Source organism: Neofelis nebulosa, chromosome 4 (assembly GCF_028018385.1).
Source record: "Neofelis nebulosa isolate mNeoNeb1 chromosome 4, mNeoNeb1.pri, whole genome shotgun sequence".
Classification (NCBI taxonomy): domain Eukaryota; kingdom Metazoa; phylum Chordata; class Mammalia; order Carnivora; family Felidae; genus Neofelis; species Neofelis nebulosa.
In genome coordinates, this window is record NC_080785.1 from 91333379 (window position 1) to 91477557 (window position 144179).

General features: G+C 38.7%; 1 protein-coding gene, 3 long non-coding RNA genes and 1 other non-coding gene across 5 annotated transcripts; 3 read left to right on the plus strand and 2 right to left on the minus strand.

Annotated features, from left to right (window-relative positions):
- The first annotated feature begins 9189 nt into the window (after positions 1 to 9189).
- Positions 9190 to 9298, plus strand: LOC131511193 (U6 spliceosomal RNA). The gene has a single exon (XR_009261397.1). It is a non-coding gene; the product is annotated as a U6 spliceosomal RNA (small nuclear RNA).
- Positions 9299 to 61846: 52548 nt separating this feature from the next.
- LOC131509534 (uncharacterized) lies at positions 61847 to 66988 on the plus strand. Its single transcript, XR_009260558.1, has 2 exons — positions 61847 to 63191; positions 66466 to 66988. It is a non-coding gene; the product is annotated as an uncharacterized LOC131509534 (long non-coding RNA).
- NAMPT (nicotinamide phosphoribosyltransferase) lies at positions 63233 to 102639 on the minus strand. Its single transcript, XM_058725374.1, has 11 exons — positions 102237 to 102639; positions 87202 to 87358; positions 85740 to 85843; positions 83197 to 83325; positions 79110 to 79268; positions 78243 to 78379; positions 73143 to 73368; positions 72217 to 72336; positions 69357 to 69497; positions 68134 to 68268; positions 63233 to 66174 (listed from the first exon to the last, which is right to left on the minus strand). The coding sequence occupies exons 1-11, from the start codon at positions 102291 to 102293 to the stop codon at positions 66064 to 66066; spliced, it is 1476 nt and encodes a 491-aa protein (XP_058581357.1). The 5' UTR covers positions 102294 to 102639; the 3' UTR covers positions 63233 to 66063.
- On the minus strand, positions 94255 to 101653 carry LOC131509535 (uncharacterized). Its single transcript, XR_009260559.1, has 2 exons — positions 99522 to 101653; positions 94255 to 99167 (listed from the first exon to the last, which is right to left on the minus strand). It is a non-coding gene; the product is annotated as an uncharacterized LOC131509535 (long non-coding RNA).
- Positions 102640 to 102944: 305 nt separating the features above from the next.
- LOC131509538 (uncharacterized) lies at positions 102945 to 104266 on the plus strand. The gene is made up of 2 exons (XR_009260562.1): positions 102945 to 103466; positions 103653 to 104266. It is a non-coding gene; the product is annotated as an uncharacterized LOC131509538 (long non-coding RNA).
- The last annotated feature ends 39913 nt before the right edge of the window (positions 104267 to 144179 follow it).

Here is a 144179-nt window from a genome sequence, read left to right on the forward strand (position 1 = left end):
GGCTCTGTGCTGACCGCTCAGAGCCTGGAGCCTGTTTCAGATTCTGTGTCTCCCTCTCTCTCTGCCCCTCCCCTGTTCATGCTCTGTCTCTCTCTGTCTCAAAAATAAATAAATGTTGAAAAAAAAATTTAAAACAAACAAACAAAAAAAAGGGAAGTCCATTGTGCTCTAATTAATGAGTATGGTTGACCCTTGAGTAACATGGGGGCTAGGGGAGCTGACCCCCGACATTGTTGAAAATTCCTGTTAACTTTTGACTCCCCCCAAACTTAATACTAATAGTCTACTGTTGACTGGAAGCCTTACTGATAACACATATTACAATTAACACATATTTTCTATGTTATGAGTATTACATACTGTGTTCTTACAATAAGGTAAACCAAGAAAGGAAAATGTAAGCAAGAAAATCATAAGGAAGAGAAAATACATCTAGAGTACTGTGCTGTATTTATTGAAAAAAAATGTGTAAGTGGACCTCTACAGCTCAATCCTGTGTTGTTTAAAGGGTCATCTGTACTTGATTCAAGCAGAATTGAAATCAAAAGTATTAAAATGAAAATAAAAAGCCATTAACATTTATTGGACACTTACTAAAGTGCCAGGCATTGGAGAGGACATGCATTATCTCATTTAATCCTCCCAACAAACCTAAGAGGTGAGGTACTACAGTCACTTCTATTTTTATAGATTCAAAAAAGGGCTTATAAAGGTTAAGAAAGAAAAATCACAGGTCACATGGCTAGTGAATACCAGAACTATATTTGAACCCACGTGTGTTAGATGCCAGAGCTAAGAGCTTAACCACTCTTCCAACTGTCAAGGAGGGTCCGTCAAAGGTGGTTTTTTTCGTGACACACAAAACGGATACAGGTCAGTTTTATGGAGCGTTTCCTCTGTGCAGACCTAGTGCTGTATGTTTTATGTGCAATTTCTCATTTGCTTCTTACAACAAACGTGTGAAGGAGGAACAGTTATTGCCCCACGATTTTACAGATGGCATAGCTGAGGCACAGAGAAGTGAAGTATCTTGCTAGTAACGGCAGAGCTCATATCTGAACCCAAATAATAATCTGCCCAGAATCTGAGCACTTGACTTCTGTCTAATGCTTCAACCCAGGTTTTTCTCATTCTGTTTTGGTCAAAAGCTGGGAAGATGTGACATTGTTCAGGGTGCTCGGGGTTCTTGGGCCTGACAAGGGAGCCACTTGTCTTCTTGGACAAGCTGGTAATAAGCAGACTTTTCCTACAAGGAAAGAGTTTAATAGGAACTTTCTACAAGGACTTGGTGTGAAAAGTCATCTGGAAATATCACATTTTTGTGCTTGAGCAGTAAATATGCCTCCAAGATTTTACTGTAAGGCAGGGGTTTGCACAAGTTAGAAGTGTATTTATCCCCATGAGTCTGAAAAGAGAACAAGGTTAGGTTAAGTAGCTATTAATAATAGTTGACAATAAGAAAAAAATACAGTGGTTGTCACAGTTTCTTAAATAGATTATTTGTTAGATTATTAGAGTATTGGGGTAATACTTGCTACTTGTTTATTTTCTTTTAATTTCAGGCACACACAATTAGATTAATAATCTTTATTACACACTGTCTACATGGGTCCTTGTGACTTGTTCATACTATCGATTTAAATCTATTTTAAAGCAAATTGAGAACATATTCTATTATATGCTCCCAGGCTACAGCTCTGGCATGTGGTTTATCTGTGGAGTTTTCCCCACACTCCAGACATAAAACCTAGAGGCTTTGGAGAGTCTGTCCTGAAACCCAGAACATGATGGCAAATGACCCTGCCGTTGGTAAGAAGCTTCTCTCTTTTCAGCAGGAGTTAATAAGTAAGCCTTCAGGGCAGAGTCAGCCACAGGCTTGATGAGAACACAGTATTCCTGACATCCTCTCCAAATTCCAAGGAAATAAAACGAACAAGTGGTGATTTCCCAGGAAAATTGAGGCCATGTTTCCAGTGCCCTCAGAATCCTCATAAGCACCATCCCTCAGCCAATTAAAAAAGTTGCTCACATCCTCAGTGTTTTTCCTTGGGAGGGCCAGTTGGGACGAGGCCACAAAGTTGCTTCTCATTAGAAACTTGGGGAACCCGTACTCTGTCCATGGCTTGGTCAGAACCCTTCTAACCAGGAATTTACAGGAAAAACTTGAAGAGAAATCTCTTCAAAGACTTTCATACTTGTCCCTTCCCCATCATGACTTCCTTTTTCTGTTTCTACGGAAAACAAATGTGTTGCAACTTCCCTACCCCCAAAGTGGATATTAATTGTGACTGGGCATTTTGTGCACTAGTTGATGTCATTGTAAAGACCATGCCTCTGTCAAGGGCATTTGGGTTAGTTTTCTTTTTCGGTTATTTGTCTCCAGTTTGGCAGTGCATTGCAGTGGCTTAGAGTGTGAACTCTGCAGTCATATTGACAGTTTCAAGTTCCAACTCCAACACTGACTAGCACATTTAAAAACAAATCTTTGGTAATTACCACCTCAAGCTGTCGTAAGGATTAAGTCAGACGTCCTTTGTAGCGTATTTAGCACAGCTCTTGGCACATAGTAAGCACTCATTAAATGTTAGTTGCTGACATTGTAAAACATGATATTATTATGAAATATATATATAATTACTATTCCATATCTTAATAAATTTATACTTTTGTTTTTCCTAGCTAGATGCCCTGAAGTAAGATTTGGGGTCCAAGAGTATATGCATTACAATTTTAATACATGGTGTCTAACTGTTACCTAACAAGTTTACAGTCCTACTGTTACTAGAGGGGGTGGTCTTCTTCCCAAATCTCAACCAGCATGGGAGATTAGAAATCATTTCACTTTTGGCTAATATGATGGTTAGAAATTGTTTCTTTATCATTCTAATTGGCGTTTTACTGATCTCTAAAGAGACTGGGCACACAGATTTATTGGCCATTTTCAGATTTTCTTGTCAAGTCTTAACAGGTTATGTTTGTTCATAGCCTTTGTCTATGGGGTTTAATAATTACTGCTATTTTGACTAAATGCTGCTAATTTATAAACACCATGAATTAAGGATATTTTACAAGTTGAACATATTTCTCTTATTGTATTATTTGTATTCCTTTTCTTTTTCTTTAACTTTTAAAAAATTTTTATTTTTGAGAGAGAGAGAGCACGTGTGCGAGTGAGTGGGGGAGGGGCAGAGAGAGAGGTAGACACAGAATCTGAAGCAGCCTCCTGGCTCTGAGCTGTCAGCACAGAGCCTGATGTGGGGCTTGAACTCACAAACAGTGAGATCATGACCTGAGCCGAAGTCAGATGCTTAACTGACCGAGCCACCCAGGCACCCCTGTATTTCTTTTCTTTAGTGGTCTTTTGCTATACTGCCATTTACATTTTTCATATAGACTGATATAACCATTTTTCCTTTATCTTCTGGGTATTCTGCTAGTAAACGCTTTTGAATGTTATGCGTATGGTAGAATCATGTTCTTGTTGTCATTTCATTACAGCAGTGGCTCTCAATTTTCCGTGGGCCTCAGAATCACTTGAGAAACTTTTTAAAACTATGGTTTTTGGGGGAGGCTTGATCACAGCATTTCCAACGGTGGGGCTTAGCCACATGTTTATTAAAAAGGAGAGTCTCATTTTGAAAAATGGGTGCTGCTTAAAAGTAGGTTCTTAAATTGGCAAAATGTTGATGTAGTTGTTGAAGCTGGAACGTTTGTGTCTACCCCAAGCTAATATGTTGAAATCTTAACCCCCCGACCCGGTGTGATAGTTTTAGCAGATTGGGCCTTGGGGAGGTGATTATGTTGTGGGGTGGATGCTTCCTGAATGGGCTTAGTACCCCCAATGAAAGAGACCCCAAAGAGCTCTGTCGTCCCTTCCCCACTGTGAGCACTCAGTGAGAAGATGGCTGTCTATGAACCAGGAAGAGGGCTTTTGCCAGAACCTGACCACAGTTGCACCCTGATCTCGGCCTCCAGAGCTGTGAGAAAACAAATTTCCGCTGTCTACAGGCTACCCAGTCCGTGGTATTCTGTGAGAGCAGCCCAGATAGACTAAGATACTGGGTGACAGGCACGTGAGGGCTCATTATACTGTTTTCTTTACCCTTGAATATGTTTGAGAATTTTTGTAAGTAGTAGCTTTAAAAGAAAAAGTTCTGATAGCATGCAAAGCCCATCAAGGTTACTTCACTAATCAGAGTTGGCTAAGTCACAGAGACGTCATGTGTTAAATTGACCGGGAAGGCCAGCTAGGAAGCAACATGACCATAGCATGGTGGTGTTAAGCAATAAGGTGTGCTGCCCAAAGTGGGAACTGACCCAGAACCTGAGCAGCCTGCCAGGACCGTGCTGTACCCTTGGACCCTGAACAACGGGGCCTCTCCTCTTTCAGGTTGCTTCATGTTGTGTAGGACCCCAGGGAGAGGCAGGAGCAGATACTCCTGTTTCTTGCGAGGCAGATAAAAAAAGGAAATCAGTCTCCATGTCTTCTCTGGGAGGACCGTAGCAGGTGGTGGCAGGGGTAGGGTCTATGGTGATCAGGAAATTGGGAGTGTTTCCATTTCATATCATACCGGCATATCCCCCCACCCGCCATTAAAAATCCTTTGTTAGTTACCATCTTAAATTCACACCTTCCAATTTTATCCCTCTCTTTTTTACCCTCAGTGGGATACTTTTTTTCCTAGTCATATTAATTTCTTTGCCTTGACCCTGATTTGCTTACTTCTTCCCCCACAAGAAACGAAACAGTCAACCTGGGATGCCTTTACACAGACTTTGCCAATGAGTCCTCACCTCTCAAAATATCGCTCAAAAACCAGCTCAGGGGAAGCCCAGGGCAAACTGGTCCTGATCTAAGGACAAAGATAAATAGGTAATTAAAGAAAACCCTCAGCACAAAAGGAGTCTAAATAGAACAGCATACCCCTAGGGTAAAGTGAACTAACACTAGGGAGGAGGGAAACTTTTGACGTCTCATTAGAACCCTTGGAGAGGGGGCGCCTGGGTGGCTCGGTCGGTTAAGTGTCCGACTTCGGCTCAGGTCATGATCTCACTGCCCGTGAGTTAGAGCCCCACGTGGGGCTCTGTGCTGACCGCTCAGAGCCTGGAACCTGTTTCAGATTCTGTGTCTCCCTCTCTCTCTGCCCCTCCCCTGTTCATGCTCTGTCTCTCTCTGTCTCAAAAATAAATAAATGTTGAAAAAATAAATAAAGAACCCTTGGAGAGGAGTTCTTGGCTGGCTCAGTCGGTAGAGCAGGAAACTCTTGATCTCAGGGGTTATAAATTCAAACCCCATGCTGGGTGTAGAGATTACTTAAAAACAAAATCTTAAACATGGAGAGACTGAAGAGGACTGACTTATATCCTTACATTGAAAGGAATAATCAGAAAACCAGAATCTTGAAAATATGATTACCAAAGTTAACTTTGACATTCCACCATTAACTTTGACATTCCACCAAAATCTAAAAAATAGAAGCAGCCAAGGACTGAATTAGTAATCTGGAAGATAAGTTGAAAAAAGAAATCTTCTAAAACTTAGATATGTGATGTAAAAATAGAGAAAAAGTTTGAGAAGGAGGCTGAGCAAAGATCTTAGCCGTGTACCCTCTGTATCCTCCAACTGGAATCTCAGAAGGATGAAAAGAACACAGAGGACATAATCAAAACAGAGAAATGATTTGGGTCTTCAGATTGAAAGGGTCCATCTAGATACCTACTGGTGAAATTTCTGTCCTACAAGGATAAAAAGAATATCCTTCAAGTTCTCAGAGCAAACACAAGCTTGCCTATGAAGGGACTCAAGTCGAACTGGATCAAATTCCCATTAGCAACACTGGATTTTGAAAGACCATGCAGTGGGGAGTTCCACATTCTGGGGGAAATATTTGAACATTCAAATATATTTGAAAATACATCCCAGCTAGATTAAGCATACGTATTTTCAGATGCAGGCAGGGACTCAGAAAGATTGTCTTCGAAATACTTTTTCTAGAAGAGTTACTCACAACTGTACTAGAGCCAAACAGAAACAGAACCCAAGAAAGAGGAAAAGATAGGATCCAAGAGACCAATCTAGAAGGACAATGATGAGAGAAATCCTAGGACGATGATAGTTGTTTCACACGCCTAGACGGTGGGGAGTCCAAATCAGAAGGGGAAGTCAGAGGGCTCCATGGAAACAGTCTTCAGGAAGAAAGGGTAACGCTGCACAGATCTTGTGATTAGGATCTAGAAGTGTCACTATAGCCGGCTATTAATAACATGGTGGTGAAGTCTCTTTTTTCCAACAAGAGAAAGAATGGCCACTGAATAATTTGGGAAATAGAATAAAACACTCTACAAGAAAGTCCTGGTCTAAATATGAATCAAATTAGATTTTGAGCAGTTGGTGTAAAAGAAATAGTGATGGGCTCTGAATTAAATATGTTTGAATTTGTAATGAGTACTGGGCACAAACATTTCTCTGTGTTGAATGTGTTGTTTTTTATTCTTGAAAGTGGTTTGCCATTTTTATAGCGTATTATTCTTTACGGATCAGATTTTCCCTAATAGTTCTTTTGAAGAATCACCCAGAGGGCAAACTTAGATATAAAATTTTGTTCTCATTTTCTCTTTTGGTTTCTCCCTCAAAAAATAAAGGAATACGATTTTGTTGTTTTTAACATAGCAAAGGTGACTTTGGATTTTGACTGGACAGTCCTCTAAACCTCGAAATTGGGGAGCAAACTGGGGCATCTGTGTGGCTCCGTTGGTTGAGCATCTGACTTTGGCTCAGGTCATGATCTCATGGTTCGTGGGTTTAAGCCCCACATCGGGCTCTGTGCTGACAGCTCAGAGCCTGGAGCCTGCTTCAGGTTCTGTGTCTCCCTCTCTCTCTCTGCCCCTCCCCTGCTTGTGCTCTGTCTTTCTCTGTCTCTCAAAAATAAATACACTTAAAAAAATAAAAAATAAATTTGGGAACAAACTTATGGTCATTAAGAAGCATAAACTTTAAATAATATTCACTGATGGCTGCCTGCGTGGCTCAGTCAGTTAAGTGTCCAACTCTTGGTTTCAGCTCAGATCATGATCTCTCATGGTTTTGTGAGTTCAAGACTTGCATTGGGCTCTGTGCTGACAGTGTGGAGCCTGCTTGGGATTTTCTCTCTCTCCCCCTCTGTCTGCCACTCCCCCACTTTCACTGTCTCTGTCTCTCTCAAAATAAATAAATAAGCTTAAAAAAATTAAATAATATCCACTGACCCTAATATCTAAGCCTCGTAATTTTGTAACTTACTTGAAGAGTTCCTTAGTAACTAACAGGTCTTGTTTGAAGAACTATATACATAAAATTCAGCTCCTTTAGTTTCACTTCACCTTTTTTCCCTGCTAAAGTAAGTAAAATTAAATGGAATAAGTTTTTTTAAATTTTTACATTTTATTTATTTTTTAAATATATGAAATTTATTGTCAAATTGGTTTCCATACAACACCCAGTGCTCATCCCAACAGGTGCCCTCCTCAATGCCCATCACCCAACCTCCCCTCCCTCCCACCCCCCATCAGCCCTCAGTTTGTTCTCAGTTTTTAAGAGTCTCTTATGCTTTGGCTCTCTCTCCCACTCTAACCTCTTTTTTTTTCCTTCCCTTCCCCCATGGGTTCCTGTTAAGTTTCTCAGGATCCACATAAGAGTGAAAACATATGGTATCTGTCTTTCTCTGTATGGCTTATTTCACTTAGCATCACACTCTCCAGTTCCATCCACGTTGCTACAAAGGGCCATATTTCATTCTTTCTCATTGCCATGTAGTACTCCATTGTGTATATAAACCACAATTTCTTTACCTAAATGGAATAAGTTTTAAAGAAATATATACAACAGTTATCTCTGTATTGTGGGATTGGAAGGATTCGAATATATGTATGATTTTCCTACCAAGAATATGTTTTACTGTTACAATAACAACACCCCAACAAAAAAAGTGATTTATACTGAAACTGCCTTAGCAGGAAGTCCTTCTTCATGCCCCACATGACCCTAATCATTACTGTCACTCTTGCAAACACATTTTTTAAAGGAGCTCACCTTTTTACCGATGGCAGGTATAATTTTGCACATTGATTGCCCCTGCCTATAAGGTTTTCGGTTTCCCAAGGACGAGGCCTGGATATCTACACCATTTCCATTCTCCTGATGGGCTCAGCCCAGCCTCAGGCTGCCCCCACCGGGTCCAAGAGAGATGCTTGGCTTGCACCCTAGGCTGTCTCCCATTGACCCTGTGAGGGTGAGGGAGAAGGGCGGGCAGCAGATTCAGGCTAACGCAAGCAATGGTAATGGAAGTCACACTGCAACAGCTTCAAGCTCTTTGCACCCATCGTTAGGCTTTCAAAATCACATAGAGTATAAATTAGAAGCCCGAATGCTTACTTATGTATCGAATCAGCACAGTAAGCAAATAATCAAATGGCAGGAGCAGGCCAAACTCAGAGCCTCTTCCCACAAGTAGCATTTGTGGGGACAAAGCATGTTTTGGAGAAGCAGAGCAGCTCCGGTGTTTGTAGGGATTTGGGGAAGGGTCACCGCCGAGTTGAGAGGGCAGTGAACACAGGAAACTCTCAAATGCTGGTGTTCTCATGGAAAAGCCTTTCATGGAAAACAGAAATTCACACTGAATTGATCCCCTCCCCTTAAAGCACCGACACTTCTCCCTGCCAGGCTTTCTTGCAGGTGGTGAACACCTCCAGAGGAGAGAGAGTAGGAGGAAGGAAAGGAGAAAATGGAGGTAGGGCCTGGGAGCTTGAGATGAGGAGGACGAAGTTCCGAGACGCAGGCAGTACTTGGCACTGGACAGTGAGTCATGCAGGGCAGAGCAGATCAGAGTTGCTAACTTGCTGTTTGAAGGGCTAAGAAACTTCACAGTGATTCCATTTTAAATTAGGCTGTTTGTGAGTCTCCTGTTTCCTTGCTCAATCCCCTTCCTCCCTGGGGATTGGTTGGGGCAGAGGATAAAGATAGGATCCAAGCCAGGCCCTTTTATGTTTATTTCTCCTTCCTCTTTCTCATGACTTTGAACAGGCACATCTATTGCTAGGATGCTCCAGTTCATTACTAAGCAGCAGGCAACAGGTCACAGAAGGAAGGAAAGAAAGAAAACGGGGAGAGAGGCCAAGAATGAGAAAACCAGTGACTTAAACACTTGGCCCCCTGTGCTCGCTTGGCCAGCACATGGACTAAAATTGGAACAATGCAGAGAAGATTAGCATGTCCCCTGGTGCATGGACGACACACAAACTCATGGAGATTCTCATATTTTTTCAGAGATGATGAACAAGTTCTGGAGGTAGATAGTGGTGGATGGTTCTACAGCAACCTGAATGCGCTTAATGTTACTAAACTGGACACTTAAAAATAGCTAAATGGTAAATCTTATGTTATATATGACCACAATTTATAAAAAGCAAACGCCCTAACAGTTGAGTAAAGAGATGGCATACGGACAAGTCAAGTAAAAGTCATGCAATTATGTTAGTAAGTTATAGCAAAAAAAAAAAAAAGTAATCTAAGAACACAAATGCAAGCCCTCAGTCATTGTGCATGCCACAGTATCAGCATGGAGTAGTGGCTCTATAGAGTTGGCTCTCACCTGGTTCAAAGTCTAACGCTGCCACTTAATAGTTGTATGACCTTGGACCAGACATCTAACATCCTTGAGTCTGTTTCTTATTTGGAAAATTGAAATGACATTGGATTCACAGACATATTGAGAGAGTTAAGGTATTATAGACAAGGCATTTAGCATAGTAAGTGGCTCCTACTCAGCATTCACTAAATGTGTTTCCTTTCCCTTTCTGCACGTGGAAGGTTGCAAAGGCAATGTGTTGTGGGACACAGAAACTAACTTGAAAGATGGTAAGGATAAAATTTAAAAATGAAAAAATATGGAAATAGTATTTAGGCAGTGGTTCCTGAGAGAGGCAGGCCAGGTGTAGCAAGGATCCTCTAAATTGCTGAAAAAAAGACCTAAGACTTGTTATTAGAGTTATTAGCTGTTGTAACCAAGCAGCCCCCACCCACCCACCCACCCCCCCCGCCCTCCAATACAGCAGCTTAAACAAGATGGAAGCTTATTTGTGTCTATTTCGTAATCCAGAGGTAAACTGTCTGAGGCTGGCAGAGCAGCTATGTCATTCTCGATGCACAGGATTTCCATTGTTGGATCCAAAGTGGTTGCTTTAGATCCTGACATCTTCCAGGTAATGGGAAGTGGAGAAAGGGCCAGTGGCCACATCTACCTTTGTTTTAAGGGCATGACATAGAAATGGCACACTTCATTTTTCCACCCACACCCCAATGACCAAATCCTTTCTATGAAGAATGCTGGGGTCAGTAAACTCCAGTGGGAGTCCTGTTAAAGAGGACGAGTTTGGATGTTGCTGTACACTTAGCCACCTCAATCACACAGCTCATTATATTTTCTCTAGTTTGCAACCACAGGACAGGCTTTCAAAACAACAAAGCTAACACATTCCCCAAAGTGGAAGCATAATTTCTTGGTTATTAATTTATTCAGTAAATATTTATAGACTACTTGCTATATGCTTGGTACTATTCAAAACATCATAAATACAGCAGACTGCAAAAACAGATGAAGTTCCTGATTTCATTAAGCTAAATTCAGGGGCACCTGGCTGGCTCTGTCGGTAGAGCATGTGACTCTTAATCTCAGGGTCATGCATTCAAGCCTCATGTTAGACATGGAGCCTACTTAAAAAGCAAAACAAAACCAAAAAAAGTCATTAAACTAAATTCAATAGGGGGAGAAGGTAAACAAATACTGGAAAAAAACATTAGATACCAGTAAGTGCAAAGATGAAAATTAACATAACAAGCAACTAGATGGGGTGGTTAGGGATGCCCTTGCTGGGGAAATGATGTATAAGCTGAGCCACTTGAAGAACAGGAAACAGAATATGCCAGGAATGGGGAACTGCAGGTGCAAAGGTCCTGATGGCGGAAAGAATCTGGGAGGGTTTGTGGTACAGAAGGACCCTTGTGGCTGGATTTAGCAGGAGTGGGAGAGAGGAGGACATAAGATTAGAAAGGAAGGCAGGAGCAGTTTGTTCTTTGGCATTTCCCAGCACTGAGGACAGTTGTGCACAGGCTAGGTACCCAACGAGTGTTTGATAAATGAATAAGCTAACAGAGAAAGATCTGAGGCTGTTGACAGCTACCCTCTAATTCATAGCTTGCCTTTGCTTTACTTCAGCAAAGAGTAGGATTGGCCTTTGTTCATCCTACACACATCTCTCAGCTCCTATCTCTCAGAATCTTCTTATCTTTGTAGTTGATCCCAGAGTCTTTGGTAGCCTAATGTCCTCTCATAAAAAATGGAGTTAGGGAAGGAATCTGGGAAGGGGACCGGTATCTGAATAAAACATGGTATTTCCTCCTTGGTTTTCTCTGCTCTTTGCTAAATAGCTCAAGTTCTCTTTTAATTGTTCTCCATGTGGTTTTCCAGATCTGGAACCAGCCTGATAACCTGATGCTCAGAAGTGTCAAGTTTGGAGAGGCAGTATAATTAGTGGAGTGCTATTAAGGCTTTTACCTTTCGCCAGACTTCCTGGATTTGCATCCCAATTTGGCCTGTTTATGTCTGGGGTACCCTGAGTAAAGTACTAAATCTCTCTGGCCATCAGTTTACTTATCTATTAAATGGGAGTTAATAGTGATTTCTGACCACAATACCAAGAGCTCTGAAATTTTTGAAAATATGAAGTATAGTTAACAATATTATATTAGTTTCAGGTGTACAACATAGTGACTCAACGTTATGAAATGCTCACCACATGTAGTTACCATCAGTCACCATACAAAGTTATTACAGTGTTATTGACTGTCTGTATTTCTTATGCTGTAATTTTCATCCCCATGACTTATTTTATAACTGGAAATTTGTACCTCTTAATTCCATTCACCTATTTTGCCCATTAACCCACTCTGCTCCCCACTGGCAAGCACCAGTTTGTTCTGGTTTTTGTTTTTTTTTTTATGAGTCTATGTCTAGCTTGTTAGTTCATTTGTTTTGTTTCTTAGATCCCACAAATTAGTAAAATCATATGGTATTTGTCTTTTCCTGTCTGACTTATTTCACTTAGTATTATACTCTCTATGTCCATACATGTTGTTGCAAATGGCCAGATTTCATTCTTTTAAATGCTGAGTAATATTCCATTGTGTATATGTACCACATCTTTTTTATCCATTCATCTATCAGTGGACACTTGGGTTACCTCCATATCTTGGCTCTTGTAAATAATGCTGCAATAAAAATAGGAAACATACACCTGTTTGAATTAGTGTTTTCATTTTCCTTGGGTAGCTCACTGTGGGTAGCATGGAAATTTTCACAATATTTATTCTTTCAATCCATGAGCATGGTGTATCTTTCTATTTGTTTTTGTCATCCTCAGTCTCTTTAATCAGTGTCTTACAATTTTCGTAGTACTGGTGTGTTACCTCCTTGGTTAAATTTATTCTGAGGTATATTATTTTTGATGCATTATAAATGGGATTGTTTTCTAAATATCTCTTTCTGCTACTTTACTGTAAGTGTATAAAAACATAGATTTCTGTACATTAATTTCATTTCTTGCAACTTTATGAAATTCATTTATTCTAATAGATTTTTTTTTTTGGTGGGGTCTTTAGGGTTTTCTATGTAAAATATTATGTCATTTGCAAATAGTGATGGTTTCCTTCTTCCTTATCAATTTGGATGCCTTTTGTTTCTTTTTCTTATCTGATTGATCTGGCCAGGACTTCCAGTACTATGTTAAATAAAGGTGGCAAGAGTGGACATTCTTGTTTTGTTCCTGATCTTAAAGAAAAAGCTTTCAGCCTCTCACCATTGAATATAATATTAGTTGTGGACTTGTCATAGATAACTTTTATTATGTTAAGATATATTTTTTCAACTCTGTTGAGGTTTTACATGGATATTGAATTTTGTCAAATGCCTTTTCTGCATCTATTGAGATGATCATGATTTTTACCTTCATTTTGTTAATGTAGCGTATCATGTTGATTGATTTGTGGATGATTCAGGTTGAACCATTCTTGCATCCTTGGGATAAATCCCACTTGATGGTGGTGAATGATCGTTCTCTCTTTTTTTTAAGTTTATTTTTTGAGAAAGAGAGTGGGGGAGGGGCAGAGAGGGAGGGAGAGAGAGAGAGTCCAAGGCAGGCTCCACGCTGACAGCTTGGAGGCCGATGTGGGGTTCCATCCCATGAACCGTGAGATCATGACCTGAGCCAAAATCAAGAGCCAGACACTTAACTGACTGAGCCACCCAGGTGTTCTAAATGATTCTTTTAATGTATTGTTGAATTTGGTTTTCTAATATTTCATTGAAGATTTTTGTGTCTATGCTCATCAGGGATACTGGCCTCTAATTTTTAAAAATTTTTTTGTAGTGTCTTTGTCTGGTTTTGTTATCAGAATAGTGCTGGCCTTTGGAATATATTTAGAATCTTTCCTTTCTCTTCTATTTTTTGGAATAGTTTGAGAAGAATAGGTATTAACTCTTATTTAAATGTTTGGTTGATTTTACCTGTAAAGTTATCTGGTCCTGGACTTTGTGTATTGAGAATTTTTTGATTACTGATTCAACTTGTTACTAGTGATAGGTCTATTCAGATTTTCTATTTCTTCCTGATTCAGTCTTAGAAGATTGTATATTTCTAGGAATATCTACGTCTTCTAGGTTGTCTGATTTGTTGGCATATAATTTTTTCTAGCAATCTCTTCTAATCCTTTGTATTTTTGTGGTGTAGGTTGTAACTTCTCTTTCATTCCAATTTTGAGTTTTCTATTTTTTTTCTTTATGAACATGGCTAAAGGTTTATCATTGTTGTTTATTATTTCAAAGAACCAGCTCTTGGTTTCATTGGTCTTTTCTACTTTTCATTGGTCTCTTTATTAGTCTCTTATTTAGACTTTATTTCATTTATTTATTTTCTGATCTTTGTTATTTCCTTTGTTCTAACTTTGGCCTTTATTCTTCTTTTTCTAGTTTTTTAGGTGTAAGTAATGTAGTTTATTCTGTATTTTTTTGTTAGCCTGTATTGCTATTTACTTTCTTCTGAGAACTGTTTTTGCTGCCTCCCAAATATTTTGAACTGTTGTATTTCCATTTTCATTTGTTTCCAGTTATTTTTTTAAAATTTCCTCTTTGATGTCTTCATTGACCCATTGGTTGTTTAGTATCATGTTTAGCCTCCATGTGTTTTTATATTTTTTCCATTTTTTTTTCTTGTAGTTGATGTCTAGTTTCATACTGATGCAGTCAGAAAGGTGCTTGATATGGTTTTAGTCCTCTTAAAGTTTTTGAGAGTTATTTTGTGGCCTAACATATGATCTATCTTGGAGAATGTTCCATTTGCACTTGAAAAGAATGTGTATTCTGTTTTTGGATGGAGTGTTGTGTGTGTGTGTGTGTGTGTGTGTGTATACACACACACATATATATACATACACATACATACATATATATATGTTAAAATATACATGTGTATATATATGTTGAAAACATATATATACACACACACACACACACACACACGCATATATATGTTAAAACTATCTCGTCTATTGTGCTGTCAGAGCCACTGCTTCCTTGTTGATTTTCTTTCTGGATGATCTATCTGTTGATATAGGTGGAGTGTTAAAGTACCCTACTATTATTGTATTAGTATCAAATTTTCCCTTTGTGTCTGTTAATATTTGCTTTATGTAATTAGATGCTCCAACATTGGGTGCATAGATATTTACAATTGCCATATCCTTTATTAGATTGATCCCTTGATCATTATGTAGTGCCCCTCTTTGTCTCTTGCTGCAGTCTTTAAAGTCTGTTTTGTCTGATATAAGTATTACTATCCTGGCGTGTGTGTGTGTGTGTGTGTGTGTGTGCGCACTTCCATTTGTATGGTATATGTTTTTTGTCCCTTCACTTCCAATCTACATATATCTTTAGGTCTGAAGTAAGTCTCTTGTAGGCAGTGTACAGATGGGTCTTGTTTTTGGTTGTTGTTGTTTTAATCTACTCAGTCGCCTACATCTTTTGGAGCATTTAGGCTATTTACATTTAAAGTAATTATTCATAGGTATTATTGTCATTTTGTTAATGGTTTTCTAGTTGTTTTTTGTAGTTCTTTTCTGTTTATTTCTTCTTATCTTGCTTCCTTATGGTTTTATAGCTTTCTTTAGTGTTATGCTTGGAGTCCTTTCTCTTTATATTTTGTGTATTTGTTACAGGTTTCTGGTTTGTGGTTACCATGAGGTTCATAGTTAACATCCTAAATATATAGCAGTTTAAACTTAATGGTTAGTTAAATTCAAACAAATTCTAGAATCACTACATTTTTACTCCTCTCCCTACATGTTTTATGTATATGATGTCATATTTTACATCTGTTTCTTTTATGAATCCCTTAACTCATTTTCTTTTCCTATGTGGAAAGTTTCACAGTATGGTACTATAGACATTTTGTCTTCCTTATGGTCTTAATAACATTTTCTTTTCTATAGCTTTCCTTATTGTAAGAATACAGTACATATATGTACGACATACAAAATGTGTGTTATTTGATTGTTTATGTTATTGGTAAGGTTTCTGATTCATAGTAGGCTATTAGTAGTTAAATTTTGGGGAGTAAAAAGTTATATGTATAGGATGTCAGTGCCCCTAATCTCTTCATTAAGAGTCAACTGTAATCGATTTTACTATTTTGGTCTTTTAACCTTCATACTAGTTTTATAAATGATTGATCTACTACTTTTACTCTATGTTTGCCTTTGCCAATGCAGTTTTATTTCATTTCATAATTTTCTTCTAGTTATGGCCTTTTCTTTTCCACTTAAAGAAGTCCCTTTGATATTTGTTGTAAGGCTGTGTAGTGGTGAAGAATTCCTTTAACTTTTGTTTGGGAAACTATCTCTCCTTCGGTTCTGAATGATAACCTTGCCAGGTGGAGAGAGTATTCTTGGCTTTGAGATTTTTCCTTTTAGCACTTTGAATATGTCATGCCACTCTCTCTGTTTTATAAAGTTTCTGCTGAAAAATCAGCCGATAGTCTTATGGAGTTTTCCTTGTATATAACTAGTTGCTTTTGATGCTTTTTAAGATTCTCTCTGTATCTTTAATTTTTGCCATTTTAATCATTTTGTGTCTTATTGTAGACCTCTTTGAGTTCATCATGTTTGGGGTTCTCTATACTTCTTGGACCTGAATGTCTATTTCCTTCCCCAGGTTAGGGAAGTTTTCAGCTATTATTTCTTCAAATACATTTTTAACCCTTTTCTCTTCTCCTTCAAGACCCTATGATGTAAATGTTAGACTCTTGATGTCCCAGAGTTCCCCTTCATATCTCTCTTTTTTTTTTTTTTTACTGCTGTTCAGCTTGAGTGCTTTCTATTACCCTATCTTCCAGATTACTGATCTGTTCTTCTAGATCCTCTAATCTGCTGTTGATTATCTATAGCATATTTTTAATTTCAGTTGTTTTTCAGCTCTGATTAGTTTTTTTCATATATTCTCACTGAGTTCTTCCACTCTTCTCTCAAGTCTGGTGAGTATCTTTAAGACTTTGAACTCTTTCTCAGGTTGATTGTTTATTCTGTTCTTTTTCTGAAGTTTTGTCTTGTTCTTTCATTTGGAGCATAATCCTCTGTCTCCTCATTTTGTTTGACTTTCTCTGTTTTACTGAATTAATAAGCAAAACATCCACCTTTCCCAGTCTTGAAGGAGTGGACTTGTGTAGGAACATCCCTTGTACAGACTGCATGCACCTGTTAGCTTCAGCTGGCTGGCTGGCGCTGGAGCAGGTGCAGGCCAGGAGTCCCAGGACACTCTGCACTAGGGCCAGCCTGTTGGGATGGCTCGAGCTGAAATGGGCACAGGCCAGGTGTTCCCAGGGTGCTGTGCACTGGGGCTGCCCTAGTAGGTTATCTGGAGTGGGAATAGGCCAGGGCTTTTCATACAGGGGGCACCATGGTAGGATGGCTGAGGCTAGAGTGAGTGTGTGTGTGGGTCACGGTGGGGGATTGCTGGAGCTGGTGTGGGCCAGCGGCTGGCCTCACTGAAATGGCAGACCAGCTAGAGCACCCAGACCCTGCTCCTGTCTGTGCTATCAAAGTGGAGGGGAAATGTAAACAGTGGTGATTGCTGGTACCTCGGACCCCAGAGAGACTTCCAGCAGTTACCTCACCATTTAGCCCATGCTCTAGTATTAGTAAATGGGTTTCCTTCACATGTATGCCAGTTGCCCTTTAAACAGCTGGGTTTTGTTGTTGTTTTGTTTTATTTTTGTTTTTGTTTTGCCGTACCCCAGGGCAGTCAAATCTGCACGTGGGCCCCTCAGTGCTATCCACCCCCTGCAGTTTGTAGCTTCAAGAGTAGGGTCCCGGCTCTGTCTCTGCTGTTCCCTATGTGATCCCTCTGTTCTTTGGTGTGCAGAAGCTGTTCAGTCAACCCTCAGTTTCTTTAGGAGGTACTGCTCTATATATAGGTGACTTTGAATAGATTCTATATGTAGGAGGTGACTTTGGGTTTTTTCTACTCTACCATCTTGGACCTTTCTCCCTGAAACTAAGGTTTTTACTAAATCACTTGAGGACAGAATCTTGCTTGAAGTTGATGTGAACCTATTTAGCAGGAAAACTTGATATTAAACGATTTGTTTAACTCAGTTAAAAAAATATTTGTGCATTTTTCTACAGAAATATTAACATGTTTGGTTAGGGAACAGCCCCAGACCCTGTTGGGGGCAATGTGTAATTTATGATGTATGGGTCATACTTTTTAAAATTTTTAAAATTCTGAGTTCCAAAACCATTGGTCCTCAGAAATTTCAGATAAGGGATTGTGACCTATTACCCTTCCGAACACATGGCAGCTAGTGGTGCCTGGGTGGCTCAGTGGGTTAAGCATCCAACCTCAGGTCATGATCTCATGGTTCATGGGTTTGAGCCCCATGTCAGGCTCTGTGCTCAGAGCCTGGAGCCTGCTTCAGATTCGGTGTCTTCCTCTCTCTGTGCTCCTCCCCCACTCATGCTCTGTCTCTCTCAAAATTGAATAAATGTTAAAAAAAAAAAAAACCAACATGGCAGCTAGAATGAATGCAGGACTTTGGTTGGGGTCAGTGTACCAGTTCAAAGTAAAATAGTGGTGATCAGAGTGTCCGGATGTCATCAAGTCATCCTAGAAACTCAAATTTTAGCCTCGTGAGCAAGGTGATAAAATGTGGCTTGAAAGACACAGGTAAATTTGCACAGCTTTCTGGGAGGTGCTTTTGGGGGAGTCCCATGGTGTTCTGCTCTTGGCCATTGCCCAACCAGTGGTTTCATAGCTGATTTCTGGTAAATGAGGACTTTTGGTAGTAAGGAACAGAAGTCTACATGAGCTAGCCCAAGCCAGAGCATTCTCAAGAAACTCAAGGTAAAGGGGCAGCTGGCTCTTAGGGATGTTATGGAACCAGGAGTTAAAGCCCTGTGGAGATTTAAGGATTCTCTCACTCTCGTTTTTTCCCTGCTTCTCTGTAAGTCTAGTTTATCCATATATCTGGCTGAAGAGCAGTTTTCTCTACTTTCCAATCCACTTGGCAGAAAATGACCATTGCCAACAGGTCCTGTGTTGTATCTCCTCCATTTGCAAGCACAGCCTGATTGAGGCTTAATGTATCAGTTCGAATTCCAAATTCCTCAGGAGGGGACATCATCTGGTCCAATAGGCTAAGGGGGTGTTGTGATTTACAGGGACAGGGGTACTTTGTCTACACATGGCTCTTCCCTCAGTGACTTTGTAGATGAAGAGGGGAAGGACAACTCCTGGTAAAGTGTGTCAAGGTTGGAAAATGGAAGGGTTGGACAGACCCCATCCCCTGCAAAAAAAATGGGTTTATATATGTATTGTCCTAGTAAACTTGGGCTACTATAATAAATACTATAGCCTGGGTGGCTTAAGCACCAAATATTTTTTTCTCACAGTTCTGGAAGCTGAAAGTGTAAGAGCAGGATGGCAGCATGGTTGGGTTCTGCTATAAGTCCATTTCCTGGTTTGTTAGCCTACTTCTCACTATGTCTTCACAAGACAGATCTTTTTTACTCTTAAAAGTGTGTTAATCAGGGGCGCCTGGGTGGCTCAGTCTGTTGAGCGTCCGACTTTGGCTCAGGTCATGATCTCACAGTCTGTGAGTTCGAGCCCCGCATTGGGCTCTGTGCTGATGGCTCAGAGCCTGGAGCCTGCTTCAGATTCTGTGTCTCCCTCTCTTTCTGCCCCTTCCCTGCTCATGTTCTGTCTCTTTCTGTCTCAAAAATAAATGAAAACATTAAGAAAAAAATTTTTTAAAAAGTGTATTAATCTTAAAAAGGGTATTAATCTCATCATGAGAGCCCCACTGTCATGACCTCATCTAACCCTAATGACCTCCCGAAAGTCCTTCTTCAAATACCATCATATCACACAGTGGATTGGACTTCAAAATAATGAATTTTGGGGTGTACAAACATTCAGTCTATAGCATGTGTATATATGTAATATTTAAGTATCTACTTAAAAGTCATGGCAAGGATATTTACTTTTGGATCCATATCCTCCTTGAAGCCTAGAAATGTACAAAGTGACTGGGCAGGTAGGTCAGGCTATAAGCAGAGAAAACTCTGATTCTATACTTTGAAAGAAAACAGGCCACACATTCACCTTCACTGCCATGTCTGTCTGCACCAAGCTGAAAATGGCCATTTAGAAAAAGGCAAGGTGAGAAGCTAATCATTTCAGCAAATTCTATCTGGTTATTGTTGGGTTAGGAGTAGTGTGCAAGTAGACATAAGAAGGAAGATAGGCCAGCAGCCCCAAATCCTACCTAGTTTCCGTCCACAGTCCTGTGTCTGTCTGAGCATCTGAACCAAGGACTTCTGTGGTGCCCTTTCGTACAGGTGATCCAAGATCCTTCCTTGCCCATCAACTCCATGGAGCTCTAGGCCACTTTATTTTTTTCCAATATATGAAGTTTATTGTCAAATTGGTTTCCATACAACACCCAGTGCTCATCCCAAAAGGTGCCCTCCTCAATACCCATCACCCACCCTCCCCTCCCCTCCCTCCCACCCCCCATCAACCCTCAGTTTGTTCTCAGTTTTTAAGAGTCTCTTATGCTTTGGCTCTCTCCCACTCTAACCTTTTTTTTTCCTTCCCCTCCCCCATGGTCTTCTGTTAAGTTTCTCAGGATCCACATAAGAGTGAAAACATATGGTATCTGTCTTTCTCTGTATGGCTTATTTCACTTAGCATAATACTCTCCAGTTTCTAGGCCACTTTAAATGCAGCTCTGCTTCATTCCTCCTCCTGAGAGACCAAACCCAGAGAAACTGTCTCAGGAGACATTAAGAGAAAGAGTCCCTTTCCTTTGCTCCTTCAGTCTGAATTGGTAGACAAAGCCATGCCTTATTCACCAGAGTTTTACTTAATTGTTGTTCCTTTAAATGTGCCATTATCGGGCACTCAGCATGTTTACTGGGTGGGACAGAAATCAAGGGTCTGCTCGAGGAAGCCCCCTTTATGAAGTTATTTTCCTCTTGTGCTTTTTGAGGACTTTTGGAGAGGAAACCAGCCCACATGCCTTCTGACTTGGGAGGACAAGCCACTTCAAAAGTCCAGGCCTCTCCTGTCCTTTGATCCGTAAGGCTGGGGATAAATTGCTCAGTGCTCTCTTTTCTTATAGATGTGGAGGAGGTGAAGAACATGCCTTCTTCCTTGAACATTTACCTGGGGATCAGAAAGTTTATTCTCAGCTGAATTCTGTGAGATCCTAGAAAATATATGTTGTAGTCACTGTCCCCCCGCCCCCCTCCCCACATCCCTGGGCATTTGAGCTAGTGTGAAATCCTTTCCTTTCCAGCCCTCTCAGTTCCCTGGTCTGACCATCTGGGCAGGGTTACAGAGGAAGGTGGGGAAGGACCAGCAGTGTAATATGTCTGCAGACAGCAGGTGCATCTAGTCCTCCTAGCAGTGGCCTTCCTGATGCAGCTCTTGGTCAGATTCCTTAGGGAATAAGATGACACCCCCACCCCTCCACCAACTGCCACGCTACTGAGATAATGAACGCAGCCTCTGGTATCACACTTAAGATGAGCACACTCAGCATACAGTTATTCGAGAGCCGTGTTTGCAGTTTGGGAACAATCAAGTCTTGGTGGGAAGAGCTGTGGCCTGGAACTTAGGATGCCTGGGTTAGGACGCCTAGTTATGGTTTTGGTTTTGCCACTGTGAGGACTTGGGCAACCTGCTCACTCTTCCTGACTTCTGATGTTCTTGTCTGTAAAATGAGAGTTGTACTCAATGACCTCTGTGACTATTTCCTGCTCTGATTTGACTTTGAGCTTCATAATTGTAGAGCACTTCAGAACTTTACTTAGAAAGTGTGTGTCTGGAAAAGGTGAAACTCAGAATAGCCAGTTGTATTGTCAATTTTCTAGGGCTACTTTAACAAAATACCACCCACCGGCTCTGGCTTAAACAGAAATTTGCAGTCTTAGAGTTCTAGAGGCTAGAAGTCCAAGATCAAGCTGAGTGCAGGTTTGGTTCCTCCTGGAAATAGGCCAGCTTTGAAGGAAAATCTGTTCCCTGACTCTCTCTTAGCTTCTGGTGGTTGACCAGCAATCTTTGGGGTTTCTTGGCTTGTAGATGTATCACCCCGATCTCTGCCTTCATCACTACATAGCATTTTCCCTCTGTGCCTGTTTGTCTCTGTGTCTAAATTACCCTTTTTAATAAAGACACAGTCTGTTTGGATTAGGACCAACCCTAATGATCTCACTTTAACTTGGTTACCTCTGTAAAGACCTTATTTCCAAAGAAGGTCACATTTTGAGGTAATGGGAGTTAGGGTTTCAACATACCTTTTTTGGAGGACACAATTCAACCAGCACATAACACCAGTTGTAATGCTTGGTTAAATATATCTGCTTGGAAGAGGTAAAGAAATGGACTAAAAACAGGTTTTTGAATTTTTTTCAATTAGGTGATCCCTTTCTCTTATTTTTGCCGGATACTTGGAGGTGAGTTTGTTAGGTGTTATCAGGTTTAAGATGTGGTGTCCCTTCAAAGAGTTTTCAGGAAAACTTCCTCTTTTTCTTTTCTCTACCTACTTGTTCCCTGCGTTCTTTTGTGTCTTCAATTCCAGTTGTGTTAATCCTTACTCCATTCCCCTCCATTCTTCCTACCTACATCTTAGAAAATAAAGAAAAATCTATTTATTCTCTAGATCACTGTCCAGAGTGAAAAAGCAGCCATCATCGTCACTGAATCATTACTTCCGCTTTTCACAGGCTCTTTCCTTCCTCCCCACTTTTCCAGGGACTCAGAAATTTTGGGATTAGAAAGGACCAGAGATGTTTTCTGAGTCCACACATGGCTTGTGTCTCCTTGGATGGCCTGCATTTTTAGACCATCTCTAACATGATTATCTCTATATCTGAGGCATATGATTGATGACTGTAAGCATTAGATGTATCTTTGTTTTATCAAGTTAAAGTCCATTTCCCCATTCTATCACCAGTGAGCTCTCTAGTGCATGACAGAGCAAAGCCATTTCATCTTCCATGGGAAGCCCAAGGAAGCTACACAGCTTTGGACTCCTGTTAACACTTGAGAGGCTGATGTCTCTGGTTCCAGTAGTTATTGAATCTGTCAACTTCAATGACTGCAACTAATTAGTTGAGATAACTTGGGCAGGTGATAGAACCTCTTTTAACATCAAAATCCACATCCTTGAACTGGGTTATAACAAGATTTGAACTTCAAGGGCTTGCTTTTTCCATTTGTAGCTTAGTTTTAATGAATCTCAGTCTGTAAGTCTATAGAAAGACCATAGTACTTGATTTCTGCCATAGGATTGCTTGGAAATCAAATATGATGTTTGTCAGACTGATTTGAGGCCTATTAATGCTGCTACCATTATTGAGAGCTTTATGGGAGGTCCTCTTTCTAGACTGGATGAAGATAGGAGGCAAGTAAAAAACTTGCTACAGGTCACCCTGGGCTTCTAGGAAGTGGTTGGGGACAGAATGTGTGGGAAAGCCAGGAGTGTTATTCAGAGTTATTTTCCAATTAGTGACCCAAGTTCTGATTTTTAGCTGGCTTCTGGAGCTGTCTGGGAAATGGCCAAGTTCATTTACAAGGTCAAATCAGGGAGAAGTGCATTTATTGTTTTGGAAGAACTTAAGCAAAATACAGGAGGGATAGGCATCCTTTTTGATCCCCTCCCTTATCCAAATCAAGAACTAGCTTCTTTTGATTTCAGAGACTTAAAAAGCATGGAAAAGAATTATCTTGTAAAGGATCACAGGACAAGAAAATGATAGACATTTGTTTCTTCCTGGCCTTCCCTCTTTCTCATACATCTCTTCTGGCATTAACCAGGACAGAACTCTGTAGGGACAGGTTACGGCACAGTTATCAATGGAACTGGAATGGGTTATTCCTCACAGATGTGGTCGAGAGGCTCCCACTGGACAGCACTTGTGGCCCCCGGGTCCTTTCCAGAGAACCACTGAGCATTCTGTTTCATCCTTGACGCCTGCAAGGTGAGTTGTAGCTGTTCTGGGCCTCTTGTTGCCTTGCTCTAGTATCTAAGAGAGCATTTAGTGGTCCTTTCAGCCCCTCTAAGGATGAGAGACAAGGGAGGTTGTTTTCAGGAGCCCGAGGGCTTCCATCTGCCATGCTTACACATGAGTGATTTTAATAACCAGAGAATCACATCAGGAGCAAATTGGAGTCAGTCTTAAATTATTTATCAGGGTCAGCTTTTTGTCTACTCTCTTATTCAAGATAAAGAGACTATTGCTCTGATAGTATTATTAAACAACTTAATGAATTTTCTATGTTCGTTCTGTGCCTTTCTGGTTTCCTAATCATTGTTAGTTTTTGTTTGGGATCTGACCTTGGTATAAAAGATCTATAAAATTTACCCAGATCCTTGTTACTGCTAAGTGTAATCAACTGAAAAATTGCTATGTTGCATTGGTGAAATCATCTGGTGGTGGTATGAGTGTATATTTAGCGATGACAGAAATAAAGACTTTGAAACTTTATCATTAAAAGAAACCTTTGTTGCTTAAAAAAAGCAAAATATAAAATACACATAATTTTTTAAAGGTTAAAGTGTCTGTATTAGAGCTTTTCTGTTTATCAGAGTTACCATTGTAGGTCCTTGGTGTGGTCTTTCAAAATCTGGTTTTTGTAAAGAGTCTACTGGTGGCTCTGATAGGCTCCATTCTACAAAACAGTCATTTATATTTTTAAATTTAAACCCTGCCAGCACAAGTGCATCAAAATGTGATATCAGTTGTTATCAGTAACTGAATTATTTTTAATTTTATTTATAAACATAAGCTGCACTTATTTAGTGCATACTTTAAAAAAGTTTACACTAATTTACAAAATCTGAGCTACGGTATTCTCCTGTTCACAAAGTAATTTTTCATACATCCTTTGTTAAGCTTTTGTTTCTTTCATTAGTCTTTAATCCTCTTATAGCTAAAAAGAAAAACAGACTCAGTAGGCAATAATTTGAGAAAAATCCTTTAAATGGCCATGCACACATATTTTCATGTATACATCTGTGTTAGTCTGGTTCTGAGTCACCATATCAGAATCCACCTCAAATGAGCTCAAGCAGAAAAGTGAATTTATTGGAATAAAATTGTAAAGTGAATTTAACTGCAAAGTCCAGGGATACAGTTACCTCTACTTGATTCAGAAGTTTCATCCATCACTCCAGCTTTCTTCATAATCTGAGCCTTCTTTCCTCTCACTGTAAATACGCTTCCTCAGTGTGGCTAAGAGCAGTGGCCACCAGCCACCTGAGACTTACAAACCCATAGCTAAAGCACTCTAATAGAAAGACCTTTCTCTTAATATCTGCATACCAACTCCAGGAAAGACTCCATTCATTGTCTCCTGCTTGAGTCACATCTCACTGCTGTGATAGTGCCCAGGGATTGACAGCATCACGTAGACCACGTGGAATGGGGAGGAACCTCTAGACAAAAGGCACAGTTGCTTATAGGACAGGATTGGCAAGCTTTTATGTAAAGGGCCGGGTGGTAACTGTATTAGGCTTTATGGGCTGCATACAATCTCTGTTATGTATTATTTTTCTTCTCCTACTAAGCTTTCTTAGTACCATGCTGAGGAAAAAGTACTGGAATGAATAAAAATTGAGCAGAAAAGGACAATAGGGGAAAAGGAAACAGAGAATGAAGAAAAATGGGCAAGGGTATATAGAAACATATTTTGGAAAGTATTAAGGCCGTATTGTCACAAAACGACAAAATAGAAGGGCCTCTAGAGATGTGAAGCTAGAAAAAGTATTATTGGCTATCCATCCTTTGCAAAAGTAAAAGGAAAATTCATTTCGCTTAATTATGAGTAACAGGAAAAGACCACGGTCAAAGTCCATCCAAAATCCTTCTAAGAAAAAATATAATAAGGAGCACAATAACATTCCTTCAGACAATGAAAGCACATAAAAAGGACATGCTCATAAAAGAGATGAAAACTCTAATCTAGTATTTAAAACAAGCTAAAATAAGAAAATGATAAAAAGTATGAAAGGACAATATGAATTAAAGGTAGAGACTTAAAAAGCCAATAGGAATTCCTGAATATAGAGGTGACAGAGTTACTTCAGACAAGAATTAGAAATTTAAAAAAATTATTTTAGAAATGAAGAATAAACTATATTGAATTTAAGATCATAAAACACATACCTTTTAAGAAATATTAAAAGGAAATTTTTTTAAATAAAAAATGGAGATAGGATCTGAAGAAAATAGTAGAACATATCTAAAGATGAAACACCTGTATAACTGGAATTCTTGTAAAGGAAAACCAAGCAGTGGAAAAGAACCAATGCTAAAAACTATTCAAGAAAAACTACCTTGAAAAATAGACCTCAAAACGGTATCTTGAAAGAATGCAATGTGTAACTGTGGGAAAATGACTTAAAGCAGATTTAACTGAGACCTATTCTTGTAAAATTATTGGAATTTTTTAAAAAATTGGAATTTTAGAGAAAAGGATGAAGACATTTCTTTTTTTCTAAATTTTTATTTAAATTTTAGTTAACATAACATGCAATATTGGTTTCAGGAGTAGAATTCAGTGATTCATCACTTACATACAACACCCAGTGCTCATCACAACAAGTGCCTTCCTTAGTACTCATCACCCATGTAGCCTGTCTCCCACCTACCATCTCCCTCCATCAACCTACAGTTTGTTCTCTATCATTTAAAGTCTCTTGTGGTTTGTTTCCATCTCTTATATCTTGCTGCTCCCCTATGTTCATCTGTTTTGTTTTTTAAATTCCACATATGAATGAAATCATATGGTATTTTTCTTTCTCTGACTTATTTTGCTTAGCATAGTACCTTCTAGCTCCATGCCCGTCATTGCAAATGGCAAGATTTCATTCTTTCTGATGGCTGAGTAATATTCCGTTGTATATATACTACATCTTCATTATCCATTCATCAATTGATGGGCATTTGGGCTCTCTCATAGTTTTGCTATTCTTGATAATGCAGCTGTAAATATTGGGATGTATGTACCCCGTTGAATCTGCATTTTTGTATCCTTTGGATGAATACCTAGTAGTGCAATTGCTGGATCGTAGGGCAGTTCTATTTTGAGTTTTTTTGAGGAACCTCCATACTGTTTTCCAGAGTGGCTGCACCAGTTTGCATTCTCACCAGCAGTGCAAGAGGGTTCCCCTTTCTTTGCATCCTCACCAACACCTGTTGTTTCTTGTGTTGTTAATTTTAGCCATTCTAACAGGTGTGAGGTGGTATCTCATCGTGGTTTTGATTTGTATTTCTCTGATGATGAGTTAGGTTGAGCATCTTTTATGTGTCTATTGGCCATCTGGATGTCTCCTTTGGAAAAGTGTCTACTCGTGTCTTCTGCCCATTTCTTAACTGGTTACTTTTTTTTGGGCGGGGTGTTGAGTTTGATAAGTTCTTTATAGATTTTGGGTCCTAACCCTTTATCAGATATGTCATTTGTAAATCTCTTCTCCCATTCTGTGGTTGCCTTTTAGTTTTATTGATTGTTTCCTTTGATGTGCAGGAGTTTTTTTTTTTTTTTTATCTTGAAGTCTCAATAGTTCATTTTTGCTTTTGTTTCCCTTGCCTCCAGCAATGTGTCTAGTAAGAAGTTGTGCTGGCGGAGGTCAGAGAGGTTGCTGCCTGTGTTCTTCTCTAGGATTTTGATGGTTTCCTGTCTCACATTTAGGTCTTTCATCCATTTTGAATTTATTTTTGCATATGGTGTAAGAAAGTGGTCCAGTTGAAACTGGAATGAATTCTTCTGCACGTTACTGTCCAGTTTTCCCAACACCATTTGTTGAAGAGACTGGTTTTTTTTTTCCATTGGATATTTTTTCTGCTTTGTCGAAGATGAGTTGACCGTATGGTTGTGGGTCCATTTCTGGGTTTTCTGTTCTGTTCCATTGATCTTTGTGTATGTTTTTGTGCCAGTGCCAGACTGAACTGACACATTTGTTAGACTTAAATTACTGTCACATTTTGTTACAACATTGGTTTATGTCAATAGGGGGAAAAAAACCCAAACATTAGCCAAAGACTCTGTACCTAATCCTGCTCACATTCAGTTTTAAAGTCTTCAGGAAAATTATTTTGGAGATGTGAGAATTTAGGAAATATTGTTTTAAAGACATTTCCTGAGGAAACTACTAAAGAATAATTTCAGACAACAAAATAATGGAGGGGCATTGATAGAAATACTGGTGGTAAGCATTAAGTATCTGTGGAGCTAAATCTAAATGAAGATTATAAATGTATATGTGTAAGTATGGTGTGTGATGGCTGTGTGTTCTGATAGTATTATAGAGTGCATTTGCGAAAAACTGGGGGAAGAATAGGGTGACTATATGAAAAATCAATTAAGACTACTGATTGCCTTATCAGTATTATCTGGGAGTAAAACAATATTACTTCAAATTAGATGGTGAAGGAGAAGAAAGGAAAAAAAAGAACTTTGCTAGTTTCAATATTGCTCATGGTAAAAACCAATAGACAACAGTAAAAAAATGAGAGCTCTATGAGTACTAAGTGAAGGTATTAGTATAAAGGTAATGATTAGAACATAAATATAACCCTTCCTACATGCCCAAAGATATACCCACATATGTTCTTATATTAATGGTAAAAAAGAAGAATTTAGGAATAGACTATAACACTTTAAAAATGGTTATGCTTGGAAGATGAGCACAGAAGATAGAAGGGATAAAGATAGTAGTTATAGTTCTTTGAATGCCTTCTTTTGTAGATTTGACCTTGGAACCATGTGAATACTTTACATAATTATAAATTAAAATGAAAAATCAATTCTGAAAAAAGAAAGTAAAATCAACTAAACCCCACTGCCAGTCCACATTGAGGTAAACCCACACGGAGAGAATCTTTTCAAACTGACTTTAAAATATAGCAATGTGCCTACACCCTGGTGGGATAAAGTCTAAAGACAGGAAGAACTGAAAAATATCATAACCTGTTTCTAATAATCATATTGTGGGCAGTAGTATTGGTACTGTTATCCTGAGTCTGCTGTATGTGAAAAGTGGGATAAAGCAAATAATTTTGATGGTTACTGAAAAACAGGATTTTTGATAAAGGAGAGAGGAGATTAAGTAAAATCAGTGAGGTTGATATCAATAAGGTGAAGAAAAAAATCTATTTTAAGTATTAGTATGAATTCTTGATTTTTTGCCTAAAAAAATTTTCCAGAATTCCTCCTTTTGTAATGGTGGAATAATGCTCTCCAAAAATTTGCTTCTTCATAAAAACAAGGAAGACAGTGGCAAAAACTGTCAAGATAAACTTTTTCAGGACTCTATAAGTTAAAAGCTTGCAACAATTTGAGGAGAGTTTATTAAAAAACTTAAAACTTACTGACTCTTGGTAAGAACAGTAAGCTTTGTGGGATTTAGCTTGCCCTAATCCCATCCCCCTAACCCCTGCTGCATTGTAACTTGCAACTATGACAACTTTGAAGACTAAAAGCTTGTCAGGCACTGGAGGAGGCAGAATTGTTTGGCACTTCCCAAAAACCCACTCTCAGAGAATTGTCACTATTTGATATGTTTGGAAACTCACCGGAAAGCTCCATTCTCAGAGCACGTCTTTATTCGACTCTGTGTATAACTGTCCTCTAGAGATTTGTTTAAAACAATCATTAACAACTGTTTAACAGTTCAGCTGCCCAAAGTAGCATTGCTAGTTGGGGCTAACGAGGCTGATCAAAAACATAAGGAAAAACTGGAGAATGAGATTTCCATAGGGACTTTGAAAAAGCTCCAAGATTATCTAGAAAGCTGTGTGCTTGTGCAAGGCTGTGTGTATGCCCAGGAAAGATCAGAGAAGGTCCTACTGTGCCACCTCTGACTGACCTTGAGGCTTTGCATAGGCAAGAGTGAAGGTGATGGAGCATTGAAGGTGTGTTCCAACACACACACTGAGTTCTCAGAAAAGGGTAGGAGACTGCCGGCTCAGGCATGAAGAGGTCTCTAGCCTATTAACTGACTACTAAGTGAAATAAGCAGAGATTTCAGTGGTCACACATGTCAAAGAATACAGATTTTACAGAATTCAGAAAAGCCCCTAAACAAGCACACGCCATCAGCAATAACAATGATACATCAACAAAAAAATTCTTGGTGGGGGATATAATTTCCAGGTGTGCCACATTATATTATTTCAAATGTCTATTTTTCAACAACAAAAAATAAGACATACAAAGGAACTTGGAAGTGTCCTTCTCTGTCTACTGAAAGGCCTAGAAAAAAAATATAAATATAATTCCAATAAGTACCAAATAGTAGCAATTAGTACTGCAATAAGTACCTTAGTGTCAAAATTGTGGTGTCTAAATACTATTTCCTATGTAAAGAAATAGGCACAAACTAAGGCTGATCCCAGGTTTGAGGAAATAAATACACAAAATGAACCAGAAACATCTTGTCATATCAGAAAGAAAGTAGTGTCATGTGAAAGAGACTCAGAAACCACTTGAATAGACTCCAGCTGACCAAACATGGGATCATTAGAGTTGTCTGTAAGGGTAATAGTTGCAGTAGATCAAAAGTCACTAAATGCACCTAAATTTATCTTCATTTGGGTGTCCCCCCCCCCCGCAAGCAGAACATGAGACAAAGAATTGGATATTGGACAAAGTTTGTTTGAGAGGTGATTCCAGGCAACACAAACCAGAGAATGAGGAAAGTAAGACAGAGAAGGGAAAATAGTTAATCAGATATACATTAATGAGTTGAAGACCCTCTCCTAAGTTATGTGCAGTAGCTCTAAGAATTGTCCCACCAAGAGGAGGGAAAGCTGCCCTTCACTGGTGATTAAAAGTTGTTTCTTGAGACATTAATCTCTATCATTTCTGGTTGTCCTGTGGGCGGGCTGAGAAAATTCTGATGGTATTGGAGAAAGCTCTCAAAGAAGCAAAGTGGAGAGTGACATGGTAAGCCATCAGTATGCATGGTTACTGCCTTCTCTGAATGTAGACAAAATCTGAGGGGAGCTTGGGCATCAACAACATCTGCTAAAAAACTTTGAGTTCATAATGGTAATGATAGTAAATTGACAAAGGCAACCTCATTTGTTACCTTTAGAAAATTTAGAAAACCAGCTCATTATTTTGAAAACCGGTAAATGGAAAGGTTCCAGCATTTATCATGTTTTGCCTATATGACATGTACTTCAGGGTAATCATATGGTTGATGAAAGGTTGATTCTTGTATAGTTGTATCCCTGATAATCAATGATATATAAATATGAGAGCTAGAATATCACCAGTTTTTAATGCCAGTTGAATTGATCTAGATATAGATCCTGAGAGTCTGCTACCATCACAAAAAGAGACAGCTGAACATTATGTACCTCTTTATGAAAGTGTGCAAGCTCCCATTGAAGTGGTATTACCAAAGATATTAGATCTGAACATGATCTAGCCTCTAGATTTAACACCTATTTACATAAAATATAGCATGCCCAGGGAACAACCACAGGGAGTTAATCAACAAATTTGTCAGACAGTTGGAAAGTGTGGACGAAGTCAGTTCATTCGACGAAATAAATGTATTAGTTTTGGGTGTACAGCAGAATGATTTGATAAATGTATATATTTTGAGTTGATTACCATAAGTTATTATCTATCACTTCACAAAATTATACACTTTTTTCTTGTGCTAAGAACGTTTACAATTTACTCTCTTAGCAACTTTCAAATATACAATACATTATTGTCAACTATTGTCACTGTGCTGTACTCTAAATCTCCAGGACTCACTTGTTTTGTAACTGGAAAATTATAGATTTTGACCACCTTCACCCATTTTGCCCACCTCCCACCCCTACCTCTGGCAACTGCCAATCTGTTCTCTATCTATGAGTTCAGGGGGTTGTTTTCTTTCTTTTTTTTTTTTTTTAATTTTTTTTTCAACGTTTTTTATTTATTTTTGGGACAGAGAGAGACAGAGCATGAACGGGGGAGGGGCAGAGAGAGAGAGGGAGACACAGAATCGGAAACAGGCTCCAGGCTCCGAGCCATCAGCCCAGAGCCTGACGCGGGGCTCGAACTCACGGACCGCGAGATCGTGACCTGGCTGAAGTCGGACGCTCAACCGACTGCGCCACCCAGGCGCCCCAGGGGGTTGTTTTCTTTGTGTGTGTGTGTGTGTGTGTGTGTGTGTGTGTGTGTGTGTGTGTGTTGTGTTTAGATTCCACAATAAAGTCAAACAACACCAGTTTTTGTCTTTGTCTGACTTATACCACTTAGTATAGTACCCTGAAGGACCATCCCTGTTGTCGCAGAGAGCAGGATTTCCTTCTTTTTTGTGACTGCATAATATCACATTGTGTATATAGTATACCACATTTTCTTGATTCATTTATCTGTTGAAGGACACTTAGGTTGTTTCCACATCTTGGTGATTGTAAACAATGCTGCAGTGAATATGGGGGTGCAGATATCTTTTTGAGGTAATGATTTTACTTTCTTTGGCTAAATAACAGAAGTGTCATTTCTGGATCATATGGTAGTTTTATTTTTAATATTTTGAGGAATCTCCATACTGTTTTTCAAAGTGGTTGCACCAATTTGCATCCCCCCCCCCAACAGTGTAGGAGGCTTCCCTTTTCTCCACATCCTCAGTAACACCGTTATTTCTTGTCTTTTTGATAACAGCTATTCTAATAGGTGTGAGGTGATATCTCATAGTGGTTTTAATTTGCATTTCCATGATAATGTGGTTGAACACCTTTTCATATACCTATCAGCCATCTATATGTCTTTGGAAAAATATCAGATCCACTTCCTATTTTTAAATTGGATTGTTTAGTTTTTGTTTTTAAGTTGTATGAGTTCTTTATGTACATATTTTAAAGTTTTTATTTAAATTCCAGTTCACATACAGTGTAATATTAGTTTCAGCTGTAAATATAGTGATTTGCTACTTCCATACAGCATCTAGTGCTCATCACAGCAAGAGCACTTCTTATATAGTTTTTAAATATCAACCCCTTATCAAATAAATGATTCACACATATTTTCTCCCTTTTTGTAGGTTGCCTTTTCATTTTGTTGATAGTTTCCTTTGCTGTCTAGAAGCCTATTAGTTTAATGTAGTCCCACTTTTTTGTAAAAATAAGTTGCCTTTGCTTTTGGTGTGAAATCCAAAAAGTCATTACTAAGACCAGTGTCAAACAGCTTATGTTTTCTTCTAGGAGTTTTATGCTATCAGGTCCTATGGTACAGTCTTTAATGCATTTTGAGTTGATTTTTGTGTATGGTGTAAGACAGTGATCCGGTTTCATTCTTTTGCGTGTGGCTGTCCACTTTTCCCCTCTCCACTTAGGGAAGAGAGTATTTCTTCTTTATTGAGTGTTCTTGGCTCCTTTGTCTTAAATTAACTGACTGTGTGTGTGTGTGTGTGTGTGTGTGTGTGTGTGTGTATACATACATACATACACACACAATATCTGGGTTCTGTATTGTGTTCTGTTGATCTGTGTGTCTGTTCTTATGCCAGTATTGTTCTGTTTATAATATAGTTAGAAATCAGGAAGTATGATGCTTCCCACTTTGCTCTTCTCTCTCAAGACTGCTTTGGCTATTCGGAGTCATTTGTGGTTCCATAAAAGTTTTAGGTTGGATTATTCTATTTCTGTTAAAAAGTACCATTGGAATTTTCATAGGGATTGCATTGAATTTTAGATTGCTTTGGGTAGTATGGACACTTTACCAATATTAATTCTTCTGATCCATGAGCACTGTATACCTTTCATTTAATTGTGCTTCTTTCAACTTCTTTGGTTTCAGTGTGCAAATCTTTCACCTCCTTAGTAAAATTTATTCCTAGGTATTTTATTCTCTTTATTTAATATAGTTATAAATAGGATTATTTTTAACTTCTCTTTCTGTTAATTATTAGTGTATAGAAACACTCCTGGTTTTTTTTTTTTTTTTTTTGTATCATGTAACTTCAATGAATTCATTGATTAGTTCTAATAGTCTTTTGGAGCTTTTAGGATTTTCTATATATAGTATCATGTTGTCTGAAAATAGTGACAGTTTTATGTTTTCCTTTCCAATTTGGATGCTTTTTATTTCTTGTCTGATTGCTGAGGCTAGGATTAACAGTATTGTGTTAACAGTGGTGAGAGTGGACATTCTTGTCTTATTCCTGATCTTAGAGGAAAAGTTTTCAGTTTTTTACCAATGAGTATGATGTTCGTTGTGGGCTTGTCTTATATGGCCTTTGTTGTTTTGAAGTACATTCCCTCTATACCCAGTTGTTAAAAGATTTTTAACAGGATTGGATGTTGAATATTGTCAAAAATACTTTTGCTGTATCTATTGAGATGATCATAGGAGTGCCAGCATTCATTTTGTTAACGTGGTGTATCACACTGATTTGTGGATGCTGAACCATACTTGCATCCCTGAAGTAAATCCCACTTGATCATGACGTATGATCCTGATCATGTACTTTTTCTTTTAAATTTTTTTAATGTTTATTGATTTTTGAGACAGAGACAGAGCACGAATGGGAGAGGGGAAGAGAAAGAGGGAGACACAGAATCTGAAGCAGGCTCCCGGCTCCATGTGTGGGGCTCAAACCCACAAACTGTGAGATCATGACCTGAGCTGACAGGTCAGACATTTAACTGACTTAGCCACCCAGGTGCCCCCTGATAATGTACTTTTGAATTTGGTTTTCTAATATTTGGTCGGGCACATCCGTTTCATCAGGGTTATAGGCTTATACTTTCCTTGTAGTGTCCTTGTGTGGTTTTGGTATCAGGATAATGCTGACCTTGTGCAATGGGTTTGGAAGTATTCCCTCCTCTTTTATTTTTTGGAAGAGTTTGAGAAGGATTGGCATTAATTCTTTAAGTTTTTGACAGAATTCACCAGTGAAGTCATTGGGTTCTGGATTTTTCTTTGTTGAAAGATTTTTAATTACCGATACAATTTTCTTACAAATAATTGGTCTATTCAGATTTTCTATTTTTTCATGATTCATTCTTGGTAGGTTATGTTTCTAAGAATATATCTGTTTCTTCTAGGTTGTCCAATTGGTTGGTATATAATTGTTCATAGCAGTCTCTTATGATCCTTTATATTTCTGTGGTATCAGTTGTAATGTCTCCTCTTTTATTTCTCATTTAAGCTCTCTTTCTCTTTTCTTGGTGAGTCTGACTAAAGGTATATCTATTTTATCTTTTCAAAAAAATCAGCTCTTAATTTTATCAGGCTCTTCTATTTTGTTTTTAGTATCTATTTCATTTCTTTTCATTCTGATCTTTGTTATTTCCTTTCTTCTACTAACTCTGGGATTAATTTGTTCTTTTTCTAGTTCTTTGAGGTGTATAGTTAGGTTGTTTGAGATCTTAATTAGGCATTTATCTATATGGAGTTCTCTCCCTTTTAGAAGTGTTTTTGCTACATCCTATAAATTTTGGTATATTGTAATCCTTGTTTTCATTTGTATCAAGATGTTTTTTGATTTCTCTATTGATTTCTTCTTTGATCCACTGGTTTTGTTCATGTGGTTTAATCTTCACATATTTGTGAATTTTCCCATTTTCTTCTTATAACTGATTTCTAGTTTCATACCATTATGGTTGGACAAGATGCCTGATATGGTTTCAGTCTTCTTAAATTTATTAAGACTTATTTTGCGACATAACATATGATATATCCTGGAGAATGCTTCATGTGTACTTCCAATAGGCTTTTAAGAATTATGACAGTTGGGGTGCCTGGGTGGCTCAGTCGTTTGAACATCCAACTCTTGATTTCAGCTCAGGTCATGATCTGTGGTTCATGGGTTTGAGCCTTGAGTTGGTTCCACACCAGGCTCTGTGCTGACAGTGTGGAGCCTGCTTGGGATTCTCTATCTTTCCCTCTCTCTTTGCCCCTTCTGCGTGCTCTCTCTCAAAATAAATAAATGAACTTAAAAAAAGAAATACGGGACAGTTGGGGAAATTTGCACACTGACTCTGTCATTGATGATATTAAAAATTATTGTTATTTTTAGGTGTGAAGAAATATAAATAATGAAGTTGGGTTTCATTTGGAATGGGGTGAAAAGGAACCCCTTCTCAATTCTGCTGTTTTATCATAGAAATCAGCCATTGATAATGCTGAAAATGTTTGGAATAGATGCTACTGCCCCTTCATCAAGAAATGTGCTCATAGATAGATGGATTATTTAAATGTCAAAAACTTGAAATGGAGGTAGCTGTGAACACAGACACATCAGTCTTCAGATTATAATAAGCTGAACCATTGACTATACTGTAAAATGTTAGTATTTTTCTTATTGCTCTGAGAAGCAGAGAAAGGCTAAAAACTATTTCCTTTTAGCCTATGGCAAGACAAAAATATCAGTTCAAATGATCTGAAAAGACCTGATTTGTTTTTTGCGGCTAGAGCTCCTTTGAGCAAAGGTAGTAGAACTAAAAGACAATCTTTCTCTTAAGTATCAATTATCATCTCTAATGTGTGTTGGTCTATTAGAGTGAAAGTGTTGAGTACAATCTCTCTCTCTCTCTCTCTCTCTGATTATTCTACATATCCATATATATTTTTTCTGTATATCTGTACATATCTGCACTCTCTCTACATATCCTTAAACCAATAGATATAGAAGAGTTTTTAAAAGTGAGATTGGAGGGGCACCTGGGTGGCTCAGTCAATTGAGCACCTGACTTTTGATTTCAGCTCAGGTCATGATCTCATGGTTCGTGAGATAGAGTCTTACAGGGCCTTACAGCTCTGTGCTGACAACGTGGAGCCTGCTTGGGATTCTCTCTCTCCCTCCCTCTCTGCCCCTCCACCACTCATGCACATATGCCCTCTCTCTCTCTCTCTCTCTCTCTCTCTCTCTCTCTCTCTCAAAATAAATAAAGATGTTAAAAAATGAGATTGGATCAAAATATATGCCAAATTGGCAACTGGATAGTTCAATTACAGTCTGAAGAAGGACATGTTCCAACCAAAGGAATTTGCCTTGTATCTATTAGGCTGAGCCCCCGTTACCACAATATGAGTGCAGGGTGCTTCTCCAAGTACACAGCCTGGGCAAGTTGCTCTCAGTTTCCCATGGTACTGATGCAGTTTGAAGTGTTGGGGTTTGGAGTCAACGGCCAAGAAAGAATTACTGGTATGTGTTTGTTGCAAAAAGGTGGTTTTATCAAAGCCCAGGGACAGGAACTGTGGGCAGAAAGAACTGCCTTATAAATGTGAGGGGTGACGAATTATATACTATGGAGTTGGGGGGAAGGTTAAGGAAAAAAGGGAGGATTCCAGAAGGACTTTCATAGGCTAAAGAGGACTCTCAAGTTACTGGAGGCCTTGCTATTGTTGAGCTAAAGTTATTTTTCCCTCTGGTAAGGCGTTGACATTAAGACAAGACAGTTGGGAGTTTCTTGGAGGAATATTTTAGAGACTGCCTTTCTTGTAAATCATTAAGACAGTTGCAAACTGCTGGAGCCTCCTGTCCTGCATGACTGTGATCTCTATCAGCTAATCATTGGTTTTTCTCTTTCCTTTGTTCTTGGGCAGCCCCCCACCTGGAGGGGGGGCATTAGCTTGCCTTTGACTCCCTCCTAGTACTAGCCATCTCCACCAGAAATCCTATGAGGAAAGCTGAAGGAGGAAGTCAGGAAGGAGGTCCGGTCTCTGGTTCTTTTCATGGTTTTGCCCTTAGGCGTTCGTTGGTGCCCGACGTGTCAGAGAGCCCTTACCTCCCGCTTTATATTCTTTGCTTTCTTTTCTCCCACAGCCTCAGCCAGCCCAGGTGGCCGTCTGGATTGTTGGTGGGCAGTCTGGATTGCTTGTTCTTTATTCCCCCACCTGGAAAGCGATGCACATATGATTTCTTATTTTCAGTCTTGTCACAAAGCTGCAGGCAGTCAGCTGCCTGAGAAGTCATTTTGAGGAAGCTGATACAGCCCTTCCCATCTCCTACGGCCTCCTCAGTGAACAGCCTAGGTCAGTGTCAGAAGGAACTAAAAATAGCTAGAAATGCTCTAGCTAGTCCTTCTCAAGTAGCTGGGTCACATGAGACACCAGGAGAGAATCATGGAGTCTGACGTGCAGCTCCAAGAACTGCCAGTGCCTGTTTACTGAGAGCCTGGGTGTGATTTTGGCAGAAGAGCATATCATATACATTTGATACTGTGCACACACTGCATGTGCAATGACCAAGCACTGCAGAATCTCATGGAAAAATCAAGTGCCAGTTGTACATCTAGGGGTTGACAGATAGTGGCTTCTCGGAGGGTCCTTCCTGGAGAAAGTGATAGAAAACCAGATCTGTGGGTGCCTGGCTGGCTCAGTCAGTAGAGCATGCAACTCTTGATCTTGGGGTTGTGAATGTGAGTCCTGTGTTGAGTGTTGAGATTATTTAAAAATAAAATCTTAAAAAAAAAGGTAAAGCCAGGTCTGGAGTGAGAAGCCGCCCTTGGACAGACGCAAGAGAAAAGGTCCTTCCTCGCGGCTGATGCAATATGGTCAGGAAGATGAGCATGGTGGCCCGTGGAGTCACAAAGTCCTGGCTGGAAATCTTGTTCCTTACTAACTGTGTGGCCTTGTGTGTGTTGCTTTCCATCTATGCTCATCAGCCTTTTCACCTCTCAAGTGGGGGTGATGCCTACCGCATAGAGTTGTTGAAGAGATGAAGGGAGATCATTCATGCAGACTCCCAGCATGCTTAGCACAGAGTTAGCAAGCCTAACGATTCATTCCTTTCCCCTCTCGTCTTTCTTTACATAGGATATGGCACAGTGTGCAAGTCTGTTTACTCACTACGTTCCTGAAGCTCATCTAGTTAGACTTGGAGCTCCAAAATTTGGCTTGGGAACTGCTTGATGTGGGGCTTCTTGGAGAGCTGTGGTCTTGTGAATGTGAGACCAGGGAGGGTGATGTGGTACTTGGATCAGTTTAAGTCAGTGTTTTTCAACTGCATGTCATGACCACTAGTGGTTCCAGAAATCAATTTTGTGGTCTAGAATCAGTGTTAGAAAACAAAACAACAGAGTAGAGTGGAGTAGAAGAGAAGCAAACAGAACAGGTGCGACAGTATCCGAGAGCACTGCCCAAAGTAAGGGTCCGGTAACACAGGTATATGTGTGCGACCGGTTCGCACTTCAGGGAGTTCTAACTGCCTCCAGAGGTCAGGCCTTGTGAACAGTGAAATCCTGAGAGCTTCAAACCACTTGTAGTTTTGGGGGTCTGTTGAGGAATGATCAAATTTGACCTTTTCCGGGTAAAACAGATGGAAATAAGAAGTCAGAAATTCCCCCACAAGATGCGGATACACAAGAGCTACTGGAATGGTTGACCAGTTCTCACTGATCATTTTTTTTCCCTTAAATATCAGCACGTGGCTCAGGTTAACGAGGCTTTAGGGGGTATGCAGTAGATGAGACCGCTGGAGAATGAGATGTGGCTTGACAGTGGAGGGGGTTGACAGTGAGGTGGAAATGAGCTAGGATGATGAAACTTAATTCACTCAGCATGTAATTGTTCAAGGTCTGCTGTGCCTTGCTCCTGCCTCTGAAATGTACAGTATCTAGTGGTGGAAACAGATAAGGACTGCCAAAGAATCCTTTTAACCAGTGAATCATGTTTTTTGCTTGTCTAGATTTCAAGTGTCCCTGGATATAATATGCGATTGAAATAGATTTTTAACTATTTGTCTTATGTATATTGATTATTTTGTTTTGTGTTTCTAATTTTAAAACTAGCTAAGGAGAAGAATGAGTGTGTGTGTGTATGTGTGTGTACACACACACACACGTATGTATATATACACACATATGTATACACACACATACTCATACACACAATGCTGAATGAAGTTGCTTTTCAGTTACATGGTCCTAAGTTTTTTTCAGTGGGCCAGTGGCTCTCGATAGCTGAAAGCTCTCCCCACCCACCTCCAGCACTCGGAAAAAACTCATTTCCCGAGGAGTCCTGGGCATGCCACTGTCTTGTCTTAGGAGGCCAGCACTTGTAATTCCATTTGTCAAAAATGCTTGCCGTTTGGAGATAATAACAGCTACACTTGCCCCTTTTAGGGAATATATGTAATAGAAAAGTGTATACCTAGAACTCTTCTGTGTGTGGAGATTGTTGCTAGAAGCCTCCTTAGAGGTTTATTTTTCCAGGTTATCATATCTGAAGAGGAGCAGAAAGGACACATTTTGACATGTTAATAGACTTGCAGAGCCTGCAAATAATATGAAATGTGTCCTTTTCCCAGAGCTAAGTCATTCTCCTCTTTGCGCCCTATAGGAAAAATATAGCGACATTCCTTCCTCAGGCAGGCTAGGGTGATGACAAATTTTATCAATCTCATAAAACCATTCTGGGCACATCTTTCACTTTGCTTTGCTTTCCAAGCGGAAGAGGGAACACAGCTGAAGGTTTAGAATAGAGGTGATATGGTTTATAGAGCATATAGTCCTGAGTCAATATCCGGGTAGTGTTTTATATAGAGCAGTGGTTCTCAACCAGAAATGATGGGTGTTTAAGAATACTCTGGTGGTTTATCCAAATTACACAGGCCTTTCTTGCTGTTGTATTGTGGCAAGTAGCAAATGTTCAGGTTCAGAAAAGCCCCCACAGATAATTCTCAACCTACCCCTTTCCTACTCGTTACTGATACAAAGGTGATGCACTGAAACCCTGCGGAAATACACAGTGAATGCATGTGAAAAATATAAAAATTGGATACAAGAGAGTTCAGAAAAAGAATCAACAGCAGGTACTATTTTTCAGAATGTATCTTTTCCTGAAATGTCTTCTGGCATTCCTAAAGTGGCTTCCTGGGCATCCCCATACGCTGTGGGAAGACCGAAAGAGCTCTTTGCCAGAGGCACATATTATCCACAAAGCTTGGTAAAGAAAGGCAGGAGCACGTAGCTAGAATGCTCTGTTCCTTGTGAGTGCCACTTATCACCATTCTGGAGCCCAGTGATGCAATGTGTTGTTTTAGCCTGTCTGGGTCAGCAACCCCGAGCAAACAGGTCATCTGATTTAAAGGAAAATAGCAATTATTTTTTAGTGAATTGCTAATTTAGAAAACATATTCAACCTTTCTGCGTCTTACATTTTTATATTTTAGAGAGACGGGGAGAGACAGAAGAGCTGGGGACAGGCAGAGAGAGAGGGAGACACAGATTCCAAAGCAGGCTCCGGGCTCTGAGCTGTCAGCAGAGCCCGACACAGGGCTCCAACCTACAAACAGTGAGATACTGACCTGAGCCAAAGTTGGACGCTTAACCCACTGAGCCACCCAGGCACCCTGCATCTTATAGTTTAGATGTATCTCTTGTAAGCAGCAAATACTTAGATTAAAAAAAACACAAGCAAATACCAAACCTTTCTATTTTGTAACTTGTGCATATAGAATATATGTATGTATTACTCATATGTGTTATATAGAGAGAATGTATCATTCTTGTTGTTGTTGTTAGTCCCACTTGTTTTTATTTCTTTTTCTCTCAGTTTTGCCCATCTTTTGAAAAATTTTAACCTTTCCTGTTTGAAAGTAACATACTTTGTACCTAGTCCTATGAATTCAACATACATACTTAACAAAGTCTGAAATTGATCAATAAATTTAATCTCCTCCTGGTGATTCAAGTGCCTCAGAACACTTGTAACTGCATTTACTTTGCTATACTTGTGGATTTAGGCTGTACTTGTAGATTTTAAGTATTGTTTAAATCCATAAGACAGCATCATTATTTCATATAGCCAATTTCGTTTTTCCATAGATATCTACTACATTTATTCTTTATTCCTTCTTCTCTTAAAACTTCCTTTAGTGAAGGTATGCTGGTGGAAAACCTTCAGTGTTTGGTGGTCTGAAATGTCTATTTTATCTTTATTCATGAAAAATATTTTTAGGGGGAATAGGGTTCTATGTTGGCAGAGGTTTCCTTTTAGGACCATTGTCCTTTTGGGATGTTGCATTATCTTCTGGTTTTGATTGTGGAGAGTTCAGCTGTCAGTCTCTTTCATTAGAATGCCAACTTTTTCGCTCCGGCTGCTTCTCACATCCTTTCTTTGCCATCGTTGATGTGCAGTTTCACAGTAATGTGTTTGGGTGTGCTTGGAATTCATCGAGCTCGCTCTTTCTTTCTTTCTTTCTTTCTTTCTTTCTTTCTTTCTTTCTTTCTTTCTTTCTTTCTTTCTTTCTTTCTTCTTTCTTCCTTCCTTCCTTCCTTCCTTCCTTCCTTCCTTCCTTCCTTCCTTCCTTCCTTCCTTCCTTCCTTCCTTCCTGTCTTTCTGTCTTTCTTTATTATTTTTAATGTTTATTTCTGAGACAGAGACAGAGTATGAGTTGGGGAGGGCAGAGAGAGGGAGACACAGAATCAGAAGCAGGCTCCAGGCCCCGAGGTGTCAGCACAGGGCCCGATGCAGGGCTTAAACTCACAAACCGTGAGATCATGACCTGAGCCGAAGTCGGTTGCTCAACTGACTGAGCCACCCAGGCACCCCTCATTGAGCTCCTTTAATCTTTAGAGAGTTGCTTCTTCCTTACAAATTTGAATAGATCCTGAATGCTTATCTCTTGAAATGTACATCTACCCCGTTTTCTCTTTCTTCTTCCATAGCTCTGATTAGTCACATATGTTAGTCCTTTCCCTCTTCCATGTTGCTTGACGTCTTTTTGATTTTGTCCATTTGTTTTGTGCTATATTGTGAAAAATGCCTTCTGAGCTGTCTGCCCTTCTGTTCCCTCTGCAACTGTCAAATCTGATTAATTTGTTTCTGTATTGTTTATTTCCACAAGTTCTATTAACATTAGCATTTTGTTGAGTCATTTAAAAATTTTCCATTCCTTGCGGGTATTTTCAAGTTATTTTACTTACTTATTTACTACATTATTTATTTATTTAACAAACTTACTTATTTAAATCAAGTTAGGTAACATACCGTATAGTATTGGCTTCAGGAATAGAACCCAGTGATTCATCACTTACATGTAACACTCAGTGTTCATCCCACCAAGTGCCCTACTTAATGCCCATCACTCATTTAGCCCATCTTCTCACCTCACCCCCCTCTAGCAACCCTCAGTGTGTTCTCTGTACTTAACAGTCTCGTATGGTTTGTTTCCCTCTGTTTTTAACTTAATTTTCTTTCTCTTCCCCTATATTCATTTGTTTCTTAAATTCCACATATGAGTGAACTCATGATATTTGTCTTTCTCTGACTTATTTCGCTTAGCATCATACACCCTAGCTCTGTGTTGTTGCAAATGGTGAAATTTCATTCTTTTTGATGCCGAGTAATATTCCATTGTGTGCGTGCGTGCGTGTGTGTGTGTGCGTGCGTGCGTGCGTGTGTGTGCGCGCGCGCGCGTGTGTGTGTGTGTATAAATACCACATCTTTATCCATTCATCAGTGAATGGACATTTGGGCTCTTTCCATATTTTGGCTATTGTTGATAGTGCTGCTATAAACATTGTGGTACATGTGTCCCTTTGAATAAGCATTTTTGTATCCTTTGGATAAATACCTAGTAGTGCAATTGTTAGGTTGTAGGGTAGTTTTATTTTTACTTTTTTGAGGAACCTCCATACTGTTTTCCAGAGTGGCTGCACCAGTTTGCATTCCCACCAGTAGTGCAGAAGTGTTCCCGTCGCCAACATCTGTTGTTTCCTGAATTGTTAATTTTAGCCATTCTGACAGGTGTGAGGTGGTATCTCACTGTGGTTTTGATTTGTATTTCCCTGATGATGAGTGATGTTAAGCATCTTTTCATGTGTCTGTTAGCCATCTGGATGTCTTCTTTGGAAAAGTGTCTATTCGTGTCTTCTGCCCATTTCTTCACTGGATTATTTGTTTTTGAGTGTTGAGTTTGGTAAGCTCTTTATAGATTTTAAATACTAATGCTTTATCCTGTATGTTGTTTGCAAATCTCTTCTCCCAGTCCGTTGTTGACTTCACTATGCAGAAGCTTTTAATCTTGATGAGATCCCAATAGTTTATTTTTGCTTTCTTTCCCTTGCCTCCAGAGACATGTCCAGTAAGAAGTTGCTGTGGCTAAGGTCAAAGAAGTTACTGCCTGTGTTTTCCTCTAGGATTTTGATGGTGTCCTATCTTATGTTTAGGTCTTTCATCCATTTTGCATTTATTTTTGTGTGTAGTGTAAGAAAGTGGTCCAGGTTCATTCTTCTGCATGTCGCTGTCCAGTTTTCCCAGCACCACTTGCTGAAAAGACTGTCTTTTTTCCATTGGATAGTCTTTCCTGCTTTGTCAAAGATTAGTTGGCCATACATTTTTAGGTCCATTCCTGGGTTCTATTCTATTCCATTGATCTACATGTCTGTTTTGTGCCAATACCATACTTTCTTGATGACTACAGCTTTTTAATACAGCTTGAAGTCCGGAATTGTGATGCCTCCTGCTTTGGTTTTCTTTTTCAACATTACTTTGGCTATTTGGGGTCTTTTCTAGTTCCATACAAATTTTAGAATTGTTTGTTCTAGGTCTCTGTGAAGAATGTTAGTGTTATTTTGGTAGGGATTACATTGAATGTGAAGATTGCTTTGGGTAGTATAGACATTTTAACAATATTTGTTCTTCCAATCCATGAACTGGAATGTTTTTCCATTTCTTTGTATTTTCTTCCATTTTTTCCATAGGTTTTTTATAGTTGTCAGCATACAACTCTTTTACCTCTTTGGTTAGGTTTTTTCTAGGTATCTTATGGTTTTGGATGTAATTGTAAATGGGATTGATTCCTTGATTTCTGTTTTTGCTGCTTTATTATTGGTGTATGGAAATGCCACAGATTTCTGTACATTGATTTTATATCCTGTGACTTTGCTGAATTCATGCAGACTTTTGGTGGAGTCTTTTGGGTTTTCCATGTAGAGTATCCTGTCATCTGCAAAGAGTGAAAGTTTTACTTCCTCCTTTCCAGTTTGTGTGCCTTTTATTTCTTTTTGTTGTCTGATTGCTGAGACTAAGACTTCAAGTACTATGTTGAACAACAGTGGTGAGAGTGGACATCCCTGTCATGTTCTTGACCTTGGGGGGAAAGCTCTGACTTTTCCCCATTGAGAATGATATTAGCTATGGGGCCTTCATATATGGCCTTTATGATATTGGGCATGTTTCTTCTATCCCTACTTTCTTGAGGGTTTTTATCAAGAAAGGATGCTGTATTTTGTCAAATGCTTTTTCTGCATCTATTGAGAGGATCATATGGTTCTTAACCTTTCTTTGATTAATGTGGTGTATCACATTTCCACTTAATCATGGTGAATAATTCTTTTAAGGAATTTGATTCATATTCAATTCATAACTAAATTTGATTTGCTGGTATATTGTTGATAATTTTTGCATCCATGGTCATCAGGGATATTGGCCTGTAATTCTCCTTTTAAGTGGTGTCTTTGGTTTTGGAATCAAGGTAATGGTGGTTTCATAGAATGAGTTTGTAAGTTTTTCTTCCATTTCTATTTTTTGGAACATGTCTTTTAAATGTCTGGTAGAATTTCCCTGGGAAGCCATCTGGCCCAGGACTCTTGTTTGTTGGTAGATTTTTTTTTTTATGTTTATTTTTGAGAGAGAGAGAGAGAGAGAGAGAGAGAGAGAGAGAGAGAGAGAGAGAGAACGTGCGCACACATGCAAGTGGGGGAGGGGCAGAGAGAGAGGGAGACACAGAATCTGAAGCAGGCTCCAAACTCTGAACTGTCAGCATAGAGCCCAACGTGGGGCTCAAACTCATGAACCGTGAGCTCATGAACTGAGACGAAGTTGAACACTTAACCAACTGAGCCACCCAGGTGCCTCTGTTGGTAGAGTTTTGATAACCAATTCAATTTCTTTGTGGGTTATGGGTCTGTTAAAATTTTCTATTTCTTCCTGTTTCAGTTTTGGTAGTTTGTGAGTTTCTAGGAATTTGTACATTTCTTCCAGATTGTCCAATTTGTTGGCATATAATTTTTCATTGTATTCTCTTACAATTGTTGATATTTCTGTGGTGTTGGTTGTGATCTCTCCTCTTTCATTCATGATTTGATCTATTTGGGTCCTTTCTGTTTTCTTTTTGAGAAATTTGGCTAGGGGTTTGTCAATTTTGTTTATTCTTTCAAAGAACCAGCTCTTAAGGGTGCCTGGGTGGTTCAGTCAGTTAAGCGTCTGACTTCGACTCAAGTAATGATCTCACAGTTTGTGGGTTTGAGCCCCGTGTCGGGCTGTGTGCTGACAGCTCAGAGCCTGGAGCCTGCTTCGGATTCTGTGTCTCCCTCTTTCTCTGCCCCTCCCCCGCGCTTGCTCTCGCTCTCTCAAAAATGAATAAACATTTAAAAAAATCAAAGAACAAGCTCTTAGTTTTGTTTTTTGTTTACTTGTTTGCTTCCATATCATTTATTTCTGTTCTAATCTTTATTATTTCCCTTCTTCTGCTGCCTCTAGGCTTTATTTGCTGTTCCTTTTCTAGCTCCTTTAGGTGTAAGATTGGAATGTGTATTTGGGACCTTTCTTGCTTTGTGAGATAGGCCTGAATTATAATACACTTTCCTTTTAGGACTCCCTTTGCTGCATCCCAAAGGGTTTGGACTGTCAGATTTTCATTTTCACTTGCTTCCATGTATTTTTTTTATTTCTTCTTTAATTTTCTGGTTAATCCATTGATTCTTTAGTAGAATATCCTTTAAACTCCATGTATTTGAGGGCTGTCCAAATTTTTTCTTGTTGCCAAACTAAAGTTTCATATCATTGTGACTGGTAAAATGCATGGTATGATCTCAACCTTTTTGTACCTGTTGAGGGCTGATTTGTGACTGAGTATGTAATCTATTCTGGAGAATGTTCCATGTGCACTTGAGAAGAATGTACATTCTACTGCTTTAGGATGAAATATTCTGAATATATCTGTTCAGTCCATCATTCCAGTGTGTCATTCAAAGCAATTGTTTCCTTGTTGATTTTTCTGCTTAGATGATCCATCCATTGTTGTAAGTGAGTTATTAAAGTCCCCTACTATTATGGTATTATTATCAATGAGTTTCTTTATGTTTGTTATTACTTGAGTATGTATTTGGGTGCTTCCAAATATTTATAATTGTTAGATCTTCTTGATGGATAGACCCCTGAATTATGATATAAAGCCCTTCTTCATCTCTTGTTATAGTCTTTGGTTTAAAATTTAGTTTGTCTCATAGAAGTATGGCTACTCCGTCTTTCTTTTGATGTCCATTAGCATGAAAGATGGTTATCCATCCCCTTAATTTCAATTTGCAGGTGTCTTCAGGTCTAAAATGAGTCTCTTGTTGGCAGCATATATATGGATCTTATTTTTTTTATTCATTCTGATACCCTATTCTTTATTGGAGCATTTAGTCCATTTACATTCAGAGTCATTATTGAAAGGTATGAATGTAATGCCACTATGTTACCTGTAGAGTTGGTGTTTCTGGGAATGTTCTCTGGTTCTTTGTAAGCTTTGTTACTTTGGTCTTTTTTCCCCCCAAATCCCCCTTAATATTTCTTGCAGGGCTGGTTTAGTGGTCATGAACTCCTTTAGTTGTTTGGGGAACTCTTTATCTCTTATTCTATTCTGAATGATAGCCTTGCTGTGTAAAGAATTCTTGGCTGCAAATTTTCCCACTCAGCACATTGAATATGTCCTGCCATTCCCTTCTGGCCTGCCAAGTTTCAGTGGACAGGTCTGCTGCTAACCTTATGTGTCTGCCCTTGTGGGTTAAGGACCTTTTGTCCCTAGCTGCTTTCCAAATTCTCTCTTTATCTTTGTATTTTGCAAGTTTGACTATGGTATGTCATGGTGTTGACATGTTTTTGTTGATTTTGAGGGAGTTCTCTGTGCCTCTTGGACTTGGATGCCTGCTTCCTTTCCCAGATTATGGAAGTTCTCAGCTATAATTTGAAATAAACCTTCTGCCCTTTTCCCCCCTACTCTTCTTCTTTTGGGACTCCTATGATACGGATATTGTTTTGTTTCATGGAATCACTTAGTTCTCTAAGTCTCCCCTCATGATCTAATGGTTTCCTTCCCCTCTTTTTGCAGCTTTATTATTTTCCATAATTTTATCTTATCACCTGTTCTGTCCTCTGCTTCTTCAGTCTTTGTTGTGACTGTATCCAGTCGGTTTTATATCTCAGTTATAGCATTTTTTATTTCAGCCTGACTAGTTTTTAGGTCTTTTATCTCTGCAGCAGGGGTTTCTCTGGTGTCTTCTATGCTTTTTTCCAAGCCCAGTTAGTAGTCATAAGACTAACTAAGTTCTTGTTCAGATATATTGTTTATACCTGTTTTAAGCAAGTCCCTGGCTGTGATTCCTTCTTGACCTTTCTTTTGGGGAGAACTCCGCCATCTTGTCATTTTGTCCAAGTTTCTGTCTTTTGTGTGTTTTAAAAGCTTGTTATGTTTCCTGCACCTGAGAGTACTGCTATATTAAAAAGGGGTCATACACTGTCCAGGGCCTAGCACTTCAGGAAGTGTTTCTGTGTATGCTGTGTGCAGTCTGTTGTTGCATTCTGGCTGCTCTTTCCCACTGGTCAGTCCTCTGCAGAGCTCTGCCTTGCTTGCAGTAGGGAGCCTTTGGACCTTTAACTAGGTGTGCTTTGATTTGTTATTTAAAATAACCCTGGAAAAAAAGGGAAAACAAACCCTAATCTCAAAACACAAACAAACAAACAAAAACAAAAAACGAAAACCCAAATGGAGAATCAAAAAGTTATATAAGGCTGATTCAAAAAACAAAAACAAAAAAAAGAAAATGAAAAAAAACAAACAAGGAACTATGAGCCTGATTCCAAAAGAAAAAAAAAAGGAAAAAAAGTAAGTCTGGTCGTATTTCCACCAAAACTTCAGGTGTAATTTTGAAGCACTCAATTTTCAGTACATTGATGGATGTGGGGTGCTGGCTGTGCTGGTCTTCTGGGGGAGAGTCTCACTGTGTTGGCTCAGAGTAAGTCTTGCCCCAGGAAATAAGCAGCTACCAGGCACAGGTGGATGGGGTTTTGTGTAAACGGATCTTACCTCCACTGGGGGACGCCGTGTCGTTCTCTGAAGTCCCACGTGTTGGTGTTGGGGGGTGGGGGAAATGGCGCCATCCCAATCTCACCCTGGACAGGGGATCTCATAGCCCCCGTCTTTAGGCAGCCCTCCCAGAATAGTGAGGGAGTCAGCTCACCCTGAGCCACAACACTCCTGCATTTTTTCTTTGGCACATAGCTGGGATTCAAAACTTGAAGTGTTAAAGGACCTGGCACTACGTGGTCCTGCCCCCCCTCCTCCAGGGTAGAACATCTTCACTCTGTGCCGGAAGTCCTTTGTCCTTGAAAAGCAGTCCCACACCTGTGCAGTGTGTGGAATCTATGGTGTAGCACCACTAAAATCAGCAAAGGTTATATTCTCTCTGGGTGCACCTCTGTCACCTTTTGCTGGCACCCACAAGGTCTTCTGTCCTTGGGGAGGCAATATACCCTCTTCCAGAAGTACTCCAGGAAGGGGGATGTTCTCTCTCAATGAGCCCCTGAGATTCTATACCATGCTGTGCCCTCTGGGGCCAGCTTCCTCCTCCCCAGGAGCACTTGTTACAGCTCGGCTCCAGAGAAAGTCACGCATGTCCAAAACCTTAGAGTTGAGCTCCAGATGCTGTTTGTAAAAAAAAAAATATCCTGTAACACTCAGTACTTCTTGCTCCCCAGTCTGTGGTCCAGGGAGGTTTTCCTCCTGTGCGAACTGATGATGCAATCTTACCCTTCTCTCTTTCTCTCCCTTTTGTCTCTCCACTATAAGGGTTCCCTCCCCTCCACAGCACAGCCATTTTTCTCTCACCCAGTTCACTTCCATACATGTCACACCTGCCACGCCGTCCTCCTCCAACTGCAGACATCCTTCTGCCAGTCTGCAGATCAATTTCCTGGATATTCCAAGTGATCTGACCTCAATACAGCTGTGTTTGAGGGACGAGGAAAGCCCAGGGTCCCCCAACTTCTCTGTCCTCTTAACTCCAAGTTATTTTATTTTTAAAAATCACTAAGCATAGTTATTTTAGAATGTCTCAGAATTTCAATATCTGAACCTTTATTTTAATTATTTTTTCTTTTTAATGTTTATTTTTGAGAGAGAGAGAAAGAGAGAGACAGAGCACAAGCAGGGGAGGAGCAGAGAGAGAGGGAGACACAGAATCTGAAACAGGTTCCAGCCTCTGAGCTGTCAGCACAGAGCCCGATGTGGGGCTCAAACTCGTAAACTGTGAGATCATGACCTGAGCCGAAGCCGGATGCTCAACCGACTGAGCCACCCAGGCACCCCCAATATCTGAACCTTTTACAGATCCATTGCAGTCACCCTCCTTCATGATGTCTTGTTTCCTTGTGTAATTAGTTACTTTGTGAGCCACTCATTCTCCTTAGAAAACTATTCTGGGGATCCTTTGGGGTTTATGATGAGAGTCCTTTCAGAGACGATTTATATTCCGTCGTGCAGTTAGGGAACTCTACCAGTCCAGTTTAAACCAAATGTATAGCCTGACATTTCTGTAACATGAGGGTGTGTGGACTTCAGAAAGGTGCAAGGCCTAGCTTACGTTGGTAAGTTCTTTGGGATTTTTTTTTTTTTTTTTTTTTTTTGTCAACTTTGTCTGCCTAAAGCAACTTTTCTTGCAGTGTTCTAATGTGGTGGTGGGTTTACTATTGGTTCATCCTCACCCTAGCCCTTTGGGGGCCTGCTTTGTAGAAGGAGGGTCTTTGATTTCTGTTAACCATGTCCTGTCAGGCCTTAAAAAGTAAAGTTCATAGTCCCAAGGTTTGGCAAACGCCCCAGGACAAAATCACCTTTAGGGGTTGGTTCTTTCTCCAGGGTCCTATTTTCACCTGGATTTTGATCTGGTAATTTCTTAGTGTCTTGTCAGATTATTCTAAAACGATAATAAAAACAATATTAAAGGGGTGGCTCATTCGGTTAAGGGTCCAACTTCGGCTCAGGTCATGATCTCACAGCTCAGGAGTTCAAGCCCATCAGTCTCTATTGACAGCTCGGAGCCGGGAGCCTGCTTTGGATTCTGTGTCTCCCTCTCTCTCCCTGCTCACGCTCTGTGTCTCTCTCTGTCTCTCTCCCTCCCTCCCAAAAATAAATCAACATTAAAAAAATAAAATAAAACAATAAAAAAAGTTACCCATTAGTTTTTGTTGTTTTTGGTGATAGGATGGTCAGAATTACCTAGCCTTCATATGTTTCTGGAAACAAAATCTTCTGGTTATAAAAATACAAAGAAAGCTTTTGTCAAAAGTTTGGTGCTGCTGATTTGCACAGAAGATTCCTGCGTTATCTTCTTACTCTTCCCACATCACCTGGTCATATTTCTTAATTTTCGTCTCTAAACTTCTGCTTCTCAATCCAAAAGCAAAAGGCATTTAAAATAGCCACCGATTTTGGAATCTGCATCAGTGAACCCTGCAGAACTTTGTTGGAGACTGCAGCCCAAAATGAAGTCACTTGTGTTAAACCCAGCAAACCAAGACTTAATGCTTTCCTAATTGCAGTTTCAACACCCCAGGAATGAAACTTTTAGCCAGTCAATCTGGAATCACCTGGCCAGCACTACTGAGGTATTCTGCCTCATAGGCCCTTCTCTTCCCCTTAGGAGGACGACCTTGCCATGAAACAGTGAATTCTTTGCTAATAATTTTTTTTTTCCTGCCACCTTTCTGCCTTTAAAAAAATGTTGGCTTCTCTACAGCTCAGTGGAGCTCCTTTCTAGTGGGATGCTCCCTGCTTTCCATGAATTGCTTGTCTTTAAATTTACTCAGTTGATTTTCTATTTAACAACCATTTGAGAATTGAGTTAAAATTATATTTACTTACTTTGCCTTGTTACCAAAACAATTGAAGGTAATTAAAATCTTACAATTCCTAAGAGCACCACTAGAAATTCAAAGAGAGGTAAGGGCATTTGGTAAATATAGCTTTGAATGCTCATCTCTGCTCTGCTACTAACTAGAGCTCCCAGTGTGGAGTTGGTGGAGCAACTGAGTTGTTCTGTGCAATTTTTTTTGTTTATTTGCAAATAAGAATTTTTCTGCCAAGAGGGTTCATAGATTTAAGCCAATTCTCAGATGTCTGAGACCCAAGGAAAATTAATAACTAGTGAACTGCATACAAATAATGTATCATTTTTATACCTTAGTTTTTAAATCTATTATTTTAATTTTTGCTTATTTCTGGCTTTTTAAGTTTTATTTTAAATTCTAGTTAACATACAGCATTACATTAGTTTCAGGTGTATGATAGAGTGATTGGCCAGTTTCAGACATCACCCGGTGCTCATTACAACAAGCACACACACTCCTTTTTCCCCATCACCTATTTAAGCCATCCGCCTCCTTCTGATGACCATCAGTTTGTTCTCTATAGTTAAATGTCTGTTTCTTGATTTGTCTTTTTCCTTTTCATTTTTTTTGTTTTGTAAATTCCACGCATGACTGAAATCATATGGTATTTGTCTTTGACTTATTTTGCTTAGCATTTATACTATTTAGCTCCATCCTCATTATTACAAATGGCAAGAATTCATTTATTGATGGCTGAATATTCCATTGTGTGTGTGTGTGTATAGGTGTGTGTGTGTATATATATATATATACATATATATACATATATGTATATGTGTATATATATATACATAAGATATGTATATACCACATATCTTAATCTACTCAATAGATGGACACTTGGGCTGCTTGCATATCTAGGCTATTATAAATAATGCTTTAATAAGCAGGGGGTGTATGTATCCCTTTGAATTAGTGCTCCTGTATTCTTTGGCAGTGCGATTGCTGGATGGTAGGATAGTTGTGTTGTTAACTTTTTGAGGAATATCCATATTGTTTTTACAGAGCAGCTGCACCAGTTTGCATTCTTACCAGCAGCACGTGAGTGTTCCTTTATCGCCATAGTCTCACAAACACCTGTTGTTTCTTGTGTTGTTGATTTCAGCCATTCTGACAGGTGTGAGGTGATATCTCATTGTGGTTTTGATTTGCATCCCCCTGATGGTAAGTGATGGGGGAACATCTTTTCATGTGTCTTTTCGCCATATGTATGTCTTCTTTGGAGACCTGTCCGTGTTTTCTGCCCATTTTTAATTGGATTATTTGATTTGTAGGTGTTGAGTTGTATAAGTTTTATGTATTTTGGATACTTACCCTTTTTATCAGATATGTTGTTTACAAATACTTTCTTGAGTTCTCTAGCTTGCCTTTCAGTTGATTGTTTCCTTCACTGTGTGGAAGGTTTTTATTTTGATGTAGTCCCAATGGTTTATTTTTGCTTTTGTTTCCCTGCCTTAGGAGACATATCTAGAAAAAATTTGCATGGGCCAATGTAAAAGAAGTTACTGCCTATGTTCTCTTCTAGGACTTTTATGGTTTCAGATCTCACACGTAGGTTTTTAATCCATTTTGAGTTTAGTTTTGTGTATGATGTAAGTGATCCAGTTCATTCTTTTGTGTGTTGTTGTCCAGTTTTCCCAATGCCATTTGTTGAAGAGACTTTTTCCCATTGGATGTTCTTTTCTGCTTTGTCAAATATTAATTGACCAAATAGTTGTAGATTTATTCTGGGCTTTCTATTCTGTTCTATTGATCTGTGTGTCTATTTTTATGCCACTACCATACTGTTTTGCTTACTGTAGCTTTGTAATATAACTTGAAGTGCAGAATTGTGATGCCTCCAGCTTTGCTCTTCTTTTTCAAGATTACTTTGGCTATTCAGGGTCTTTTGTAGTTTCATCCAAATTTAAGGATTGTTTGTTCTACTTCTGTGAAAAATGTTGCTGGTATTTTGATAGGTATTGCATTAAATGTGTAGGTTGCTTTGGGTAGTATAGACATTTTAACAATATTTGTTCTTCCAGTCCAGGAGCATGGAATGTCTTCCCATTTCTTTGTGTCGTCTTCAATTTCCTTTCATCAGTATTTTGTAGTTTTCTGAGTATAGTTCTTTCACTTCTTTGGTTAGTTTTATTCCTAGGTATCTTAATATTTTTTGTACAATTGTAAATGGGATTGTCTTCTTAATTTCTTTCTGCTTGCTTCATTATTGGTGTATAGAGATATAACAGATTTGTATTTAATTTTGTATCCTGTGACTTTACTGAATTTATCAGTTCTAGTAGTAGGCTTTGGTGGAGTCATTAGGGTTTTCTATATATCATGTCACCTGCAAATAGTTAAAGTTTTACTTCTTCCTTACCAATCCAGATGCCTTTTATTTCTTTTAGTTGTTTGATTGCTGTGGCTAGGACTTCCAATAGTATGTTGAATAAAAGTGGTGAGACTGGACATCTTTGTCTTATGACTTTAGGGCAAAAGTTCTCTTTTTCTCCAATGAGTAGGATGTACGCTGTGGGCTTTTCTTTAATTTTCTTTTTTAATGTTTATTTATTTTTGAAAGAGAGAGGGAGACACAGAATCTGAAGCAGGCTTCAGGCTCCGAGCTGTCAGCACAGAGCCTGACGTGGGGCTTGAACTCACAAACCCTAAGATTATGACCTGAGCCAAAGTTGGACTGAGCCACCCTGGGTGCCCCTCACTGGGGGTTTTTCATATAAGGACTTCATTATGTTGAAGTATATTCCTTCTAAACCTACTTTATTGAGGGTTTTTAAAAAAAATTTCTTATCATGAATGAATGTTGTACTTTGTCAAATGCTTTTTCTGCATCTGTTGAAATGGTCATATGGTTCTTATACTTTCTCTTATTGATGTGATGTATCACACTATTGATTTGTGAATATTCAACCACATTTGCAACCCAGGAATAAATCCCACTTGATCACGGTGAATATTTTTAATGTATTATTGGATTCAGTTTTGCTAGTATTTTGTTGAGGATTTTTGCATCTATGTTTATCAAGGATATTGGCCTGTAGTTCTCTTTTTTTGGTGTCTGTTATCAGGTTTTGGTATCAGGGTAATTTGGACTTCATAGAATGAATTTGGAAGTTTTCCTTCCTTTTCTGTTGTTTTTTTTTTTGAGTAGTTTGAGAAGAATAGATATTTACTCTTCTTTAAATATTTTGTAGAATTCTCCTGTAAAGCCATCCAGTGCTGGATTTTTGTTTTAGGAGTTTTTGGAATACTGATTCAATTTCTTTGCTGGTTATCATTCTATGCAAATATTCTATTTATTCCTGTTCCAGTTTTGTGGTTTGTAGGTTTCTAGGAAATTATCCCTATCTTCTAAGTTGTCCAATTTGTTGGCATAAATTTTTTTCATAATACTCTTATAATTATTTGTATATCTGTGGTGTTGGTTGTCATTTCTCCTCTTTCGTATGTGGTTTTGAGTCATTTCTCTTTTTTTCTTGATGCGTCTGGCTAGACAATTTCATTGATCTTTTTAAAGAACCAGCTCCTGGTTTCATTGCTCTGTTCTATTGTTTTTGTTTTTCTTTCTGTATCATTTATTTCTGCTCTAACCTTTATTATTTCTTTCCTTCTGCTGGTTTAGGGTTTTATGTGTTGTTCTTTTTCAAGCTCCTTTAAGGTGTAAAATTAGGTTGAGAATTTTCTTGCTTCTTGGGTTTGACCTGTATCGCTATAAACTTCCTTCTTAGAACCACTTTTGCTGCATCCCATAGGTTTTGGACCATAGCATTTTCATTTTCATTTGTTTCCATGTACTTTTTTATTTCTTTTTTTATTTCCTGGCTGACCCAGTCATTGTTTGGTAGCATGTTATTTAACATACGTGTATTTGTCACTTTCCAGTATTTTTCTTGTGGTCGACTTCTAGTTTCATTATGTTGTGGTCAGAAAAGATGCATGGTGAGACTCTGACGTTCTTTAATTTGTTCAGGCTTGTTTTGTGGCCTGTGTAATCTATTTTGGAGAATGTTCTGTGTGCACTTGAAAAGAATGTGTATTCTGCTGTTGTGGGGAGTAATGTTATGAACATATCTGTCAAATCCATCTGTTCCAGTGTCATTCAAAGCCATTGTTTCCTTGCTGATTGTCTGTTTAGATGATCTGTCCCCTGATGTAGGTGGGCTTGTTAAAGTCCTCTACTACTGTTGTATTTATTATTGGTTAGTTCCTTTATATTTGTTGTTACCTGTTTTATGTATTTGGGTGCTCCTATGTTGAAGCATTAATATTTATAGTATCTTCATGTTGGATTGTTCCCTTTATTATATAGTATCATTCTATGTCTCTTGTTATAGTTTTTAAGTCTAATTTGTCTGATATAAGTATTGCTACTCCAACTTTCTTTTGACATTCATTTGCATGGTAGATGTTGCTCCAGTCCCTCACTTTCAATCTGCACGTGTCTTTAGGTGTAAAAGGAGTCTCTTGTAGGCAGGATGTAGATGGGTCTTGTTTTTTTTTTTTTTTTTTTTTTTTTTTAATCCATTCTGTCACCCTGTGTCTTTTGATTGGAGTGTTTAGTCCATTTACATTCAAAGTAATTACTGATATGTACTTATTGTCACCTTACTTATTTTTTGTGGTTCTCAAGATCTTCTCTCATCTTTTGTCTTTCATGGTTTGGTGGTTTTCGTTAATGATGTATTTGGATTCCTTTCTCTGTTTCATATTTGAGTGGTTTTTGATGGTTACCTAATGGTTACCATTAGGTTTGTATGTAACCTCTGGCATACAGCAGTCTATATTAAGTTGAAGATTAAGTTTGAACCCATTCTTTACTCCTCCCCACATTTTAGGTATATGTTGTCATGTTTTACTAACTTTTATCTTGTGAGTTCCTTGATGTTTTAGAGAAATATTCATTTTAATTGCTTTTGTGTTTCCTATTTTTATATTGTCACTTTTAGTCTCTCCTTTCCACTCAGGGTCCCCTTTAATATTTCCTGCAGGACTCGTTTAGTGGTCATGAATTTCTTTAGTCTTTGCTGTCTGGGAAACTCTCTCTCCTATTCTGAACGATAGATAGCCTTGCTTGATATTTTTGGCTGCAGATTTTTCCCAATTAGCACTAGAATATATCATACCATTCCATTTTTGCTTGGTAAATTTCTGCTGAAAAATCCCTTAATAACCTTACAGGGTTTCCCTTGTAAGTCACTGTCTTATTTTGTCTTGCTGCTTTTACATTTTTTTTCTTTATCGCTGTATTTTGCCTATTTAATTACAATAGGTATTTGGATCTGCTTTTGTTGATTTTGGGGGTTTGGTGGGGGAGTCCTCTTTGTCTCCTATACCTGGATATGTTTCCTTCCCTAGGTTAAGTAAGTTTTCAGCTATTATTTCTTCAAATAAATTTTATTCCCCCTTTTCTCTTTCTTCTATTTCAGGGACTCTGATAATTTGAGTATTATTTGATGGAGACACTGAGTTCCCTAAATCTATTCTCATTTTGCATAATTCTTTTTTTCTCTTTTGTTCAGCTTGATTACTTTCCATCACTCTGTCTTCTGGTTATTAATTTGTTTATGTTCTTCCAGCCTGCTGTTCATTCCATCAAGCATGTTTCTGAGTTCATTTATTGAGCCCTTTATCTTTGCTGTGTTATTCCTTATCTCTGTGTTAATAGTCTCACTAATGCCTTCCCCTCTTTTCTCAAGTCCAGTGAGGGTTTTTTTTTTTTTTTTTTTTTTTTTTTTTTTTTATGATCATTACTTTAAATTCTGTTGGGGTGCCCAGTGGCTCAGTCAGTTAAGTGTCCACCTTCAGCTCAGGTCTTGATCTCATGGTTTGTGAGTTTGAGTCCTGCGTCGGGCTCTGTGCTGACAGCTCAGAGCCTGCTTGAGGTCATCCGTCTCCCCCCTCTCTACCCCTCCCCCACTCATGCTCTCTCAAAAAAAAAACATTAAAAAAAAGAAAAGAAAAATCAGGCATGTTACTTATTAATCTGTTTTGCTTATGGCCTTGTCCCGTTCTTTCATTTGGCACAAGTTTCTGATTTTGTCTTAGTCTCTGTGCTTGCTTCCATACGTCAGGAAAGAACTGCAACTCCTGTTCTTGTTCTCGAGGGTAATGGCTTCATTAAGAAGTGGTCCTGTGGTACCGTGCCATGTGGTGTCCCTGTTCCCCAGGACCTGGCACTTCTGCGTGTCTCCAACATGTGCTGCCGTGTGCTCGGCTGTCGTGTCCTGGCTACTTTATGCTTCAGGGCAGTCATCTGCAGAGGCTCTTTTTTCCTGTTGTGGGTGGTAAAATTTCATCCCTGGCCTGAATGTGCTGTTTTAGCTTTGGTGCATGTAAAACAAGACCTCACCACCACCAGAATTGAGACCCTGCGATATTCCCAAGTTGGTAGACAGTGTGCACAGTAGGTTGGGGAAGTCCTCTGGGGAAGGAGCCCACCACACTGGGACTCAGGCAGCAGGGCTAGAAAGGCGGTTCCACTGGGTGTCGGGGCTTGGTGTGATCAAGGTAGGTACGGAGTGTGGGTGCTGCGCTGTTCCTTCAGGTTGCCCTGTGCTTACGCTGAGGAGTGGCAGAGGGAAACGGCTGTTCCTTTATCATCAGAAGGGTCTCTCCATGAACCCTGTCTCTCGGAGACGTGCTTGGAGGCGAGCAGACACCTCCCCTCTGTGTGCCTCAGGCGCGCTTCACATCTGTTTCCACGCTGTAGGTCTGTGGGCTGTTCGCCTGCCTTCTCTGCGACAGCAGCACAGTGCCCTTGGGCTCCGCCTGGGCTCCATCCCAGCCAAGCCTCTGACCTTTAAAACTCTAGGCTTTAAGCCCTACTGACTGCAAGAACTCATGAAATTTGGCCCCTGTCACTTTCGAAGCCAAGTGCTATGAGCATTCATTTCCCTGTGTCAGTCTGCCTCTAGCCTGTCTCCGCGACCGCAGCTTCCTCCCCACCACAGCAGCCTCGATCCATTTCTCTCCCAAACCGCATCTCCCCGCTTCCTAACTTCTTCATGATAGCTTCTTCTGTACCTTTAGTTGTGGAGTTTGTTCTGCCAGTCTTCAGGTCAATTTCTGGGGGATTTAGAATGATTTGATACTCATCTTGTTGTATTCACGGGACCCGGCGTACCCAGGGGCCTCTTACTTCATGCCATCATCCAATCTCTGGGTTCTAATCTACATTTTGATGAAACCCTTTATTTCATGAATATACTGTAATGATTTTTCAAAAAGACAGTAGCATGTGATCATGCTTTGAAAGTTATTAAAACTTAATAAAAATGTTCTACTTTTTAAACACTTAGTGAAATGTTCAGGGTATTAGCATTATGTAGACATTATAGAAAAGTGTTTGTCTTGGGGCTACTGGTTGGCTCAGTCAAGCATCCAGCTCTTGATTTCGGCTCAGGTCACGATCTCAGTTTGTGAGTTCGAGCCCCACATTGAGCTCTGGCTGTCAGTGCAGAGCCTGCTTGGGATTCTCTCTCTCTCTGTCCCTCCCCACCTTGTGCGTGCTCTCTCTCAAAATAAATCAACTTTTTAAGTGTTTACCTTAATGACATTTATTCAACAAACATTTGAGTGTGTACTGTGTGCTGAATGCAGGAAGCAGGGATGAATAAAACACCATCCTACACCATAGGACATAGATCTCTGGATTGCAAGTGCTAGTTTAGAAATACACTCAATACTTGTGGAGCCCAGAAGGGCATGTGGAGTAAGGATGGCAGATAAGCGAGTTGTTGAATGCTTCTTGGAGGCATTATCACCTAATCACCTAAAATGTGTTAGCCAGAGGAAGGCATTCTTGGCTGAGAGGTCAGCATGAGCAAAGGCAGAAAACTGTGTATTGTGAATATGTGTGCGTGAATGTAAGGTAGAGCAAGTCAGTGATGCTGGCACAGAAAATTAAAAGCAAAACATGAGGCCATCTGTGTAGCATGGGCCAGATCAGAGAGTTTTGTGGGTTAGGCTGGATTCTGAGCATTATCCTGGAGGCTAGAGGGAGTTTCAAATGTTTTAAGCAGGGGACTAAAGCTATTGGATTTTGTTATAAATATACTCTGGTCGTAGAATGGGAGGGAGAGGGTCTGGGATAGGAAAACTCGTTATATTTTTTGTATTGTTTCAGGAAGAGATTCGCAAGTCTGAAATGAGAGTTAGAGGGAAGACATATAATATTTAGTATGTAGATCAACAGGACTGTGAGTCTGATCACATGTGGGGTAATGGAGTGGGAAGTCTCATTTGGGTGGGTGGTTGAACCCCCAAATTAGGTAGAAATCCAGGAAAATGTAAGTTTGGACCTGCTGTATTTGAGTAGGTCTCTGGGTGGGAATGCATCACAGGTAGAAAAATTCAGGGGTCTGGGCTAGAGATCAATGCATGGAGGCTTTAGTAGATAGGGGATAGCTGAGACCATGAGAATGGCTGAGATCAGCCAAGATGAATGTGGAGATAAATGGGATAGGACATTTAAAAGGTAAGTGTGTGAATAAGAGCCCAGGAAAGAGAAGGGAGACATCATATTACAACAGAGGACAAAGGAGTAGTTTTAAGGAATGAATTATTAGTGGCAAATACAGAAGAGATCCTCTGATGAGATCAGAAGTAAACACACTCAGTTGGCAATCAAGAGGTCACTGTATGAGGGACGAGAACCAGAGGGGGGTGGGAAAAGTGAGGCGGTAAATGTGCACAGCTTGAGAACTCTGGATCTGAATGGAAGAAGGGAGTGTAGAGCTGATGTTAACGAGATTTACGTTTCCTAAAAGGATGAAACAGGAACATGTTTGCTCCTGAAGAGGAAGGAATAGAAACTGAGAGGTTGAAGATAAGAATTGTTTTTTTCCCAAGCTTAGAAATCTGGTAGGAATCTTCAGGCTACTCAGGAAGACCGCATCAGAATCAAACTTGTAGCCAGTTCGTGCATCAGGACTGTTCATAAGCACAGTAACTAATCCATCTTCATTAAAACCTATGCCTTCCCTAAGTTTTAAGTCAAAGAAGTAAGAGCTCAATAGCCAATTACAGGATAAAATAAAATTTGTTGTCAATCAAAGAATGATACTGCTTTTTCTGGGATGAATATAAATCAATATAAACGAAGAGTGTATTTTTCTGTGGAGACTATGCTATAGACTGGCAGAAAAGTGACCTGGCAGCTTATACTACTCACCAAGAGAGCAGCACAAGCCCTGAAAAGTGGTAAAAGTTCCATGTCCCTTATGAATACTAATTAAGTCACCAAAAGTCCTTTGTACCAGTAAAGTGAAGGCTTGGCCACCCATGTGATAGCATACAGGCAAAATTCCTGATCATCAAGGACCCACTTTTATGTTAATTAAAAAAATTTTGGTGAAGTTGGTAATTTGATTCTAAAATTCCTTTCAAGAGCGTATTTCTCTTTGCTGGAATAACGCAAACAAATATTTTAATAAATAAGTTTTAATAGAATGAAGAACTGTGACCCAAATAAAGATGGAGTTGTCTCTAGGGAACAGATATCTTCAAATAAAACAATAATTTAAAACAAGGTGAGAAGAACCCGAATACAAGAGAGAGGACTGATTTTAATTGGCTGCAGAATGCTTTGGTTGCTTTAAAAAAAAAAAAAAAGTAAATCTTAACATTCAAGACAAAACACATTCAAAAACGTATTTAAAGGCTTGAACACTTGGGCCTGTGTCAGTGGAAGGGATGTTTGTAGCAAGCTAATAAAATCAAGACTTTTTTAAATCTAAATTATTCCTTCCCTTCATTCATCAAGTCAACAAATATTGACTGAGGGCCTAGTAAAGGACATCAAACCTTTGGCAATACACAGGTGCTTTTTAATCAGTCTGTATTCGTCCATGCGTGCTCAGACCCTGAGTTCCTCCTCTTGCAGGCTGGCCTGAGTCCGTGGTCTCCTCTGCCCTATCTCTTTGAGGCTCACACCCTTCACTGATGCTGCCTCCTGCTGACCTCCTGGTCACTTCTCTTCATTCACTGAACATGTCGGTGCCTGACCTAGCTTTCCTCTCTACTTCAACTTCTGCCGTCCTCCTGGATGATTTTAATGTCCACCATCCCACCCAACTGTCCTTTCAGGTTTCCTGTTCTCGTTTGGTCTCATGATCTTCATTTAGCCACTGCAAGATCACACTCCACCATGACCTTGCTCCTCTCTGATCACTAATCCACACATCCTGGTCTGAGACTAGTGTTTCCTGTCCTTCCAAACCTGCTTGTTCCAGCAACTCCCAGCAGCCCAGATCTGTTATCAGACTATCCATCAGGTTCCTTACTGTCTTCCCAATGCTCTGTGTAGCCCTCATGTCCTTACCTATCCACAGTTTAAATATGTAGGACCAGTGTTTCAGCAGTTATTCAATTAACATCCCTTTGATCAAACTCATCTGGCAAAACAGCAAGTATCTCCATTTTCTCTGTACCCAGGCATCGGGGTGCTACTATGGAGGGGAACAACAAAGATCACAACAGGCAAATTAAACTTTAAATTCTCAGTCCCAAATAGGTGGGTCCTCCATACCGTTCTGTCATCCTGCTGTACATTTGGTCACTTCATTCTCCACAAAAACCATTTTAAAACCTTTTTCAAAAGTCCAGTCTCCTTTGGTCTCTGACTTTAACGAGGAAACCGAAGCCTGCATGTGCACCTATCCCCTTCTCCTTCTTTCTAGAATAGAAGCACCCCACCCCTTCCTTGCGAAAGCCAGCCAGTTTCTCCACAGGCGCTTTGGACCCCATCCTCTTCCAACCTTGTATGGAACCCAAAAGCGTCACTGATTCCTTTTGGCTCTCTTATCTTTAACTTCTCCCTCTTGCCCGGGTCCTTTTTAGAAAGTAAAGCAGTAGCTAAAACGGGAAAGGGAGACACATTGTTGCTTCATTCTCTCCTTTTCATGTCCAAAATTCAAAGTTTTGTAAGATAGCTTCTTTCTGCCATGTGCTGCTTCAGCTGCTGTGGAGGGAATGTTTGCAAGCCACTGGTATTTCCCGGTTAAATTCAGTCGATGCTTTTAATCCCTCACTCTACTTGGTCTCTCAGCAGCATTCCGTACTGTGCCGAAAAACTCCCTTCTTCCTTTACTCCTCCTGGTTTTCCTCTCATCTCTTCAGCTACCACTTGTCAGTCTCCTTTGCCTTCTTACCTTCTGCCACTTAACTTTTGTAGAGTTCCTCTGGTTTTTCCCTCAGTTTTCTTTTCCTTGTACTCTACAGCAGGTTGGCATATTTTCTACTTTAAAGGGCCATAAAGTAAAATCATTGGGCTTTGCAGGGTACAAAGTCTGCCTTTAGCAACTTCTCAACTCTGTTATGGTAGCGTGAAAGCGGCCATAAACAAGAATTAGACTAATGGGCATGGCTTATTCCAAAAGCCTCTGTTTACAAAAACAGACAGGCTGGATTTTGCATGTGGTGTGCCAGGCCATATTTTATATGCTTCCTAGTGAGGTACCCTTTCACGTGTCCCCAAATCTGTATATCCAGCTACCTAACATCCACATCTAAGTGTCTCTATAGCATCTCATGAAAGATCTTAACCTAGAAATTCTGCCCTTTCCCTCCAGATCTGGTCTCTCTCCAGTGTCCTTAATAAGAGGCACTGCCATTCAGATGGTTGCACAAGGCAGAAAATAGAGGAGTACCTAAAAGAGGGTAGGTCTAGAAATGGCCATTATTTGAAGCACACAGTCAAATTTAACATTTCGCTAATAGAGCTAAACTTTATTTCCATGTTAATTACATGTTTATATTTGATGTTGTATACATATTAGAATTAACATACAACTTGGGAGAAAAGCTGAGCGTTCTCCACTGAATGGTTAAAAAGGAATGTAAAACTACAAAATACTTGTTTAAGTGCTGAATTCTAAATTATGGCAAACAGAACAATAATTACCTTGCCATTTTTCTCTTTCTGGTTTTCCAAGATGAATTTTGTTATAAAATATTTTTCATAACAATTTATTTCAAGAAAGGAAATAAGGGATTAAAACCATTTGACTTTAAGTATAGAGTACAAATAAAGAGTCTTAACACAGAACTCCTATCTTCTATTTAAAATACAAATACTTCATGATAGTATGAATTGAGAGGGATTAACTGATGTCAACTGCAAATCTAAGGACCTAAGCAAACCCATACATGCCATTTGCTTTTGTCTGGAAGAGTTAGACTGATTGAAAGGTGACACACAGTGGAATCCTATTTGAGAACTATGTTAACCATTTGCTACTGAGAATGGGGATGGCCAAATACTAAGTGCTTAGTGACAAATTCAGATTCATTGGTTCCAAGTGGCTAAAAGAATTAATCATTCCACCTCTTCTACAATCTACGGCCATGTACAAGTGTAGATTTTTTAAAAGTAAAACTCCAGCTACTCTGAAACTGCTGAAAGTCCCAGCACACAAAGAATACTGTTTATAGAATTCCCATGTTTAAAGAAAACCAAAATTATGGATGATTTATCAAAGTTGTTATTTGGTAATAAATATGGTTTTTTTAATTCTCTAACCCCCATCACATTTTTGTGAAGAAAGTTGTGTTCTTCTTAATATTACTAATTTTTAGATACATTTAAAAGAATCAGCTTAAAACTATTTTCCACCAGGAATTACAGGATGAAAACTCTTAATAAAAGTAAATATAATGCTTATTGTTCTCATTAAACAAGGGTTTAGAATCATCTGCAAAAACCATGTTCTTTTTAATGATGTTTATAGGAGACATTTAACAGACTTCTACTTCGATTATTCCACTGATAAATACCTTCTCATGTAACTGTTTATAGGACAGATGATTTATGGCTTTTCAGTATTTAAAATTTCACATTTAATGTCCTGTTAAAGCTTTCAGAAATCAGTCTTCCAAGATGAGATGTTTAAATAAAAGAAAGGATAAAAGAGAGACAAACTCCTTATCAACAAAGCTTCCTCCCTTCCCCGAACTCAACATTTCTCTTATACTTCAAGGCACGCTCCTCTTCTTAGACCCCAGGGGTCAACAAACTTTTTCTGCAAAAGGGCCAGGTAATAAACATTTCAGGCTTTGTGGGTCATATGGTCACTATGTAACTACTTGACTTCTGTGCTGACCTGAGAAAGCAGTCATAGACATAGGTATTTACAAAAATAGCAGTCTGAATTTGGCCTGCAGGCCTTAGTCGTCCTCCTGCCTTAGAACAACAGATATAAATAAAACAGAATCATTAAAAAAACCAAACCTGGCCTCTAGTCAGATGACTGACTCAGAATCTAGCAGTTAATCACTCTAGAACATTTTGATGTTGAACGCTTTGCTTTGCATGTAGCCAACTTACTATTTTTGGTTAAGACTTTTCTATTCAAACTTATGTCCTCATGCTTTAATTTATCCTCATTTAAGAACCTGCTTATTATTTATGGAGGGATTCAGTTTAATAAATGATGTCCATACAATTTAATATTCAATTTAATTTTTAAAAAAACTTAATGAAAAATATAACAGAATCAAAACATTTAAAATAAGTACACTCACTACCCATTCCAGTAATTCATTTCAGTCATATCAACTATAGAATAGGAAAAATAAATTCCGAAGTGTAATTACTTTAAAATACACTACTTCCACTTTTGTTAATATTTTACATTTATGTATATATTCTGTAGTGGAAGCAGAAATTCTCTCTAAAAACATCTCCTTAAAATCTTGAGGTGCATGTTAGAGCCACAGGCAATATCTGACATATAAAATTGCAGTACAGGCCTTCAAATTTGGCATTTCACTGGTACAATACAATGACCAACATATATAATCACTGTACAGTGCCTAGACATTCCAGTAAGAACCATTATTTCCTTTAATGTAGAATGATTAATACATATTCTACAAGGGGCAGTGAGGTTAGTAATTCTATAGGGTATGTCCTGACATAACTTTCAAATTGTACAATAACACAAACAACTCGTTAAGGCCATGTTTTATTTGCTGATTAATGGACAAAAGGCAATGTAATTTATTTTCAAGTATTTTCTTGAAAGTCTGTGCTCATAAAAATCATGAAAAGTTGGAAAGACTGTTAAATCACTGAAACTTTAAATATATCTTACACAATCTTGTTTGTACAAAAATACAAGTTAAATATAAACATAAAGCAATCAATGATAATTTTATGCAAATCTGTTTTATGTGATCTTCAGTTATATATAAAAGTTTCTGGGTTCGGTTATTTGTGAAAAGATCAATACCAGATAGAATTACTATCTATTGGCAAAGGGCCCTAAAAAGCTTACTTATCATTAATCTTTTACATGGTTAAGTGCATTTCCTAATTTGAGATCACCTAAACACTGGAAAAAAACAAAAAATGAAAGGGCAGTATGTCCATAAACCAACAAATAATTTGGCTGTAATGTATCATAAAACACAAAGAAACCCCCCACATCTGTACAATAAACATGATTTCATACTCACACGCCGGTGCACACGTGCATGCATGCACATGTACACACACACGCAGGCGAGCACGCACACCCAGTCATAAACCCTAATGAGGCGCTACTTCCAGTTCGATATTCAGCTCTGCATTTTTTCTGATTTCATCAAATGAATAGCTTTTTGTCACCTTCCCATTCTTGAAGACAGTATGGAGAAGATCCTGCACAAATATAAGACTAAAATGTAACCGTTATATCAGACAATCAAGCAAAATAAGTTAAGGCTTTGAGGAGTCAGACTCACTAGTCAAATACAGAGATGTTTGATGGCATTCAAATTATGAATGTTTACACGCAGTGCTGGTGGAGCAGGCAGAAAGCATGGCACTATCTAAAATGGCTATGTAGAAATATTTAGCTTTTATATAAAGCAATAATCTAAATATTCGTAAAAGTTTTCCTTGAAGGGAAAACACGAAAACGGTAGCTGATCCTTCTCTTTATTTTTCCAGGTGGAAGATGCTTATTGCTTGGTTGCCCAGAAGAATCATGGCTGTTGCTGATAATTATGACTGACAGTGAGCAAGGAAAGCCTGCCAGGCCTTCCCTTGTTCCTAGACAACAGACTCAACACTGATTAAACTTACAACCCTGGAATTTAATAAATTTCCTAGTCACTGAGTTTTGGACTTAGAACAACAACAAAAAAACATAAAAAAAAAAGAAACCAAACCAGAAACAGAAGTTAAGTATTGGCTTCTTGATGAATGCTCAATGACGGATTTAAAAACTCGGTGTATATTCCAGAAGTTACTGATACACGTAATCCATTTGATCGATGCAAGGGTAACAACAGTCAACTGAGAAAACTGAATTCCCTTTTAAGTCTGAGAAAGCCACTTTCGTCTCCCTAAGAAATTGTCTGCCCTTGGTTTCCTTTGAAAAATCGACAGATGTAATCTGTTGTGCCTAAGTGTTCCATCAAGATTGAGGTGCATAACCTTTTCTTTCATAAAGTTAAATATCATCAAGGAATGGTGGTTCCTATTCTTAAAATGCCTAGATGATTATAACTGATTACTGCCTCAGATGTTCTAGGGTGTCATTTACATACTCTTGAAATCAATGCATTTTAAAGCCATAGTTGGGGCTTTGTCTACACTGACTTTATCAGTCCATCTGGACACTCTCAGTAGCTACAAGAGTTCAGTGAATGCTACTCAACGACCTGAACAACAGGCTATATTGAAAAGTTTGTTTAGGAACTTATTTTTCATTAAATACAGAAAAATGTTCAGTTCTAGCTCAAAACTTAGTATCACATATACCATAAGTAGAATATCTGAAATGGTATAAAGAATCTACAGTGATAAATTAGTGTTTTATGTTTGGAGCAGTTTTCCTCTAAAAATGAGTTTTTTTCAATCCAGCGGCTAAAATACATTTTGTAGCTTCTGAGTTTACAAATATAAGTGTATTTTTTATGTTAAAGAGCATCAGATCATATGGACCACTTAAGCACACCATAAACTTTTCCAGTTTGGTTGACTTGAATCAGAAAACTTGGTTTAATGTAGGTTTCACCTATTATTATTATTATGTAATCAGAATCCAGTCATAATGTTTTCACATCTTATATTAAGATAACATAATCTGCTTTTGTAGCCCAGAATTGCTGTGAGAAGCACAGGAGACTACAGAAAACCATCTCAACTGGATTCTGTTAAGTTTTTAAAAAATGGGATTATCTTTCAACACCTTAGAATTTGGATAGCCCTTCCTTTATTAAATTACCAGTTTTACAACATAAATAGCTTCCTTTAAGTATTTTTAGCCGTTCCTTTTCAGAAAGGACTCGCTGCCAAGTTGGCACTGACAGTATGGTGGAGTACACGAGGGTTTGCTGAAGTTCATCAGCCACTACCCTGCTGCTCACTGTGTGGATGAACTTTTGCTTTTTTATGAAATGTCCTAGTTTGTCACCCATTGTATGCACAGTTCTTATTTATGATCTAGCCCCTTCTTGGTTTTCATCTTATTTTGGTTGCTAGGTTAGCAACCGCACACGTTTTATAGCAAAAGTACTTTGTCCTTCAATAAAAAAACCTTCTGGAGATACTTTAAAAATGCAACGTAAGAGCCCGCTTTCATAATATGGAAGATCAGCAAAGATAACATACATGACCATATTCCTCAAGGTCTCCTTTTCCTTCCTCAAGTGTAACAAAATTCCCTGCTGGTGTCCTATGTAAAGATAATCGGCCCTTTTTGGATCTTTTGTTGGGATCAGCAACGGGGTCCTTGAAGACATTAATCTGGAAGAAAGAGAAATAAAAGACTAATCAGGAATGTTATTCCCATTAAAGAACAAAGTTTATACATAATTTATATATAAACCTAAGGCACTTTATTGGTATAACTAAACGAATCCACATCGGGCTTTTAGAAACAGAACTCTAGCCTCTGTTGGAAGACAGAGTCCTCTGTTAGGGAAAAGGGTTATGAACAAAATTGAAGTCTTGAATATCCTTTCTAACATTCCAGTATAGCACATGCAGGCTACTGGGAAAAGAAAACAAAAAAAACTATGTCAACTGTATTATATAATCTGTGGCAAGGGAACTAAGATTTTTACTAAGGTAAAGGCTTCCATTCCATACTCCATAACTTTTCCTTTTGTTACCTTTTACTTTATTCCTTGTTACTATGAAAAGCAAAGACCTAGAGAACCTGAGGAGAACACAAGGTTTGTTTAAAGAGCAGAAAGGTAGGAGGCCAACATAATAGAAGCAAGGAGTGATGCTCTGGAGGAGAAGCAGATGAATCAACCCCAGAAGGTTCCAAAGACAGAGGTGAGGAAAGCAAGGAACCAACCCAGAACCCAGGTGTTCTGAAGAATTCTTAATATCTCCCACTCCCACCTTTGGATCCACAGAGTCTCAAGAGCCTACAAAGACCCTTGTTGTTCAGCTGCCTGAAACAGGCAGCTTGGGGTCCTGTTCTAAGGCTATTAGAACAGGATTCTGGTATCACAACTCCCACTCCATGCTCCACCTTCCTAAAACACTGATGGTGCTTACACACCTGCTTATCTTTCATATATGATGGCTGGGTTAGCTGATATTCCCCTTCAAAACGGTCAACTTTTTGACTCTAATACTGAACCAGTGGGCAATGACTGGCCTGCATTACTTCTCAAATAATCATCTTCTTTTTCCTTCTTTCTCCAAGTCATGTCATTTTTTTTACCTAAGATCTCTTTTCTTTCCTTGCTTTGAGTCAAGGTCAGTGGTCCCTGACAACATAGTTTAGGACATATCCTTTGACTACTGCATTCAGTAACTGCATTCTACCTGACACATAAAGAAGGTACTAACACAAGAGTAAAAGTTGAAGGACATACCCCAAGGCCATTGGTTACAACATAGCTACACTTGAAGGAACAATTCAACAGATCTCTTGTTAACTTCTGTAGCAAAGCTCCACCAGAACCGAAAGCAATGTTTTCAATACTCCATTTTTTTTGCTTCATGCCTTCTACAATCTAGAAGATCAAAAAACACTAATTTGAAAGAGGAAGGAGGTTATTTCCCTCGGGTCATAGTGATGAATAAAGTAAAACATCCTGGAGCCATTTTATAACACCATACACAGTGAAGAGTAAGGCCTACAGAGTTATAGTCCACATTTTCTCTTTCAAAAGACCTACCCACCTTCAAAAATGCCGGGCTGAGGTTTAAGTGCAGAAGGAGGATTTCATTCAGAGCTCCTGAATTTGTTGTGTTGTCACTGTGGCTGTGGTTAGGGTCGGGGGAATGAAGGAAATGAGGGAATGAGAAGTAACTGGTGATAAGACAGGTAAGGTCTTGTGCCGGAAATCTACACGAACACAAATGTGTTGACAGCTGCCAGGGAGACAGTGGAGGACCACTCGTGTGTTTGCTCAGGAGAGCTGGGTTGTGTACGGGGTGACCTCCTGGGGGTATGGCTGTGGAGTCAAGGATTCACCTGGGGAATTGTGTCTAACACAAAAGAGATTTTTGCCTCTTTACTGAAATAAGTGGATTCATTCTGGTACACAAGAACCCCAGAGTGGGGTTATACCATCAACTTCATGACATGTCACAGGGAAGACTGACCATGAAGAGCCAAGTTCAAAAGTGAGGCTGACAATGAGAGAAGTTTGAAGTTAAACAGATTTTTCATTGTGTCAAAATTAAGGCATCTACTATATGTAGGAAGCAAAACCATACGGTTCCTTTTCCTACTTCGGAAAACTTATTTTGAGCCCCCTTCAGGATGAAGAAAGCAGGTATTACCCTTTATGTAAACCAACACACAAGTGCATCTGCATTAACACAAACTGGCACTGGTGAAACCTTGGTCAGGGATGAATAAAGAGTACCTGTCTCAATATTTAACTCCTTGTTCATAAAGTTAAAAAAAAAAAAAAAAAAAGTTCAAGTTTTAAGCTCAGTCTCAACTTAAAAAAATGCACTTGCATTCTCAGCATTTAAAAAAAAAAAAAGGAAAGGAAACTTCGGTTTTTAAAGGGAAGTTCAAATACCTGACTGAACCACCTGACTTTTTAAAGAGCTGAATGCCAGGGCTGAGCCATGAAAAGAGCTAATGGGTTTTCTGACAATGGCACAGGTCCCTGCCCATGATGTTTCATCTGAAAGAGGGTGAAATGTGGGTGACAGCACCTGCTAAACCGGCTAAAATGCAGGTATGGGTAACAGTTCTTAACTGATGATGAAGTAAGAAACCCTTACATTAGCTAAGGAGACAACAGCTATTAAAAAAATGCCCGCTGAGATTTCTATACTTAGGTCTTCCTCCTCATTGTGGACTTTATGCCTTCCTCCCTTCTCACGTGGAAGCCCCTAATGTCCCAACACCAAATCACTTAGAGGAGTTTGGGGAGTTTCCACTTTTCTTAGGTAAGGCGGTTTGGGAGAGCTGGGTGGAAAAAACCTCATTTCTGTAACTGCAAGCGATCTATTCCAGAAACCTCATTCTGGAACTTTACATGCACATCACCACAGAAACACAGTTTGTTATATGCAATAGTTCTTTCTTTTATATAGATCTTTTGGAACACAAACTATTTACAGTTTGGATACTGCCCTTAACTCTCACCACACCAAATTCTTGCAAACAGAAAAATCCTTTAATAACTTGTGTTATGAAAATGGATACCATCTGAGGCTGAGAGATGTTAAAATATCAGTGGTTTTACGATAGTAGTCTAAATTATAATATCAAATGATAGCCTTAATTTTTATGGAGTATTTTAGGTATTTGTTAAAATGAAATAATAGCTCTTTAAAAGCTTATTTGGGGGAAAAAGAGGCAAAAGTTTTAAGATAATAGAACACTGTTTGGCTAAATCTAACAGTAACAGTGACGACAGTTAATGTTTAGAAGAGGTGATAAACCATTTTATACTTTTTAAGAAAGCATACATTAATACCATTCAAGTTTTATAATAAATTGTCAAGTATGTGCAGCTCCATTCCAATAAAACACACCTACTTAAGCAGTGTCAAAATGTTTTGTTTTATATACAAGGAAATGTTGTTTGGCATTTTGTTTCATGGTGACGCTTCTTCAGGCTCATCATCAAGGGTGCCCAATTAAGGACAGAGAGTAGTTAAGTGTGGTATGGCTGATACACCTAGACCTTAACTCACTAGTACAGCTGCCTGTTGAAACATGGGTTTGTTTGCACCAGTCCACTTATACACAGATTTTTTTTGATAAATACAGTATAGTACTATAAATGTATTTTCTCTTCCTTAATTTTCTTAATATTTTACCTAATATTTTTTCTAATAAAATATCTATTATATATAATTATATAAAAGAAATATTTCTTTTGTCTAGCTTACTAGGAATACAGTATATAATACAGTACATAATACATATATACATGTTAATCAACTGTTGATGTTACTGTAAGGCTTCTGGTCAATGGCATTCTTCTAGGAGTTAAGTTTTGGTAGAGTCAAAAGTTATACATGGATTTTTTTACTGTGTGGGATATAGGGGACTGTCCATGACCCTAACCCCTGCGCTATTCAAGGGTCAACTGTGTTTATTACAAACTTTAAGCAATTAACAGAAAAGACATATGCTATCATTAACATTTATGAAAAGAATCACAACTATGTTTAAATCATTAATGTGCTATTTATCAAACCAATAAAGAGCTTAATTATAAGGGTTGCCTTATTGGACCTTTAATATAAAACACATACCTCTTGTAGAGTATTAATATCTACTCCATCCCCTTGAATAATTCTAAGATAAGGTGGTAGCAACTTGTAGCCCTTTGAGTTCTCAGTAATAGGGAACTTCTTACCCAGAATATCCAAAACCTGTAGGGGAAAATACACATACAACACAAAATAACAAACTCAAAAAAAGTGTGAAAAGGTTTCAAAGTTAAAAAAAAAAAAAAAAAAAAAAAAAGACTTTGGTGGGGCGCCTGGGTGGCTCAGTCCCAACTCTTGGTTTCTGCTCCGGTCACGATCTCATGGTTCATGAGATTGACCCCACATCTGGAGAGAGAGTAATATTTACCATAGGGTTTTCACAGAGATTATATGACATAGCTTAAGTAAAGCACCTAACACAATATTTTTCTAGCAATAGGCATCAAATAACTTGTTCTTATTAATGATTTTTGAAGAAGGCAAACCAAGTCCTAAACCCTAAAAAAAACCAAAACAACAATGCTCTACTGAGGATCAACAGTATCTCTAAAGAATCACTACCTGAAAAGTATTTTTGAATTCTTTTTATTCCACATCACCTTCCACATATTTCTTTTGCACTAAAAACTTCAAATGTATAGCAATGACTTGTAGTAAAGAAAAAACACAAACTTGGTAACCAAAGCACAGGATTAATACTATTAATTTTCAAGGTAAGCAGAAAATATCTGTTCAACAGTATTATCTATTCGACAGTACATAAATAACCCAGAACTGTGGGTATCCTTTTTCTGTTACTAATGTGTGGCCTTGGACAAATTTATTACTCTCCCTGAGCTGCAACTCTAAAATAAGGGGCCTGGTCCAGAAATGGTTCTGAAATGCCATGTGCATAAATGAAACTACAAGAGTATTGATACAGTGGGTCCACAGGCATTTTAATAATCAAGTTATGTATTAAAATTTACCTTTAATACAGTGTCCAGAGGATTTCCAGAATCAGGTCTGATTATTAGTGGTGCCTCTGTACTTCTTGACAGTATTAAATGTCTTAGATCTTCACCCCATATTTTTTCACATGCATTGTAAATGTCATAGCTATCGCTGACCACAGATACAGGCACTGATGAAAACTGTGTTACTATATGTTCAAAAGCATCTTTTTCACGGTCTTTCCCCCAAGCTGTTATGGTACTAGAAAACAAAATGAAAATACAGATTTACTTAGGCAGACACATTATCTATTCCTAAATCATATCTGATGTACTATATACTTCTAATACCATCAACACTGCAAAGGTGAGATTTAGTTTACTGAATGCATGTAATAAGGATCATCGACTATTTGGGCCAAACCACCCCTTGGCTGATGTTTAATACTATCAGGAATCTTATTCCTGTCTCATAGTTATTTTAACTCCTATTTTCAACCAACTTTTTGTTTTTGTTTTTTTTTTTGTATTCCTAAACCTACTCATTTAAAATCAGTTAACTAGGGGGTGCTTGGCTGGCACAGCTGGAAGCCTACAACTCTTGACCTCAGGGTTGTGAGTTTGAGCCCCACGCTGGATGTAGAGTTCACTTAAAAAATACAATAAAATTAGTTGACTAAAACAAGCAGCTACTGAATGCACTCTGTACATTATGCCAAGATGTGAGAAACAATGAACACATACTCCCGTTATTTTGCTACGTAACGCAAGGACCTGCTCCCTTCTGTGAGCTTTCAAAACCATATACCAATAATAGCAGGGACATACACTAGTCTTTTTTATCTTTAAAACTCCTATACTTAAAGGCAACTACTTAGGCAGTTATTTATACTATACCACACATACATACATACAGCCAACCAACCCTTTACCTGTTATATCTTCAAATGGCCAGTAACAGGCAGTCATTTATTTCATCTATAAAGTTAATATATGCCCAGGGAATGTAAGAATTTTAATACTTAGTTTGAGCAAAACATAATTATGATGGGAAGTAAGATGTGAGTTACTATTAGGCAAAAACCGTTATAGTGATTTTCACAATGTCCTCAATAATGGTTCTTACTGAATAATTATTTGTAACAAGTACTTCTTGATTAATATAAATCATTTAAAAAATTCTTAAATAGAATCTAATAATGTTGAAAAACTTTTACCAATTCTTCATGCCCAGCAATTTTTCCTTCTCCCTAGTTTTCTAGTCTTCTCCTCTACCCCATCCATTTTCCTAAGTAAAGTAATGGAAAGAGAGCCCATTTCACTTATTATATAACCCCATGTAGGTATAAGTTTATCTCAGAACTGTTTGAAGAGTCATACTAATTTATATTTGAAACTGTTATTTTATTATTTTTTTTTCCTAAAGGACTGGGGTAGACTATTTTCCCTTGCTGTCAATGATACACTGATGATAACAGAGCATGTACACTTCAGGGTTATAAAGAGCCAGCTACCCAGAGACTACTCTTATCTGAAACAGAGAGATAGTCTATTTACATAAAACTCATTTTAGAGTGAACACTCTTCTTAACAACTCCAGAGGCTGCTAGTAGTTATGATGCCAACTCCCGACTTCATGCCAACATCTGCAGGCTGAAGGGAAAATTCAGATGCAAAGAAAACCCCCTTCTTCATGCCAACTACTATTATCCTCTTAATAAGGATGGAGAGAATTAAGCTCCATACCGATGCCAGAGAGCTTTGTAATATAATAATGACCTCCTACAGGTAGAGCTCCTTGACTACACAGTTCTGTTTCACCAGCAATGCACTGATACAGTCATCTAACTCTGCTGTTTGTATTGTCTAGCAAAGTTCATTTTCAGTCTTTACCTTACTTCCTTTCTCTGGCACTTGAACTTTCCTTTTCCATGACTTCAGTGACCTCTCTCTCATTTTCATTTATTTATTTTTTCCTATTTCTATGGTTCCTTTACAGTCCCCCTCAGAGGTCATGTTCTCCTTCAATCCAACATAGGCTCTGACCTGCACACTTGCTTTCCTCTATACAACTCCCTGTGTGAAAAATATTCAAAGCTTTTAAAAAATCCCCTCATGGTAAGGGTTTCCAGAATCTGTCCCTTAGTCCAGGTTTTTCTTCTGGACTCCAGATCTACTTGTTAGGCAGGGAGATGATTACCTTTATTACATCATCATCCTGGAGACATTTCCTGCAGCAGCCTCTACATAATCCAATCATAACACCTGTTCTTCCGATGATAGTATATGGAGCTCATAAATATTTGTTCAATGAATTCTCCTAATGCTATTATTCTAATTTCCAGCATCAAATCGATAACTTTCCAAAGTTTGAGGGAAAGGTTACACAATAGCATATTTCTTTTTTTTCTCAATTTCTATTGATTTATTTTGTTTTACTTATATAATTTAACAAGGCAGTTTTACATAAGCTCACATCAACCACAGAATGTAAGCACTTAACCACACGATGTACAATTTTAAATTGGGTTCTATATTAAATAGTCTAATGTCTCTCTTAAATTTTTTGGTCAACCAAACTCTCCCCACATCTTTGGGTTCAGTGTTTTTTTGTTTTTTTTTTTAACATATGCTTGGCTCAGAATAAGTATGCTCAGAATAAGTAAATCAGGAATATGAAAACCTACTATATGAATAGAAATAATCTGACTATGTGAACTGGTAGAACATTGGGAAGAAAACAGAAAAGTTGTGTTAAAACAATGATAGTGGCATATTTCTAAGCCCAGATTCATACATTCCTTAAGAAAATATTTATAACCATAATGGCAATGCTCTAAACTTTAGAGTTCTCTTATTTTGAAGTTTTTAATTTTTTTTTATTTTACAGAGAGAGTGTGAGGAGGGGGAAGGAGGAGGGGGGAGGGAGAAGGAGAGGGACTCTTAAGCAGGCTCCACATTTTTCAGCACCCAGCCTGATGCCAGGTTTGATCCCACAACCGTGGGATCACGACCTGAGCCTAAATCAAGAGGTGGACACTCAACTGCTGAGCCACCCAGGTGGCCAAGTGATTTTAGATGTTAGCTCATTTATCCTTAATGACCTTCTGATGTTGGAGACAAAAAGTTTTAGCTCTTCCTTTTGTCTGGCTGGATGGAGGAACGGAGGAAGAGAGGGAAGTGACTTGCCCAAGGCCACCCAGAATGTCAGCTGTAGGGTCACTAGGTCACTCAGGTTTCCCAACTTTGACTTCCAAGCTCTTTTCACTATACCATGTATTGTTTAAAAGACTTTTCTATTTAAGAGCATCTGAAATATTTTTATATATTAAAGAGTAAATTTTACAAATGTAGTAAATACTACTGTGAGACTTTAAAATGGATTTCACCCTGTCTTAACATGAAAACCCTAAAGAAGATACCTTTCTTCTCAGATTCATACTTGTGATATTACTACTGTGAAGCAAAACCATCAGTAAGAGTCTAATATATGGATATTCCTTAACTCCAAAATAAAAATACTGTAACTGTAGAACCAACATCCTTGTGTTCTGACTCTGATGAGTCTCGACTGTCAGAATCCTTAACAAGGGCCCTACTGATACAGCAAGGCTCATAAATATTAGCGGAATCTACCCTCCGCCAGCTCCAATCCAAATCCTCAAGTTCTATCAACTTTGTCTCCTAAGCCATTGCCTGTGTTTAGCCACTTAACATTCACTGAGCCACTTCGTTCTGAACCTTTGTGCATCTCTCCAAATTGTTAGAACAGCTTCCTCTTCAGGCTAATTTCTTATTTCTCTTTTTATCAATTCATAATATATCCTATCAAAACAACCATCCTAAAATATTTCTCTGATGACAAAGCTGCTTACGCTCAAAACTTCGATGCCCACTCCCATTTAAAAAAGGAATTAGAATAACCTCGCATGATGTGCACACAGTTAACATTCAATGTCAAGATGAATTTAAGGGCGTTTACAGGTTAACCTGTCTTCTGAGTCTAACCCATGTTCCCTACAAAATCTGTTTCAGCCCTTATTCCCAAAGCACAGTCACTCTCCTCTTTCATTCTTGCTCTTTCAAGACAATGTTGGACGTGTGGTAGGCACGCAAAAAAGATTTACTCAGAATGATTGCTCGCTCATGTCTCCCATTAAATTTAACCATTCTTTCAAGAAATGAAGATTTCACATACTGTCTCTATAAAACTTTCTCGGTCCTGCCAGGAAGAGAACATCTTTCCTTTCCTTCCCTTGCACACTAGTGCACTCTAACACCTTAAAAGTACTTAATCAACAGAGCAGAGTGTTTGTAGTGTATTATTTTTATACTGAATATAGGGTCAGTTTTTTATATCTTCCTATCCCTTTTAGCACCCAGTAGATTGCCTTGGATAAAAGCTCAGCTTTATTTTAAAACTCACTGCTGGTTTTAGAACCCTGCAAGATCCGAGTATGAGCAGAACTTACTAAACTTTCCCAAACTCATTACTGTAAGTATTTTTTGCTATTAAGAACCAGAAATCAGGCTTGTCGTACACTGTAAAAACTCCACTGCCTTCCGACAAAGTTATCACTAGGAGCAGGGCAGCCGCAGCCCCTAGTTTAACTTGAGATGTTTAGTTAGCGTCACATAAGGAAGCGTAAGAAGGATATGAACTCTCTTCCTTTCATCAAAAGGCCTTACTAGCTTTTCTACAATTGAGGGCACTGGGTCCAAGCGACAGCTTCCAGGGTAAGGTTACGTGAGGTCATGTAGAAAAGCAGGAAAAGGGAAAAAGTGACCAAGTTTTACAGTGAGTGCTTCTAGATTTAACACATGAAACCTATCTGCATATGGCAATAGAGCAGTTGAAAAAGTTCCTAAAATAAAACTTACATGGGAATGTGAGAGTTGAAAGCAAGCTCTTAAATTGTTTTCATGAGGATGGTTCAAAGTTCTCTACCTCGCTGATACTAGTCCTTATGCCTAGTATAAATGCTAAATTTGTATGGCTTAAATTCATGAGGATTTACTGTAGTACCTGGCTCTGAAATTAAGCAAAATATCACTGAATTACCAATACAAGAGTGAAAAAAAATCATTTCAGAAAACAAATGTTTAGATAATAGGCAGATGAAGACAGAATTTTACCTGTGTTCTGCTGCTGGAACAGAATAGCCTGGAACAGGATCTTTCGTTCCATAGTATTTTTTAACAAAAGCAATTCCTGCTACTGTGTCTGTTCCTTTGAAGTTAACCAAATGAGCAGACGCTCCTATGCCAGCAGTCTGGAAAATAAACCATAAACCAAAATCCAAAAAAGAAAAAGACCCATACTTTGAGGTATAAAGCAGCATAGCTCTCAAAGGAATATCTGCCTTCAGATATCCTTAGAGATACCATTATCAGACATAATAGTTCCTTATGGCAAAGATCCAGTTTTTCCTAAATATTTAAGAAGTCAACTGTTACCTCCTCAAAGAAACCTACCAAATAATGACCCACCCCCCCTTTTCCCACCAGCCTCTTTTCCCTTACTCTGTGCCTTGTGCTTCTCTGTAGCATTATCTGACATCTGCTATATTTATTATAATATGTTACACTTAAGTCTGTCCATCCATCATCCATCTAATAGAGAAAGGACAGGGACATTTGCTGAAAGCTTTATTCCAGGTACTCTGAACAGAAGCTAACACATAGTAGGTAGTTTATATATATAATATATATATTATATACATGTATATGTACATGTATACATATGTACATACACGTATATATGTATAATATATATAATATATTATATATATAATATATATGTATATTATATATAATATATATATATAAAAATATATAATATATATATATTTATAATATATATATATTGACTGAATCCCTGGAATTTCAAAATGTAGCCTGCTCAGAACCAAGGTCACTATCAGAATTCCCCCCAAATTTATAATGGCAATCTAACCAACAAACCACATTTTATTAAATGAAGTGCACTTCATACTTCCATACCTCTTGGGAAGAAACTCCTCTGTAGCCAAAATCATGTAACTTATACTCCAGACCATCTAAGTTACCAGATGTTTCCAGCAAATAGTTGGCCAATATTTTCTTCTGCTCTCTAGAATTTGTGGCCACTGTGATTGGATACCAGGACTGAACAAGAATAGTCTGTAGTGATAAAATTAATCACAAATATTAGAACATAAAATGCTGAGTTTTTCTGAGGAAACTCCCTGCTTTCTCTGGAGGTATGTCCTAGACCTCCATACTACTGGAAATACTAGTGAGACATCTCAACCATACTGCAAGATGCCTACCACGTGTATTCCAGATAGAGTGCACAGCTCAGTTCTCAGCTCAGCAACACAAAGGATAAGCACAGCAGGACGTTAACAGTAGAGAACATCAGATTACCTAGTTTCTATCCAAAGTGCCACAAAGCAAATAATATTACACTCATACTTGGATGTTGAGGCAATTACCATAAAAGTTTCTTTAAAAACATTTTTTTTTAAGTTTATTTTTATTTTTGAGAGAAAGCACGAGTCAGGGAGGGGCAGAGAGAGAGGGAGACAGAGAACCCCAAGCAGACTCTGTACTGTCAGTGCAGAGCCCGACTCGGGGCTCACACCCACAAATGGTGAGATCATGACCTGAGCCCAAACCAAGATCTGGACACCCAACCAACTGAGCCACCACCTGAGTGCCCCACCGTAGAAGTTTCTAAGTAAGTTAGGCTATCTTCAATTTCTTTACTTGATGTGGACCTGCATCAAACAGTTTATGCAGCAGCACGGGAATACACCTTGAATGGTGTATTGGGTCTAAAGAAGTTACTCATTTACTCCTCTTTATAGTCTTGGACCTAATTTTTCTTAGATCTATTATGACTACTGGTAGGTTATTTAGTTCAGATATACTTTTGCTTAGCACTAGAGAATTCTATTAACTGAGTTATGCTTTACATCCTTGGCTTTTAGCAAGTCATTTTAAGAAAGTCACATGAGGGGCGCCTGGGTGGCTCAGTCAGTTGAGCATCGGACTTCGGCTCAGGTCATGATCTCGCGGTCTGTGAGTTAGAGCCCCACATCGGGCTCTGTGCTGACAGCTCAGAGCCTGGAGCCTGCTTCAGATTCTGTGTCTCCCTCTCTCTCTCTGTCCCTCACCCGCTCATGCTCTGTCTCAGAAATAAACATTAAAAAAAAAAAAAAAAATTAAAAAAAAAAGTCACATGAAACATTTCTGCATGTGCTGTAAAACTGTGAGATCACCATCTATTTTACAATTCTTTTTAATAGCAAAAAGGTTTTGTTTTGCTTTTTGGTTGGAAGAAACAGTTAAGTTTAGCTCAATATGTTCATTCCTCAGCCCCTTTGTAAGTCTGAGACACCTTTGCAAAACCTTTAGGCTCTTTTAAACAGGTTTTGAAATCTGACGAGAATTAAGGTTTCTTCGAGCACCAGTATTGATATTGCTAAAGCAATCCAATAATTTTAGTGGGTTTTAAAATTCAGTGTATGGTGAGTAACAATCAAAGGATATTATTAGTAACTTTGAACATACACTGGGAGAGGTTACTGGAAGGAACACTATTATTTAAAATGTTTCAAAACAAGGGTTGCCTGAAGAACAACTTTAAGTTTGTAAATAACAAGTTTGTTGGATTTGGTAACAGATTTCATACACATGGTGGTAAACTTGGGCTGGGGATGGATAAGATTAGGATAAATCTTCTCTAACCCTCACAACAGAAACCCACAAAGGATGCAAAGTTACTATGAAAAAGTCTCTTCTGGAGACTTGGTATCTAGTGTAAACACAATTTTTTATAAAACACAGGATCTGTCAGAAACTAAAATAGGGATTGTGTCAGACCATAAACAACTGTGGCTTAGATAAAAATACCTGGCAAGGACTGAAGTTATTTAAAATCATATACATTAGTAGAATAGAAGGTAAATTTGATGGAAGTTCTGTTGCAGAAGCAAATAAAAACACGTACCTATGTATGTTTTTTCCCTTCAAAAACCAGCACTCCCACACTGGATTTTACTTTAAAAATTTTTTATTTTAAATTTTTTTTAAGTTTATTTATTTTGATAGAGAACAGAGGAGGGGCAGAGAGAGTGGGGGAGAGAGAACAGGATCCCAAACGGGCTTCGCACTATCAGTGGGACTCGATCTCACAAAGTCTGAGCCAAAATCAAGAGCTGGTCACTCAACTGAGCCACGCAGGCACCCCACATTTAATAATTCTTGTATTAAAAGTGGTATTTCTTTATTTGCTAACAAACTACTCCTCTAAGGGGTCTATATATAAAATTTTTTAACTTTATGTTTTAGTGAAATACACCAAAATAATGATTATGACAACAGGTTTTTGGTGGTGGTTGTTTTCAAAGGCTGGTGTTTTTTTCACCTTCTGAAGATAAAGAAAAACATACATGAGGCAGGTGAACTGGGAACTAGTCCTCCATATATGTCTGCTCTATGGGAATTCCATCAAACACAGGGAAAAGTACTTCTTGACTAAACCCTCAATCAGAAAACAGAAAAAGTGAAAAAAGTGATGATGATTTTCAAAATAAGGTTTATCTGTTTGGGCTCTTCTGGCATTGAAGGTAAAAGGATATATGGGTAGACAAGATGTTGTGGTTAAGAACACTTACTCTTGTGTTTTTAATAATACCATCCTCTTAAAATCACATATTTCCCAGTACAAATTCTGTAACACCTGTACAAAAACTAATAATGAGATAAGTTTTCTTTTACTTTGAGTTCACAGTTAATTCAAAGTTTTAAGACACAGCAGTAAACCATTTAAAATCATTATTTTGGTTAATTGAACATTTTTTTCTGGGCCTATTAGCCTACTATAAGTTAATGTCCCATAAAGAGAAATTTTAAATTTTCTGTCAACTTAGAAATTGTATTTCAAACACATTCTTGGACCTCTTAATTCCCCTAGATTTTCTAGTCCTTATAAATAACCTCAAATGTATTATTTTACAGTACAACAAATGAGCTTAATAAACTAATTAAGATAAAGAATCCGTTCTAAGCACTAAGTAAAAAACACCTCTCAGATAGAAAAGTGATATTTCTATAGTCACTTTCTAGAATATTTCCTCTAATAGATAAAATCTAAATCGAACTGTTGAGAAGCTAACTAGGTTATATATGTAAATAATATCAAAACTATGAGCACGTGAAGACAGGACTGCTTGGGTCCAAATGAAAGGAAAACAAATAAAAAGCCTTGCAATATAAACTCAGAGTCTATTATGTATCCTCCTTTTTGGACTTAATGATCAATCAGCAAGTGTTGAGTGTGTTTAGATGAGACATATCAGGTAGTAAAGCCTCAGCTCTAAACTGATTAGATAATGAAGAAAGCTGTTAAAAATCTGAACAAAATTCCCTTTGTATAATTAGAACAGAATATCCACAAAATATCTTAGATTACTAAAAATATACCTGTGCTGTTTTTCTCAGTTTTTTCTATGACAACATAGATTTCAGATTGCAACAAAAGAGATGGAAGCCAACTGAGCCTTACCGGTACTAGTTCTTAATAATTTCACACAGATAAAGTCTTAGAATGTTAGATTTTGCTGGAAGGAACCTTAAAGATTATTTAGTTCAACTGTCATTTTTTAAATGAGGAAACTAAGGCCTGGAAAGATTTAGTAAATTGTAGATTACACAGCTTTATCAGCAGCAATTTTAAAACATTCTATAGAATCCCAGTTGAATGGTTTTTACATCTTCAATTAATGTTTTTTTTTTCAATATGTGAAGTTTATTGTCAAATTGGTTTCCATACAACACCCAGTGTTCATCCCAAAAGATGCCCTCCTCAATGCCCATCACCCACCCTCCCCCCCTCCCACCCCCCATCAACCCTCAGTTTGTTCTCAGTTTTTAAGAGTCTCTTATGCTTTGGCTCTCTCCCACTCTAACCTCCTTTTTTTTTTTTTCTTCCCCTCCCCCATGGGTTTCTGTTAAGTTTCTCAGGATCCACATAAGAGTGAAAACATATGGTATCTGTCAATTAATGTTAAATAAAAATTAAAAACAAAACAAAACAATTCACCTCAATCCAATTTGTAAGCCAGTAACACTCTGGATCTGTGTTTTCCACTGTGAAGAGAACATTTCCTCGGGGAATGACATAGCCCTCAGGAACAGCTTTTATCTCTATTGGAAGATGCCCATCATATTTCTGGTAAAAGACAATAATGAAATTATTCATTCAGCAAATGATAATCAGATACCTGCTTTAATAGGTTCTTCATATTTTACAGAAGCTAAACTTACTGTCACAGAAACTGCAATTGTACATGTTATTATATTGCTAGTAATATCCTCATTCTCTTAAAAGTAGCTAAGATGATTTAACAGCTTAGACACCGACATTAATTTTTACATTTTATGTAGTCCAAGTACTTCTGCTAAGAACATTTCTTTTTTTTTTTTTTTTAATTTTTTTTTTTTTTCAACGTTTTTTATTTATTTTTGGGACAGAGAGAGACAGAGCATGAACGGGGGAGGGGCAGAGAGAGAGGGAGACACAGAATCGGAAACAGGCTCCAGGCTCCGAGCCATCAGCCCAGAGCCTGACGCGGGGCTCGAACTCACAGACCGCGAGATCGTGACCTGGCTGAAGTCGGACGCTTAACCGACTGCGCCACCCAGGCGCCCCTGCTAAGAACATTTCTACCAGAAGACAGAGATAATCTCAAACTGGTCAAAACAAAAAAGTTGTTTTTTCTCAAGATTTCAAAAAAAAAGAAGAGTTTATTCCAACATATTCCAAAAATTTTCCAAGAACACTCCTTCTTCTAGTCGCCATTTTTGTAAAACAAAAGCTAAATACTAAAAGATAAAATAAGGGACTACTATTAAAGAGCAACGCGAACAAAATAATGTCAAACAAAAAAAGGAAAAAAAAGAGAGAGAGGTCCCTGACATTACAAGAACCTTAAGCAGGTTTTCCCTTTATTCTGTTTTCGTAGAGTGGATAGACCAATCATTAAGTATACTTTCTAGAGCTTTGGCAATGAATATCCAAGTACAACAATTCTCTCCAAAACTAGGCTGCAACATATTTGCTACAGACTATGTGATCAGATATTTAATTACGCCTCCCTTCTTTTAAAGGTAAGGGCTGTGGCTACATTTTGGCTAGGAAGGCAAATTATTTCAGAAATCCTAGTAGTTTTTATGTGATTTGGGACAGGTAAATAGATAAAAGAAAAGTCTGTTTAATGAGAAGCACTGGAAGTCTCACGATACAGCAGAAAGAATACTGCCTTAGAAATCCCAGCTCGGACTCAACAATCTGGACTCAGACTGTGAGTAAGTCATTCAACATTTCTCATCTCAGACTATTCTTCCAACAGGGTTAGATAAGACCATCTCTAGGTTAGATCCCTGCGATTCTCTGAACATAAAAAAATCAAAAGATTTATCACCCTGGCTACTGGGAATTATATATAGCCTAACACTTATCTATTCCTATTCTCTTCCCAACAAACCAAATAGGGTAAGTGTAGGAATTAGCCCCCAGATTTTACTGACCTTACTTAAGATACGGGGAAATTATACCACAGAGTGCTTACTTGACTTCTTCAAAGACCCATAAGTAAAAAATAGTAAAACTCAGTATGACAACATAGGCCTGAAAGTTAAAGTATTTGTAATTATTTTGTTGATGATAGTCTACAATGGAAAAGACATTTGTTTTTAAGATATAAATGAATTAACACTTAACGCGCCAAGATGCCTAAAGATCCCATTCCCAACCTATCTTCATAATAATCACCACCATTCAACTCTTCTAACTCAATTCCCGTATCTTTGGATGCTCAAAATTAAGTAACTGATCCAAACATGCTAGGTATTAATATCATAGTACAATAAAGAATGAAAGCCAACTTTATGGATCTACACCAAACCATTCCAATTATTCAGTAAGGGAAATTTCCTAGAAGTACTGGGTAATGATAGACTCACTGCATCTATTGCCTTAGATAAGCTACAGCCAAGAAAATAGACCAAAATTTCAAAATTGCCAAATAATGATGCCCCTTCCTAATATTTTCAAAGAAAAGAGGAAATCACCTTTCTGAAAAACACTATCTAAATTATCATTTGTTTAGGGGTGCCTGGGTGGCTCAGTCGGTTAAGCGGCCGACTTCAGCTCAGGTCATGATCTCATGGTCCGTGAGTTCGAGCCCCGCGTCGGGCTCTGTGCTGACAGCTCAGAGCCTGGAGCCTGTTTCAGATTCTGTGTCTCCCTCTCTCTGACCCTCCCCCGTTCATGCTCTGTCTCTCTCCGTCTCAAAAATAAATAAATGTTAAAAAAAAAAAAAAAGTTTAAATTATCATTTGTTTATATTACAACAAATTACTGAGACCTGCTATAGATTCTATATACTAATTATTTGCCACCATAAAAAAATATTTAAATGTTACCCTTAACTTTTCCCAAGAATGTCTAAAATAGCTCTTAAATTTGGGCCAGACAGAAAAAAGTTGTAATTATAGAACAGTCTTCTATTCAAATTCCTTTGTAAGAAATTTTGAACTGAAAGAAAAACCAAAGTAGAGCAAAACATTAAAAACATTTTTTACCTCAAGAATGTAGTTCCATCCCTTTTCATTAAAGACATCATCCTGGAAATGCTCTCTGTACACCTCTTTGGCTTCCTGGATCTTCTCTTTGGTCACAACCTTACCTAAAAGGACAAACGTTTCCTGTTTACATTTCTAAAGGCATTCTATGAATTGCTGAGCTGTGGTAGGATTCATGTCTCTACCTATTTCACCATTCTGTGGATAAAAAAAACAAGAACTGAGAGATTAAATGATCACCCAGAGTCAACAGCAGAGCCAGAAATGGAATCTGAACTTCTGATCACTCACCCTATGTTAATTTCCAGTTTGAAAAACAGGTGTGCAGAAGCAACTATTACACAGAGTATTTTTTTTCTTAATCCCAGGAATAAGTTAACTTCTAAGATGTGTTTTTTCTCTCACTATTAATTTAAATACTCTTGAAATTTGATACAGATAATTTTCCAGGTGAATCTTTTTGCTTTATTCATAAAGGATGTCTTCAGGGGTGATAATCCAATAATTTTCACAATTACTAAGTTTAAGTTTTTGCTCCTCAAGTACACTTTTAGTTATCTTTAGCTGTAAAATTAGGGTAATAGTAGAGTACCCACTCACAGGATTGTGAGGACTGAGTTAAGACACAGGAAGCACTTAGCATAATGCTGGCCTGTAATAGGTAGTCAGTATATTTTAGGTATAATTAATAATGTCATGTTGTATCAAGTTTTTAAGCTGTAAAATTGAAGCATGACATCAGTCTTAAAAATTTGTCAAGATTATGGAAAATTTTCAGTTTTTATCTGTGTAAAATTCAACTTAATCTGTATTCAATTCTGAGATTATTTTTATTTCAAAAGGTCAGAGATGAAATTTTCCAAAATGTATAAAACTTTTGGGAACTGTTCCCCCCCCCCCGCCACCGTCCTTGAAATACCATTATAAAACAAACTAGAAATGGACTTTCAAATAAAACTGCACAGAAATTATTTTGGGGGTTTTCCATTTTAAAATACATTTGAGACTAAGGCCGCAGCATCAGGTAGTTCTGAAAAATAGGCCTTTAAGATAAAAATGACTATGATAAAAATATTCTAATTGCTACCATGATTCAAAATGAGTTCCCAGGTCAATAATGAATCCTCTACTGTGAATTAAGGACTTAAAATCTATTAACATACCAGATTAGCCTCAGAAAATTACTGACTTTTCTAAACTTATTCCCAAGTTTATTAGTTTCAGAAAACCTTTCTCATATTTAGAACCAATCACATATACCAAATTATAAGATTTATGTGTTCAAATTAACACATTTTTTACAATTCAAAAAAAACACCTAGAATAGTCAAAATAATTTAGTAAATATCAAAATTAAACTGTTCAATGAGTTCCTTTAAATTAAGAATATAACAATATAGGAGAAAAATTATAAAGAGCTTACATAAAAGCAGTGTTTGAAATGTACTAGGAAAAATAATACCTTTTAAGTACTTATTAAGAATGTACTGCAACCCATAAAATACTGTTTCCTCGTATTTCACCTTCTTTATTTTTGAGTTTTCTGTCTTCTTTTCACGGCATTCAAAGTAGGAATAAACTTTGCTGGTATTGGGTGGGTACTGTTTATAGTGAGTAACCTAAAGGGGAAAGCAATACTTGAGTTAGAAAACATTCGAACAGAATAGAAATCATGACTGAAAGGGCTTGAAATTATTTAAAACCAAAGAAACTAAACTTATTTGCTATTCATCAGCTTCTTTTCCTGGCTGTAAAGAATAAAAAATAAGTATCATACTTATTAGGATACTTTTAATGTTCACTATCTTACTTTGAAAACCACAGGAGAGTATTAACTTTTATAAACAAATCAAATGAACTTAAGGAAGTAGGAGGCTTCTAAGCTGGACAGGCACTTGAAAATAAAGTTTGAAGAAAGTTATCTCATTTGATCTTGGGGAATGGTCTTCCTTCAGGGGAAGAGAGACGTAGCTGCCTGGCAGGGGCATAACCAGGATATAAAAGAACATACTGGAAGAGGGTGGTACTGTTACTATCTAAATGTGGTATGTTTGAGAAGTCAATAGGCAATGCTTCCCAGGACTCATCTGTACAGCCAGGTAGGGAGAATGACTCTGATCTTCACAATAACACATGGAACCTGGATGAAAGCAACAGCAGGAGAAAACATATCTTGTTTCATACATAATACTACTTGTTCTCCAATTACCACCAAATTGGGAAATAAGTCTATCCAATGCAACATCAAATCCTTAGGAGCATAAAAATGAGTATTATAAATTTTTCCATAAATATGGGTAAGAGTCATTGTTGAAAATCTTTGTTTTAAGAAAAAAAGTGAGTTCATCATAGTTGGATTTTTTAAAAAATATTTTAATGTGGTTAAAACATTTTACCTATAGAAAATAACTGGGAGAATAATGTGTATTTGCTCTGTTGTAACATTAGGAATGGTCATGTCCTAAAACTTAAGGTACAGGGTGGTAAGGTAGGTCATGGTGGAATAATCTTTGCAGCACAAGTTTCATGAATGACCACTGTGACATGAACCATGGTTCCTGGTTAGCTCTGATCCTCAGTTTAAGGGAAACTAATGCTTTCCTTGTTTGGTTGCACAATCTTAATCCCAATGAAACTTGGCTTTAACCTTTGTAGCTTAGCACAAAAATTCTAAGATGAACATACTCTATATAGAGAGCAAAAGAAAAAAAGATCACAAATGTTTAATAAATGTTTCTGCTCCAACAGAAGCAACTTGTCACTCTATGAAAACAGCACCCGTACACTGCTTGAAGGCAACTGGGTGGTCAATTTTAAACCTAGAAGTACTACACCAGGGTTTTTTTTCAAGGTTAGAACCTAGAGACTGATACCACTGGAAGCTGAAGTAGCAGCTCAGTGAAATAGCTAAAGCCAAACCCAAAGCAGTTAAATCTTCAAGCCGATTCACTAAAATGCAAAAACATTTATATACGTATGAACGATACCCTATTTCAACTGATTAGAAAAAGAGAACACTATCTAAAAACTTACCCAAGAAGTACATAAAAATGAAAATGCCCAGTTTACAATCTAAATAACTCTTAACTCCTTTAGTGGGAATAAGCAGTGAGGTAGAAAAGTCAACTATGATGAAGTAAAAATTGAAGGAAGGTCTGGATCACATCATGCAAGTTTATAAAAGCCAGATTCATAGTTGTGACTCTCAGGAGTTAGCGTGACCTTTTACAGTTCAGATACTCAAAGGTACATCTTTATAAATTTACTTTTTCTACATCAAATTTAAAAGTATGAGAAGGTAAATGAATCTTCTGAGTAGACCAAACAGTTAAAAGCTGAATGGAAATGTCCCTAAAGCATTTAACTCTCCTCTTTGGTCTAAAAGTATACTAAAATTTTTCGATCAGACAAATAGAGTCCCAGTTCTGGCCAATAACTGAACATGTTTATAATTTTAAAGCTTTACTTCTGCCATGTTTTTTAATTATGGTACTTAAAACCTTAGCACAGGGGCACCTGCATGGTTCAGTCATTTAAATGTCTGATTCTTGATTTTGGCTCAGGTCATGATCTCACGGGTTAGTGAGATCGAGCCCTGCATTGGACTCCATGCTAACAGCATGGAGCCTGTTTGGGATTCTCTTTCCCTCTCTCTGTCCCTCCCCTGCTTGTGCACACTTGCTCTTTCTCTCTCTAAAAATAAACAAACGTTAAAAAAACATCTTCTTTGGACAGCTTTAGAGAACTGTTCTGCAGTTCTCTAGGTTTAAGAACTAAACTGTTAAAGCAGCTAATTCTCAGGTAATTAACCATGAAATCTAATTTACCATTAACCACCTACCAATGAACACCCAATACATTTATAGAAAAAATAGTATAGTTAGATATATTTGTATTGGCTTATACCATTGTTTAAATCGGGGAAATTTTTAAACCGAGCTTCTTAGTAAATACTATTCTACAAATACAGCCAAAAGATGATTTACAATGATTCTAGTTCTGGTAGGTTTACTATCCTCTTCATTTTACTTTCTGCTAAGCTGGTCTCTCTGAACCTGGGAACCTTCAGAAAATAAGATGATACAGCAGAAAATCACATTAATTAATTGTTATTTTATAAATAGTTCATTCACAAATATATATCCTGTGTCTACTATATATCAGGCACTGTTTCAGATTCTGAGGATGGGGAAATAAAATGGACTGAGACAGTTTCTATTCTCAAAGGGCTAATGAGGGCTGAAAGGTCAGAGAAAACCAATATAAAAACACCATAATTTCAGATACAGATGGAGGTTTGGAAACTTAAAAGAAAATGATAGGCCAGAGGGGGCCTGAGAGACTGCTGTAAATAGGGGGCCAGGAAGGCTTCTCCGAGATGGTGACATGTGACCTACACAACAAGGAGATAGAAGACACACTGACGTAAGGGACAGGACACGATGAAGGCCAGCATGGCTGGTTCTTAGAGGTGCAGAGAAGGAGGAAGTACATACATGGTAAGGTCAGAGAGATGCAGAGACACTATCATGTAAGGCTTACAGACAACCACGAGGAGCTTGAATTTTACATCAAGTGCAATAGAAAGCCACTGGATGTTTTAAGCTGGAATGAATATGATCTGATTCATATTTTATAAGTATCAGCTGGACAGTGAGGTGGATAATGAGGTGGACCATCAGGTAAAAGATTACTACACCAAACACTAGCTTAGGTGAGAGCAGTGGCTCATCTGGAGGTAAAGGAGAATTAGGCTAAAACACTAGATGTGGGGGATAATAAGGGGGAGGGATTAGCACTGTTTCCTACATTTTTGGCTTGAGCAACTGGGTGAATAAGGGTGCCGTTTACGGAGATGGGAAAGGCTGTGGAAGGAATGGATTAGAGCTGTTTTAAATATGTCATGTAATGCTAACAAAGTCTCACAGTATTCAAAATTAAACTACACAAAAGAAGCTCTTAAATCACGTTGGTTTTCTTAGCACTACTTTAGCTTCTATCAATAGGAAAAATGGTTCTACGGTAAACTTAGCATTTTTTATAAGATGAGAATAGCTAATTTCTCATAATATCCCCAGCAAACCTTATTCCTAAAAATGTTTCCTAAACTAGCATGATTTTCCTACAGCTAATAGAGCACTACCAGTACATAAATACATGTGTGGTAAAGAACACAGGCACACAAGAAAATGCAGTTCTTTTAACAGAACCTAATTTCACAGTCATGTGAGTGATTTACTTCGTGAAAAGCTTCTAAAAATTATAATCCCTAGGGTAAATATCCTTGTCCCAAGTATGACATTTAAAGAGAAATATGAGAAATATTTAAGTTGCATAGAATCTTTCTGTGAGAGCAGACTCTTAACTTTTTCCTGAGCTTCTCCAGATTTTCCATAAAGTCTATTTGGTGTCTTTTCAAGAGCTTTCCTCTCATAATGGGATCACATGTCCAAAGGCAATCACTACTAACCTACTTTACCAGTTATAATTTTAACAGCTAAATAATTATCATAAGCCAAAATTTTAACAATACCACGTGTATATACGAGCACATGGGGTAACATGTATAATGCCACAGAATAAGTTTTACTATCTCCAAAATTTGTAAGGGCACTCAGAAGACGATCCACTCAGCCTTACGATGAATGGCTAAAACTTTATGTCTCTTCAATGCTACTGTGCTTAAAATAGCAAAAATCAATCAATCAGTCAATCTTCTTTTCAACATTTTAAAAAATTTTTCAAGTCCTGGAAATACTTCTGTTGCCACAGAAAATAATTCTTTGCTCTTTGGCTTTTGAAGCGATAACAACTTCAAAAGTATGGCTTAAAAATATTTGGATTACATTTTGGGGGAGAGAGGAAATTGTCAAATCAGTTATAATCACACTACCCCTTCCCTTAAACCTCTTTGGCACAGAGCGTTTGATAATTTGTACTTTTTTGGCTGCACCCTTGAAAAAGATTTAATCAACTGACAAAGAGGACACCAGCTTCTGGTATCTTTGTTTTGCAAAATCTCATAAAACTTTACTGATCTAAGTTAATCTTCCTCTGAACTATATTCATAACTTACATACAAGATTTTATTTCTATTGCCCGGGCTTTTCCTATAATTTATAGTATAAACCTTACTGGAAACTGCATTGTAAGAATGCACAGGTAATTTGACATAGAAACTCCAACAGTCCTCCACTCCTTACAAAGATTAGGCTGCCAGGAGAGCCGCTGTGACATAACTTAGCTGCCCAATCAGAAGCAATGAAAGAGAAGCAACTATGAAAAATGGGGACAGGTCAGAGAAAGACACTGGGTTGCTAAAGTCCCAGCCAGGACAATATTGCCAGTGAGAGGATTCTCATCTATCCCCAACTCTTTTTCCAAAAAGCCCAAACCTTTAAGGTTTGTTATTCGCCATTAATGAGACAGCAAAATCTGTTTTACAAAAGCCACCCTGGGTGCCTCATCATCATAAATTATATAATCTTCTGTAACTTCTCTAAAAACAATTTTCACCCATTCTGAATTTTAAGAGCCATCTTTTGTATTTTAAATACCTAGGAGATCTCCAATATTTATTAAATGAATTGATGAAAATGGGCTGAGTTCTAGATAACCAGTTTACAAATGACCTTTTGAGAAGCAACCCACGCTGGACAGCACAATTCATAACAATGGGTGATATGCTTTAATACACATTTCATAACAATGGGTGATGTGTAAATTGCTTAGAGATTACTGTTATACACTATATATATTTTTTCAACTTAATTGACAACATCTTCCATTTTTATCTAACAGGATAAATGTTCAGAAATAATGAAACTATTCTCTGCTGTAGATTGTTACAAACATTATCCACACAGAAGGAAAAGGAACAAGGAACAGAAATGCATCTTTTAATGAGCCAGTTATTTGTAAACTAATCATTGGCTACCCCAGAGATAGGTGGGGAACCCTCCACCCCCAAACAGAAACCTGACCTGTCTCCTTCACGAAAATTTCCAAATGCCTTTTAAGCACCGCAGTGACTAACACCCCTCAATGCACCCTTCCTTACCTGGCCTAGCACAATGTAAATACAACCCAGTAGATAATTGTGCTTTATGCCATTTTGAAATGATTAAACAGGAACCCAGGATGAAAATGGAAAAACAACCACATTTACCTGTTTCCTCAGTTCCTTATTATGTATGATATAGTATGTGATTATAGAAATGAACCCTCTGGAGAGGATACAAGGACAAACAAAGCACCTGTGTTGTCATGTGCTTAAGCACTATCGTACTACTTGCAAAATACCTTTTTATGGTCCTTAGACGACCAACTATTCTTTCTTCAGTTTTAGAAAGAAATCAATGTTATTCTCTTATCCATCAACATGTCTAAAACCACTAGGTTCACTACTGTAACTAGCCAGTACTTTGTTAGTGCTGATAAGGATATCTAATAGTTTCATTTAATTGCCAAATAAAAATTTCATTGCTTCTAACATCAAGATTCTGATTTGTCTCTTTTCATCTAAGAAGATAAAAAGGTAAAAATGGGATATAGCCTATAAAGACCACTAATAAGGCAAATAAAATTTAAAAATATTAGTATGGAATACACAATGTATTTTATTGTGCTGTTGTAAACCATTGGTATAAAACATATCAACCTGACTAAATGCTCTTAAGGGATATTTTTTGGGGGGATATTAAAAATCTTACTAAAAAGATTTCATATTAGACCAGTTTGGAAGACAACAGAATAAGAGGACCCTAGGCTTTCCTTGTCCCAAAACAATTAGATAATTATCAAATCATACTAAATACCCTAGAAATTTACCTGAAGGCGGGAGAACAAATCCCACAACTAAAGGTAGAGAAGAGGCCACAAAAAAGAAGGCAGAAGTATGGAGACGTGGTTTGGGAGAAACAGATCGTGGCCGCTATGGTGGAAGGGAGAAGGGCTACAGACAGACAAACACACAAGGGAGCACGGAGGAATATGAATCCCCATAGCACTTGGCTTGGAAAGTGAGAGGAGCCAAATTTTGTGAGTTCTTGCAATCAGCAGGGCTTAAAGCCTGGAGTTTTAAAGGTCAGGAGGCTTGGCCGGGATACAGCTGAGGGCACTGCCCTGCTCCTATAGAAAAGGCAGGCAAACAGCCCATGAACATACAGTGTGAAAAAACAGTGATCTGCAAAACAGCCAGGGCACACAGTGGGGAGGTTATCTGCTCATCTTGGACCATGTCCCAGAGAGGCAGCATTCATAGATAGATTCCTCTGGGAACAAAGGCCCTGGCAGAAGCCATTTCACTCCCCTTGCCCTTCAGCATAAGCACAGGGCCACCTGTGGGAACCAGTGCAACACCCACACTCCCTACCTAACTTGCTTACACCAAGCCCCCACGACCCCCTGCCACTGTGCACTTGGGTGGAATTGCCCCTCCCATTCACATTTGCCTCAGTCCTAGCACTTTGGGCCCCCTCGCCCAGAAGAGGGCCAAACCCTGAGCACATGGCACTTCCTGAGGTGGGAGATTTGCAGGGCCTCAGTTCTACTGGTGATAGTGACATGTCTCACTTCACAAACAGAACAGAGCACACCTAGTTAAAATGCACCACATTCAGGCTAGGGACCAAATACTGCCCATGGCAGACAAAGAGAACCTCTATAGATGACTGGCCTAAAGGACACAACAGGTGAGCACATGCAGCACACATTGGAGACATTCCCAGAAGTGCCAGGCCCTGGGGAACAGGGGACACTACACAATAGAGCACTATCGGACCTCTTCTTTATAAGGCCATTACCCTCAAGGAACAGGAGACGTAGCTCAGTTTCCTAACACAGAGAAGCAGGCAAAGAGACTAAGACAAAATGAGAAGACATTTTGGAACTTGTTCCAAATGAAAAACAGGAAAAGGCCATGGGCAGAGATCTAAGTGAAACAGATATATGTAACATGTCAGAGAATTTAAAGTAATGATCATGAAAACATTCACTGGACTTGAGAAAAGAGTGGAAGGCATCAGTGAGACCATTAACACAGAAATAACGAATAACTTAGAAGGGATAAAGGGCTAAGTAAATGAAATGAGAAACACACTTGATGGAATGAGCAACAACCTGGAAGAACATAAACAAACTAATAATCTAGAAGACAGAGCAATGGAAAGTAATCAAGCTGAGAAAAAAGAATTACGCAAAACGAGAATAGACTTAGAGAACTCAATGACTCCATCAAGCATAGTAACATTCATATTATAGGAATCCCAGAAGAGAGAGGAAATGGGGATGAAAAATATATTTGAAGAAATAATAGTTGAAAACTTACCTAACCTGGAGAAGGAAACAGATATCCAGATCCAGGAGACACAGAGGACCCTCCAAAAAAAAATCAACAAAAGCAGATCCACACCAAAACATATAGTAATTAAAGTGGCAAAATAAAGAAACAATGTTTAAAGGAACAAGACAAAAGAAGGCAGTAACATACAAGGGAAACCCCATACAGCTATCAGTGGATCTTTCAGGAGAAACTTTCCAAGTCAGAAGGTAGTGGCATGTTAGTTCCAAAGTGCTATATGGGAAAAATCTGCAGCCAAGAATACTCTATCTAGCAAGGCTGTCATTCAGAATAGAAAGAGAGATCATGTGTTTCCCAGACAAAGGCTAAAGGAGTTCATGACTACCAAACAAGCCCTGAAAGAAATATTAAAGGGGAGTCTCTGAGCAGAACAGAGACCAGAAGGGATAGTATTAAGGTAGGAAACAGAAAATCAGTAAAAATGGGTATTTCTGTAAAAAATCAGTCAAGGAACTCACAAAATAAAAGGATGCAAAATATGAGAATGTATATTTAAAATGTGGGAAGGAGAGGAGTAAAGAATGGGTTCAAACTTCCAACGCCCATCAACTTAATATAGACTACTATATGCCAAAGAGGTTACGTACAAACCTAATGGTAAGCACATATATAAAACCACTAATAAACATGCAACAAACAAAAAAAAATCCAAATATATTAAAGAAAACCAGAAAACCATGAGAGAAAGACAAGAATGAATCAGAGACATCGTCAGAAACAATCACAAAAAAATAATGGCAGTGAATACATATCTTGTAATAATTACTTTGAATGTAAACGGATTAAACACTCCAGTCGAAAGATATAGGGTGACAGAATAGATAAAAAACAAGATCCTTCTACATACTGTCTGCAAGAGACTCCTTTTAGATCTAAAAACACTGGCAGATTGAAAGTGAGGGGATGAAGAAACATCTACCATGCAAATAATGTCAAACGAAAGGTGGAATAGCAATACTTTTTATCGGACAAAGTAGACTTTAAAACAAAAACTGTGGGGCTCCTGGGTGGCTCAGTTGGTTGAGTGTCCAACTCGGCTGAGGTTCTGGTCTCGTGGTTCGTGGGTTTGAGCCCCACATTGGGCTCTGTTCTGGCAGCTTGTTCAGAGCCTGGAGCCTGCTTTGGATTCTGCATCTCCATTGCTCTCTGCCCCCTCCCCCGCTTGTGCGTTCTCTCTGTCTCTCAAAAATAAATGTAAAACAAAAACTGTAACAAGAGACAAAGGATGCTATATAATAAAAAAGGGGACAATCCAACAAGAAGATATAACGATTGTAAATATTTATGCCTCCAACATAGGAACACCAAATACATAAAACAGTTAATAACAAACATAAAGGAATTAATTGATAAGAATACAATAATAATAAGGGACTTTAACACACCCTACTTACATCAACGGACAGATGACCTAAAGAGGAAATCAATAAAGAAACAATGGCTTTGAATGAACAGATGGATTTAGCAGATACATTCATAACATTCCATCCTAAAACAGAATACACATTCCTTTCAATTGCACGCAGAACATTCTCCAGAATAGATCACATGTTAGCCCAGAAAACAAGCCTCAACAAATTCAAGATCAAAGACACACTATGCGTCTTTTCTGACCACAATGCTAGGAAACCAGAAGTCAACCACAAGAAAAAATCTGGAAAGATGGCAAGGGAGGTTAAAAAGCAATGAATGCGTAAATCAGGAAATAAAAGAATAGATTGCAAAGTACACAGAAACAAATGAAAACACAATCGTTCAAAACCTTTGGAATGCAACCAAAAACAATTCTAAGAGGGAAGTTTAAAGCAATACACGACAATCTCAAAAAGCAATAAAAGTCTCAAATGAACAACCTAACCTTACACCTAAAGAGGCTAGAAAAAGAACAAACAAAACCCCAAACCAGCATAAGGAAGGATATAATAAATATTACAGCAGAAACAAATGATATAGAAACTAAAAAAAGCAATAGAATAGAGCAATGAAATCAGGAGCTAATTCTTTGAAAAACTCAACAAAATTGATAAACCTCTAGCCAGACTCATCAAGAAAAAAGAGAAAGGACTCAAATAAATAAAATCACAAATGAGAGAGAAGAAATAACAACCAACACCACAGAAATACAATTATGAGAATATTATGAAAAACGATATACCAATAAATTGGACAGCCTAGAAGAAATGGATAAATTCCTAAAAACGTATAAGCTACCAAAACTGAAACAGAAAACTGGAACAGACTTATTGCTAGCAAAAAAATTGAGTCACTAATCAAAAAACTCCAAACAAACAACAGGCCAGGACCAGACAGCTTCCCAGGCAAATTCTACCAAATATTTTTAAAAATTTTTTAATGTTTATTAATTTTGAGAAAGACAGGGACAGAGGGCACGCAGGGGAGGGGCAGAAGAGAGGGAGACACAGAACTGAGGAAGGCTCCAGGCTCCAAGCTCTGAGCTGTCAGCACAGAACCCAATGTGGGGCTCGAACTCACGAACTGTGAGATCATGACCTGAGCCGAAGTCAGACGTTTAACCAACTGAGCAACTCAGGTGCCCCTCTACCAAACATTTAAAAAAGAATTAATACCTATTCTTCTCAAACTATTCCAAAAAATGGAAAAGGAAGGAAAACATCCAAATTCATTCTATGAGGCCAGCATTACTCTGATATCAAACCAGATAAAGACACCACTAACTCCAGGCCAATATCTCTGATGAACACAGATGAAAAATTCTCAACAAATTACTAGCAAACCAAATCCAACAATACATTAAAAAATTATTCACTACGATCATGTAGGATTTATTCTTGGGCTGCAAGAGTGGCTGAGAATTCGCAAATCAATTAATGTGATATAGCACACAAATAAGAAAGAATAAGAACCACATGATCATTTCCATAGATGTAGAAAAAGCATCTGACAAAGTACAACATCCATTCATGATAAAATCCCTCAGTAAAGTAGGTTTAGAGGGAATACACCTCAATGCAGTAAATGCCATATGTGAAAAACCCATAGCTAACATCATCCTGCATGGGGAAAAATGGAGAGCTTTTCACCTAAGGTCATGGAAAAGACAAGGATGTCCACTCTCACCTCTTTTTTTCAATACAGTACTGGAAGTTCCCGCCACAGCAATCAGACAACTAAAAGACAAGGCTTCCAAATTGGTAAGGAAGTAGTAAGACTTTCACTGTTTGCAGAAGACATGGTCTCACCACATATAGAAAACACAAAAGATTCCACCAAAAAACTATTAGAACTGATAAATGAATTCAGCAGAGTTGCAGGATACAAAATCAATGTACAGAAATCTTGCATTTTTATACACCAATACTGCAGCGGCAGCAAGAGAAATTAAGAGGACAATCCCATTTACATTTGCACCAAAAATAGTAAGACACCTAGGAATAAATCTAACCAAAGAGGTGAAAGACCTGTACTCTGAAAACTGTAAAACACTCATGAAAGAAATGGAAGACAACACAAAGAAATGGAAAGACATTTCATGCTCATAAACTGGAAGAATATTGTTAAAATGTCTATACAACCAAAGCAACTTACACATTTAATGCAATCTCTATCAAAATGCCAACAGCATTTTTCACAGAAGTAGAACAATTCTAAAATCTGTATGGAACCACAAAAAACCCCGAATAGCCAAAGCAATCTTGAAAAAGCAAAGCAAAGCTGGAGGCATCATAACTCTGAACTTTAAGATATATTACAAAGCTGTAGTAATCAAAACAGTATGGCACAAAAATAGATACACAGATCAATGGAACTGATTAGAAAGCCCAGAAATAAACCCACTACATATCAATTAATCTTCAACAAAACAGGAAAGAATATCCAATGGGAAAAAGACAGTCTCTTCAACAAAGAGCGTTGGGAAAACTGGCCAGCTACAAGCAAAAGAATGAAACTGGACTGCTTTCTTACACCATACACAAAATAAATTAAAAATGTATTAAAGACCTGAATGTCAGACCTGAAATCATAAAAATCCTAGAACACAGGCAGTAACTTCTTTGGCTGTAGCAACTTCTTTCTAGATATGTCTCCTGAGGCAAGGGAAACAAAAGCAGAAATAAACTATTGAGACTATGTCTAAATAAAAAGTTTCTGCACAGCAAAGGAAACCATCAACAAAACTAAAAGAGACAACCTACTGAGTGGGAGAATATATTTGACAATGATGTATCTAATAAAGGGTTTGAATCCAAAATATATATAGAACTTCTACAACTCAACACCCACAAAACAAATAACCCAATTAAAAAATGGACTAAAGACATGAACAGATAGTTCTCCAACAAAGACATACAGATGGCCAAAAGATAAATCAAAAGATCCTCAACATCAATTCCCCATCAAGGAAATGCAAATCAAAACTACAATGAGATATCACCTCTCACCTGTCAACATGGCTAAAATCAACAACACAAGAAACAACAGGTGTTGGCGAAGATGTGGAGATAAAGGAACACTTTTGCATTGTTGGTAGAAATGCAAACTGGTGCAGCCAATCTGGAAAACAGTATGGAGATTCCTCAAAAAGTTAAAAATACAACTACCTTACGATCCAGTAATTTTACTACTGGGTACTTACCCCCAAAACACAAAAACACTAATTCAAAGGGATACATACACCCCTATATTTATAGCAGCATTATTTACAATAGCCAAGATATGGAAGCAGCCCAACTGTTCCTCCACTGAGGAATAAAGAAGAGGTGGTGTGTGTGCGTGTGTACATATATATGTATACATACATATATGTGTATATATGTGTATACACACACACACAATGGATTATTCAGCCATGAAAAAGAATGAAATATTGCCATTTGTGAAGACATGGATGGAACTAGAGAGTATAATGCTAAGTGAACTAGTCAAAGACAAATATCATGATTTCACACATATGTGGAATTTAAGAAACAAAACAAATGAGCAAAGGAGAAAATAAAGACAGACAAACCAAAAAACAGACTCTTAATTATGGAGTACAAACATGGTTACCAAGGGGGAGGTTGGCGGGGGGGATGTGTTAAATAGGTGATGGGGATTAAGGAAGGCACTTGTGATGAGCACTGGGTGATGAGCACTGGGTGATGGAATCACTATATTGTACACCTGAAATGAATACTACACTGTATGTTAAACAGCTGAAATTAAAATAAAAACTTAAAAACATATAAAAAACAAATAGGCTTCATATTAGAGAATAAAATATACCAGTCTGATTTGAAAACGGGCAGGAATAAGCTATTAAAGAGATACAAATTTTACTAGTGCATTAAGTATGCCCTGCTAGATTAGAAAACTTTATGGTAATTCATTCTAATTAAAAGCATCCCAGAAAACTGATGTTAAGGGAATTTTACATTCCTTACGTATAATGGCTCGAGGAACCACAAACTAAAGGAATTTACACTCATTTTGTTTTTAAAAGTTAGACCCATCAACTATTTCCCATTTTCAATCAAATCCTAAATTACCACATTATAAAAATTGGAAATCATTTTAAAGACTTAGTTAGGAAAAAAATTGGGTGAAAAAATTTAATTAAGAGAAAACTATGAATGAGACCATTCTAAAATCACTACTGAAGATACTCAAAATGCTAGGACCTAAGACAAGAGAAGGTTTTAAGGCTTAGAAAACCATAGTTGATAATACTTTGATCTCCTTGCAATGGTGTAGATTTCCACTTTAAAATTCAATTTAAAAGTCCACTTGTTAAGGAAACTTGGCTCTGTTTTAAGTAACTACCCGTCTAAATTATCGTTAGTAGAATCTTAAACTCCTGGGAAGAAATGAACAAAACAGAACTTAAGTAAAACGGGATTCTCCAAAATACTTTGTCCAATTAAATTTAAGGAAAGAAACAAAAAGCAAAACCTCACAACAAAACCCAAAAATATGCTTTCCCTTTGTATTTCAAACCACCACACTGTCAAGTAAAAACTGAACTTTATTTTGTTCAAGTGGGTTTTCTGGCCTGACATTTCATCTTTTAAGTGTGTTGGCCAACAAAGCTTTAGCAAAGTATAGTTCAGTTTACTTCACGTAATTTGGAAACTAGGGGGAAAAACTTTGCCACATTTTCCTTTAATCATTCTTTCCTTTACTAATTTGTGTGGGTTTCAAACAAAATTAATGGGGCAGCAATACACTGAAGTGTCCAATAGGCATATTAACACAATGTTGTGTTGTGCCACTCCTCTAAGTTCTCCAGGGTTAAACCTACAGTTCATTTAACTCGTGATTCACATTCCTTTTCACAGAAATCCTGTAGTGACCCTAATGGAGTAAGGGCAGGGGATCGGCCTTTACAACAGGGATAAGGAGCACGAGTGATCACCAGGAGCAAACGAGTTTGAAAAGGAGCCCAGTGGAGTGGGACGAGGGAATCCAGCATGTTTCCCGAGGGCAGATAGGTGTCCTCCACACCCCGGCCACAGGCAGAGGAACGTGGCTGGCTGCTGCGGCACCCCTACTAGCACCCCTACTAGGTCCTCGCCCACCTCTTCCTCGGGAAGGGACGTACCTGCTCAGCAAGGGCGGGGAAGTGCACTCGATTCAGCTTGGCGGGGAAAACCCACTTCTCAAACCCCACTCCCTTTCTCCAGGGCCGAGCCCCAGGAGCCGTTACCTAACTGACCCGCTCTCCTCGGCAGAGCCCTCGCCCAGGCCGGCCCAATCCGACCCGGCCAAGGCCAAAAGGCCGAGCTCCTGGGGAAAGCGTGCGCTCGGCCGGTGACGCCCAAGCCTCCCGGGCCCCGACCCCGCCACAACCGCCTGAGCCCCGAGCCCCGAGCCCAGCGGCGGGCAGGCGGGCGGCGCCGGCTGGGGCCCGCCTCAGCCCCTCGCCGCGCCCCCCCCAACCACGCACCCCAAAGCCCCGCCTCCTGCCGTCCATCCCTCCATCCCTCCTCCATCCACCTCCTCCCCACTGCGGCGCCAGCTTCACCTGCCTCATCCGGCCGCCGCCACTCGCCCGCTTCTTCCCTCGGGCTCGCGCAGCGCCACGACCCCAGACCGGCCGCCCCCCGCCCCACAGCCCCGCGCTCGTCCCGAACGCGCCCTCTCTTCCCCCTTCACCTGCCCCCGCCCCGAACCTCTACCTTGTAGGAGTCAGTAGCTAGGAGGATGTTGAAATCGGCGTCTGCCGCAGCATTCATCTCGGGCGGGAGTGTGCGGGCCACGCGCCGCGAGGTGTCCAGCGCGGCGGCGAGGAAGGAGAAAAATGGGCTTCACCGCGCTCCGTTGCTTAAGTCACCGCTCGGCCGGAGGGGCGGGGGAGAAGAGGGGGGAAGCGGAGTGGGGAGGAGGGGCCACAGGAGGGCGGGCCCGGGAGCCGTGACGCGGCGGGGGGTGGTGGCGGCGGCAGCTCTCGCGCTCTCAGCCCAGGGACTCCGACCGACTCCTCACCTCGGCTCACCGCCCCCGCCCCATCATCCCGGAGCAGAGGCGAGGGGCGGGGCGCGGCCGCGCGTGCGCAACGCGCGGGGGGGGCGGGGCTGGGCGGAGAGGACGTGAGGCACGCGCTCTTTTTCCCGCACGCTGGCTCCGGGAAACCGGAGGCTGCCGGGCAGTCCCGGCCGGGGATCTGTGTTCCTGCTTCGGTTTCATTTCCCGGCGGGACGGTGAGGGGCGGGGGAGGGGTAATTCCCAGCCTCGCTCCTTCTGCGATTAGCCGGTTCGCCCGCCGCGTGACACCTTCCCGTCCTACCCAGTCCTGGCCCGTTTTCTGAGTCCTCCAGAAGTCACGCCACCCGGCTGGGGGCCGAGGAGCCTCCCTCTGCCGCTCTCCCCATCCCCCCCCGTGCAGTTACTTACCTTTGTCTCCGGCTGGGATTGAAAAGCGAACCTTTTGCCTCCATCCCTCTTGTCCCTCCTGGTCCTTCTAACCCACTCTTTAAAATCGGAAGATCTGCGGTGAGGAATAAGGTCTGAGGGGCCCCTTTACTCTGCCACATCGACTCCGCTTTCCTCCGACTGTGTGGCTGAGCTCTTTGATCCTTTGAATGATGTTTTGATATTTTCCCAGAGAAAATACCCTGCGCGGGAAGGCGGGGGTTGAATTCAGTCCTCACATCTAATGAAAGTACAAGGCCTGATTGAATCTAATAGTGCCCAGAAGTAAACGACAACGGGCCAAGATTTTGACACGGTGCAAAACTGACTTTCATCATTGTTAGAATCGTTAAATCTTGGGAAATGGTTTGGCAACCTCCAAATAAGAAGCAAGGGAAACGACGTCAGATGACTTCATCTAAGTACAGACCATCCACTTGCGCAGTTCCTATACGTGGTTGCATTTTTACGTGAAACAGATTTCCTTTGTCCACATGGTCAGTAGCTGGTGCTGCCTTTTTTTTTTTTTTTTTTCTTTTTTCTTTTCTTTTTTTTTTTTTAGTTGTAAGATTTAGGTTTGACAAGATACAAGTAGCCATGGAGGGGACGGTTCAGTGAAAACTGGTACAGGGACTTAACAGACTATTTTTCAAGTTAGTGAAAATCTCTCATTTTATCTGCAGAGTGGGGTGGAAACGGGTACATTGTGAATGGAGAAATTCATCACAAGAAAACGGAGACCTCTTCAATTAATAGCAACTTCGGTCTAGACTATGGTCTTGGAGTAAGTACAGGTTCTGGACAGTCACCTTCATGTATGGAGTCCGTACAGGCAAAGATCATGGAAGTGGTGAGATACCAAGGTAGTGACAATACACTCACCAGAGTAGTAAATAATAACACATTTAGAGTAATTTTCAGCAAAAAGGTTGAAAACAAAAGAGGCTTTTTTTTGGTTGACTGTGTTTACTGGGGAAAATAACTTGTTAAAACATTTAAGTGAATTATTTAAAATTTTTTTATTTTGGGAAATTTTAAGTCATGCAGTGTGATTCAAAGAAGGAAGATGATCCTGTATGCCTCTCTTAATTTGGTGCTTGTTTCTTCATTTTAAAATTTCCATAACCTACTTTACTTAAATGACAAATTTTTTTGGCTTTGCTTCCTGGAATCCATGTATGTATAACTGACCATTGTTCTATGCTGCCTTACACAGGAAAAAAATAGGGTTCTGATTACAAAATGGGCTTTGTTTATGGTAGCATTTTTTTAAGGCAAAATAAAATTTGATCTTACAGTCTTGGCGTTGTATTTGCACTGTTAAGGTGAAAAAGTTTAATATCAGGACAAGCAAAAATGTTAGTATTTCATTGACATTGCTTGTTAAATGTAGAAAGTCACAAGGCCTACACACATTATCAGTGACTTAAACCATCAACGCCATCTCCAGAGGAAAAGAAGATATGTTAGCAACAGAAAATCACCATTTTTCTAAGACAGAATCAGGCACACTGTATGTAACTACCTACATGCTTAATGCAGGACCAATTTTGAATTAATTGGGGTTTAGAACCATGAAATTATTACCAAATACAAAGTTTAGATTTCGTTTTGAAATAGCCTCCCTTGAAAGACAGTTTAACAGCTAGCATTTAGTATGTTTATCTAGTAGCATGTAAAAGTTTCTGAGAAACTGTTCTCGTGAGTACCCATACATGACAAATAATGTCAATACAAAGACTCATTTGGGCCCCTTCACTTTATTCCAAGCCCTGGATTAATCTACCATTCCTACCAAATAGCCAGTCAAGCAGGGTGAATTGGGCATCCAGCTCCTTATTTGTATCCCTCAGAGTGCTATGAAAGTTTGCCACTCATACATTTGATCAGGCAAAGTGGGTGTTACTACATCACTTCTGTTGCCCCACACTCTTCCAGACAGACTTTGGTACATGTTTGTATTTAAAGGTTGCCTCAGATATTCCGGTCTGACCACATTTCACTTCAGTAAGAAACACTGTCAAAACAAAAACAAAACAAAAACAGGAAAAAAAAAAAAAAAAAAAGTAAACCCCAAACAGAGAAGTAGGTCTGGGATTCACCCATCTGCAACTCCTGACAATGGTCCTATCCATCACCCTTTATAATTTCCTCTAGCTTTACCAAGCATCAACAGTTGTCACAAAGACAAAAAGAAAACCTTTTTAATTAAACAGAAGTTCATTCAAATTTCCATGGCCCTTTGGGGACCATCCAGAGTTGTGATTTCCCAAGGAAAAGGACTCATCTACAGAAAGATGTGGGTCTTCGTGGATCCGATTATCAGTGCTGCTGACCCTTTAATGACTCAGTCTGCTGGGTTCACTGCAGTCACACAGAGACACCCAGAAAACTGCTGAGTCTTCTGAAAGTACAGAAGTGATAGAGTAAGTGTAACCCACATACAGGAAGGATTAGCACACATACATGGATTGTGCACAGTCATTCCATTGCAAATGTCCTGTGGTCTGCTACACCCACTATGTACCTGGGCAATGCTGGGTTGATCATCCATCTGATGTTAAACCCTCCACATGTCATATCCTGCAAGAAGTTTCCCAATCTATGTATGCTGCATCAATTTCCCCATCTTTATTAGTTGTGTTTTTGTTTCCTATTATATCCAAACATACATTTTTCTAATTCCAAACAAATAAAGTGGGAAATAATGGTAAAGAGCAAAAATAAAAAGGTTTGATTCATCTGTAGAAGTAAGGCAGGGGCCCCTGGGTGGCTCAGTCATGTAAGCACCCAACCCTTGATTTTGGCTCAAGTCATGATCTCATGATTCCTGGGATTAAGCCCCACTGACAGCATGGAGCCTGCTTGGGATTCTCTCTATCAAAATAAATAAAATAAACTTAAAAAAAAGTAAGGCAAATGTGCATATGTTATGATGCTATGTATGGGGATTTGGGGGTCATAATTATTTATGCATTTTCCTGATGGTCACCTTAGGACTCAATGGCCAAAATCAATGACGGAGAGAAAGACCATTAGAACTATAAAAACTGTCAAGATTTTTTATTGCAGTGTTTTCCTAAGTGTGGTTTGCTTATCACTGATGGCATATGATGTGTGTCAGAGGCACTCAGATAAATGTTTCTCATTTCAGTAAGTTTCTCATTTCAGTAAGTATGTGTTTATTTCTAGTGGATTTTAGAAAAGTATAACTGGCATTTAAGACTCAATTTTTCTTGGAAATTAATACTTAGGATGAAGCCACAGTAAGGGATACTCAGACTGGTGAAACTTACTGTTTTCCTTGCCTTTCCTATCTTATGTCTGAGGATTTTCATAACCTTGATGTAAGACTAGTTTTCTTTTTTTTTTTTTTTTCAAGTTTATTTATTTATTTATTTTGAGGGGGTGGCAGGGAGAGAGAGAGAGAGAGAGAGAGAGAGAGAGAGAGAGAGAGAGAATCCCAAGCAGGCTCCACGCTGTCAGCACAGAGCCTCACTTGGGGCTTGATCTCATGAACTGCAAGATCATGACCTGAGTTGAAATCAAGAGTCAGATGCTTAACTGTCTGAGCCATCCAGGTGCCCCCAGACTGGTTTTGTTGCCTTTTTCTATCTTTATCCAGGGGTATTAATCATACTATCCTGGGGCCAACTTCAGGCCCAAAGATCTTTTCCCTATTTTTCAGAGGAGAGAAAGGGGCTCTTCATGCACAGAGAAATCCTTATGGCCTTCTCTGAAATTCAGCATTCCGAGTTGGGCACATGGACTGGATTTCCCACAGATACTTCATGCTATAAGCTACATATAAGGATATTAATCTGCTCTTCAAATTCATCCAGACTCAGTAAGAATGAACACAAGTATCACCCCCAAAAGTGAGCAGTATGTCTGTATATACTACTCAGTTAAAATAATCCAATTTAATTAAAGCTCGTGGTGCTTGCCAAGGCTTTTTAAGTGTTCTTTTTAAGTGTTTGCTGAGCCACACCTATGATACTATAGGCACTCACATAAAAATGGTTCTAGATTTTGTTTTGTTTCTTGAGGGCACACCAACCTTGCAGAACAATCAAGAACTTGTAAAACAAACAAAATGGTTTAGGACTTACAATCTTCTCTTTCCTTCCAAATTATCCCAGCTCTTCCCTTCTTAAGGTTTCAAAGAGACTCACTTCAATACGTTGATTACTCTTGGATTTGGGAGTCATTCTCTCTGTTCTTTGCTCTGGTTGATGGTGGGCTCTTCTAGCCCACTTGTCATCACTCTGTAGCCACATGTCCTGAACTTGTGCTCAGATGGTGGCTTTGTACCTCTGTAAATTGTAGTGTTGGGTAAGGCTCTTGGACCACCAGTGATTACAGCTCATCATACACCCTTAAAAAGAATTCTGGCTTGTGTAGTTCTCTCAGATACTTGGGACAACTTCTCAAGGGCTTACCTAGAGGATATTGGAATGTACCATCCTGTTTGTTTTTTTTTTTTTTTAAGTTTATTTATTTGTTCTGAAAGAGAGAGTATAAGTGGAGGAGGGGCAGAGAGAGGGGGAGAGAGAGAATTCCAAGCAGGCTCCATACTGTCAGCTCAGAGCCTGATGTGGGGCTCAAACTCACACCATGAGATCATAACCTGATCCAAAAGTTGGATGCTTAACTGACTGAACCACCCAGGCACCCCTATGTATCATCCTGTTTTAATAAAAAGGTCTCCCTCACTTTTCTCAGATAGAATGCTTTTGATTCCAGGTATCACAACTGCTATTAAAAGTAGCTTAAGGAATAGGGGTTTAATTTCATCCACAGAAGGGAGTCTCAAGGTAGGTTTTTCTAGGGTGGGTCCAGTAACTCAAAGATATCAAGATTCTTGCTCTTTTCCATTTTCTCCCCTCTGTGACCTTCCATGTACTGAATATGTGTCTTTGTCACACACATCAAAAGGTGACTGCTCCAGGTCTATCACGACCTCACACAAGAACATGCAGGAGCAAGGAAAGAAAGGCTTTTGTTATGAACTCATCTCTCTCTGTATTAGATGTGAAAACCTCTCCAAGAGGCCCCAGCAGACTTCCCTTGGGCCCTCCTGGTTACAGTGGGAGGTTTGCCCATGACCTAGCTGTGAAGGAGGATGAAACAGTGAGTGCTGGCCTACTCCGTTTGTGGAAACGAGACGAAAGCTTCACCTGTAAGAAAGAAGGGGGTTAGGAATGTCTGCTGCTCGGGAAGCATCAGTGATTACCAGCTAGGAGCCCAGATACCTCAGAGGTCTGTCTCAGAGTGAATTGATTCTCTGTCTCCATAAAGGAATCTCCCCCGAAATTTGGCCTCTTAGGTCTCTTTGTTACCAGGTAAATAACCTCCTCATTTCTGGGACTCCAGAACCACCCTCCAGAACATGTAAAATGAGTCCTGTCTCTGCCACTTACCTTCCTCTGCCACCTTCCTTCCAGGCCCCTGCCCCTGGTTTTGCTACAGTAAAGCAACAAAAGGTGATGTGCACTCCTTATGCAGGCTCAGGAAAATGTGTGCGGGCTAGCAAACATGTTCACACTTTTTTCTAGCGCAATCTTTAAAATCCCTGAGGAAGCACAAGATATCAACCTATTCTCAGAGACATTTATTCAACTAGTTTCACTGTAATCTTACACCATGTGCCCACTGTATCATTACACTGAATCTAACACAGTATTGGCTCTCATGTTGTCAATCACAGTTTTTAAGCACCGTCTAGATACATTTTCGTGTATTAATGCTCAAACTTTTAAAAATTAATAGGATCTTCTGTTCAAAAAATTATTATCACTGTCCTCCCAAAGCACCTAATTCCACAGAGCACTATTCTAGCTGGGAAATAAACAAAACAGTGTAACACATTTTACGCAGAGGTTTAATATTAAACATAGGAAAGTAACAGATTGATTTAAAAATTCATAATTTTCACTGACAAAGAGGGAGACCAAGCTCAAGATGGGCTCAAAGGGATGGTTGCCTCTCAGAAAGGCCTTTATTGAATTCTATCCTTTCATGAGCACCTCCTACGCTTAAGATCTTCTTGGACCTACAAGGATTTAAATGATACAAACTCTGCCCTCTAGAGGCAAACAATTTTATGGGGAAACCCAAGAATCAGTTTTCCCGCCTTCATGTCCCCTCAGAAATGGTGTACATTAGCCTTGCTCTGCTGACCTCCCACCTCGAATCACTTGCTGCTCCTACAGCTCGAACTGTAGCCTTCTGAGTGATGGGGCCCCGTCTACAAGGACCACCACGGAAGGCAGAGAAACATGGGACAGGCTTTACCTTTTTAAAAGCACGTCCCTTGTTAGAGCACATTATTCCATACAGAGTCTATTAGGATGCAGTCAAACTTATCTGGCTGCGTGAGAAACTAAGAGAAACAGTGCCCTAAATAAGATTTAAGTTTGCTTCTTTCTCTGGGAATAAGCAGTGCAGAAATGATAAAATGCCTTTGGAATTCATGCTCTTTCTCTGTGCTCCTGCTTTGCTATCTTCAATGCAAGGTTCTGATCCTGTGGTCTAAATCGGCTACTCCAACACTGGTCATCAACTTGGCCTCAGTTTGGCTGCTGGGGGCACCTGGGTTGCTCAGTCGGTTAAGTGTCCGACTCTTGATTTCAGTTTGGGTCATGATTTCACGGTATGTGCGTTCAAGACCCACACGGGCTTTGCACTGACCTTGTGGAGCGTGCTTGAGATTCTCTGTCTCCCCTCTCTCTCTCAAAAATAAATGAACATTGAAAAAAAATATGGCTGCTGTATGCAGAAGAGACTAGACAGGATACGAGAGTAAGTGTGGAAAGCAGCTAAGTGACCATTGCAGTCCACGTGAGAGACTGGACTTGGATTAAGAGGGTTGGATTAAGAGGGCAGTAATGGAAAGAGGATAAAAGATCAGAGACATTTGGAAAGTTAACAGGACTTGCTGAGAAATATGGTGTGTGGGAGAGTAGGAGGAGATTCATTAGGACTAGATGGAGAAGAGTGGAATCAATGATTCTTCTTAGGTTTTGACTTTAACTACAGGGTGGTCTCATTACACGAGTTGTGGACAACTTTGGAAAGAGATTTAGTGGATCAAATTAAAAGCTCAATTTGGGCAGTTTAAGCTTGGGATTTCTATTAGACAATTATAAGATTACCTGCTTGCCTACTGAGTTTTTTATTATTTGGATTTCTCCTTCCTATGTCCTGGTGGCTAAATGGATACCTGGTCCCAAATGCTTCCAAATTTAGGAATAAATTTGTGCCACTATCATTTCCTCTGTTTGTTTTTTTTTAAACAATTTCCTTGTTATTTGTTTTCAGACCAGTCTTTGTAATTCTCACTTTCTCAAGCTCCATTCTGCCCAGGTCTGGTTTTCTGTCTCCAGAGTGAACTCAGACCCCGTATCACAGGATACCTTGGGACTACAAAAATCAAGTCTACACACATGAAGTTGTTGGGGACGGACAAATCTTTTTTTTTTTTTTTCAAATGAAACAAGGTGTTGGAAATTTTAATCTTGTATAATTTTCTTCCTTTGTTGCCCATTTTAGTGGGCATAAGCAAAGAAATAAAATACGTATTAAGAAATGGCCAAATACTAAACAGATATTAGCAAGTTGGATATTTATTATTGACATTTTCTTATTTGGAGAGTAAATACCTATTGCAAATGAAGAAGAAGCACCAAAGAGGTCATTATGTTCTTCAGATAAAAAATGTCTTTAGGGTATCTTCATGGTCCTAGAGCTGGACCAGAAATAGTTCCATCAATTGCTTGCTCAATGCTGATTAAGCTATAAAGACTTGTGAAACACCAACCAAGCTCACAAGAAACTTCAAGTTTGGTTGCTTTAAGGGAAAATTTAATAAATTGCAATGTGAAATAAACCTGACCTGAAATTGGGATTCCACTATCTGTATATAGCAGTTACTCCCTGAAAAACTGTTTACATGTTAATACTTTGGTTGGTAGATACAGAATAAGACACAGAGTGTTAGATGCTCTCAAAAGACATCTTCATTAAGCCATTTAAGTCTGGAAAATTAGCTTTCTTCATTCTGGCAATAAGTTCAAGGTTATTAGGGCTGTCTTCTAGAATCAAAGCACCTCCTGGATAGTATCAGAAAACAGTGCAAATTCCACAGGTACCATTTCAGTGTGCCAGGCAAGTTACAATGCAATTGGAGAGGGGGAATGGTTTCCTTTTACATCAGTGACATATGAACCATGTCTTCTTGACACAGGAATCAACCGTTTTCCAAATCAAGCAACACATTTGTAAGCTGTCTCTTCAGCTTTTGGTGTTATGATTATATTTCTTTCTGTTTTCACTTTCAGATGATTTTTTTTCTCCGTGTGCTATTCCCATATTCTGGATATTTTTGTGTAGTCCTTCATGTGCCAACAATATTCAAGTTTTAAGAATGACTTTAAAGCTCTGTGCCAGATTACATTTACTGAAAATTCACAAGATTCTTCACAATGAAATTATACAAAATAATTACTGACGTGTATGAATCTAATGAAGTGTGAGGACTTACATAATTTGGAAAGCAAAAATGGGCATAAATGCTCCATGGGTTCCAAAGTCTAATTGGTATATAGATATATGTTAAAAATCAAAGAAGAAGGAAATTTATACAGATTATATTTATTCATTCCAATTATTTTTACACATTTAGAAGTTTGTATAATTTTTATCATGTGATAAATGCTGGGCTGACAGAAATATAAAGGTGGTGAACTGGAAATTTATGCAGTAAATTTGATCTATATAATTTGTTGATCATTTGTGCATTATTTTGTAATTTGTAATTAAAAATTTTTTTAAATGTTTATTTTTGAGAGAGAGATAGAGTGCAAATGGGGGAGGGGCAGAGAGAAAGGGAGACACAGAATCCGAAGCAGGCTCCAGGCTCCAAGATGTCAGCACAGAGCCCGACACAGGGCTCGAAACCACACACTGTGAGATCATGACCTAGGCTGAAGTCGGATGCTCAGCCGACACAGCCCAGGCGCCCCTTAATTTTTAATTTTTTAAATTAAGCAACTATTACAGGAAATCAGTAGGGCAATGGTGGCTTTGAACAACACATTACACCAGATGGACGTAACACATATAGAGAACATTTCGTACCAAAACAACATAATCCTCATTTTTTACAAGTACACAGGGAATATTCTCCATGATAGGTGATATATTAAGCCACAAAACAAGTCTTAATAAATTCAAAAAGATTGAAATCTTATCAAACATCTTTTCCAATCATAGGGATACAAAACTAGAAATCAATTACAATTAAAAAACCTAAAAAACCTCATAAACATAGAGAGGCTAAACAACAAATGGGTCAATGAAGAAATCAAAAAAGAAATAAAATATACCTGAAGACAAATGAAAATGAAAGCACAAATGTTCCAAAAACTTTGGGATTCAATAGAAGCAATTTTAAGAGGAAAGTTTATAGTGACACAGGCCTACCTCAAGAAACAAGAAAAAAATCTCAAACAATCTATCATATACTGAAAGAAAATAGAAAAAAAAAGAATAAACAAACCCACAGTTAGTAGAAGGAAAGAAATACTAAAGATCAGAAATACTAAATAAATAAATGAAATATAGACAAAAATATCAATGAAACTAAGAGATGATTCTTTGAAAAACTAAACAAAATTGATATATCTTTAGTGAGATTCATCAAGAAAAAAGAGAGGACTTAAATAAAATCAGAAAAAGAGATAAGGCACAGTTCATAGCATAAAAATATAAAGGATTATGAGACTACTATGAAAAATTATATGCCAACAAATTGGACAACTCAGAAGAAATGGATAAAGTTCTAGAAACATACAATCTTCCAAGATTGAATCAGGAAAATAGAAAATCTGAACAAATGGATAACTAGTAATGAAATCGAATTGGTAATTGAAATACTATCAACAAACAAAAGTCCAATACCAGATGGCTTTACAGGTAAACTCTACCAAACATTTAAAGAAAAGTTAATACTTATCCTTCTCAAACTATTCCAAAACACTGAAAGGGAGGGATGCTTTCAAACTGATTCTGAGGCCAGCATAACCCTGTTACCAAAACCACACAGATAGTACTAAAAGAGAAAATGAGAGGCCAATATCCTTGATGAACATAGAGGCAAAAGTACTCAATATTTACAATATTGGGACACCAAATTCAATAATACATTAGAAGGATCATTCAGTAAAATCAGGTGGGATTTGTTCCAGGGATGCAAGGATGGTTCAATATCCTCAAATCAAAAATGTGATAAGCCACATGAATAAAATGAATTATTAAAATCACATTATCATCTCATTGATGCATAAAAACCACTTGACAAAATTAAGCATCCATTCATGATAAAAATTTCAACAACCTTGGTATAGAGGGAACATACCTCAACATAATAAAGGCCATATATGACAAACTCATAGATAACATCATATTCAATGGTGAAAAGCTGAAATTTTTTCCTCTAAGATCAGGAACAAGACAAGGATGTCTACTCTCATCACTTTTATTCAACATAGTACTGGAAATCCTAGTCAGGCAATCAGACAATGAAAAGAGATAAAAGTCACCCAAACTGCTAAGGAAGAAGTAAAACTCTCACTGCTTGCAGATGATGTGATATTATATATAGATAACCATAAAAAGTCCAACAAAAAGCTATTAGAAGTAATAAAAGAATTCGGTAAAGTTGAAGGTTACAAAATCAACATACAAATCTTTTGTATTTCTATATACTAATAACAAACTAGTGGAAAGAAAAGTAAGGAAAACAATCCCATTTACAATTGCACCAAAAACAACACCTAGGAATAAATTTGAGCAAAGAGGTCAAAGACCTATACTCTAAAAACTATAACACACCGATGAAAGAAATGGAAGAAGACACACATGAATGAAAAGATATTCCATGCTCATGGACTGGAAAAATTAATATTGTTAAAATGTCCATGCTACTCAAAGCAAATACACATTCAATTCAATCCCTATCAAAATACCAATAGAATTTTTCACAGAACTAAAACAAATACCCCTAAACTTTGTATGGAGCCACAAAGGACATGAAGAGCCAAAGTAACCTTGAGAGAGAAAAAAGCCTGGTGGCATCACAATTCCAGATTTCAAGCTATACTACCAAGCTGTAGTATCAAAACATCAAAACAGTATGGTATTGGCACAGAAATAGATGCACAGATTAATGGAACAAAACAGCCCCAAATAAGCCCACACTTATATGGTCAATTAACCTATGACAATGGAGGTAAGAATATGCAACAGGAAAAAGACAGTCTCTTCAACAAATGGTGCTGGGAAAACTGGACAGCTACAAGTAAAAGAATGAAACTGGACCACTTTCTTACACCATACACAAAATATAAATTCAAAATGGATTAAAGACTTAAGTGTTAGATCTGAAACCATAAAACTCCCAGAAGAAAATTTAGGCAGTTATCTCTCGGACATCAGTCTTAGAAATATTTTTCTGGATCTGTCTCCTAAGGTAAAGAAAACAAAAGCGAAAATAAACCATGGGGACTACACCACCAAAAAAGCTCTTGCACAGTGAAGAAAACTATAAGCAAAATGAAAAGGCAGCCTACTGAATGGGAGAAGATATTTGCAAATGATATATACATCTGATATGGGGTTAATAACCAAAATATATAAAGAACTCATATAACTCAACACCATAAAACAATCTGATTTAAAAATGGGCAGAGGACCTGAATAAATATTTTCCCAAAAAGACATTTAGATGGCCAAGAGATACATAAAAAGATGCTCAACATCACTAATCCTGAAGGAAATGCAAATCAAAACCATAATGAGCTATAACCCTCACCTGTCAGAATGGATACTTCTTGTCAAAGAGACAAGAAGTAACAAGTGTTGGCAAAGATATGGAGAAAAGGGAACCTTTGTGCATCATTGATGGGAATGTAAATTGGTGCAGCCACTGTGGAAAATAGTAAGGAAATTCCTCAAAAAATAAAAAATAGAGGGGTGTCTGGGTGGCTCAGTTGGTTGAGCATCTGACTCTTGATTTGGGCTCAGGCCATGATTCCAGGGTTGTACAATCAAGACCCACATCGGGCTCTGTGCTGAGCATGGAACCTGCTTAAGATTTTCTCTCCCTCTTCCCCTCTCCCCTCCTCTCTCTCTCTCTCTCTCTCTAAAATGAGAAAATAAAAAAATATATATAAGGTATTATATGTCAACTATTCTTTAATTAAAAATAATATGTTATATACAAAATAGAACCTTGGGCTCTGTCTTATACCCTAGGGAGTGGAGCAGGTGCCCACCTTTCTTGCCTCTTCTTGCTCTGCCCTCTTTCAAGTAAGAGATAGCGTCACATACACCCTGCACCCCCCCCCCCCCCCCCCCCATCTTCACCTCTGCTGAGTTTTGCTCCCTTCACTGTCCTTCACTGCTCAGTTGCATTGGCCTGTGCTGGGCCTGAGAACTTCCCAAAGTAAACTTTACTTACTCATGTGTTATTCTTTAATATATTGCTATATTCAATTTGTTAGTATTGCAATTTGTTAATATTACACCTAAAGTAGATTCAGGAATAGTATTAGCCTAGAGTTGTATATTTTAATACTATATCCTTGTGTGGTTTTATTTTTATTGATGTTTTTAAATTTGTTTATTTTTGAGAGACAGAGCGAGCAGGGGAGAGGCAGAGAGAGAGGGAGACAGAATCCCAAGCAGAACCTGCACTGTCAGCATAGAGCCCAACGTGGGGCTTGAACTCATGAACCATGAGATCATGACCCAAGCCATATCAAGAGTTGGACGCTTAACAGACTGAGCCACCTAGGTGCCCCTCCTTCTGTTGTTTTATTATTAGAGTTGTACTAACCTCAAAGAAGGCGTTGAGAAACTTTGCTTCTTTACCTATGTTCTGGAAAAGTTTATACAATGTAACCGTTACTTGCTGGAATTCTTCAGTGAACAGATTTGACCTGGTGCATTTCTTTTGCTTGTTTCTTTCTTTTTAAACAACTTTTTAACTGTGAATTTCAAACATATGGAAAAATAGCATGACATTATAAAACATGATGCACACATCATCCATCTCCAACAACTGCCAGCTCAGGGTCAATCTTGGCAAATGTAACACTTTAAATACTATTTTGAAGAAAATCGTAGATACCATACCATTTTATGAATAAGTATTTCAGTATAGATCTCTAAGAGAAAAATACTCTCTATTAAATTATAACCACGATACTGTTATCAACCAAAACATAATTCCTTAATATAATAAAACCAGTGCTCAAATTTCCAATTGTCTCATAAATCATAAACTCTTGTTCTATTTCTTTCAGTTTTTTTTTTTAAAGAATCTATTATTGGGAGGTTTATCTTTCCAGATTAAATCTGTCAGCACCGCAGAGGATGTGGCAGAAAGTTATATACCATTTCCCAACTACCTTTTGGTCCAATTCCTAAAAGGTTCATAAATATGTCACTGGAAAATTTATTTATATTGATTTTTTTCCTCCTCTGAGTCCTTTTATATTTATTGCATTACATGAGGCATAGAATTAATATCTTTCTTTACCTCTTATTGCCTGCCTTGCACAATAAAACACCATTACCGACTTGTTTATTTATTCAGCATCTATTTTGTTTCAACTGATATGCCTGATGTTTGGGCTACACTGTGATAGAAACATTGAGGCTGTTTCTGCTCTCATGGAGTTTACAGTCAAGTTGGGAAGACAGAGGGGTCAAACATTGAATTATGAGCCATGAGAAGTGGTGGGAAAAGATGATACAAGAGGCTGAAATAATGTCTAAAAGATGGTCCTGACCTGGGCTGGTAGTTCTGGGAATGCCTCACTGAGAAAGTGATGTTTGAATTAAAATCTACAGGAAGGGAAAGAATTAACTAGGTAAACATGGGGAGAAGAAAGCATACTGGGGAGAGAAAAAACACTATGCAAATGCCTTGAGCAAGGACTAAGCATGGCATGCTCTGGGAACTGGAAGAAGGCCAAAGTGACCAGAGGTCTGAGAGTCACTCCCATGAGGGAAGAGCATTGAGAAATGAGGCTGGAAAAGGGGGACAGGGGTCACATTATACACAGAATGCAAATTTTGTTCCTGATCTTCAGAGCAATTGGAATTCATTGATAGGCTTTTAAGTTGGGAAATGGCATGCTCATATTTAGATTAAATTAAAGAGAAATCAATTCACCAACAAAGTAGACAACTGGATGGAGGATATGAGGTGGCCAGGTAAGAGGCTTTTACAATGGTCCAGGTGAGAGTTGAGGGTAGATTAAACTACGGTGGCAAGAGAGGAGATAAAAAGAAATTGACTGAGATATTCAGAAGGTAACACGAACAACTCTTTGTGATTGTTTGGACATGGAGGAGAAGCAAGTACTGGGTGGCTAGGACAACCCCTGAGCTTCTGACTTGCCCCGTTGATTGGAGTTCAGTGCCATTTACTGAAATATGAGACACCATAGATGAAGTGAATTGGTGATATAGACGATGTGTTCAATTTGGAACTATCTGGGCTTCTGGGACCTGGATGTCTCTTTCCCTCCCCAGGTTAGACATTATCTCTTCAAATAAACTTTCTGCCCCTTTCTGCCTCTTTTCCTCTGGGACCTCTACAATGCAATGTTGGTCTACTTGATGTGGCTCCCTAAATCTCGTAAGCTATCTTTACCAGTTTTCATTCTTTTATCTTTTTGCTGCTCTGACTGGGTGAGTTCCTCTGCTCTGATCCTTTTTTCTGCTTCATTCAGTCTGCTGTAAAACTCTGCTAGTGTATTTTTCACTTCAGTTACCATATTATTCAGCTCTGTGACTGCTGCTTCATGCTTTTTTATAAACTCACTCTCTTGAAGTCCACGCTGTATTCATCCATTCTCCCAAGTTCAGTGAGCATATATATGACCACTACCTTAAACTCTTTACCACGTAGATTACTTATCTCCATTTAAAAAAAATTTTTTTTTAATGTTTATTTATTTTTGAGACAGAGAGAGACAGAGCATGAACAGGGGAGGGTCAGAGAGAGGGAGACACAGAATCTGAAACAGGCTCCAGGCTCTGAGCTGTCAGCACAGAGCCCGACGCGGGGCCCGAACTCACGGACCGTGAGATCATGACCTGAGCCGAAGTCAGACGCTCAACCGACTGAGCCACCCAGGCGCCCCAACTTATCTCCATTTTATTATGTTTTTTTTTCCCCTGACATTTTGTCTTGTTCCTTTGTTTGGAACATATTCCTATGTTTCCTCATTTTGCTTGACTTTCTGTGTTGGTTTATATGCATTAGATGAAATAGTCACCTCTCCTACTCTTGAAGGGCTGGCTGGCCTTGTGTCAGAGATGAAACTTATCATTCAACTCCACCTTAGCTTTTGGTTGTCTCTCAAGCCTTTATGATTGTCCAGGCAGCCTATTTTAGTTTTCATAGCTCCCAATAGTTGAGGGTGTGCCAAGACGAGTTAGTATCCCAAAGAGAGGATCTCAGCACCTAGACTCTGGCTTCCAATCAGGGCAGCAGCTTCTAAGGAATGAAAATACGTATTATCTTATAGGACCACAAGTATAAGGCCCATGGCCACCAGAGCCAGCCTATCTGGAGGTATCTGCTGGTGGCAGTTGAAAATATCGGGGCTCCAGATGAGTATGAGTATATAAATTCCTTTCTGGGAGATACCAGTGAGCTTTAGTGGAGAGCATAAAGATAACATCTTCCAGCCTGTGTACCCCAAGCATAGCTCCATAGCCTCTAGAAATGCGCCAGATCTGAAGCCTGCCCTTAATGTCAAAACTCCGGGATAAACAAATAGGCTTCTTCCACAGAAAGACTGGGGGTGTGTTTTAGTCTGCTGCCCATGCAGAGCCATGGGAACTGTAGTCTGTCATGAATTGTCTCTCTGATTGTTACCATCCCATGGGACCCAGGAGTGCAAGTCTCCCTGGCTTGTAGAGCCAGTGATCAAGGGGCATCCCCTAGGTAACAGCTACAAACACTAGGTCACCAGATGTAAAAGCTGGGGCACCAGACATGAGTAGAAGTTCTCCTGTGGGAGATACTGGCACTCGAGCACAGCGGAAGTTGAGCATTAAGATGGTGCCCACCAGCTGGAATAAGGTGGAGGGAGCATGCAAAGATGGCATTTGCTGAGTAAAGAACGAATTTTCTAAAGGGAAAAAAGAAAGAAAAAGAAAAAAAGAATTTTAAAGAAAACAAACAAAAAAAAAAAAAAGAAAGAAAGAAAAAGAAAAAGGTGGTGTCTCCTGACTTTTTAGCAAGGCAGAAGGCAGCAGGAAGATGGCGCCCACTAGTTTCCATCCTTGGAGAGTAACTCCCAGGTCCCTACACCTCAGACCAACACTTTAAAATTAGCAAATGAGTCTCTCACATGAAGTCTGGGTGCTGTTCAAAGGGCTGCTACAATATGGGTGGACCTAGAGGGTATTCAGCTAAATTAAATGTGTCAGACAAATACCATATATTTCACTTATATGTGGAATCTAAAAAAAAACAGGACAAACAAACAAACCTTAGAAACAGACTCATAAATGGAGAAAAAACTGGTGGTTGCTCGCCAGGGTGGGAGAGTGGCAGATAGGCAAACTAGGTAAAGGGGATTAAGAGGTATACACTTCTAGTCATAAAATAAATAATTATCAGGGATAAGAAGTACAGCATAGGGAATACAGTCAATAATATTGCAGTAGCTTTGCGTGGTGGCAGATGGTAACTACACTTACTGTCATGACCATTTTGTGAATAACTGTGGAAATGCTATGTTGTACACCTGAAAGTAATATATCAACTATACTTTAATTAAGAAAGATATCATATGTTTTCATTCACATGTGGAATTTGAGAAACTTAACAGAAGACCATGGCGGAAGGGAAGGGGAAAAAATAGTTTCAAACAGAGAGGGAGGCAAACCATAAGAGACTCTTAAATACAGAGGACAAACAGTGTTGATGGAGGGGGGCGGGGAAAATGGGTGATGGGCATTGAAGAGGTCACTTGTTGGGATGAGCACAGGGTGTTGTACGTAAGCGATCAATCACGGAAATCTACTTTTGAAACCAAGAGCACACTGTATACACTATGTTAGCTAACTTGACAATAAATTATATTTAGAGAAAATAAAATAAAATAAAAAACCAAAGTGTTATCCATAAAAAAAGATATATGATAATTAAGATTTGGGTGTGTTTGAGACTGCCTAAGAAGGTACAGTAATCCCCAGCCTTAACCACAGGGGTGTGTTCAAAGACCCCCAGTGGGTATCTGAAACCATGGACATTATTGAACCCTATATCCACTATGCTTTTTCCTATACATCCATACACATACATACATACATATGGAAATGGTGTCAGCAAGAGTAACTAATACCTTTGATAAGTTTGGCAGTGAAGGAGCATCTTCAGAAGGGAAGTGAACTTAAAATATTTTCTTTCTCTTTTCTTGCTTTTGTTCTTTATTTTGAACATGAGAAAACTGAGTGTATTTAAATGGGATAGAAGGATTCAAAAGAGAACAATATATTAAGATCCTGGAGAGAAAAGAAAATAGGTAGGCCTGGAAGCCTTGGCAAGTCCTTGACCTTTCATAGTCTCATGCCCTCAGAGTGCTTCAGACAGTTATATCTTCAGAAGTACCATTCAGGTGGATGTATGTTGATGACTATTTTTTGTTTACTGTTTTTGGCTCAGTGAGTTGATAATGAAATGGAGCAGAACCATTTAGGTCATTTTAGGTCATTTGTTCTTGACATCATTGTTCTAACATTACGCACGCAGCCTTTTTCTCTTTAAAATACGTTTGTGGCATGTGCTCTTTAGGGCATAAGGTCCTTCATATCAAGGACACTTTGCCAAGATTGTTTTATATCTCTTCTAGCTCTCTTTGTGGGATTCAATGTTTTGCCTGAAGTCTGGTTCAGATTGAAGATTAATGGGGAAGATAGGTACAGGCAGTTCTCATTTTTCATCAGTGCCGCTATCTCATTGGTACTTCTAGCACTTTGTGTCTCTCTTTTGTCCCAAAGGCAGTGGTTTCTGCAGAGGTCCAAGTGGTGAAAACATAGGAACAATTGGAGTAATACATATGGCAGTCAAGGGTTTATCTTATCTCAAGGTAATTAAGGACATGGTTTTCAGAATACATTAAATTTAAAGATGAGCTAATCTATAACTGAAGATTGGTATCTCATCTTTCACCAGCTAGCAAGGGATTTAAAGCCCCATTCCATATTAGATAAGCTATTCTAGAATTAAGTAGAAAAATTTAGCACTTAAAAAAAAAGACGTTACTGTTGTATCTTTTTTTGCATGTTACTTAGTGACATGATTCAGCTTAATAAGGGTGAGAAACTAGGAAAAAGTGTGAAATAAAGAGGTAGAATTAACCTAGTAATACAATTACTTACACTTCTAATAATTTTTTACAAAAAAAATCTCAGAACGACCTTTGTTCAGTAGACCTAGAAAGCAATAATTAAAATTAAAGAAGAAATCCAGTGTTCTTTAAGAAGAAAAATGGAATGACTTCCATGTATTAGAATAAGAAGCTAATATCCATTCATAACATGGAGAAGAGGGAGATTTATTCTCTATAAGAGGAAAAAGCAATCAGAAATACTAGAAAAACAAAAAAACTATACAAGAAAGTCAAAGTCCAAAAATGCAGTCTAAAATGTGTAATGCTTTTCAATGATTGGTGGAGAGGATGACCTTGATTCTAGAACATTCTTATTTGGGTGGTAGTGGAGTTAGGATGTTGGTATTCTACAGAAGAACGCACACTTGGCCACGACTTTGCTTCTCTATAAAAGGTTACTGTTCCTGAAGAGCAGTTCATCCCTTCAGCCACAGCTCTCCCTGGAAATTCTGGAAACTACTCTTACCCTTGTCACTTCGGGCTTACAGACAGCCAACCCTGGGGAATCACCAACCCTTGCTAGTTTCCCTTAACTCTGCCCACATTTTTGTAAAGGGAAGCGTCATTAAACTCTCTTCAATCAACCCCCTTTGAGAGTATTTGCTAGTTACCCTAGCACCTAGGGAGAGTGTAGTCATACTTTAAATTCCACCCACTGGTGATGGCAGGCCATGAGGTAGGTGAGAGAGGAGATGAAGGACATAAATCTCCTCTTCCCTTTGTCCCATGTCCATGCCTCTCGTAGTGTGCTCATCTTGTGCTAGGTATGGTCCTAGTGTTTGCTTGTTAGGTACAAATGGCTTCTGATGCAAACACACTTGGTGTTTTCCTTAAGCTTAAGTGAATAAACGGATCAGTTCTCATAGCCACTATTAAATCGTTTAGAACTGCTGTGCAAGTTACTGAACAGCTCCCTCTCCTGCATCTTGGTGAAGAGATCAGGCTAGATCTGTTTCCACTCATGCCCCTGGAGACCTTGTGTGGGTGAGACACAACCTCCATTACCACACACACAGTGGCCCTGCCTGTCCATATGCCAAAGGGAAAAATGGTTATGTTGAACTTACCAACAAACCATTTAGTCTGAAGCTTTAAAGTCTGATGAAATAAAATACTCAACTTTCAATAGCCCCCAAACCACACCATAGCCTTCCAAATCAATCTGGTCTTTCCATGTTGCATTACAAGAAGGGATTTGTCACGCGGGGCTCAATCCCATGACCCTCAGATCATGACTTGAGCTGAAATCAAGAGTTGGATGCTGAACCCAATGAGACACCCAGGTGCGCCTTGTGAGATGTTTCTATGTGATACCAACACATCTCAGCAAAAGCCCAAATGCAGGCATAAGGCTCACTGACTAATTTTCTGTTTTTCATGGCAACACCTTTCCTAGTGTTCAGGTCAGCTCACACAGTAAAGAGCATTGCCTCCCCTTCCTCCTGACTGCAGATCCACTTTTCCTCAACAGACTTTCTCTCACTTGCTCAACACCAAAGCCCTTCTATGTCTGCTTTACTCAGTTCCCCAGAGGCAACCACACTGTACACATCAAAGTTTCTTCCCACTCTGCTTTCAAATGCTCATGTGAATTGTGACTGAGGTGTGAAATAGACAACAGGGTCTTAGAATCTCCCCATTCTGGGTCCTTTTCTCCTTCCTTGGCGCCCCCTTCCCCCATCTCAAGGTTTCAAGATCTTTTTGCTTGGAAACAAAACTCACTCCCCCAAAAGGATTAGAAAATTATTTATGTTTAATCTGAATCTCTAATAGTGATACATCTCTGCATTAAAAACCTAGGGTTTGCTTTGTGGTACTTTGATGTGGTTATGGTGCTATCATGTGATTATCCTTTTTGACTCAGTGTGGGTGTGGCTAGATTCCACTGCTGGTTGTTGATACAACATAATCATCTTTCTCAATTTAGAGCTCATTTCTAATCAGCACCAACCTAATGTTTGTCATGAAGTATCCTGATCAATTTTGTGCCAAATGTCATGTGGGGTGCTTTACATATGCTGTTCCATGTGATGTTCACAATCGTTTGGGTGCTTTCATGATTCTCACTTTAAAATAAGAAACTAAGGCTGTCCTTTCTTCCTAATGCTACTAAGTGCCCATTTCTTTCCTTCTCTTTGGAACATAACCTTCTTTTAGTGTTTAGGACAAAGGTTATTCCAAATAAAAATAATAGAAAAACAATAACTGCTATTTATTGAGCACTCACTATGGACAGGGCATTGCAGCCAACATTCTACAAAAATTACCTAATTTACTCTCTTTTTTTTAATTTCAAGTTTTTATTTAAATTCTAGTTCATTAATACATGTGATAATACTGGTTTCAGGTGTAAAATTCATCACTTCCATGTAATACCCTGTGCTCATCACAATAAGTGCCCTCCTTAACACCCGTCACCCATGTAGCTCATCCCCAACCTCCCTCTCTTCATCAACCCTCAGTTTTTTCTCTATAGTTAAGAGACCCTTCTAGTTTGCTTCCCTCTCTTATCTTCCCCCTTCGCCTATGTTCATCTGTTTTATTTCTTAAATTCCACATATGAGTGAAATCATATGATATTTGCCTTTCTCTGACTGATTTATTTCACTTAGCATAATACACTCTAGCTCCATTCACATCATTGCAAATGGCAAGATTTCATTCTTTTTGATGGTTGAGTAGTATCCATTCCATATATATCTTCCTTATCCATTCAGCAGTGGGTGGACACTTGGGCTCTTTACATAATTTATGTATCCTTTGGGTAAATACCTAGTAGTACAATTGCTGGATCATAGGGTAGTTCTATTTTTTTTTTTAACATTTATTTATTTATTTTGAGAGAAAGAGAGTGTGCACATATGTGTGCATGAGTTGGGGAAGTGCAGAGGGAGAGGGAGAAAGAGAATCCCAAGCAGGCTCCATGCTGTCAGCACAGAGCCTGACATAGGGCCTGATCCCATGAACCATGAGATCATGACCTAAACCAAAGTCAAGTGTCAATGCTTAACCAACTGAGCCATCCAGGAAAACCACAGTTCTATTTTTAACTTTTTGAGGAACCTCCATACTGTTTTCCAGAATGGCTGCACCAGTTTGCATTTCCACCAATAGCGCGAAAGCGTTCCCCTTCCTCCACATCCTTGCCAACATCTGCTGTTTCCTGTGTTGTTAATGTTGGCCATTCTGACAAGTGTGAGGTGGTATTTCGTTATGGTTTTGATTTGTATTTCCCTGATGATGACTGATGTTGAGCATCTTTTCATGTATCTGTTAGCCATCTGGATGTCTTCTTTGGAAAAATATCTGTTCATGTCTTCTGCCCATTTCTTAATGGCATTATTTATTTTTTGGTTGTTGAGTTTGATAAGTTCTTTATAGATTTTGGATACTAACCCTTTATCAGATATGTTATTTGCAAATATCTTCTCCCATTCTGAGGGTTGCCTTTTAGTTTTGTAGATTGTTTCCTTTGCTGTATAGAAACTTTTTATCTTGATGAAGTATCGACAGTTCATTCTTGTTTTTCCTTCCATTGTCTCCGGAGACATATTTAGTAAGAAGTTGCTAGGGCTGAGGTCAAAGAGGTTGCTCCCTGTTCTCCTCTGGGATTTTGATGGTTTCCTGTCACACATTTAGGTCTTTCATCCATTTTGCATTTATTTTTGTGTATGGTATAAAAAGTGGTCCAGGTTCATTCTTCTGCATGTTGCTGTCCCGTTTTCCCAACACCATTTGTTGAAGAGACTGTCTTGTTTCCGTTGGATATGTTTTTCTGCTTTGTCAAAGATTAGTTGGCCATATAATTGTGGGTCCTTGTCTGGCTTTTCTATTCTGTTCCATTGATCTATGTTCTTGTGACAGTACCATACTGTCTTGATGACTACAGCTTTCTAATACAGCTTGAGGTCTGGAATTTTGATGCTTCCTGCTTTGCTTTTCTTTTTCAAGATTACTTTGGTTATTCAGGGTCTATTATGGTTCCATTAAAATTTTTAGAATTGTTGGGGCGCCTGGGTGGCGCAGTTGGTTAAGCGTCCGACTTCAGCCAGGTCACGATCTCGCGGTCCGTGAGTTCGAGCCCCGCGTCGGGCTCTGGGCTGATGGCTCGGAGCCTGGAGCCTGTTTCCGATTCTGCGTCTCCCTCTCTCTCTGCCCCTCCCCCGTTCATGCTCTGTCTCTCTCTGTCCCAAAAATAAATAAAAAACGTTGAAAAAAAATATTAAAAAAACAAAAATTTTAGAATTGTTTGTTCTAGCTTTGTAAAAAATGCTGTTGGTATTTTGATAGTGATTGCATTAAATGTGTAGATTGCTTTGGGTAGTATCAACATTTTAACAATATTTGTTCTTCCAATCCATGAGCATGGAATGTTTTTCCATTTCTTTGTGCCCTCTTCAATTTCTTTCATAAGTGTTCTATATTTTTCAGAGTACAGATCTTTACCTCTTTGGTTAGGTTTATTCCTAGGTATCTTATTATTTTTGGTGCAATTGTAAATGGGAACAATTCCTCGATTTCCCTTTCTGCTGCTTCATTATTGGTGCATAGAAATGCAACCAATTTCTGTACATTGATTTTATATCCCGCAACTTTGCTGAATTTGTGTATCAGTTCTTGTACTTTTCTGGTGGAGTCTTTAAGGTTTTCTATGTCAAGTAACATGTAGTCTGCAAATACTGAAAGTTTGACCTCTTCCTTGCCTAATTTACTCTTTATACCGATCCTTTGAGATGGGGATTACTTTATAAGCACAGAGAGATTAAATACTTTGTCTTGCATTACAAATCCAGCAAGTGGTGGAGTGGGGTTTGAAACTGGAAAATCTGATTCTAGCCCATCTACACTAGAGTCTCTCAAGTTACTAGGTGGATCACTCAAAAGAGCAATGAAACTTCAATAAGAAATGAACAATAATGTAAATTGTGAAGTATATGGGATGCCTGGGTGGCTCAGCCAGTTAAGTGTCCGATTTTGACTCAGGTCATGATCTCGCGATTTGTGAGCTTGGGTCCCACGTCGGGCTCTGTGCTGACAGCTCAGAGCCTGAGCCTGCTTCAGAAGATTCTTCGTCTCCCTCTCTCTCTGCTCCTCCCCCTCACTCATGCTTTCTCTCTCTCTCTCTCTCTCTCTCTCTCTCTCTCTCTCTCTCTCTCTCTCAAAAATAAATAAGCATTAAGAAAATTATGAAGTATGTCACAAAAATCACTTCCTCTTCCTTGGTGGAACTGGAGAAGAAAATTTTAAAGTTTTGCAAATAATACCTAATAAGAAAGTTGGAAACGTGGCCCTCGTGATCTTATCTGAAAGTACACAAAGTGCACACAAAAATTTATCAGTGCCTTTGGTCTATGCTTTGTTCCCTTCCTGATTTTGTCACTTTTCTCAGGGAAATATTAACAAAATCTCCTACAGCATCTCCTCTAAAAAAATGGTTTACCCAATAGATTCTTGAAATTCTGTAAAGGAGCACTGGAGGTTAATTAATTGGTTGCTTGCCTTATTTAACTTTTATTTTCTCTCCAAGGCACAACGCTGATGTTCTTAAACCTAATTTTGTGCAACTTGCACCAGAGATAGTCTGGCCTCATATACTTAGGAAATAGGATGTCCTAAATTGAAAGGGCCCTGTACGTTTCATACTATTCTTTTCTTTCAACTTCTCTTTCTCCAAAGTTTCTTTTGTCTTCTTGACAAGTTCCTTAAACCTGCTACTCAATTCTTCTTTTCTGCTTCTTCTCATATCCTTGTTCACTTCCTCAAAAGTAAAATTAGAGCCATTCCCCAAGGCCTCTTCCATGATCCTGTATCTTTAATTCCATTTAGAATTTGTTTTACTGTTTATTTAGTTTTGAGTTTAATTTCATTTTAAGTTGGCAGCTCCTTGCGTTAAATTCCCATATGCAGACTCTGAGTTCCTAGAACAAGTTCTTTATTTCTCTCTCTACCTTTCTTTCATTTTTTTCCACATCAGTTTCTGTTATATATTCATTTGTCTTTTTCAAGTTTTTGTTCCACTCTTCTGATCCTTTCATTATTTTTGCCTATTTGGCTGGAAAGACTGAACAGCCCCTTTCTTCTTTTCATTTTCTGTGTGATCCAAGTTAAAGAAAGTATTGATTTTAAGCCCAATCTCCTTTTTCTCTCTCTTCATTCCCCAAGATTAGAGTCTTTGCTTCTGTTGGCTTATGAAACCCTGTTTCTTCTTGGATGGTTGTAGAACACTAGTTATCTGATTGACCTAGGGGACAATCCTAAATAAATATATCTGACCCTCCCATTTCTTCTACCCTTATGCTGATATTCCAGGATTGAGGTGGTATGGGGGATAGAAAGCAGGCGCTTTTTTTTTTTTTTTTTTGCCAAATCTCCACATGTGATTTTTCTGCTGTGACCTTCCAACTTGCAGTCCTGCCTCTGATTATGATCCTCCATTCTAGTAGTAGCTTCCACTTCCGGGGTGAGAAACAGACTCATTTGGGGCACCTGGGTGGCTCAGTCAGTTAAGTGTCTGACTTTGGCTCAGGTCTTGATCTCATGGTTTGTGAGTTCAAGCCCACCTTGGGCTCTGTGCTGACAGCTCAGAGCCTGGAGCCTGCTTATGATTCTGTGTCTCCCTCTCTCTTTGCCCCTCCCCAATTCTCTCTCTCTCTCTCAAAAATAAACCAACATTAAAAAAAAAAGAAACAGATACATTTGTTAAGGCAGCCACTTGCTAGTTGATGAATGGGCCATCAGTTCAGTAAACAGCGAGTGGAATGCTTCTGGGGGCAAGATGTGAGTGGCTCATGGAAGGGTTCAAAAACTCCTTTTCCATCTGTGGCAGAGTAATTCACTTGCTTGATGCAAGGATTAGGGTCGGGCCGAGATTCATTTTACTATTACACGCTGTAATGAAACTTACTTATATTTTGATAGAGTAACTTAAAATAAATAGCTGTTCTGGGTTCATATCAGATCGAGCATCTAACTCACATGTAGATACTGCCCCCAATTCTCCAAGGATTGGAAGTTTACTGAGTCCAAAGAAAACTATTGAAACAAGTGTTCTTCAAGCAGTATCTAGAGGTTGTCTACAAACAGACAACAGATAAAAGAATGAAAAATCACATTTACTGATTGGCCTGATAATGATTCAGATTGTGAAACTGATGACCAGAGTTTAAACAAGATTTTGATTATAACTGAGAAAACATCCTGGATGAGATCAAATGAAACCACAAGTCTTGGGCAAAAATTACTTCTAAATTTGCTAAAGTTACCAATGACAGTTTATATTATTATAAACAGGATTCATGCATGGAAAAGGATGAAAACAAACACACAGCCATAAAGAACTTGATGAGATGATTCATATGGGAATTCAAGGTACCCAGCATTGCCAAAATAATCTTGAAAAAGAACCAAGTTGAAGGATTCACATACTCTGATTTTCAAACTTAATATAAATGTTTACACTTAAATGTAGGAGCTTAATATAAATGTTTATGCTTAAATGTAAGAGCTTAAAACTATACAGCTCAGAAGAAAACATTGGCATAAATCCTTGTGAACTTGGATTAGGCAATTGTTTCTTATATGATACCAAAAAGACAAGTGACAAAAGAAAAAATAGTATACTGGAGCTTAGGGAACATTACAACTTTTGTGTTTCAAAGCACACCATCAAAAAAGGAAAAAGACAACCCAGAAAATGGAAGAAAACATTTGCGAATCATATATGTGATAATGGACTCGTAACTAGAATCATGAAGCACTCACCTAAGTTGCTAATAAAAAGACAAATAACCTAATTTTACAAATGGGCAAAAGAAGATATACAAATGGATAATAGCACATGAAAAGATGGCTGACATCATGGGCCACCAAGGAAATGCAAATTAGAACCACAGTGAGATACTACCTGATACCTACTAGGATGGCTATAATGAAAATGACAGATAGTAACAAGTGTTGACAAGGATGGGGGGAAATTAGACCCCTAAAACAGTGCAACTACTTTGCAAAATAGTCTAGACGTTCCTCAGAAGTTTACATAGAGAGTTACCACATGACCCAACAATTCCAATGTTAGGTATACAGCTAAGAGAGATAAAAACATATGTCCAAACAAAAACTTGTACATGAATGTTCATAGAAGCCCTGCAAAAGTAAAAAGAACTCGGGGCGCCTGGGTGGCTCAGTCGGTTGAGCGGCCAACTTCGGCTCAGGTCATGATCTCACGGTCCGTGAGTTCAAGCCCCGCGTCGGGCTCTGTGCTGACAGCTCGGAGCCTGGAGCCTGTTTCAGATTCTGTGTCTCCCTCTCTCTGACCCTCCCCCGTTCATGCTCTGTCTCTCTCTGTCTCAAAAATAAAGAAACGTTAAAAAAAAATTAAAAAAAAAAAAGAACTCAAATGTTCATCAACTGACAAATGGATAAGCAAAATGTGGTATGTCCATGTAATGGAATATTATTTGACAACAAAAAGAAATGAAGTACTTGGGTGCCTGGGTGGCTCAGTTGGTTAAGCATCTGGCTTTGGCTTGGGTCATGATCACACAGTCCGTTAGTTTGAGCCCCAAGTTGGGTTCTGTGCTGACGACTCAGAGCCTGGAGCCTGCCTCAGATTCTGTGTTTCCCTCTCTCTCTGCCCTTCCCCCACTCACACTCTGTGTGTGTGCGTGTCTCTCTCTCTCTCAAAAATAAAACATTAAAAAAAATGAAGTACTAATACATGCTATGACATGAAAACATCATGCTAAGTGAAGGAAGCCAATCACAGGGACCACATATTGGGTGCTTCCATTTATAAGATATGTCCAGAATAAGGAAAGCCACATAAACATGGGGTTGTTGGGGTGGAATGGGGGTAGGATAAACATTAGCTGCTAATCGCTACCAGGTTATGGTGATGAAAATGTTCTAAAGTTGATTGTGGTGATGGTTGCATCGTTCTATTTATACAATAAAACCACTGAATTGAAAACTTTTTAAAATTTTTTAATGTTTATTTTTGAGAGAGAGAGAGAGACAGAGCATGAGTAGGGGAGGGACAGAGAGAGAGGGAGATACAGAATCCGAAGCAGGCTCCAGGCTCCCAGCTGTCAACACAGAGCCTGACGTGGGGCTCAAACTCATGAGCTGTGAGATCATGACCTGAGCTGAAGTCGGAAGCTTAACTGACTGAGCCACCCAGGTGCCCCTGAATTGAACACTTTAAGTGGATGAATTCTATTACATGTGAATTATATCTTGATAACGCTATTATAAAAAAAAAAACAAAAAAAACCCAACACCGCCATTCTGTCGGTATAGAATAAATCCCTTAAAAATTAGTTCTGAAGACCCTTTCCTGCATAGAACCTCACAGCAACTCCGGTGACAGCCCGCTGATGGTGAAGTGCTGGTGGATGTTACAGTAGCATCTGGAGGAAGTTTAAGGAAAAGGGACGAATTAAACAGAGTATAATTGAAAACTACCTCTATCAGGTTACAAAGAGTTTCTAAGTAGCAAGATTTTCTTCCTCAGCTTTCTTACTTCTGCTTTGTGAATTATAATATATCAGAAAAAGAGAGGAAAGAGAGTGGGAATGCTATTCCATCATGGTTTGGGGCAAAGAAAATGAACTTTTGCATCAGACAGACCTGTGTTCAAATCCTGACTCAGCTCATTGCAGGGCAACAGATGACAAAACTACTCAGCTAACTGTGGGGCCACGGCTGAGAGAAACTTGAACTCTGTTTTGTCACACAGAGCCTAGGGATAATTTGCCATCTACTGCTTAGCTGGCTGGTATCCATGGGCCCTTCTTTTGCTGTCAGTATCCAGAAATGTCTTTGGGGGGAAATATCTTCAGTTCCTTCCTATCTGGTATTTTGATTTCCTTCCCGATTTTCCATATATGTGCCTCTAGCCTGGCTGATCAGCACATTCCATGCTTCAGGGATGGAAACAAATCGACTTTGGCCACTGGGATTAAGCATAAAACCTTTGTTTGAATTACTGAAGTGGAGTTCTCTCTGCTGCTGTTGTTGCGGAATTGAATCCGAATTGTCTGGAGCTGCTCCACCTTTGTGCCCGTGTGAAGCCGGAGAGTGTGGCCAGCATGGAGATGACAGAGCGGAGAGATGCAGAGGGCCTGGGCCTGGGGGACATCATACATGGCCCTTGTTCAAAGCATGGCAGCATCAGCCCTGGACTTTTCAGTTATATAACTTGATCCCTTTTAAACTTGGACAAGTGTAAGTTGACTTGTCAATTACCTACGTCCACATGAATCCTAAGAGTGACACGACCACTGCTCTAGTGACTACAGCTGTGTAACAAATGACCCCAAAACTTCATAGTTTAAAACCAGAAAATTTCTTGGTTTTAAACAAGAAAACATTTGTTTTGGCAAATCTGGGCAGAGATGGGAGGGGCTGGCTTATTTCTGCTCTAGGTGGTGCCAGTTGTGGTGGTTTGAAGACTGAGGGCTGGAATTATCTGGAGGTTTACTCACTCACATGTCTGGTAGCTTGGCTAGGAAGACTCAGCTGGGACTGAAGGAGATCCTTAGGTCTCTCTCTTCTCTCTCTCCCTCCCTCCAAGGTCTCTCCATGTGACCTTTCCAGCTTGGCCACTTTAGGATAGCTGAAATTCTTATATTCAGCTCAGGGCTGAATGCACATGTCCCAAGGGGACAAAGAGCTGAGGAAAGGTCTTTTGTCTTTTGTGCCCTAGCTTCAGAAGTCACACAGGGTCACAGCAATCATAGTTCCAGGCCTACCCAAATTCCCAAGGAGCAAACAGGACCCCACCTTTTGATGGAGTCAATGTCATACTACAAGAAGAACATATGGATTGAGATGTACTGGTATGGCCATCTTTGAAAATACAATAGGCCATACTTTGTGGGATATTTGTGAAGATTAAATGAGAAATATTTCAAAAGACTACATGACAAAAATAAAATATAGAACTAAAGACCCGAATGGGCTGAATGGCCCCTAAGGAAAACGGTGTGAATGAGAAATAAGTCTCGGGTCACATCAGGAAAATACTAGTGAGGACATATCCAAGAGGAAGTTGAGTGGAAAAGATAATTAGCCAAGTTTGATCATGTTGAGCTTTCAGGGCAAGATACACAGACACTTGAGAAAGGAATGTGAAAATAACATTTGTGTCATAAATCTGCTATTGTTTCTGCATATGTTAGTATTTCTGATTAAAATTGTGTATTTACATATTTTTGCAATCATGCCTGAGTAATAAGGCGGGGGGGCGCCTGGGTGGCTCAGTTGGCTGAGCGTCCAACTTCAGCTCAGGTCATGATCTCATGGTTCGTGAGTTCGAGCCCCATGCCGGATTCTGTGTGCTGACAGCTCAGAGCCTGGAGCCTGCTTCGGATTCTGTGTCTCCCTCTCTCTCTGTCCCTCCCTTGCTCACACTCTGTCTCTCTTTACCTGTCTCAAAAATAAATAAACATTGAAAAAAAAAAAAGAGAGAGGGTGGGAAGTGGAGCCTCCTCTCTTGGCTGTGACTGACATTTTACTCTATGAATCTCATGACCAGAGCAAGCTGCCAACATCAATGTTTCTAAAATGTATCTTCAATACTTTTTTGAGAAGTCAATATAAGTATTTTGGAAGTTAATGCTATAGAGTTAAAGTTACAGAATATCAGCCAATGTTATATATTCATATAAAATATGAATCAGATTATTGCCTAAGATTAAAAAAGAATGGTAAAATGAGTGAACCCACAGCAAACCTGAAATTTCCTGATGAGGCAATTGCAATTAAATTGACTAAGTTATAGGATTAACAGACCCTTTTAGATGTGAAGTCTAAAATAATCCATAGGGACTAGTTCTCCAACTTTGTGAAAGTACAGCTTCTTTGTGGACAGAATGAGGGAATTGGGTTAGAGATTCTTGACTTTTGTGGGGGAGGGTGTCCAAGTTCTTTCATAATCAGATCAAAGTTCTGGACCTTCTTCTCAGAGTTGCATAGACAAAAACATTTTCCATATGATATTAATGGTATGGTTCATGAGTCCAAGTTTAAAACTCCTGGACCCCTCAGTTTCTCTTTTTTTTAAATTACAATATTTTTTTAAATGTTTATTTATTTTTGAAACAAAGACAGAGACAGAGTGTGAGTGGGGGGGGGGGAGCAGACACAGAATCTAAAGCAGGCTCCAGGCTCTGAGCTGTCAGCACAGAGCCTGACGTGGGGCTTGAACTCACGAACCATGAGATCCTGACGTGAGCCGAAGTTGGTTACTTAACCGACTAAGCCACCCAGGTGTCCCTGTTTTTCTTCTAAATTCTGTGACTGAGGATAGTTGCTTTTAGCACCACCTTCCTCCCTTCTCAGCTTTGGAAGAAATCGAAGCCCTCTTGAGCTCACCATCAGTTCTCTGACCCAGGGCCAGCTACATGAGGTTTTATCTGGCAAGAGCCTCACTCTTGATTTAATGCTCTATTGTCACCATCTCGACATTCTTATTTTTTGGACAAGGAGCCCATATTTTCAGTTTGTGCTGGGTCCCACAAATGATGTAACTGGACTTGCTCTGGCCACCTGCTGAGTCTGTACTCTCCCTTTTTACATGCTGGAGAAGCAGTCATCTGGTCTCTGCGTGTGCTCACAGAGCAAGTAGGAACTGGACAGTTTTGGGGGCAGCCTATGTCAATCCTGGAATCTACCCCTCTATAACTGTGCCTACTGATCAGTCTTCTGTGTCTTGCGTGATAAGTTTCTTTTAACAATAAGAATGTTTTGCATATTTGAAGACAGCTACAATTCTTCACCACCATGGAAAAAATCTAATAATGAACGGAATCCTCCCTTGTTTGGTTGATCCACGGAGGAAGAAAGGCTGTCAAAAGCTCACATGAGTTGAAAGATTATCCAAAAGGGCCAAATACAAAAAGGAAATAAAATGATTAGGATTGATGCCCTAGGATGTAAAATCAGGAAAGAAAATTAAAGAGGAACAGCGGGGTTTATATTTCTGAAATGGAAACAAGCGTTAGGTTTTTGTGGGGTTTTTTTTCCATCATAAAAAAAGCCCCAAAGAATGAACTATGCTAATGCAATCTACTCTCATTCTGAAATTGGTAGTGTTGAGGAACATATCCCTTTTTTTCTTGGTAAGAAAGTGACTGAGTTTGGTTATTTCTGAGGCTTTGTTTTTAAGTAACTCAAGCAAATAAACAAGAATGAACAGGCTTTAGCATCATCATGCCAAACTATGTATATGTATTTATGAACTTCTTAGGGAGAAACTTTGATTTTACTTACTTCTTTTCTTTTCTTTCTTTTCTTTTTGTTTCTTTCCTTCTCTTTTCCCCTCCCTTCCCTTCCCTTTCCCATTTTTCCTTTCCTTTCCTTCCCTTTCCTTCCCTTCCTTTCCCTTCCCTTCCCTTCCCTCCCCTCCCCTCCCCTCCCCTCCCCTCCTCTCCCCTCCCCTTCTTACCAGTGTTTTGTTCATCTGCATAATCTATATATAGTACAGTGCCTGGCACACAGAAGTATGTTGTAGTGTATGTTTCTGTGTCTGGAGAGAGAGGGCACAAGTGTGCAAAGATGATTCTCTGTGCTGGGGGCGTAGAGGGGCCAGTCCCAAGTACCGCATACCTAATGGCTCCCTTCACTGGGCATTAGTTCTGATCAAGTGGGAGGCAGACAGGGTGCAGACATTGGGAGGAGATCTCGAGACAGCTTTAAGGATGGCTTTTTCCTTTTTATATGGTCTTCATTACAAAGAGAGAGGCAGAACCTGCTGTTAATATGCTTTCTGAAAGTGTTTCTGGGCACGTAAATTTGGACTAGTATTTTAAGTTGTGCCATCCCCCCACCTAAATTCTTTATTTTCAAAATAGTCTCCTCTTTGTTGTAAAATTTATACATAAGGTCTGGCCAGAAACTTATATCCTATTCATTCTTTCTTCCAGTTATCTCTTAGTGATTTTATAATTTTAAAATGTTTTAATGAATTTTATTATTTTTTTTACTAGGTATTATATGGGTCCAAATGTAAAAATATAAGAGTAGACAGTGAAAAGAGTTCCTCTAACCGTTGTACCCTGACCATTCAGCTTTCCTGCAGGCAACCAGCATTACTGGTTTCTCGTCGATCCTTTCTTAATTTTTTTGTGAGAGCCCAAATGATTAAATCTCAATTCATTTCCATTTTGCTCAGAATGGGACTGTTATTAACACTGTTTTGTGTGTGTTGGGCAGGGGAGGGTAAGGACTTAGCTTACTCTCCCCTTTTACGCTTTTTCTGCTTTGATCTCCTATCTTCAGACTTGTAAAATTAGCCCTGAGCAGCCAGTAATCCATTACCATTGCACTCTTTATCTCTGGGTCCCAAAAGACTGTATCTAGAATGTAACAAAGTCTTTTCATGAAGCCGGCAAAAAGCAAATATTACTGTATTAGGGTAGGACCACTCTGAGTTATTTTCTATCCCTCTCTCTGATATTATTAATCTTCAATCACTATAGCAAAATGTTTCTCTGGCAAGATACCAAGAGATAAAAATCTTAGCTCACCCCTTATTCAATTTAGTGAGCTGTCTCTTTCTTGTTTCCCACTCTTCTGTAATTGGAAAGAATGTTGATTTTCAAAAACTTCACAGCTGGGGCTCCTGGGTGGTTCAGTCAGTTAAGCATCAGACTCTTGGTTTCAGCTCAGGTCATAACCTCATGGTTCGTGAGTTCAAGCCCCACATTGGGCTTGAGGAGCCAGCTTGGGATTCTCTCTTCCTTTCTCTCTGCTCCTCCCCACCTTGCACACGCACGCGTGCGCGCACACACACACACACACACACACACACACTCTCTCTCTCTCTCTCTCTCTCTCAAAAGTAAATAATAAAAAATAAAGAAACAGCAACAACAAAACTAAACTTCACTACCAAACAATGATTCAGAGTTCCTAAACCTGCCTATGAAGAGAACTCTCTATACTGCATTTCTCTCTACTTGCCATCATCAGGTTGGAGGAAAGACCTTGAGTGGGTTTGAGGGCAGGTTGGACTTAGAGAAAAAGTCCACTGTGTTCTTGACTGGATTCCATTATTTTGTGCACCCATAACTCACCCACTTCCTTTTCTGTGCACTCCCTCCCCTTTCTAGGAACTATCCCTTCTCCCTATTTATCCATGTGGTTAATTTGGGAGTGGCAAGGTTAGTTCAAATGTCATTTAGACCTTGGCCAAAATTTATTGGTCTAGGGGTGGATATCAGATCCAAGCTGAGTCAATACAGTTTCTTCACAGGATATTAAAACTTTGATCTGAGACTCAAGTCATTCTTTTTCCAGATAGTTGAAGCTACCAGTAACATGTAAAGTTCAGGATCTTTGTGCTATGTGTTTTGTCACCAGGATGAAGGAAATAGAGGCAAATGGTCTGAAGAGAGGATGAAAAGGAACAAAAAGAGATGACAGGGAGAGCTCTATTGTCAGCATTCCTGTCCCTGGATCCAGATGTTGCTGCTCTTGCTTACCATGAGACATCTTAATTTTCTTTGGGTAGAAGCTATTTCACATTGGTTTTCTGTCTCTTGCGACCAGAGTCTAACAAATAAAGAGGAATGTAGATGCAATTTAGCAAGATGGCAGAGTAGGAGAATGCTGAGCAGCCCCTGTTCCACCCAGACACAGAGACAACAACCAGATGTACAACTCTTCCCGAAAATGACCTGAACACTGGCAGAACAGACCTCCTACAGCTAGTCGTAGAGAGAAGACCACATCAAAAAGATAGGAGGGGTGGAGATGTGATCGGGAACCAACTCCCCAGTGTGACTAATCACCAACAGGAGAGACATCCCTAGCTTGAAGGAGTGAGGGGATCTGAGTCTACTGTGGGCACCACTGGCCCTGGGGATCTGTACTGGAAAGACAAGTCCCCATAATGTCTGACTTTGAAAAACAGCAGTGTTCAGTAGTTCCAGTAGCTTTAAAAATTAGTGGGGCTTAATTTCATAGAGCTTTAAAAACCAGAAAGGCTTAACTCTGGGAGAATCTGAGGGCAACAGGAAACTGAGCCTCCACCTTTAAAGAGCCAGCATGCTAAATAAGACTATCAGCAGATTTTTCAGCAGAAACTTTGCCTGATATATTCAAAGTGCTGAAAGGAAAAAACCTACAACCAAGTATACTTTTCCTGGCAAGATCATCATTCAGAATGGAATCAGAGATAATGAGTTTCCCAGGCAAACACAAGTTACAGAAGTTCATCACTGGGGCACCTGGGTGACTCAGTCAGTAAGCGTCCAACTTTGACTCAGGTCTTGATCTTGTGGTTTGTGAATTTGAGCCCTGTATCAGGCTCTGTGCTAACAGCTTGGAGCCTGGAGCCTGCTTCAGATTCGGTGTCTCCCTCTTTCTCTGCCCCTCCCCTACTCTCTCTCTCTCTCAAAAATAAATAAACATTAAAAGAATTAAAAAAAAAAAGCAGTTCATCACCACCAAATCAGCCTTACAAGAAATGTCAAAGGGACTTCTTTAAGTGGAAAGAAAGGGCTCCAACTGGAAGTAAGAAAATTATGAAAGAAAAAAATATTACCAGGAAAAGCAAACAATAATAAAGGTAGTAGACTAATTTCTTATCAAGCCAGTATGGAGGTTAAAAAACAAATGTAGTAAAGTCAGGGGATACACAAAATAAAAAGATGTAAATACAAAATCAGATACATAAAACATAGAGGATGAAGGAAAGAAATAGTGCTTTTAAAATGTGTTCAAACTTAAGCAACCATCAGCTTAATATAAACTGCCATGCATAGAGATGCTGTGTATTAGTCCTGTAGTCAACACAAACCAAAAACATATAATAGATAAACAAAAAATAAGGAGAAAGCAATCCAAGCATAACACTAAAGAAAGTCATTAAATCACAAGGGGAGAGAGCAAGAAAAGAAAGGAATACAGAAGAACTACAAATACAACCAGAAAACAATTAACAAAATGGCAATAAGTACATACCTATCAATAATTACTTTAAATGTAAGTACACTAAAAGCTCTGATCAAAAGACTTCGGGTGACTGAATGGATGAAAAAACAAGACCTATCTATTTGCTATCTACAAGAGACTCACTTAAGACTTAAAGACACATATAGACTGAAAGTGAAGAGACAGAAACAGATATTTCATGTACAAGGAAGCCAAAAAATGCAGGGGTAGCGATACTCATATTGGAGAAAATAGACTTCAGCACAAAGACTGTAACAAGAGATAAAAATGATCATTACATGACGATAAAGGGATCAGTCCATCAAGAGGATATAACAATTGTAAATATCTATGTACCCAACATAGAGGCAGCTAAATATATAAAGCAAATATTAACAGACATAAAGGGAGAAATGGACAGAAATACAATAATTGTAGAAGACTTTAACACCCACCTTACATTGATGGATAGATCATGTGGTGAGAAAATTAACAAAGAGATAGTAGCTTTAGATCAGATGGACATAAAAGGTATATGTATATATAACATTCCATCCAAAAACAGAAGAATATACTCTTTTCAAGTGCACATAGAACACTTCCTAGGATAGATCACATGTTAGGCCACAAAATAAGCCTCAATAAATTTAAGAAGACTGAAATCATATCAAGCACTTTTTCTGATGACAAAAGTATGAAACCAGGAATTAATGACAAGAAATAAATTAGAAACACAAATATGTGGAGGCTAAATAACAAGGCGCTGAAGAACTAACGGGTCAACAAAAAAGTCAAAGAGCAAATAAAAAAATACCTACAGACAAATGAAAATACAAACACAAAGTTTCTAAATCGTTGGGATGCAGCAAAAGCAGTTCTAAGAGGAAAGTGTACAGGGATACAAGACTAAACAAGAAACAAGGAAATCTCAAATAACAACCTAACCTTGCAACTAAAGGAACTATAAAAAGAACAAAGCCCGAAGTTAGCAGAAGGAAGGAAATTATAAAGATCAGAGCAGAAATAAATGACAGAGACTAAAGAAAAAAATAGAAAAGATCAATAAGACTAAGAGCTGGTTCTTTGAAAAGATAAACAAAAACGATAAACCTCTAGCCAGAGAGTACTTAAATCGATAAAATCAGAAATGAAAGAGGAGAGGTTAGCACGGACACGACAAAACATATAAAGGATTTTCATGGATTACTATAAAAAATGAGATGTCAAAAAATTGGACAGCCTAGAAGATATGGATAAACTCCTAGAAACATACAATCTTCCATTAATGAATCAGGAAGAAATGGAAAATATGAATGGAACAATTACTAGTAATGAAATTGAGTCTGTAATAAAAAAACCCCAAAGAATAAAAGTCCAGGACCAGATGGTTTCACAAGTGAATTCTACCAAACATATAAATAAGAATTAATATCTATCCTTTTTAAATGATTCCAAACAATTAAAGAGAAAGGAATGCTTACAAGTATATTTTATAAGGAAAGCATTATTCTGATATAAAAACCAAAGACACTACAGAAAAGTAAAAATATAGACCAATATCTCTGATGAACATAGATACAAAAATACCCAACAAAATATTAGCAAACTGAATTCAACAATACATGAAAAAGATAACTCACCACAATTAAGTGGGATTTATGCAAAAATGGTTCAATATATGCATGTCAATCAATGTGATATATCACATTAAAAAATGAAGGCTGAAAATCATACGATCATTTCAATAGATGCGGAGAAAGTATTTTGCAAAACTCAACATCCATACATGATAAACAGTCAACAAGGTGAGTTTAGAGGGAATATAATAAAGTCCATATATGACAACCCCCCAGCCAACATGATCCATGGTGAAAACTGAAAGCTTTCCCTCTAAGATCAGGGACAAGACGGGGCGCCTGGGTGGCGCAGTCGGTTAAGCGTCCGACTTCAGCCAGGTCACGATCTCGCGGTCCGTGAGTTTGAGCCCCGCGTCGGGCTCTGGGCCGATGGCTCGGAGCCTGGAACCTGTTTCTGATTCTGTGTCTCCCTCTCTCTCTGCCCCTCCCCCGTTCATGCTCTGTCTCTCTCTGTCCCAAAAATAAAAAAAAAAAACAAAAAAAAAAACGTTGAAAAAAAAAGATCAGGGACAAGACAAGGATGTTCACTCTCATTATGTTCATTCTACATAATACTGGAAATCTACAGAAGAAAGAAAGAAAGAAGGAAAGAAAGAAAGAAAGACAAAGAAAGAAAAGAGAAAAGAAAGGAAAGGAAAAGAATGAAGGAAGGAAGGAAGAAAGAGGGAGGGAGGGAGGGAGGGAAACAGGGAGGGAGGAAGGAAGGAAGAAAGGAAGGAAGGGCATCCAAATTGGTAAGGAAAAAGTGAAACTGTCATTATTTGCAGATGATATCATATTAGATATAGAAAACTTTAAAGACTCTACTAAAAATCTGTTAGAACTAACAAATGAATTCACTGAAGTTGCAGGATACAAAACCAATATACAGAAATCTGTCGCATTCTATACACTAATAATGAAATAGTAGGAAAGGAAATAAAGAAAACAATTCCATTTACAATTGCCTCGAAGAGAATGAAATCCCTAGGAATGAATTTAACCAAAGAGATGAAAGACCTATACTCTGAAAATTATAAGACGGTGATGAAAGAAATCAAAGGTGACACAAATAAATGGAAAAATATACCATGCTCATGTATTGGAAGAATCAATATTAAAATGCCCGTACTTTACGTAGTAATCTATAGATTCAATGCAATGCTAACCAAAAAACCAATACTGTTTTACACAGAACTAGTACAAAAAATCCTAAAATGTGTATGGAACCACAAAAGTCCTTGAATAGCCAAAGCAACCTTGAGAAAGAACAAAGCTGGAGGTATCACAATCCTGGATTTCAAGCTATACTAAAGCCATGATCATGAAAACAGTATGGTACTGGCACAAAAACAGACATAGATCAACAGAACAGAACCGAATTGAGAGTTCAGACAGAAATAAACCCATTCATATATGTCAATTCATTTACAACAAAGGAGGCAAGAATATACAATTGGGGAAAAGACAGCCTCTTCAATAAATGGTGCTGGGAAAAATGAACAGCTACATGCAAAAAAATGAAACTAGACTACTACTCTCTTACACCATACACAAAAATAAACTCAAAATGGATTAAAGACCTAAATTTAAGGTCTGAAAGCATAAAACCTCTGAAAGAAAACATAGGCAGTAATCTCCTGGACATTGGCCTTAGCAATATTTCTCTGGATCTATCTCCTAAGGCAAGGGAAACAAACACAAAAATGAACAATTGGGACTACATCAAACTAAAAAGCTTTTGTAAAGTGAAGGACCAACAACCAAACAAAAAGGCAACCCTCCGAATGGGAGAAGATATTTACAATTGATATCTTGATAAGGGGTTAATATCCAAAATATAGAAAGAACTCATGCAACTTAACTCATGCAACAAAAAAACAAATAATTTGATTTAAAAATGGGCAGAGGAACAGAACAGACATTTTCCCAAAGAAGACATACAGATGGCTAACAACACATGAAAAGATGCTCAACATCACTAATCATTAGGGAAATACAAATCAAAACCACAATGAAATATCACCTCACATTGTCAGAATAGCTACTATCAAAAAGACAAGAAATAACAAAGGTTGGTGAGGATGTGGTGAAAAGGGAACCTTTGTGCATTATTGGTGGGATGTAAATTGGTGCAGCCACTATGGAAAATAGTATGGAAGTTCCCCCTAAAAACTAAAGATAGAAGTACCATATGATCCAGTAATTACACTTCTGCGTACTTACCTGAAAAAAAGAAAATACTAGTTTGAAAATATATGCACCCCTATGTTTATTGCAGAATTGTTTACAATAACATAGATATGGAAGCAACCCAAGTGTCCATCAATAGATGAAGAGATGGGATATATACGCAATGGAATGTTACTCAACCATAAAAAGAATGATGTCTTGCCATTTGTGGCAAGGTGAATAGAGGGGGTATTAGGCTAAATGAAATAAACCAGACAGAGAAAGACAAATACTGTATGATTTCACTTATATGTGGAATCTTAAAAACAAAACAAATGTACAAAGAAACACACAACAACAACAATAAAGAGAGTAGCAGACTCAGGGAACTGGTGGTTCTCAGAATGTGAGGGGTGTGTGGGGATAGGCAAGATGGCTGGAGGGGATAAGAGGAACAAACATCCAGTCATAAAATAAATAACCCATGGGATGAAAGGGACAGCATAGGGAATAGTCAATAATACTCGTATACATCTGTACAGGGGAGCATTTCATAACGTATATAATTGTTGAAGCACTATGTTGTACACCGAAAGTAATATATCAATTATACTTCAATTAAAAATTAAAAAATTAAAATAAATATGCAAAAAAAAGAGGGGTGTGGTTAATCAACAATTAGCCCTGTGATCTACCTGGTGTGGCTTTGAGATCTAGCACAATTCTCTACAGCATCTCCTGTGCCAGGGAGAAGTTTATATTCTTTTAAAAACTTACCTCAGGGGCGCCTGGGTGGCTCAGCTGGTTAAGCATCTGACTCTTGATTTCAGCTCAGGTCATGATCTCACAGTTCATGAGTTTGAGCCCCACATCAGGCTCCGCACTGACAGCACAGAACCTGCTTGGGATTCTCTCTCTCCCTCTCTCTCTGCCCCTCCCCTGCTTGTGCATGCTCTCTCTCAAAATAAATAAATAAGCATTAAAAAAAAACTTACCTCAGATCATATGTCTAACTGAAATAATTACCTGAAATGGCCTTTTCTTCATAAATGTTAAATTACAATAGACGAACATTGACACTTTGCTTATGTGGCAGGAAAAAAATGTTTGAGATTTTTAACTTGTACTTGTTTTCTCTAAGTATTTCCCTTTCTCCAATTCAAGCAAACCTTTAGTGGTGTTTAGAGAAAAGCTACAGAATCTCCTGACTCTTGGATGTGCAAAAACCTGAGTTCATAAAGGAGGTGTTTCTGGGGAAATTTGGCAAAACTAAGCAGGAACTCCCCACCACACCCCCAGGGTATCCAGGAGCAGAGGAAACCATTTAACAAGCAGAGCCCCTGGTAGGGTTGCAATATCCCAGCCAAAACAAATTTAAAAAGCAGGGGAACGATATATCTGGATAGATAGGCAGACACAGACAGCTTTGGGGGATTTGCATGCTCCAGAGAGGCAAGGAAACAGCAGAAAAATGCTTTTGCCCCCTGCTCATCTTGGGAAGTAAGATAGAGGAAGGCTGGACATAAAGGGGCTGTGAGGACAGGAAGGGCATCTCAGCCATGACGTGTGAGAGCCATGCCCAAGACCACACCTGTAGATCTGTCAGTGAACACTATGGAGACAGAGAATTGGACAAGATGCCCCCATCTTGGCTACACCACCCAGTGCCTTGGCTCCTTTGAGGCCTCCTAGAACTTAAGACAGACCCTGAGAAATGAAGACTCTGAATGGACTAAGTTTCCATCGCCCTACCAGAATGTAAGCCAGAGAGAGGAATTAAATAGAACGACGGAAAAATAAAGCTACATTTTGTGCTTGAGTTTCTGGCTGGGATTCATAGATGGGTACCTATCATTGCATCACTTTCCTTCATATTTAGGGCAAACGATGTACTTCCAAACACAACTATATTCAGTTGAAATCTGTAATGATAATCTAATAAACCACTGTTTGTTCTGTTCACTATAATTCTTGAGCACTTTCACTGTGCCAAGCATTG

Bases quoted from the DNA above. Each gene is read 5' to 3' on its own strand.
- NAMPT (XM_058725374.1), bottom strand. From the start codon at position 102,293: ATGAATGCTGCGGCAGACGCCGATTTCAACATCCTCCTAGCTACTGAC. The intron at 85,844-87,201 runs GTATTATTTTTC...TTGTCCTTTTAG, and splicing joins TCTTAATAAGTACTTAAAAG to GTAAGGTTGTGACCAAAGAG. The intron at 83,326-85,739 runs GTAAAAAATGTT...GTCTTTTACCAG, and splicing joins GATGGAACTACATTCTTGAG to AAATATGATGGGCATCTTCC.